We start from the raw sequence: 133,901 nt of genomic DNA on the forward strand, positions 1-133,901 counted from the left end.
TCCCTAATATATATACAGACATCCGGTGGTAAATACATAATACAGACAAGACCACTTTAGTGGGTATACACTGTGCTCATAGGGTTACTGTTACAGGGGTAAGGGGAGTAGGATCAGAGAAACATGTCGATGGTGGCAATAATATATATTGTATATAAATGCTAGCATAGGGTATGAGGTAGAGTAAGTGTACGGCAGTGCGGTGGCGGTGGGTGCAATTGGCCGAGGGTTTCTACAGGTAGACCGGGTGGAGAGACTACAGCAGCGTCCCATAGCGAAGATAGTCTAGATTAGGAGGGAAAGAAAAAGAACAGTGAGTGGGTTATTATAGGCATTAGCAATGTGATAAGAAAGGAGAGGGAGAGAGAGAGAGAGAGAGAGAGGCTGCCTGGCTAGGTGTATGGGAATTTTATTTAGTATTTAGTTGGCTGGTGACAGTCGCAAAACACGCCGTGTGCTGTACCCGGGATCTGTCGCACTCCTTCACGGTACAACATACGCTGTCTGTAGCCCAGTTTTGTTGATTAGGGGGGGTATTGCATGTGTTTAGATGTGTTTAGTTATGCTGGCATTTAGCATTTAGTTTTGTTTGGCATTTAGTTTGGTTTGGCATTAGTTATGTTTAGTTATGCTGGCAATTAGTGTACTTACACTCAGTACAAGTCTTGTATCCGGAAACCAGAAGGTAATATTCCCCTGTTTGCAAATGTAAAATTAAATTGAAAATGATAGGTAATTAAATGTTAAATACTAACATTGCTACTCTACACTCTGTACAACTTGTTGTTTGATAGCTTTAACTTCACAAATAATCAGTCACTATGACTACTTTCAATGTATTCACTTTACAAGTTTATCTCTTTCAAGCTACAAGAAATCATTTTTCAACCATTATATGTCACACACAAGAAACTGAAATGAAATGGAGGGGTGTCTAAATCAGTTCTCACTATTATGTAGCCTACTTGTTTAAATGATTATGTGTATTCCCTGTGTATTCCCAAACAGCAAGTGACAGTCAAATGCAAAAATGGAATTCTATGTGTTGGTCAACAGCATGTGTTGCTAGCATGTATGCCATGCTGTTATATCCAACAAACTGGATATGGTTACATAGGTTAGGCTTGCAATAGGAGCAAAGAAGGGCTTAATCGCTGACGTTTCGAATAGATTACCATAGCATAGACTATGGAAAACTACAAATATTGATCTCCCCATTAAAACTTACTGTAGTTCATTTATGGGTCAACTACAGTAAGCTACGTGTTTATCTTCCAGCTGGCAAAGGACTGACTTTTCAAAGCAAACTGCTGCTGAGAGTTTAGCCTGAAAGAAGCGAACATAAACAAAATAGTGCGTTTTTGGCAGCATGAGCTAAACTGGCTACTGAGAGCTGTTGTGGACACGTGAACATACACCATTACATAATAAAGGCAGAATTATACTATACAAACTGCTCATTCACGTTAAGGCACCAGTAGGCTTAAGGTATTGGTCAGTGCATATGAGGGTACCTATATTCAAATTGCCATATTTTTGTTAGCTTTTGATGTTGGGTTCTGTGCCTGGAGTACAGGTTTACATGATCAAAAAAAATTCAGATTTAAAGGTGTTTTGCATCGGAATGGCCAAAAGCCCATTATACAGACATACAATATGTTGCTTATTCATCTGCATTCTTACTTTACATTTGTGCAACCTGCCCTGCATTTGTTTTTAAGTAGCTTTTGCAAAACACATCGTTTTTTCTGATGGCTGTGTTTTGTATTTACAAAGCATGTTGGGTTTGTTTGGGGAGGTGTGTGTTTTACAATTACAACACGTGTTTCCAAAATCCAAATCGTGGGACATTTGTAAAACATTGGCATTGTTATAACTCCAAAGTAAACGATCATACCATAATTTAATCTAAATGCAGAAATTCCCTCACTAGATGAAATGAATAGTCGGTTTATTGAAATATTTATACAAAAGTGTAAAATGATCATATATGAGACGAACTGTCGAAATTGACTTTGTGAATGGTGATTTGTGAAAGCTGGAATATACCATTGCGGTCAGAAAGTGTTCTGAGAATACACATGTAGGCTACTCTCTCAGTGTGACAATGATCATATCTTAGATATACTATACTACTGTAAAGATGTGACATTACAGTTCATCGCGCTAGTATTTCAGCAAATGAATCATAAATCATTACTATAGATAGTGGTTTAACCTGCAAGAGCCACTGAGCGCGAGGCATATTTTCCTCTTTTGCCGAGACCGATGGCAAAAGATCCCGCAGGGGTTAAGCTATAACGTCTCTGACGGGCCTGTTTTTACAATGTCTACGAAGGCAGAGCAATGTAAGTAGTCCTATTCACTCGGTGTTATACCCATTATATGTTTTACCCACGTTTTCGCCATAATGAATACGTGGATGATTCTGAAAATGCAGATTTCAAACAGGGTAGATGTCCTTGGTAATAAAAACTACCGCTCCTTCGACAAAGCAGGTTGTGCAACACGTCTCCGTTCAGCAGCGGATAACCTGCGGAGTAAGAAAGATGTTCACTAATCTAACGTTTGGGGAAAAAACATGTCATAGGTAGAGAAAGTGTATCGTCCATAGATTCATGACGACTGAAAATACGCTAATCTCAAGGTCGAGTTGATTGGTTTCCGTTCAATATGGTGCCATTGATGATAACATGCAGCGTCCTCTGAATGAGAATGTTTACCTCAACTAGACTAGACTAACATGTGGAAAATGCATCAGATTTATGATAAAACCATTACGAGGCGCATCGATGTGCTGTTAACGTAATTATTATTTTCAGTTAATATTTAATAAAAATCAACGGCAGAGGTTTTGCAGTCAGACCGAGAGAGCCTCTAGAACTGGTAACGATGTTGAATGTGATTCAAAACCCTTGTAATGTTTTAACATTATTTTGCCGATCAATACTTTTCTGTGGATACCCCCATTGCGGTGTTTTAGCAATTATGAGAACACAGCGTAGCCTACACACTCAAACATAGACTGCATGAACGACTCAATTAGACGTCAGATATTGAAAATGATGCTCAGAGATATGCGAAATGATGGACAATTCACTGATTTGTGTTTTTCCACCCTGTCCTCGCACTTTCATGCTGTGATCCTTAATTATATTAAGATATATCCAGAGATATTTCTGTGGGCGGAACTACAGTTATCAGCTCCTTAGGGCTGCTGCTAACCCTAATAAAGAGCCACTCCATAATGTGTAGAGGCGCAGACTGCAACAAACTCACGGGCGTCAGTTTGGTTTGAAAAGTTCTGGGGACATAGATGGTATTTTAAATGATACTACCTATTGCGTCTACCTTTGTTGATGATGAGCGTAGCCCAAACACAAATGCACCAAATTTCAAAGGCTTTTGGGATTGTGTGGGGCTAAACTGAAATGGGATTGTGTAGGGCTAAACTGAAATGTCAAACTACTCTAAAGTGGGATGTATTGCTATCAATTAGCGGCCAGCAGCATCACCTGTGAATACTTTGCAGAGTCTTTGCCCACAGATGATGCCCAAAAATCAAATCCTGCGCAATTTACAGCGGAGACTCTAATTTCACAATTTTAGCCACAGACTAGATGTGAGCCTAGCTATAAAATAACTCAACTACTGCAGCTCGCCAGTTACCAACCAAAGACTAGTTAAATTTGATAATAAACTCTTACCTTTATATGGTCCACTGAAAGTTATCCACTATCACACAGTTAAGTCCACTTATGATGAACTAGTAGATAACTAGTGTTATGAAGCATGATGTATGTTAGACATGATGAACTAGTAGATAACTAATTTGAGATTTACCCTGGTCAGAGTTGTTAGTGTCATCACACCAAATACGACAATGCAGCAACACTTTCTTTTATTTGGACTTGGCAGACCGAACAAATAACGATGGCAGCAATAGAAAGTCTTTTTAAGAGCATTTTAAAAGCACACCATGAAGACAAGGTTTCTGACATATATAGACAAGCATTTTAGATGAATGGCTAACATAATGCACTGGAACAAAGGTTGTTGTTACTGTGTGTACTAGTGGGGAAAGCACAAGAGGTTTACTCATCTTTATCCTTTATCTTTATGAATTCTACGTGCTTATAAATTAGTACCCGAGGCTTATCGACAGAAGTTCAGGCATTACAGAAAAGCTGAGCATCAGACATTTGTAGAGTTTTCTTGTGAAAAGGTGGACAGTCGGGAGAGAATTTGTCCTTCTGGAAGAGTTCAGAAACTGCTTACCTGAGGCTGTAGCAACCTATGCGATCGAGCAAAAAGCCAAGCAAAAAGCTGTATTGACAGAGGAGTACGTGTTAACTCATCAAGTCACTGCTGGAAGATGATACTGTGTCAAACCAAGTGCAGCAAACCAAGACTCTGAAAATAAGGGTAAGGAAGGGCTTTTATTGCAAGAAGCCAGGTCACATTGTGGAAGATTGTTTTCTTTAAAAAAAGAAACTGTCCAAATCAATGAGCCTTATTATATCTGCGTCTAGGTTAAATCAGCCTTCCTTAGAACCCATTAAACGGTGGTCAATAAAGCTCTGTCTGGTTCTGAGCCCTTTCTCATGTATGGGTTGGTCCCAGTACTGGGTGTTGAAACTGTTGCTGTGCACATCCTGTGGCATACGGCTGTAGCAGGGTCTTTTCTCATGCAGGATCTGTTGCCGTTGTCCCAACAGACTGTCACAGGCAGTTGCGTCCTTGTTAGGGGAATTGAAATGCGGTTCATTGAGGTGCCTTTACAATTAGTCCACCTTAAATCTGACCATGTCAGTGGCGATGGAATGTGGGAGTTCAGTCCTCTTGGCCTATCCCTGGTGGCGATCTGGCTGGTGGGAATGTGTGGAGTCTAGTAGATGTGCCGCCACAGGTAGTGTGAGCGAGTGTGAGAGGCTATTCGTCTCGGTCAGTGCAGGGCAGCAAGGGCATTTTAAAACAGTTCAGACGAGCTACAATTATGTGTCAATGGATGGAATTGTTTTTGAACAACGGAAGAAGTACAACCGTTTGTTCTGTGTGCACTCCAGAAAGAATCTGTGTGTGTGTGTGTGTGTGTTCCTTTGTTCGGTCACCGTTGCCCCGTGTGCATGTGTGTGCACGTTCGTGAACATACATGTCTCTGGGAAGCATAACTAACATTAACTCTTGTATGGTGTGGTGAAGGCAACTACCAAATAACCGTGAAAAGATGTCCAAAGAGTCACGTTCAGTGAACACATCAAATACATGTTCAAATGGCAAAGGTGAAACAGTCTTATGCTTAGCCAGGCAGTGAGTATGCTAGGACAGCTAAATGCCCAATCATCAAAGTTACCTATCCTTGAGGGAAAGGGATTTTATGATGTTTTGATGAGGCAAACAGAAGAGTGCCCATGAATGAAGAGGTCGTAGCTGTGATGTCAATGTTGCTGTGCAGTGTGGATTGGCGGACTCCATCGCTCCGTTCGTTCCATTTGCAGGTCATCTTCGCGATTTCTTGCTTTGCTTGCTCCCGTCGCAGAGTTTACTAGCAGGCGTTCTGTTATAGCTGCTCGCGCTAAACTTTCTTTCTCTAGGTTAGCGGTGTGTTCCTGGCCAACGAGAAATCTTAGGCAGTCTTTGCCATAAGACAATGATTTGGTTGCATTGAAAGTGAGAGCGAGGGGCCTGCTCTTCTGAGCTGCTGAGAGACCAATGTGCTCTCTTGGGGAGCTGAGAGGATGGAGACATTTGTTCCTGGGCAATGGCGCTGGTGGAGAGGTTATGTACCAGTTAGTGCCGGGGGACGAAAGAAGAGGTGTTCACTCTCCAGAGTGCTGGAGCAGAGAGAGAGAAAGTGCGTCGGTATGTGACTTTTGTCCACTAGTTAAGGGTGCGTAGTTAAGGCCACATCAGGTGGCTACAGTTACAGATTGAAGGAGAGGCTGACTGTTTAAGTAGGTTCTGGATTTAACCACACGCAAATTACTGATTAAAGTCACACAATGGACGTGTTCCAGCCAGGTGCACCCACACTGATACGGTAAATGTTTTTTTGAGGTGCAATATTCTTGCATGCGAGTCCATTTTGATCCAAAGAGATGATGTCTGCACGTGTTTCTTGACAATGATTTCAAGCACGTCTTCTCCTTCTGTAGCAATCAGTCTGCTCTTATAATCCAAACAGAACGATAGAGTGATTTCACCTGATTTCACCCTGTGCTGATGAAATGATTTAAATGATGTTAGCCGGTCATTTTGTGCTAGGGCCAAAATATAGTGAAAATTAATTAAAATGCATCTGATCATTTCACAACAATCTACAAACAATGTGAATCGCCACCACCAAAACTAAAGCAGCAAAGTTTGGGAAACACAAAATGTGTGTCACTGCCAAAACTTTTGCCTGTGTATATATAGAAGATGTATCATGAGCAGAGTAAAAGGTGGAAAAGCTGTATCTCACAGTGGAGGTAGTACAGAGGAGGAGGGGAACAAAAGAGATCTAGGTTTACTAGCAGGTTGCCTGTTATGTGTTATAATTATAGGTTATGATGATGAGGAACAAAAGAGATCTAGGTTTACTAGCAGGTTGCCTGTTATGTGTTTATGTATTATTCTATAATAATAGGTTATGATGATGAGGAACAGTGTTATCACAGCCATGGGCATACAGTTTCAGACTTAAGTTCAAGTTTAAGCCATGAGCATACAGTTTCAGACTTAAGTTCAAGTTTAAGCCATGGGCATACAGTTTCAGACTTAAGTTCAAGTTTAAGCCATGGGCATACAGTATACACTCATTGGAGGATCAAATTCTGGCGATTCAGTGGCTGTTCTATAGGCCAGATGAAGAGAGCAGTTGTGTAACATGTTCTGTGAGATATGGGCTGAAGATTGTTACAATATTCTTTCAGTATGCTTTTCAACATTCTACAACTGTCTTCTGGATATTGAGGAGGGTGAACCTACAAGACCAATTTAAATTATCTGAGCATAACTCTCAAGTCTCTACAAGACCAACTTAAATTCTTTGAGCATAACTCTCAAGTTTCTTGCAGCTTAAGTTGGGGTAAATGATGATGATGAACCAAGTTGGATGTTAATATTTGGTGAATTACAGTTTAGTCAAAATAAACCATAACACAAACGTTGATCTTACCTTGTGACTATAATTGTTTTAATGTGTGTAGAGAACTCTTCACAGTAACAGTATTCCAGCGAGTTCCTGTTACAGGTCAAAGGAACAACATGAAATAGGCAATAATTTGTCATGTCTGTCTGTGGCCCTTCAGGATGCTGACCATATGTATAAATGTGTACCTTGTGCTATTTTAGCCTTCTAAAATATCTTAGCTGAGCTGAATATCATCCACTGATTTATTTTATTCTTCTCTTTATTCCGTTTAGTTGCTTCTAAGATACGCTACTTACAAGAGTATCACAACCGTGTGCTACACAATATTTACCCTGTGCCGTCTGGGGCAGATATTGCAAACACACTGAAATACTTCTCCCAAACCCTGCTCAGGTAAGTACCTCCAGGCTGGAGCACAAAGGTGAAGTACAGTCAACTGCCTGCAGTCAATATTGAATACTATATCTTGGAAGTGATCGGCAGTCAATATTGAATACTATATCTTGGAAGTGATCTGCTCCACTTTCTTATGAGTCTTTTTAAAAGGAAGCTCATATTCAGCACTGGCACTACAAAACTTTTGTACATTTATCAACACTGTTGCAATGCAACTCATTATGGAACATTTAGCATTTCCATATAATATGGGTTTGGCAGTAAGTAGTTATAACATGGGCGTTTGAATGTATGAATTCATCAATTTATTCTCATTGAGAAGTGTGGGACAATGGAAAGATTGTGGGAAATATGGCCTGCTCCATCCTTTTTAGTTTGACATAGTCAGACCATTTATAGCAGTCATAATTATACTTTGTTGACCCATCATGTTGCATATTAAGTAATTTCATTCATACTCAGGATAAAATCAAATTAAAGATTAAAGGTTCAATTCCATGTGCTATATTCCATAAACAAAATACAACTTCATAAGGCAAAGTGCACACTGGTCAAACTGGTTCAATTTACAGAGGCATTCATACTCCTCATATATGACAGATACGCATCATTTAGGGCAGGGGTTTTCAACTGGTTTTGTCCCAGGGACCACCATTCTGACTAGAAAGTAATTTGCGGCCCACTGATGTGCCTGCACGCGCGTGGGTGTTTGTAACCGCTGCCACGCCCCCTCCCCCTGCACAGATATTCTGCCTATAACACGATATTTTCACGATATTCAAGAGTAATCTGGAAATGTGTTGAAATATCAAAGCGAATTTATAAAAATAAAAAAATCCAATGGTGAACTGATCAACATAGGCTCATTTCGCGGACCCCCTGCAATGCCGCCACAGACCCCCGGTTGAAAACCCTGATTTAGGGAGATAACTAGGCAAATACACTTCTGATACAATAAAGGCAGTTGTCATTTAATTGATTAGTATTTAGGTGTTACATTATTATTTAGGATCCATGCATGGACAGATTAAGTGAGGACCAGGGGCACCCCACCCCATAACATCTATACGATGTAGCCTATATTAAATCATTTTGTCTACAATAATGATCCTTTGCAGCTTTTTGGTTAGGTAGTAGCATGATGTTAGCGCAGGTAAATAGCAGTTTAGCCAAGAATGGCGAAAAAGTTGTGTTGTCAGGTATACCACTAATAAGAGACAAAAATACAACCATAGCCTGCATGGTGAGAGATTACCTCCGAATTCGGTCCAAGATTTACACAGAGTCACTGAGCCACTTCTGATTATGTAAATTCATCGCAGTGGTGAAAGCAGATTATACTTTCTGATCAGTACTGTGTTTTGGTTATTGGGGTTGGGGGGGTCAGTCAGAATTTGTACAGATTTTTCAAAATGTACTTCATAAGCCTTAGTGTTGTAATCAATATGTACTTCATAAGCCTTAGTGTTGTAATCAATATGTACTTCATAAGCCTTAGGGGCCTTTACACGGAGCCTGGATTGCCTGAATCCGGAAAGAAATGTTGCCGGATCGTCATCTCGTTTACACGAACCCGGCGGATTGGGTCACTGAATCCGCAACCTTTTGAATCCGGTCTCCAGAGTGGGTAGATTCGAACCCGCCAGCGGATCCGTGTTCGTGTAAATGCCCGATCCGCACACTTTCTTACCCGATGACGTAATTGCCCCACGTGAATGCCTCGCAACCTCAGCCTGAACCCTTATTAACCCTGCTGCGTCACTTCATAAAAGCAACAACATAAACTAAATCGATGTTGTTAAGAAGGTGGTTAGGAAAGGGATGACATTAACAAGCCACACTTTAATATATCACTGTTTATTCTATTTGCATCAGACCATGGTTCAAAACTGTTTTTTAAAAGTATCAGCAATAGCCTATATGAGCAAATCTGACGTGAAAAGATTTTTGTTATCGACGGAAGTTTCAAAACAGTAACTTAACACAAACGAGGGTTACGGCGAAGTGCGCGATTCTAACTAGTCCTGTTTGAGTGCTGTGGTAACAGTGATTCCAGGTGGTAGAGAAGTCGTTCAGCAATCAGAAAAGATTGCTAGTTGGATCTCGACTTCTTTCTGTCACTTTATACGCATGCTCCATGACGTCTTTACAGCAGATTCAACCACTCCGCTCCAGCGTTTCCGTGTAGAGGCAGATTTTTCTTGACACGGCTCCGTGTGAAAACGATCCAAAAATGTTTCCAGATTCAGGCAATCCAGGCTCCGTGTAAACGTAGCCTTAGTATTGTAATCAATCAAGTTTTTTCCCAGTAGGGGGGTTTTAAGGACATGTTCCCCAGGGGATGTTTTCAACAATTAAATGCATACATTTGGCGTACTTTGAAGTGAAGTTGGAAGGACTAAAAATGCATTTACTTTACTGACAGTTTTCTTTATTCAGAATCTGGATTTTTTTGCCACCAATCTGTAATAAATCTGGGACATAATGAAATAATGAGCCATTTTAGTTTAAGGATTTGAAGTTTGTATGGTTTTCTAAAAATTGTTGTAAACACATCACATCAATGACTGAACTAAAGAGACCTTAAGTGTGTTCATCACTATCATTAGAGAAACAGAAAAATAAGTGTTCTGTAGTATCAGTGTAATAATCTCATTGACCACAGCAAGAGCCAATGTCACGCCGTATTGTGCAATGATACAGCCTTCAGGTCATGACCTATGGAAACCTCAGGTCACACCTGGCTAAGGCCTCAAAGCCAAAGAATGCCTGGGCCCCAGGAAGCCTCAGGACACATCCCTAATAGGCCCCCTCCCCAAGGCCTCCAGAAAGGCTCAGACTCCTAGGGGTCCCTAGCCGTGGCCTGAGACTTTCCAAGGCCCCTGGAATGCTACTCCCCAGGGCTTCACAAAGTGATCGGCCCCAGCTGTAAAAGTCTCAATGAAGTCCCTCAGGGGGTCTCAGGGAGCCTTAGGTCTCAGACCTTCATGAGCCTCAGGGAGCCTTAGGTCTCAGACCTTCATGAGCCTCAGGGAGCCTGGCCTCAGTCTTTTTGAGGCTGCTGGCATTCAGAGGACCCAGGACATTGACCCCGCTGGCCCGGTCTTTAATCCAGTCTTCATATGAACTTCAGATATTTGTTAATATATTCTGCATATCTGAAAGTGTTAACACCAAAATATGGACATTTGTATTGACTATGAGGCATCGTCAGACTCTACAAAAAGAGAAACATTAACTTAGACAGTGGAATACTTTACATAGTGGTATTTATGTTTGTTAAATGTTTATACTTTAACATCTTAAAGGAGAGACACAATTGGTAAACCAGCAACTGCCTGTGATGGTAATAAAATGTTAAGGTTAAGGTTAAGACACTTTGTCCAAAGCGATTTACAAAACAGTAGATTAATATATAGAAAAAAATCAATTAAAGCAATACATTTAGCAATAAGCATAATACAGTTAACTTCATAGAACAATAATAAGTATCATATTGAAGGAAAACCATAAATTATTACTATAATAATAATAATGACAAATACTAAACTATAATTATATTTATAAAGTATGTTTCAGACAAATAAACTAATTAGGCAAATGCTGTAAACACTTTTTGAATGTACCAAGGGTGTCGCTGGAATGGACAGCATGAGGTATCACAAACGAAATGAGTCTTCACTGTGATCTCTTGCTGTGGAGAGAAGGCAAAAACAACAGATGTTCATCGGAGGAGTAAAGTGGTGGGAGTAAAGAGAGTAGAGCTGAATCATAACATTCACAGTAATTAGGCTGGTGCCGATATAGTGGCTGTCCTATAGGTGAGAGTGAGAGATTTCAATGTAATTCAAGCAGCTACAGGGAGCCAGTGAAGGGTGGCTAGCAGAGGAGTTTCATGTGTCCTCTTTGGCTGATCAAAGAATAAAACCCACGCCACATTTTATAATTTGCAATCATACGCTAGAAGTCAAAAGTTTGGACTCAATATTAGGTCCTTTTTTTGACATTTTTTTCACTTAAACCTTAAAATTGATCAGATACCGAATGTAGGCACTGTTAATGTTGTTAAGTTCTATTACTTCTGGACATGACTGATTTTGAATGTGTTATCTACATACGAATAGGAATGGTATCACATATGTAATCTATAATAATGGCAGTGAAAAACAACATGGATTTCTCGTTCCTTATTAGCCATACATCACAACAAAGTCCTCTATGTCCTGTATTCCCACTTCTCACTCCATATTATGAAACACTGAGGGCCTCATTTACTAACAGGATTGCGCCCATTTCAGGCGTAAAATAGCGGGTAAAGACATAAAACCCTATTTCCAAAGGAGGCGCACCTGAGTAAAAGCGCAGATTACCGCTGCTAGGAAGTGGGTGTGGGAAAGTCGGTGTTTGTAGCAAAGAGATGGGAGGAGATGCGTAAAGTGCGCCTAATTATGTATTAGTAACGAAACAAGAGGTGTTTTAGCATGACATATCAGCTGCTAAATTAAAACTATGTGCCTGCGAGAAATTAGAAAAATGTTTATATTTGATATATCATTTAATATAGGCATACAAACAAATAGAATTACAAACTGTCCCACCAGCTAGCTGTTCGGGAAAAGTTCGGCCACGTCTTACCCAGAATCGTCGTTCATTGTATGGTTTAAACGGTATTTCATAGTTCAAGCACACCGAGTACAGTGCACACCTTCTGCGTAGGAGTAACGCGTATCTATTCAGGAAAAGTACTTGTACTCGAAGTACACTAACTAAACTACCGGTAAGTAAATTGTAGAGACAGAGCAGCATATTCATTTCACCTTCCATGTTTATTTTGATGTTATAGCCTCTCAAGCGCAAGCTACCCCCAGTGCCATGGCAACCTACAACTACAGTTTTCAAATGTATCTGCCTAGGGCAGCGTTTTTGAAAAGCATAGTTTTCAGTGTTGGAATACGCCGTTTTAAAGTAAGGGGTGTCGTGTATTCCTACCAAACTATTTAACGGGATGCTATGGAGCAGTTAACCTGAATATTAACTATCTTAGCTATCTCTAGCTTAGAGACCCATCTTAACAGTTTGCAGTTGCCTGTGTGTGATTAACTCATGTTAATATGTGTGAATATGAACTTTCTTGTGAACATAAACTCGTTAATATGAAGCTGCACAGGCACCCTGAGGGGTAACCATAGCAACCCAGACACTCAATGTTCGCTGAAAAGTTTAATTTCCCCAAATCAGCTCACCAATAAAAGACAGTCTTGAATTCAAAGTGATCACAACTTTTAATGTGGACGGAAGGGCTAAACGGAGAAATATTTATGAGTTTCTATATTTACCTGGGTTAGTTTGCTGTAACCTCGTGAACCAAAAGCTCTAATTCTAATTTTAGCTCATCATCCACGGTGGAACACACAGGCTCTTTCTTCCCTATTTTCCCGGAGCGCTAAATAACACTAATGGGCGTTGTTAGGCGCAGATGACGGGACGAGGGTTCTTGTTTGATAAATAGGATGCAAAATACCGTGCGTTATTTGCGGTTTGGCAAAGGCGCAGATTAAGCTGCTAGTAAATGAGGCCCTGAGTGTGTACCTTGGTGTGAGGTGTAAACAATGCGAGACACTCAGCAATACAAGATATAGCATTACAACAAGATTTCTGATATAGTGAGTAAAATAGAGTAATAATTCATGGCACAGTCATAGTTAACTAGCTAAATATCCTAGCTATCCAACTCGAGTTCAGGAAACTATCTTCAGTTTGCAGTTGGCAGTTGGGAGTGTGTGTTCATATGAACTAATTAGTGAAACTTATGTATTTGGGGGCCAATTGGCCAAGCAGACTGTTTCAGCCTCATATTATAATTCTGTGAGTAAAATTGATGAGACTGAAACAGCAGCCAAGTAACTAGATATAATTTAATGCCAATTGAACATTTAAAACGTTTAAGGTTATTTAAAAAGTTTATTTTGCTAGCTGGCAACCAGTCAACCATAGCAACCAAAACTACAAACTGTTTACAAAACATAGACTGAAACAAAGTTATATTTCTCAAAACTAGCTCACTAATAAAAGACTGTCTTGGGCTCAAGGTAATCCCAACCATGGTGATCAATGGCTCCACACTCCCATTCAACAAATAATGTGAAATAAGTGAAATAATGAAACATCAATGGGGCGAGGGCTTAGTCTTACATTAGTGTAGGGTATGAATGTAGTGTATGAATATAGTGTATAAATGTAGTGTACGATGTGACTGTTTTGCATTACTGGTACTAAGACTATTGCAGGCATTATTATGAAGTTGCAAATGGTTACAATTCCAGAACAAATGTCCTGCCAAATCAACACTGCCTGACTCCTGATTTCCTCATCATGCCAACATGGCATATTGGCAGCAGAATCGTGGCTTTCAAAGTAATGGGAATGAGGTCTATGTTAGCTAGTCCTGATTTATAGAGTTACATATGGGAATGAGGTCTATGTTAGCTAGTCCTGATTTATAGAGTTACATATAGGAATGAGGTCTATGTTAGCTAGTCCTGATTTATAGAGTTACATGACTATTTGAAACACAATAGTCACTTGTGGATTTCATAAAAAATTATCACAAAGAAAGAGCTTTCTTCAGATACCTACACCACATCCTTCACAGAACATTAGAAACTGGCTGTTACCAGGATAGAGAAGTAAGAGGCCTCAGTTCACATCTGTATAGAAGGATAAAAACATCAGAACTTCACATGTCATCAGCAGGTCCACACACCACCAATCTTAACTCAGTGAAGAGCCTTTAAAATGCTGGGGCTCGTTGCACAACATATCTTAGTATGACCCTTAAAGGTAGAGTCCACAACATATCTTAATATGACCCTTAAAGGTAGAGTCCACAATGTCAATCCCATACCAATTCAATTAAATTTGATCTATACAGTGCCAGTAACAATTGATCTATTCAGTGCCAGTAACAATTTAAATGGTCTTTAGGCACTTTACAGAGCTCAGAGCCTGAACCCTCCCTAGAGCAAGCACTAAGGTGACTGGGGCAAGGAAAACTCCATTTAACAGGAAGATACCTTGAGCGGAACCTCAGCTCAAAGGGGTGACCCATCTGCTTCGGGCCAGCCAGGTAGAGTGATAGATATAAAAAAGAAGGGGGGGGAATAGAGAATCAAGGGCAAGCAGATGGATTAATACACGTATCAGAGGATATAACATATTAGCACACATGTGGCAGGCAGATGGATTAATACACGTATCAGAGGATATAACATATTAGCACACATGTGGCAGGCAGATGGATTAATACACATATCAGAGGATATAACATATTAGCACACATGTGGCAAGCAGATGGATTAATACACGTTTCAGAGGATATAACATATAAGCACACATGTGGCATATGTACATGATTTTTACGTGATTCGAAGAAACATAGAAGAAGGTATATACGTGAAATATACAGAATTAATAGTGGATAAAAATGGAGAGAGACAGCATTCAAAGTATTGGTTGTACAACCCCAAATCAGAAAAAGTTGGAATGGTATGTTAAGTTAAAATTTGTAAATTCTCTTTGACCTGTAATACATTGAAGACAATACAACAGCACATTATTTGATGTTTTACCTCATGAATGTTATTGTTTTTTCAAAATAAACACTTAATTCAATTTGGATTCTTGCAACATATTTAAAAAGAAAGTTGGGACAATAAAGCATTTACCACTTTGTAATGTTGCCATTCCTTTTCACAACACTAAAGATGTTTAGGGACTGAATACACCAAGTGATGGAGCGTTATAGGTGTAATTTGTCCCATTCTTCCTGCAAACAAGTCTTAAGGTGTGCAACGGTACGGCTCTTCGTTGTCCCATTTTGCGGTTCAGAATGCACCACACATTCTGTATTTGGGACAAGTCAGGACTGCAGGCCTGAAATATCCAAATCCCTTACTTTCTTTCTTTGAGAAACATTGTTTTTAATCATTTCAATTATTTGCTCACGCATTTGTTGGTAAACAATTGGTCTGCCAATCTTTGCTCCTAAAGGACTAGGCCTTTCCTGGATGCTGCTTTTGTACCAAATCATGATTACAATGACCTGTTGACGTCACTTGTTTCAAATCACATCATTATTTCATTATTCTACCTCATTCCTACCCCTAAATTGCCCCTGTCCCAACTTTTTTTTTGAATGTGTTGCAGGCCTGAATGGCAGGAATAGATGTATATTTACTAGTGCTGTCAAACGATAAAAATATTTAATCGCGATTTATCGCATTTATGTCATAGTTAACTCAAAATGAATCGCATTTAATCGCACATTTTTATCTATTCTAATTGTCCCTTCATTTATTTTTTTCCATCATTTTTTTTTTTTCATTTTAATGCTCTTATCAACATGGAAAAGTGGATTGGCTTGCTTTATGCAAATGTTTTATTTTATTGAAAAACAACATTGCCAAACAGGGCGGTACAAAATAAAATTAGAAAGTGCACATTTCAGGTAAACAAGGACTCAGCCTATAGTGCAGTTAAACCATGGCTTAATATTTTCTTTTTTTCCAAGTTTGCTGGGAACATAGCAGTCAGGCCTCTTATTTCAGAAACAATGAACCGTAACAGTTAGGTAACCAGACATTTTCAGACAACAGTGAAGCTCGCTTCTTTTGCACAACACAACTTTTAAAAGTAAACTTTCCATTCAGAAGCTTTTTATCATCCATTTCGCCGTATCGCGCTCACCATTCACTCAAACCGTAACTACTACTATTGGCCGGCTTCCAAGCCCAAACGGCGTGCCTATTGTTTTGCTTCCGGCCTAGCTAGATCCGGCGTGGTGCTGTAGTTTTTCTAAGGTTACTAGTGGTTGCAATAGCATTTGTAAAAAACGACACAGTTTGCGAGGCAACGCTAGAGAAGAAACGCTAATCTAAAAAAAAAAAAATACTAAAAACGTAATCTCGCGATAACATTTTTTACGTCGTTAAAATGGGTTTGCGTTAACGCCGTTAATAACGCGTTAAACTGACAGCACTAATATTTACAAATAAAATGAAGTTATGAAATATCATGAAACATGAAATATCTTGTGTTCATACTTTTTGCAATGAAAGACAAGTCAAGGTACATTTATAAATCACTGCTCTCTTTTTTATTTGCATTTTCCATACCGTCCAAACTTTTTCTGATTTGGTACATTACTGTACATAGATTGCAGTCAGACTATAGTGAATTTGTTTGACCTAGTCTTCTCCCATGAAAAACATGCAATGGTGTGAATGACAATGGTGATTGTATCAGCGCACAAAGCTTTTGGTGGTATATACATGTATATGTATCTAGCAGGAAATGTTCAGGAAAAATAAAGTTATACCTCAAAGAAAGTGCTATTTCACTGGTGACCTGCCAGAGACATCTGTGCCACAGAGAACATGAGGTAGAGGCCTGCACTCCCGTGGGACCCAGCTCAAAAGAGTGGCACAAGACTCATTTTGATCGCCGACGCTGGCGAGAAGAAACTGTGTCCGACCGGGAGACACAAAATATAGGAATAAAGTGAAATAAAAGTATTTTTTTCTTAAAGTACAGAATGTTACTCGTAGAGCAGCAAAAAATAAAGGAGGTTTTAGGCTACATGAACAAGCATGGGGTTGTTGCTTGTCACACATGGCACGTGTTTACGGTGGCCAGCAGGAGTGGGACTGAGAACTCCATCACGTACTGATGTGGCCTGAGATGAGGCAGGAGGGAGACAGTGGAGCGCCATCACGTACTGATGTGGCCTGAGATGAGGCAGGAGGGAGACAGTGGAGCTTGGACACCAAGCACCTGGAGAGGAGCATATGACAGTTGACTCTGAGACGGCGCATACACACAGAGGGTGGAGTTTCCAGACCAAATATTTGAGGATTGTGAATTGTTTGTACAATAGATCGAAATCAGATGATCAAATATGTATTCTAAGAGTTGTTTCTTAAGGTTTGCATCAATTGCACCAATTATAGTGAGCTTTATGAGGAGTTGTTGATAATGAATAATCCTTTCCAATTCCATATAACTTTTTGTTCTGTAACTAGAAGTGAATATATCATATAGTAAAGCTCACAAAATTGCATTGGCAGCTATTAGTCAGTAGTTGATAGTTAATGCGATGTGCTATTTTACAAAAAAACTATGTCATCAGTCCTGTTCTGTTGTAACAAAACTTACTGTACACTGTACACAACATACATATGGCACTGTTAACAGGTATATTGACGACTTCATCACTAAAGTACTATATATTTGGATCAATAAGGACATATTAAATATATGTCCTGTAAGATGAGGAAAACAATGAACGCATTCCACTTTCTACTGTGTTGGTCATGAAAAGAATCAACAAGTCTAATGGAAACCCATAACTAAGGTTGTCTGATGTCACAAATTAGGTGTAATTTGATGAGTGAAATGAAGCGAAGTGACTAGATGTAAATGTTTTAAATGTGCATTTGTAGTATTTGTGTGCACTGTCTTGTGTGTATGAGTGTGTGAATATATGTACATTTAGCTATTCATGTTAACTATACAGTATTTTGATTAATATATATATGATAAATGATATTTGCACTCATTTAATTTTCTCGAAATGGACAATTTGTCAAAACAGTTTAACATATGCTCTGGGTCATTCCATGTCCGATCACTCACAGAGTTCAACTTCATGTGGTATATTATATTTGGTATATTATTTCCGTCCTGAAAAATCTTTTTGCGATTTGGGGGCAGAGACACCTCTGTTTTTGAAGTTCTATATCTGAGTCTTGGTTGCGGTATGGTTCTAGTCTTACCCGGGGCGACAGTGGTACAGGAGGTAGAGAAGTCGGTTAGTAATCAAAAGGTTGCTGGTTCGATTCCCTGTCAAAGCGTCCTTGAGCAAGACACTGAACCCCTAATTGCTCCTGATGTGCAGTGTGCCATCAGTGTAGATATAAAATGTGTATACATTGTAAGTCGCTTTGGATAAAAGCGTCTGCTAAATGACTAAATGTAAATGTACCCTACCTCCTCACCTGCGCCACTTTGAACACATTCTAACCTGATGACAATTCCAACACCAAGAAATGATCATACTGATGATTCTAAAATTCTTCTAGAAATAAAGGAAGAGGACTTTGTCTGCTGTCTCTGTGGTGGTCCTCCTCTGGATTAATTCGCTTTGGGCATTTCAGAGGGATCACGCAAATTTGAGTTGTTGAGGTTTAAATTCAGATTTTTTTTGGCGGGATGATCTGTCATGGAATGACCCATTCCATGATGTAAATTGTGCAGAGCACCACTTTGATATAGCTTGTCTTTATGATGACTGAAATTATGAAATTATTATGAATAAAATGCACACTAAAGCATTTGTTGTAGCATTTACATTCTCAAAAGATATTATATCCACCTGTAACCTTCACAAAGATCATCAGCCAGGAAATACATTTGTGTTCATCAAAATGAAAAACACTAACGGCTACATAGAAGACAGGAAACGCATCCATTCCCCATTAGTTCATACTGTTACCAGTCATCCTGTTTGAAGCAACCTCCTTTATCCATTCCAGTCTTCCTTTCCTCCCCTTCCCCCAACTGTAGACTAGCAACATCTATTTTAGAATTGGAATCCACATGCCTGTTGGATATCATTACTTCTCTCCTGTAATGATACTGAGACAGTATCATAATGTATTTACACATTTTTAATTTACTGTGCAATAAACATGTGTTGTGATCAGGGAGCATTATTTTTTCTGTCAGACCCTACATACATGTTTATTACTGGCTAATGCATGTTTCAGAAGTGTCACCTCTGTATTTTCCCCAAGATTGTGTGATATTACTATGCACATATCATGACAGACATAACTTGATCTTTTCGTAGAAATCTATTGGCCCTTTGAATCATTTGACTCATAATGTTGTCTGTGAATTGACTTAGCAGAAGAACAGAAATGGCTAATGGCAAGGGCTGCATTGGAGAAGTACAGGGCTGTCACTGAAAACATGCTGTTTTTTTTATAGTTTTGCTCCTTGTCTCCAGATACGCATAAGATGCAGTGATCATCTCCTGTTTGTGTGTTTGCCTCTCTTTGAGTTGCAAGAGTCACTTTCATTCGGAAATCACTGAAAAGAAATGGAAAAAAGCAATATAATCAGCAATCTGATTTTGGCCAAGACACTGCATCCTATGTGGAGTTTATCTGGGCTTAGTTCTTTTCTACTTACACTGTCTATGTAGTGCCATTTCAATGTAATGTGCTGTTTCTTTGTGTCTTTGTTGTCTCTTTTTTTCCCCTGTTCCCCTTCTCCCCCCCTCCCTGGAGCAGCATCCTGTCCCGTACAGGCAGAAAGGAGAGCCAGGAGGCTTCCTCATTGGTCGTGCCCATGACCATGTGTCTTTTTCCTGTGCCATTCCCACTCACCCCATCTCTAAGACCACAAGTCAGTTCCATCAACCCTACAGTTACTCGCTCCCTCCTTTACAGCGTTCTGCGGGACGCCCCGGCCGAGCGTGGTGGGGGGCCCCCCCAGCAGAGCCGGGACGCTCAGCTCTCAGAGTACCCCTCTCTGGACTATCAGGGACTCTATGCCACCCTTGCCACCTTGCTTGACCTGGTGCCCCTCCTGCAGCACGGTCAGCATGGTGAGTGATGATGATGATGATGATGATCACGCTGCTAGAACACAATGCTGCAAATCCAGATCAGACCTGATCCATCATCAGGTTTTTCCAAATCACAAATAATTGATCTTTTTCTTTGGTTGGGTGATATGAATGGTTCCAAGACCAAAGATGTGTTGACAGCTAAGTAGCTGGCAAATACATATTTTGCAAAATAAACTTTTATTGACTCATCAATACATTTATTATATATAAATCATACATTTAATTGATCTTTTTAAGAGACATCTGCATGAAAAATGTTCATGATAAATGCAAGGGTTACAGCTAAACAGCCAATTAACACATTGGCCAGATATTTTACATAAATCATTAATTTGTAGAAAAATCATGAATCTAAATGTTTTCTACCCAAAAATGTCTGTTGTTGCCACTGCTGTTGTGTTCTTTTCTCTTTTCTTTCTTTCCTTATTCACCCTCTTCTTTTGCCTTCTTGTCTTCTCTCCCCTGTAGATCTAGGACAGGCCATATTTTACACCACAACTTGCCTCCTACCTTTTCTCAGTGATGATATTCTCAGCACTTTACCCTATACTATGATCTCCACCTTAGCCACGTTCCCTCCCTTCCTGCACAAAGACATCATTGAGTATTTGAGTACCTCCTTCCTCCCTATGGCAATATGTAAGTGTGCCATTCTAATTGGTCCAGACATTATGATGTTAGACTCTTCACTTCTGCAGTTGAGCCCTGTTACCCCTGATCAGCAGAAACAAGTATCTGGATCAGTATCTGACTATCTACTACATTAAACAAGTATCTGGATCAGTATCTGACTATCTACAGCTACTACATTAAACAAGTATCTGGATCAGTATCTGACTATCTACAGCTACTACATTAAACAAGTATCTGGATCAGTATCTGACTATCTACATCTACTGCATCGTCCTGTATGATGCAGCTTTGGCTGTGCATTTGTTCAATACCAAAGAGAAAAAGGGCCAACAGTCACATTCTTTACATTTTGGGAAAAAAATGTCAAGAATCAATACTGTTGCATGACAATAGTGACAGGCAACATGCTCAAGCAGCTGACTAGCAAGATAACCAAGAGAGGTGACTAGATACTCATGGATGGATGGTTATCAATGAAACTAATTCTAGTAAAACATACATTTGAAAAAAAAAACATACTGATAAACTGAAAAAAACATACATACAGAATGGTTTGTAAAATATGAGTTATTGCAGAAAACCTGGCAAGAAAAACTTGGAACTGTTGGCAGATGCTGCATTTATTCAGTTGTTTTTCAAGGTTTTGATTTCAAATAGTTGGGCGATCTTTCGAATACAGTAACTGAGGAAAGTATTTATCGTGATATTTCGTCATTTCCACAATTCCAATATCATCCCAGCAGTACTTGTACTATGCAAGAAAGACTAATCCAGTTACATTACCAGAAGGTTAGCTCTCCAAGAACAGGTTTTGTGAATGTGTTTGGTCCTTGTGAGTTGTCTATACAGAACACACAGTTTGACAATCTATGCCTGACAACTGCCATTCTATTTTGTAGTAGGTTCCACCCGAAGAGAAGGGGGTGTGCCAGCCTATGTGAATCTCTCTGCCTCCTCTATGCTAATGATAGCTATGCAATACACCTCTAACCCAGGTAGGGGGCGCCATCATTGATCATTCTGTAAAACACATGCATTAGTAGATAGACCTGCTCAAAAAGTGGATTTCATCATTGATCATTCTGTAAAACACATGCATTAGTAGATAGACCTGATCTCAAGTGTATTTCTCTAGATTTGCTGACTCTGAATAGGAGCATGTGTTTTACTTCCCAGTGGACATTGCAGCAACAGCATGTCTTTCCTGTCTGTTGAGCAGAAACAGCATTCATCAGCATTTAAAGTAGATCTAGTTCAGCACGGCCAAACCAACTACCGTGTCATGACCATTAAGAAATCTTAAAACTTCCAGAGGGATCTCGGGGAGTTCATTTCACTCACTGAAGCCATACATGATGACTGTTTAATCTCACTCACTGAAGCCATACATGATGACTGTTTAATCTCACTCACTGAAGCCATACATGATGACTGTTTTTTGCATGTTGTTTCCAGTGTACCATTGTCAGCTGCTGGAATGTCTTATGAAGCACAAGCAGGAAATGTGGAAGGTAGGAACACACAAATATTGACATGCCTGTGGATACTTCCTCACATACACAGACGGCTATAGATCAAATTATTAAATTAACCTCTGCAGACAAATTATTCTGCTTTCAGAAAATATGGTTTTAGCTCAAATTTTCTGTGCAATCCTCATGTAAACTACAGCCTTGAAAAATGTGGTGTTTCATGTTTCTCATGATAGATCTTCATTTGGTGTACCACAGTGGCATGTAGTGGATTTTGTCCAGTGCAGCACTGATACAAACATCAACCCTCCCCACCCCCATGCCACTACCATCATCACATCCACACATGTGCCTTAGTCTCCTTAGTCTCCTTAGTGCTTGCTCTAGGGCAGACCTGGGCAAAGTGCGGCCCAAGGGCAATTTGCGGCCCGTTGGCTGTCTCTGTGCGGCCCGCGGAGGTCAATTGTAAATTAGGAATCAAACGTAAATACCTGTACTTATTATACGGCTCTTCAGAATGTTCCAAAAAGTTCAGTTGATTTGAATGGGCCATCCCAACGTTCGCATGTCTGTAATTTCTTTATATTCACTGCTGCAAAAAATGTATGACTGCTGTCATTGGCAACGGGTTTTTTGCTTTCTTTCATATCATTCCGCAAGTAGTCCGGTCATTTAACGTAACGGAAAGTCATTGAAACTTGAAGACAGAAGGTGGGTTACTGCGCATTTGAGTGAAGAACTATTTTTCTTAACGGAAATCACAAAATGGCAACAAAATCATTAAAAAGAGGTATTTTGGAGGAATGTCTTGTATGGTTTTGGCAAGTAACCGTGTAATAAGCGGGATATTTGTATTTATTTCTGCAGGCCTACGTTCATGTGTGTGGGCGTGCCTGTGAGCGTTTGCGCTGATATACATTGATATTACTATTGCTCTCGTGTGTGTGTGTGTGTGTGTGTGCGCCAGCCATGTGTATTGATCGTCTGATCATTAGCCTATGCTAAATAGAATAAACTAAGGAACAATGTCCCATTGCATCTCAGCAGACATCCCCTCCCTCCCTGTCCAAGATGTAGAATACACAACAGGTGGAATACGAAAATACACAATGAGGAATACACAACACGTATCTGCAATTTATCTTACACACCTCCAACACACCCCCAAATTTGACCAAACTGTATCCTCCCATTACTGACTGGTATTTAAACTTGAACACTGTAATGTAAGTTATACTCTTCTCTCCTCGTTTCTATATCGTATGCTGGATTTTACTGAATTTGTTAGACCTCAAAAATGGCACCTCAACTGAAAAAAAAGGAAGATCGAATCAGAATATATAGTTTTTAACTAAACATGGACTTCTAAGTATTTGTTTACTGAAGTCAAAGGTAAAGCTGTGTGCTTAGTTTGTGGAGTACAGGTCGCTGTGTTTAAGGATTACAATTTGAATCGCCATTACGACACTAAACACGCAGAGAAATACAAGAATTTGACTGATGCAGAGTGGGCCCGGACATCTGAAGCGTTGCTAGCTAAGCTGAATAAACAACAAGGACTTTTTACCAAGCTTCATGCAACCAGGGATGGAGCAGTCAAAACCAGCTTTTTGATATCCCACAAAATCGCTAAAAACAGTAAGCCATTCTCTGAAGGGGAGTTTATCAAAGAGTGTTTGATGGACTCTACTATGCCCTGAGAAAAGAGAGGCATTTGAGAATGTGTCCCTCTCCAGGCGAACCGTAACGAGAAGGGTCGAAGACATCGCGGGAAATCTGGAGATCCAGCTGCAAAACAAAACGGGCAGTTTTGACTTTTTCTCCTTAGCTTTGGACGAGCGCTGTGATGTCCGCGATACAGCCCAGTTACTCATCTTTGTACGTGGGATAACGAAAGACTTTGAGGTTACGGAGGAGCTGGCAGCAATGCGGTCAATGAAAGGGACAACGACTGGGAGTGATTTGTTCACGGAGGTTAATGCATGCTTGGACAAGATGAGACTGAAATGGGACAAACTGGCAGGTGTCACAACCGATGGCTGTCCAAATATGACAGGGAAAAATGTCGGGGTTTTGAAGCGGATGCAAGATAAAGTGACTGAAATTAACCCTGAGCAGAAATGAGTAATTTTGCACTGTATTATACATCAGGAGGTGTTGTGTAAGAATGTGTTAAAAATTAACCATGTTACGGATGTTGTGTCTAAAACTGTAAACTTCATCAGGGCAAGAGCATTAAATCACAGGCAGTTTGGTGCACTTTTGGAGGAGCATGAGACTGAACATGGTGACATAAGCTACCACACAGCTGTCAGATGGCTCAGCCTGGGCGAAGTGCTCAAAAGAGTATGGGACTTGAGAGCTGAAATTCAAGAGTTTTGTGAGAAGAAAGGCAAGGACATCCCAGAGCTCTCCGATGCAGACTGGATGACCGATCTTGCTTTTGCTGTTGATGTGACGGCATTAATGAATGCCCTCAATACAAAACTGCAAGGCAAGGGCCTCTTTGCACATGAGATGTACAGTCTGGTGAAGGCTTTCATCAGAAAGTTGCAGTTCCTTTCCAGCCAATTGGAGGGCAACATTCTCACTCACATGCCAACATTAAGAGAAGCCACACCATCAGCTGATCACCTCCGCAGGTACTCATCCATGTTAGGGGCACTGCATGGTGAGTTTGTAAGGCGCTTTGAAGACTTTCAAACAGTTGACAGTGAAATGCACATGATTTCTTCTCCCTTCACTTGCAGTGTGGATAATGCACCCAGTGATGTTCAGCTTGAACTCATTGACTGGCAGTCTGATACACTACTGTCAGAGCGCTTTAAGTCAGTATCACTGCTGGATTTTTATTCTTTTCTTCAAGAGGAGACCTTTCCACACATGAAGAGGCATGCTCAAAGGATGTTGGTTCTCTTTGGATCTACCTACATCTGTGAACAAACATTCTCACTGATGAAATTCAACAAATCAAGGTACAGATCCTCTCTCACTGACGATCACCTGTCAGCTGTCCTTCGCATATCCACCTCAGACATTCAACCTGACTTCAGTGCACTTGTTCAAGCCCAACAGAGACTGGATTTCTCTTACTGAACAAGAAACATTTAACTTTTTTTGTATAAAGTTTGTAATACTGCAAAATCATGCTAATTTTTTTAATTGTTTTTTTGTGAATGTTAAATAAATATTGATAAAATAATGTTGGTGTTTTTACTATGCCTGCACCACATTTTCATACCAGTAGCAGTTAATCAAAACCATACTATTTAATGCTTTTTACAGAGAGCTAGCATTTATATTGAGCAGAATTGAGTGCAGCCTATTGGTCCGGCCCTCCACAACAGTCCCACTATCTCATGTGGCCCCTTGGGAAAATTAATTGCCCACCCCTGCTCTAGGGGGTTCATGGTTTCAATTGAATTGAGTTGAACACATACACATTGCACTTAAAAGAACTACTTGAAAATAAACCATACCAGAACAATTCCATTTAATTGTATTTATATAGTGCCAAAACAATACTTGTCTCAAGGCTTTACAGAGCCCAGGGCCAGAACTGCCTTAGAGCAAGCACAATGGCAACAGCGGCAAGGAAAAATTCCCTGTTAATCAGGAAGAAACCTTAAGCAGAACCGCGGCGCACAAGGGGTAGGGTTACTATTACAAGGGTAAGTAGAGTAATGGAAGAGAAAAATGTCGGTGGGGGCAATTATTTACATTGCAGGAAAATGTTAGCATAGAGTATGGGGTAGAGTAGGTGTATGGCAGTGTGATGGGGTGGGTTCGTGTAGGACAAGGGTTTCTACAAGTAGATCGGGTGGAGAGTCTACAGCAGCATCCCAGAGTGAAGAAAGTTTAGACTAGGAGGGGAAGAAAGAGACAAAGTGAGTGGGTAGAGTTCAGCTGCCAATATGAGGAAATGTACTTAGTGGATATGGTGATGAGGAGCAATGTTTCCACATCCATCAGCATTTGAGAGCATAAGTCACACTATAAGAGAGAGAACATAGAGTAGACATCAATTTGATAAACAAAGGAGATACATTTAGGTAAGCAATTAGGTAATATGACCACTTCATCAGTATCAGTATTAGCATTAGCAACATGATATAGAAGGATAGGGGGAGAGAGAGGCTGCCTGCCAAGGTGTATGGCAATTTTATTTATGTTTAGTTTGGATGAGTTATGTTTAGTTATGGTTTGCTGACACGGTGCATGCAGATTTGAGTTAGGATAGAAAGGGATACACAGCAGTGCCCAACTGGCTGGCGACAGCCGCAACACGTGCCACATGCTGTACCTAGGATCTGTAAAGGCATTCCCTCACGAAGTGATCTTTGTGGGGACAACTAATTCCTTGAGGTAATTTGGAGCTAAGCCGTCCAGGGCTTTGTATGTTAGAAGGAGTACTTTGAAATCAATTCTGCTTTTGACAGGGAACCAGTGCAGAGAGGCAAGTACAGGTGAGATATGTTCATATTTTTTAGTTCTAGTGAGTGTGCAACCATCAGCGTTCTGTATAAACTGGAGGCTCTTTATTGAGTTGTTGCTACATCAGGACAGGAGAGCATTGCAGTAATCGAGGTGTGACATAATACAAGTGTGGATTCGTTTGTCTGCATCTTGAAGGGATATGACTTTTCTGATTTTGGCAATATTGCGTAGATGAAAAAAAAATATTCAGATGGTAAAAAGCTGATTTAGTTATTGCTTCCACGTGGTTGTTAAAACTGAGATTGTGGTCAGTTAAAAGACCAAGGTTTTTCCATAATGTCCTTCGTTTTTATAGGGCCTATATATATATATTAATAGTAGTTGAAAAATCACAAATATCATCAGAATATAAATAATTACTGTATGACTTAGATGAAGTTAGCAAGCTAACCCGCTAGCTGCAGCCCTTCCTCTCTCTTGTGATACCACTTTGTACGTCAAGAGGGAGTAGTCAGTCACTGTAGTGAAAACAGCAAACAAGCTTGGCTATCCTTTAGTTTGATGCAAGCTTTCATACTGTCACTCAAGCTTACATAATGAATTTATACTCCACACTCCAAGCAAATTGGAGGCATTGATATGTTCACATTGAAGCATAGAAAGGACAGCCTGGAAGGCCTGTATGTGTCTGAACTTTATGGGACTGTAGAACATTTAGATTTAGATTTAGTCATTTAGCAGACACTTTTGTCCAAAGCCACATACAAGGGAGAGAACAGTCAAGCTACGAGCAATAGAGACCTATTTCACCCAAGAAATAGAAAAAAAGTGCCGGAATGTAACTTCTGTAAGTGCAGGGTTAAGTACTAGTAGAAGTGCAAGTTAGGAAAGCATTAGAGTGGTAAATATAGCTGAAAATACAATGAATCTGACTCTGAGAGTTGTTGGTCATGGCATTGCACAGGTAACGGTAACAAGAGGTAACGTAACAAGAAAGTAAGGTTAAACCCAAATGAACAAGTACAACTGCAAATAATAACAATTGAATAAACAGGTTGGATACCAACTAGACAGAATATATCTATATATGATGAACGGTAACCCAAACCTGAGATGTGAATGGTGGTGGTGCAGATCTCCAGCTCTTGCCATATATACAGTTTGACACCTCTTAGGCTTTTAATGTAAATGGACTGGGCTTCTAATGCAAACAGGTCTGTCAACCTTTTGTTGTTCTGTATTACTATCAGGTTTCTCTAACCTGCTGCCTGAGATGGTTCTCAATGGCCCACCCGCTATAATTGGTTGCAGTCACTCACACCTCAGTTTGCTTCCTGACCCCAGGTGTCTGAGCAATACCAGTGTGGGGACCTTTCCTTTGTTACCATGATAAGATTACCATTTTGGAGATTATGCTGGCCAGCTTTTGGTGGACACAGCAGCTGCTTTATCATGAATCTGATGTCTGTCCTATGGCTTGCTGGTCACCTGGTTTGTGTTGAACTTGGAAACACAAAACAAATAATAGAGGTAGACATCAAACTTCCAAGTTCCAAAATGTCTTAATATGATCTGAATCTTAGGTTGGTTTATTTGCCATTATTCACTTTGCTCTGGATAGGAAGAAACCTTAAACAGAACCTCAGCTTAAAGGGCTAATTCATCTGCTTGGGGCCGGCCTGCAAGAGAGTGATAGGAGGGGAGGGGGTAAGCAGATGGACTCACAACACGTATCAGAGGATAAAATATATTAGCACACATATGTACATGGTGTTTACATGATTACGTGTTTATATGTTTCATGGAATCATAGATATGGAGAGAGTCAGCATTCAACTATTCACTATTTATTATTGGGATAAGCAGAGCAATGAAGCAGAAAACGATGTAAATAGTGGCATTTGTTTATATTAGGGGTACATAGGCTGACAAACTGTATGTATTATAAGCATTTATATTAGGGCTACATAGGCTGACAAACTGTATGTATTATAAGCAGAGTAGAATTTTAGTTTGGTGGGAATAGGCAGCTGTAAGGTTCTGCAGGTAGATTGGATGGAAAGACTACGGCAGCATCCCTCAGTGGAGATCCAGAGTAGGAGGGGAAGAAGGGGAACAAAGTGAGTGGACAGAGCTTAGTTGCCTTATGTACGAATATGCAATTATAGGTTATGGTGATTAGTAATAATGTTGTCATGAAATTAATTCTACTATGGCACGCCACAGGCTATCCAGGGTAAGTTGTGGGGGGTTGAGGGAGGTGGTGATCCCTTCGGGAGTATGAAGCCGGGGTACAATAAGGGAGGGAACGGGATACAAGCCCTGGTCACCTTATATATACACCCAAAGAGGCCAAAGTAATATGGCTACTTCATCTGTATCAACGACATAGTACAATATGATAGATATACAGTATATATATATATATATATATATATATATATATATATATATATTATATTATATATAAACACTCGCTCTGTCTTTATATACAGTATATATATATAGAGAGAGAGGGGATCATTGTTTTTATTTGTATTTTCAAAAAAAGATGTTTAATTATTTGTGCTAGGTTCCGAGTTTGGGTTATGATAGACTGTGTTCCAACCGCTCCTTAACTTCACTGCTGACATTCTGACAGTGCTACTGGTAAATCTAGGGCTTTAATCACTGATACCACAGCAAAACAGGTAGGCAGGAGCGGAGTGTAAGACTGTCAGGGGGAGACATCTTTAAAAAGCCTTTCTGGACTTCTCACACACACACCCCACAGAACATTCCACAGGCGAGGCTCTCAAAAGCAGAACACTCTGCCTCCTTTTGTACTTTTTGATACTCTTGGTATTCCAAGACGACCTGCACTCTGGGAACAAAGAGGTCTAGGTGGGAAGTAGGGGACAGTCCATTCCCAATAGTGCTCCCATTTGGCTTTGTCTAGGCGTTATTTCCAAAATCAGAACTGTCCTATCCCTTCAAGTTGCAGAAAAACTAATCCATCCATTTACTGCTATGCGACTAGACTACTGCAATGCTCTCTTGTCCTGAGCCTCCAACTAATACAGAACGCTGCAAAGTAGAATTGATTTCAAAGTACTCCCTCTAAAATACAAAGCTCTAAATGGCCTAGCTCCAAATCTCCAAGTATAAATCAAGGAATGAATGGCCCCCTACTGCCCCCTACTGCCCATCTAGACCCCTACTGCCCCCTACTGCCCCCTACTGCCCATCTAGACCCCTACTGCCCCCTACTGCTCCCTACTGCCCCCTACTGCTCCCTACTGCCCCCTACTGCCCCCTACTGCCCATCTAGACCCCTACTGCCCCCTACTGCCCCCTACTGCCCATCTAGACCCCTACTGCCCCCTACTGCCCCCTACTGCTCCCTACTGCCCCCTACTGCTCCCTACTGCCCATCTAGACCCCTACTGCCCATCTAGACCCCTACTGCCCCCTACTGCTCCCTACTGCCCATCTAGACCCCTACTGCCCATCTAGACCCCTACTGCCCATCTAGACCCCTACTGCCCCTACTGCCCCCTACTGCCCCCTACTGCCCCCTACTGCTCCCTACTGCCCCCTACTGCTCCCTACTGCCCATCTAGACCCCTACTGCCCATCTAGACCCCTACTGCTCCCTACTGCCCCCTACTGCCCATCTAGACCCTACTGCTCCCTACTGCCCATCTAGACCCCTACTGCCCCCTACTGCTCCCTACTGCCCCCTACTGCTCCCTACTGCCCATGTAGACCCCTACTGCCCCCTACTGCCCCCTACTGCTCCCTACTGCCCCCTACTGCCCATCTAGACCCCATACTGCCCATCTAGACCCCTACTGCCCCCTACTGCCCATCTAGACCCCTACTGCCCCCTACTGCCCATCTAGACCCCTACTGCCCCCTACTGCCCATCTAGACCCCTACTGCCCCCTACTGCTCCCTACTGCCCCCTACTGCTCCCTACTGCCCATTTAGACCCCTACTGCCCCCTACTGCCCCCTACTGCTCCCTACTGCTCCCTACTGCCCATCTAGAGCCCTACTGCCCCCTACTGCTCCCTACTGCCCCCTACTGCCCCCTACTGCCCCCTGCTGCCCATCTAGACCCCTACTGCCCCCTACTGCCCATCTAGACCCCTACTGCCCATCTAGACCCCTACTGCTCCCTACTGCTCCCTACTGCCCCTACTGCCCCCTACTGCTCCCTACTGCCCCCTACTGCCCCCTACTGCTCCCTACTGCCCATCTAGAGCCCTACTGCCCCCTACTGCCCATCTAGAGCCCTACTGCCCCCTACTGCTCCCTACTGCCCCCTACTGCCCCCTACTGCTCCCTACTGCCCATCTAGACCCCTACTGCCCCCTACTGCTCCCTACTGCCCATCTAGACCCCTACTGCTCCCTACTGCCCCCTACTGCCCCCTACTGCTCCCTACTGCCCCCTACTGCCCATCTAGACCCCTACTGCCCCCTACTGCCCCCTACTGCTCCCTACTGCCCCCTACTGCTCCCTACTGCCCCCTACTGCTCCCTACTGCCCATCTAGAGCCCTACTGCCCCCTACTGCCCCCTGCTGCCCATCTAGACCCCTACTGCCCCCTACTGACCCCTACTGCCCATCTAGAGCCATACTGCCCATCTAGAGCCCTACTGCCCCCTACTGCCCATCTAGACCCCTATGTTTGCAGTGTGCAGGTGGTTTTGTAATTCCAAGAGTATCAAAAAGCACAATAGGAGGCTTTTAAGGAATTTAAGTGCAATTACAGCCTGGGCTTACTCCTGACACCTCAGCAAATAAATATACAGTACTGTGCAAAAGTTTTAGGCGGGTGTGAAAAAATGCTGTAAATCATCGAGTCTGTCTGGGATTACATGAAGATTGGTGCATACAATTATCTGAGGTAAATAGCTGTGACACCACAGTGTACAAATTGGTCATGCAATATGACACAGCATTTTTTCACTTTTACCTTTGCATCAAAATAATGCAAATGTAAGTGCCAGTTGCAAAATGCACTAAACCATCGAGTCTGTCTGGGATTACATGAAGAGACAGAAGGATTTGAGGAACCCTAAATCCACAGAAGATCTGTGGTTAGTTCTCCAAGATGCTTGGAACAACCTACCAGCCGAGTTCCTTCAAAAACTGTGTGCAAGTGTACCTAGAAGAATTGATGCTGTTTTGAAGGCAAAGGGTGGTCACACCAAATATTGATTTGATTTAGATTTATCTTCTGTTCATTCACTGCATTTTATTAATTTATGAAAAGAAACTGTTAACACTTCCATTTTTTAAAGCATTCTTAGTTTACAGCATTATTTTCACACCTGCCTAAAACTTTTGCACAGTACTGTATATTTTCCCAAGACCAGTGTGGTATATTGTAAGTAGTATTATGCATATAATGTAAATTCTTAAAACCCCTTCATTGAAAATGTGTTGTTATAAGTAGTTCCCCAATGCACCCTGACTCAAGATGGGCAATGTGTGGCTATTCTGAGATATACAGAGAGATACCGCTTCAACTTCGATTTACATTCAAATTGATCGTTCTAATTTTAGCTTAAACTGGGCAAGTACTGCTTCTCTTGCTTGTCCCCAGACTATGCAACTGGTCACTCAGTTCAAGAAAATATAATCTTAAAAATATTTTTAAGTTCTAGTTCTCTTCCAAAAACGGATCTAATTTGTCATTTATATTTCATTATTCGCATAGCATAAAGAGCACATGATTATCAGGAAAAAAAAAGATTTTGCAGTCTTCCAGCTTAATCATGAATTGATTTGACATGTGTTCTGTGGTACAGGATGTGTTAGAATTGATTTGACATGTGTTCTGTGGTACAGGATGTGTTAGCATTGATTCGACATGTGTTCTGTGGTACAGGATGTGTTAGCATTGATTCGACATGTGTTCTGTGGTACAGGATGTGTAAGCATTGATTTGACATGTGTTCTGTGGTACAGGATGTGTAAGCATTGATTTGACATGTGTTCTGTGGTACAGGATGTGTTAGCATTGCAGATTTAGATTTCCTTCTCATCCTTTAGGACCTTCTCTATGTCATTTCCTATGGACCATCCCAAGTGAAGCCCCCTGCTGTCCAGATGCTCTTCCATTACTGGCCCAACTTAAAGCCTCCAGGTGCCATCAGTGAATACAGAGGACTACAATACACAGGTACATACAACTGTCACCCATATACCTTTTCTCACCGCTTACATTGTTTTTGGGGGGTGGGATAGTGAAGATGCGGACTCGAACTCGGGACCCCATGGCCCCAGGTATTCATGGTGCTACCACTTGTGCCACAGTTCTTTACTAACTGCTTCACCTTTCCTGATCAGTGTAAATTTTTTTCCACCATCTTATCTTAAACATTATTTGCTCTGCTGTTTGAATTCATTGTGTCTGCACAGCCTGGAACCCTATTCACTGCCAGCACATTGAGTGTCACAATGCCATCAACAAACCTGCAGTTAAGGTATGGAACTCAGCCATGTTGAGTGTTGTTGTTGTTTGTGCTTAATCTAGGGTTATATTGTGCTTTAAATTCTTTACTTTGTATTATTTTCTTAAGGGTTGGCCACACATGTATACAGATACAATAGTGCACTTTCATTGAAAGTCTGATTGTAACGTTCAAGATTGTGTGTCTTGAATAGTGTCTTATATTTGTGCCTTAAATGCTTGAATATACTTTGGTGTGAAATATTCTTTATTTGGGATGATTTATGTGCAAAAATGACAACGACAGAGAAGTGCCCATTAGAATCAATGACCCTAGACCAGTAGAGTGTGTGTTAATGAAGAAGTGCCCATTAGAATCAATTACCCTAGACCAGTAGAGTGTGTGTTAATGAAGATTTGACAGACTCAAAACTTTGCACTGTAAATACAAGCACGTAATACACAGAGTTTCTGCTTACCACGAGGAGAAAGATCAATAAGAGAATGACTATATAGTGTGTAGTATATATGCTGATTCACAGATTCCTCTTGAAATGTCTCTCTCAGTTGTTCTTCACTCTTCTTTCTTAAGATGTGCATCGATCCAACTCTATCGGTGGCCCTGGGAGACAAGCCTCCTCCTCTGTATATATGTGAAGAGTGCAGTCAAAGGATTGCAGGGTAGGTCCATATCTAATATCACATGTAAACATTTGGCATATGCATCTTTTTTATTTGGATCTTTATCTCTGTAATGTTGTTTTATATGCAGATTGCAGTAGTTAATGAAGTATCTATATATTGTTGATTGCCACGTTATTTCTAATGTTTTTTTTTGTCAATATGTTAAAATCGACTCACATTTAATGCCCCACTATGTAGGAATGATTATTTTTGGGCAGTGTTTTTTTTTCTTTTGCACTTCTTTCCTGGCAGTGTAAAGATGAACAAAGTAGGTTGCTCCCAGCCGTATGAGCAGCTGCATTTTGTATCAGTTGTATCAATTCATCTGCCATCATAAAATAAATAAGGGCTGTTAGATATTGGTGGATTTCACATACCAAGCCATATCAATAGACCCCAACCTCAGTTTGCACAACACCAGGGGTCTGGAGCCAGGGCCATCTAGACTTGATTCCTGGCCTTTGTCCACAGCCATGACCAGATGGTTGGGGCCGGGCCTTTTAGCATTTAGATAGTCTGTGGTCAACTAGACCCCTCTGCCTGGCATTCACACCCCTCCATACCCCCCTTCATTTACACCCCCCCCCCCCCACCTCAACTAGAGCCCCAGACACATTACACCTTTACACATATGAAACACCCCTCAAGTTGATCCCTTCCTTTACACATATGAAACACCCCTCAAGTTGATCCCTTCCTTTACACATATCAAACACCCCTCAAGTTGATCCCTTCCTTTACACATATGAAACACCCCTCAAGTTGATCCCTTCCTTTACACATATCAAACACCCCTCAAGTTGATCTCTTCCTGCCAAAGGTAGGCACACATCAGAGACCCTCCCCCTCCTGCCAAAGGGCCCAGGAAGCTCCCCCCGACAAACCCTGTGTGGGTAACCCTTTATGCCATTGTCTAGTATGTTCATTCTGTAAACCTATCTGAAGCTACAGAATGATGATACCATTCAGAGGACAGCGGCGAAAGGATATGGCGGTCAAAGACAACGGAAGATAACCACAAACTTGTTACAGTGCTGTGTGTTAGAAATTCTGAGGCTTAAACTTTGTTGGAATAAACGGATTATTTCGCTAAGCCACCTCTCTTACTCATTATAAACTAACTTGAACCAAGGAAACAACTTTGGTGTTTCATTAAAGATTCGCCCAGAACAGCAGATTTTTTTTGCCCAATTATTTAACGGTTTAAATGTCATCACTGTTATGATTAAAAGTAGGACCTGGCATTAGACCAGATCATTTCTTTTTATATAATCCCTTTTGTCAAATCCATTTCACTACGAAATAGAACCTATGACCACATTCCAATGTTGATTTAACATCATCATTTAAACCTTACACACAGTCATCGCCAGAATTGAATGTATTCTATATTCTTGTTCAGTTTGGGTCGTCTGACGATAACGGACCTAAATACTTTAAAGTCAGTGTTTCAACGTGCAGTGTTACTTCAAAAACCACTAGAAACCACTTTCTTGTACAGCTGAAGAAAGTCTTTTGTCTGAAATGCTTTGCTTTTTGAAGAAATGTTGTGGACAGGACTGGAATGATTAATTATTTTCCGACCTCTGCACGCAGCAGTTATTCTTTGGATTTCTCTCTATCTATCCATCCATCCATCCATCCACTTATGCAATGTGTTCTTAGAATTGTCCATACTTCTTTTACAGAGACCATGCAGAGTGGCTTGTTGATGTGCTGTTACCACAAGGTAAGTGTAAACTTAAATGTTTTTAAATTGTGCCCAATATGATGCATAAATAGAAATAGTTTCATGGATTGAAACCAACCATATATACCTTAAATACCAAACAATGCTGTATGAAACTGCAAACTCTTCTGACTTTGTTCTTCCAGCTGAGATATCGGCTATATGTCAAAAAAAGGTAAGTCTATCAATGTGTTTCTGTAAGTCTATCAGTGTGTGTTTAAAAGGTAAGTCTATCAGTGTGTGTTTCTTTGTAGATGTTAGTTGTGGGGAGAAGAGGGGATGAAGGATCACTGTCATATTATCTGAACAACTGCTCTAAAATATCACATCCGTCTATCACAACTGCTCTTAAATATCACATCCATCTATCACAATACACACAGAATGTTCAGTCAGTTTGTCTTAAATATCACATCTGTCTATCACAACTGCTCTTAAATATCACATCCGTCTATCACAACTGCTCTAAAATATCACATCTGTCTATCACAACTGCTCTTAAATATCACATCCGTCTATCACAACTGCTCTAAAATATCACATCTGTCTATCACAACTGCTCTTAAATATCACATCCGTCTATCACAACTGCTCTTAAATATCACATCCGTCTATCACAACTGCTCTAAAATATCACATCCGTCTATCTGATACACACAGAATGTTCAGTCAGTTTGTCTTGATTTCTTGAATTCGCTTTTGCATTTCAGTCTTTTTCTGTACCTATACAAAGTTAAATGGTGTCATTTATTCTTTGATTGGTACGTTGCATTTAACGATACAGAAACATTGTTGCATCAGTCTGTCTCAACACAGGCTTCCTGTGAATCCTTAAAAAATCTTAAAAGGCACTGAATTCATTCATCTCGAAAGAAGTCCTTGATTGGTTTCGAAATTTCAAATGCTGAATGTCGATGGTATTGAAAAAATACATCTTATTTACGGAATGCCTTTCTTATTAATGTCACACAAATCAGGATAGCGGAACCATCAACACTCATGTTTTGCAGCGTGCTCAGAGCAGATGCACTGTCTGCTAGTGATGACATTAGGAAGTGCAAATTCAATGAAAACCACTGTGTGGCTGAAACCAGTACCAGGCAATGTATATAAGACACAGTGTATATAAGATACAGTGTATATAAGATACAATGTATATAAGACACAGTGCATATAAGACAGAGTGTATTTTGTGCAAACTCTGTATATCTCATTTGCCCCGTCAAAATGTCCTGATCAAACCTGAAAGTAATTGAAAGATTCAACGTTGGCTAATGATTGCGAGTGGTATTTAACAGTATTTAAACTGTGGATAACTGGATCTACCTTCCCTGGTACCCTGGTACTACCTTCATTGAGCATTGTGCACGCACGGATCAGAACCTTCACATTGAATGCGTCAGATGAGATCACAATGTCATGGGTTCTTGTGTTTGTCAGAAGCGCTTCTCCAAGACCGTTAACAGTATGATATAGTAGGATATTTATAATCTTTCAAGGTCCACAGAGGCAAATGGAGCATGTTAGGAGGAACACAGATCCTAAACAAACTGTAGTGCTTCTTCATCATATAAAATAGGGAAATTAGTTAACACATAATTGGTGCTTGTTAGATCTATTTTTAAATACCAAAGCAATGTCCCCTCTGCTAGTGTTAATCAATGAATGCGGTTAAGCGGTTTAGAGCTTTTAAGTTGTTTTCAGCAAACTCCCAGATACCACCAATTATCTGTGGATTATCTGAGAGTACACAGGAGTGCAGGAGTCCCAGATACACCTCTTTTCACGCAGTGCAGAAAGCAAACTGAACTGAACTGAGCTGTTCTACCGTAAAGACTTTTAAACCAAACAGGATGTTGAAAAATACAGCTATACAAAAGAGATAACAGTCTTTGGCGGAGGCCTACCCCAAACACATCTTTCAGGGACCAACTTTTGTCTGTGGGTGGGAGGAGGGTCATGTCAAAGTGGGCCTGTGGGTGGGAGGAGGGTCATGTCAAAGTGGGCCTACTAAAAGCAGCAGCAGCAGAGAGGTTGGTTAGACATTATGACCTGCTGGCTATTGATCAAAAATAATGAGTAAACCAATTCAGTTTCCATTTTACAGCTGACAATAAGCGTGTGTTTTCTAATCTGGGTGAGCTTGTTGGTGGAAAAACTGCAGCAGCATCCCACAGATTGTCTCTCCCCCCTTTGCTGTAGACTAAGTGATTGGACAGAACTATGTATTCTAGTTGCGTGCGTGTATGTAATTAGAGGTCATAAGAAACAGTGTTATCACAGACATCCACATTTGCAGGTCCTACTACAGTGCCTTGTGTGTATTACACCATCACACAGTGTAACATTACTACAGTGTGTATTCAACCATCACAGTCATCCCCATTTTCACAATTACAAAAATTACAGATTTTCCCCAGTGTTTTTATTGCGAACATTTATGCTCTAATATATTTCCAAATGCAAAACAAGTTAATTTATTAAACCTAAAGGAATTAAAAACTAAAATATACTGTGTATGTGAGTATTCAAACCTCTGGGCTTTTGAGTTCCAGATTAAGGCAGATGTTATTCCCAAAAGTTAGAGAGGTGCCGCTTATTTGACCATTCAAATGGCATTCAAAGATCATAAAACTGTATGAGACACTATTTAGCAGCCAGCAATATCAGACCAAGTAACTCATGTCTAATGGTGAACTAACTTCTTTTTTTAAGCTTTTATTTTTTATATTATCACTCTAATAAATTCCATTCTGACTGACAACTTTTATTCAACATTCATTATATATTTGTTTTATATTGTATTATTCTAGGAGTATAGATTGATTGCATCTTCTCTACATGATAATTTGATCCATTGCATGTTAGGATTACATCATTTTCCAAAAACTGCAAAATTCACACTGAATTTGTAAAACAATTATGTAGGGGCACAGAGGGCCACAGTTAACGACTAACTTAGGGCTGAGCTCTTTGGTTTCATATGCGTTAAAATGTAATGAATTGTGGATGCTTAGTTTAAGAAGAATCCAGAATTTGTAGTGATCTTTTCTGGATATCAATTAAAAATGGAAATCAGACCAATTCTGCGCTGCATGTATTTGTGGGTGTCTTTCTTTAGACATTAATTCGGCATGCAAGGGCTCTATTGTGTCCCATCTATTTTGAACTGGGATTTCAATTCTATGGGATTCAATTCAAATGCTCTTCGTACCTTTTCTTTTAGTGCATTCACTGCAAGGCCAAAGTTTCATGTATATGTATCAGGACCGTAAGAGGCTGTTTGTGGCCGCTATTGGGGTCTAGAGGGTTAATCATCAAACAGTAATAGTGATGTAGAATAAAAGGCGTTATCCTATGATGTTTACATTGGATATGTATGCTTCTTATATTTAACTTCTATTCATTATAAATGACAGTTATTCACTGTATGTTGTTTGCTATGTGTAAAAGACAATAACAGCAACAAACTGTCAGATAAGTGTGGATCACCCTCATCTACAGTAACGATCTGAAAAGAATTGCATGCAAGAGAATTAAGGCATCTGTTTATAGGGCTGTGCTTGTAGAGCTGATGATGTTAAACCTCCCTCAGTCACCATCCTTTCTATTTTTAGAAAATTGAGACTCATAGTGAGCGGTATTATTTACTGTATGTTCCAGTGGTATTTGTGGTTTCCCTAAAAACAAATGTCATGCTTTGGTTAATAGGTCACTGACAAGCATCAGTTTTTTCTGTCCCTGATTCCTTTTACCCACATTTCGTTTATATAGAGATTTTTCCAGTGAACACTTGTTATCTTTAATTTTCATTGTCACATCTGAATTGATTTTTCTCTTTTTCTCTTCTTCACCTCCTCTCCTCTCCTCTCCTCCCTCTACAGAACTGCAGCTCTCATGTGCGACGAGCAGTAGTCACCTGCTTCTCAGCCAGCTGCTGTGGACACCATGGCAACAGGCCTGTGCGTTATTGCAAGCGTTGCCACGTCAACCACCACAGTGAGGTGGGAGCCTCGGCTGAAAACCATCTGTACCAGACATCCCCTCCCCCCATAAACACAAGAGAGTGTGGTGCTGAAGAGTTGGTGTGCACTGTGGAGGCCGTTATAAGGTACCACCCTTATGCCACACCTCACTGACATACTAATATATACATACTGTATGTGTCCATCCACCCTTATGACACACCTCACTGACATACTAATATATACATACTGTATGTGTTCATCCATGAGGATGTTACTTTTATAATAATGAGGATGTTACTTTTCTTGTTTTCTTGCAAAACATACTTTGCCTTTTTATTCCAATGTGTAGAGCCAGCATCCACTAATTCCTTGCTGCCTATTAGATTGTGTTTATGGGAGGTAATGTTTGGCGTTGTTCTAAGACTGATTGCAACACACTATACGAATAATGCTATATATGGCAATCATGTGACAGTTTCTGCATTATACCATATGTACTCAGAAGCTGTTACTGATGAATGAATATTTCAATACGGCTTTGATGTCTGCTTTGATGGTCATCTGTTTATTGCCAACATCTCTGGTTTGCCAATTCATAGCGCCTCCTTCAGGGAGATGGAGGTGTTGCCTACATTGTGTGCACACCCAACCTACTACACACAGGGTGGATACAGTATGGGAAGCACTCCAACATGTAGTGACAGTCAAAATTCTAGTCATAGTCTCAAAATAATTAAATGATTTAAGGTGTTAAGGGAAACCGTGTGAAATAAATGATGGCAGCATATACCCAACATCAAAAGACATCTGTGGGAAAAAAAGATGTGTGCCACAATTGATAGCTATCCAACAGGGACAGATAGACACTGGTAGGATACTTGTTACCACTGAAGCACAGCTCTAAAAATTAACTCAGGATTTAACGAATCCATATCTACACCAGGCTCAATGAAAACAGTTGATTGTGAGCTTGACAAAGCTAGTTTGTATGGTGTAGTATTAATGGCAGTGCTGCCCATCTAGCCAAGGCTAAATCACAAACATGCTCACCATGGTTAAAGAACAATAACATGTGTGTGTGTGTGTGCGTGTGCGTGTGTGTGTGTGTGTGCTCGAGTGTGTGCTGTTGGGTGCGTGCCAGAAAGAATGTGCGTGTATGTGTGTTCCCTTGTTCGGTCACTGTAGGTCCTCGTGCGTGTGTGTGCACGTTCGTGAACATACATGTGGTATGAACAAATTGTGAAGTGCAAAGTTGAAGTTTTCTCTTTGTGTGTGTGGCTATGTTAAGGCCAATGTGTGTGTAATCTGTGTGATTATAAAGCCAAGTTAAGAGAGAGAAACGGTTGGTAATGCACGCAAGACCCCATGTCTAAATGTCCAATACTAACCGTAGCCCTTGGACGTATGGTGTGGTGAGGCCAACTACCAAATAATCATGAAAAGATGTCCCAAGAGTTGTGTTCAGTGAACACAACAAATCAGTGCATGTCCAATGGCAAAGGTAAAACAGTCTTATGCTTAGCCAGGTAGTGAGTATGCTATAGGGTAGTGAGTATGCTATAAGGTAGTGAGTTTGCTATAGGGTAGTTGTAAATGCCTAGTTATCGAAGTTACCAGTCCTTGGGGAAAGGGATGCACTGGTGGATCCGATGTTGGAGAGGCAAACAGCAGATAGTCCGTGGATGAAGAAGATTGTAGCTCTGATTTCGTCGTTGTGCTCACAGTCTGAAAGTTCAGAGTCCGAGTCCAGGTTCTTCCATGGTGCATCTTGTCTCAAGTTTTTAATCTAAATCTCAAAATCAAAAATCCAATTTTGTTGAAAAAGTCTCAGGCTGGTACCTACTGTTGCCACGGTGGCTTACAGACACAAATACCTCAAGTCACGCATACTTTAGTATACTTTGACAGTCCTCGATGTCTTCCACTGTGCTTGCACCCCGTTCAAGTATGTGTACGCTTTTGTCCTCTGACTTTTGACGCTAAAAAGCCTCACTGTATCCTTACTGCTTGCATATTGTCTGTAGCCTGCTGAAGGAGGCTGAGATTCATGCAGAGCAAAGAGAACTGGAGATGAATCGCCGCAGGCAGCTGGGACTGTCAGCCTCCCATCACTCGCTGGACAACACTGACTTTGACAACAAGGAGGATGACCAACATGATCAGAGACTACTCAGCCAGTTTGGCATCTGGTTTCTGGTGGGTGATCATCTTCTTTAATATTTTTACTGTATATATTTTTTGTTCTTCAGAAATCGCACAATATCTATGAGCGATCAGAATTTTTGTGTACTTTCAAATCTAAATATAAATGAAATAGCATTTCTTCTGTGTTTCTTCCTATCAGGTGAGCTTGTGTACACCCAGTGAGAACACTCCCACAGAGAGCCTGGCCCGGCTGGTCAGCATGGTGTTCCAGTGGTTTCACTCCACTGCGTATATGATGGATGATGAGGTGGGCAGTCTGGTGGAGAAGCTCAAGCCCCAGTTTGTCACCAAGTGGTTAAAGACCGTGTGTGATGTGCGCTTCGATGTCATGGTGATGTGCCTGCTGCCCAAACCTGTGGAGTTTGCCAGGGTGAGGCATTTGGATACATGAAGAAATGTTTATCATGTGAAAACATGAAAGATGATAGCGTTAAACAGATAGCTCATCCTTACACTGAAAGATACTGTGGTTTCTGAGCAAAAGAAGGTAAAGCAGACATGACTTTGATCTTGAGATAAGAGTGGTTAAAAAAGCTGAATTGATTGAATGCTGCATGTTTTTATCCAGCAGTCTGTTCAACAATGTCAGTATAGATGGAAATGACTGAGTAAGATTGATAGCCCTCCCAATATTTTGGAAATCCTGGTTTGTCACAAATTGTAGGAATGAAGGGTGTCCTAATTGTAAAATAATAGTATTTAGCCAGGAGATCTGTTGTCAGTTACGATGTTATTTGCATTACTTTTATTATTTTGTTAACCTTACTTATTGTAACGGTAGCCAGTGTGTACAGAGCTGTGCTGGTTACATTGGTGTCATGGCCCATTTGGGTGTGAGAAGTAGGGGGGTGAGTGAACAGTATCCAGAAGTAGGGGGGTGAGTGAAGAGTATCCAGAAGTAGGGGGGTGAGTGAACATTATCCAGAAGTAGGGGGGTGAGTGAACATTATCCAGAAGTAGGGGGGTGAGTGAACAGCATCCAGAGGCTTCAGAGCTGGGCAGCGAGTAAACCTCACTCCCTGACACCTTAAAGGGAAACTTTCAACCTGGGCCCTATTATGCTGCTGGGTTCAACCTGACGAGAATGAAAAATTTACTGATTCTAGTCTCTGAGCCAAAAAACAGCTGTTGATGGCCCATCCATTAAAAAGCTATTTATGTGATGACAGTATGGTAAGTTGGTGGTCATTTTTGGGTCTTTACAAGGCGAGAACACAAGCGCACAATGTGACTCATGAACAAAAGCACATGTTTGGGTTGTTTACACAAGAAGACGTACACTCCCTGATTGTAACTTTTCATCCGCAAGGAAGAACATTGCTTTTTTGACCCTAGATAGAACTGAGGATTTTGTTTAGCTGTTGATAATTCATCCATAGAGTAAATCAAGCAAATACATACAACCACATACATAAATCATATTGGCATACATGGTACATTGAATATCTTTTACGAAAAGTGAACAGACTACTTGTGGAATGAGATAAAAGATCATTAGCAGCAGTCATTATGAAGAATTATCGAACTTCTGAACATTTGAGTGGCCCATTGGAAACAATGGGACATTCTGCAGCGTTCTAAAGAGCCATGTAATAAGATTTACATTTACATTTAGCAGACACTTTTGTCCAAAGCGACGTACAAGGGAGAGAACAGTCAAGCTATGAGCAAAAGAGACCTAGTGTAACAAGATGTTTAATATTGTTATACGTCTTTTGCTGTATTATGCTTATCTTAGCATTAATCTGACCCACAAGAAGATAATATGTCAAGGACCTTTGTGGTTTGGCATGTCTTGAGAACTGTTTAAAAATGAAAAATGTTTGCAGTCAAATTCTAATGTCTCTCTGTGTGTGTGTGTGTGTGTGTGTGTGTGTGTGTGTGTGTGTGTGTGTGTGTGTGTGTGTGTGTGTGTGTGCTATCTCTGCTGTATTGGGCCTTATGTGAGGGCAGGTAGGTGGCTACTGGGACAAGTCATGCAGTACAGTGACCCAGCTGAAGGAGGGACTAAACCGCATCCTGTGTCTGATTCCCTATAATGTCATCAGCCAGCCGTTGTGGGAATGCTTCATGCCAGAGTGGTTGGAGGCCATTCGTACTGAGGTCCCTGACCACCAGCTCAAGGAGTTCCGTGAAGTGCTCAGGTAACCCATCTTTGCCAGTTCTACTAGAAAGTATCAGGAAGGAGCAGTGCAATTCAGTTCAATTCATTTATTTACTATAATGCCATTTACATTTGACATTGTCTTAATGCGTTTTACAAAGCTCAAGTGTGAACCCATAGTGCAAGGACATTTAACAGGAAGAAACCTTGAGTGGAAGGGGGGCTGCTTAAGGCCAGCCTGGAAGAGGGATAAAAACTATTTCAGTAATTAATTAAAAAAAAAGGCTGCACTGCACTGCACCAAACCCCCAAGAATCTGGAGAGATCTTTTTAAGATGCTTCAAAATTAATCTGGATCATATTTGGAGCATATCTGGAGATTTTTATATATGCGTGATCTATACTGAGCCAAGATTTGCCTCATATAGTATACTGTCTTCAGATCCATCTAATGCACTGTACGGGCTGTGCTCACAGGCACCAGAATAATGTAGGCATCTTGTCTTGTGAGCGAGCGCTGAATAAATGCGGGTGCAAATGTGCATAAATAGTGATACTCTCCCTACGAGGGCTATCAACACAATGTTGGTACTATGCTGATAATAGCAACAATAATATGTTGGTGATCTCACCCAATTCGATAGGCATCACCCATTCAACACAACAGCAGATCAATTGCGTGGAACACATGGGGTAGCCACACAAAATGTTGCGTCTATCATAGTGGTCAGAATAAAGAATAAAGAGAATAAACATAAAGATGCATAGTTAGTGATGCATAAAGACCCTATGTCTCTGGGAAGCAGAACTAACAATAATCCTTATATGGTGTGACCAAGCCAACTCCCAAATAATCATGAAAAGTTGTCACAACAGTAAAGTTTAGTGGTCAAACCAATGCATGTACAATGGTAAAGGTAAAACAGTCTTATGCTTAGCTAAGGTAGCTATAAATGCCCAGTTATTAAATTGGAGTTACCAATCCTTGGGGAAACAGGTTGCGCTGGCGGATCCAGCGTTGATGAACCAAACAGAAGAGTGTCCGTGGATGAAGGAGGCTGTAACTCTGGTATCGTCGTTGCTGTGCAGTGTAAAGAGAAGAGGAGGGTGATTACTCTCCTCGGAGATCGGGGAGAGAAGAGAAGTGCTCCCGTCAGAGTGCGGGGAGAGAAGGGGACTAAGTTGGTCCATGACTGGGGTCTTGTCTCCAGGTCAGGGGGCGTAGTTCAGGTGACAGGTGATCAGGGTACAGTTACAGATTGATTGGAGGGTAGGCCTTGACCATTTAGGCAAGTTCCTGATCAAATCACACATTGGACGAATTGGTATTGCACTATGTAACATTGGTGGACAGGGCGCAACACGTCTTGCGAGAACTACTTAATGCTTTATGGCACCACCTCACAACAACAACTAGACCCTTCTGCTACCAATGTCCAATGTATCTTATGCACAATGTGCCTTTATCATGTCACCAACATTTAATTAGATTACACATACTCCACATTCAAATGCTTTGAAAACAATGTGTATAGGCTGAAAACGCAAGCAGTATTTCAGCAAAACAAAAAATTGTCATTTATCATAAAACTATGCAGAGTCATATTTGTGTCAAATCCTGTGTATCTTACTGTACTCTACCTTGACAATTGACATGCTTATTTGGCTTCTGCCGTTTGCTTAGCTGGGTCCAAATCCTTCAGCATGTCAACAAATATGCACATGTTGCACTGTCCATTGCGGGGTCTTAAAGCACAATTTGTATTTACGACAGTGGTGTTCAAGTGAACTATTTTATTTATATAGTGCCAAAACAAACACATTTTCTCAAGGCGTTTTACAGAGCCCAATGCCTGAACCCCCTTAGAGCAAGCACAATGGCGAGTGGGGCAAGAAAAACTCCCTGTTAAACAGGAAGAAGCCTTAAGCAGAACCTCGGCACACAAGGGGGGGCCCATCTGCTTGAGGCCGGCAAGGTAGAGATAGAAGGGGTAATGTGGCAGAAGGTGAGCTACAGAAGGGAAGGGGAAACAACAAGTGGTAAATGTGCATAATACATACAAACATCATATAGTATATACATGATGCATACAAAATGTGCGGGTATTACTATTACTATTACAAGGGTAAGTAGAGTAGGAGCTGAAAAACATGTTGATGGTGGCAAATATATACATTGCAGGAAAATGCTAGTATGGGGTAGAGTAAGTGTATGACAGTGTGGTGGGGATGGGTACATGTGGGCCGATGGTTTCTACAAGTAGATCAGGTGGAGAGACTACAGCAGCGTCCCACAGCGAAGATAGTCTAGACCAGGAGGGGAAGAAAGTGAGTGGGTAGAGTTCGACTGCCAATATCCGTAGATGTACTTGATGGATATGGTAAAGAGGAACAATGTTTCAACATCCAAAAGGTCAACATTTTGGAAGTAGACATCTATTTGATAAACCGATAAGGAGATACACTTAGGTAAGCAATTAACAGTAGATAATATGGCCACTTACAGAAGGTAACCCTTAACCAGTGTGGGAGCACAGTACACTACTGAGCTACTGGGTTGTTGTACCCCAGGAATAACCTGGTTGACGCGCTTAGATGATTTAAAGATGATTACCGTCGGCGAGATAAAGTCCATACACGTCTTGCGTTCGTTAAACAGTTCTCCATTTATTGTCCATTAAAACGCAGAGCAACGACATGTTACTCAAACCTTCGCGGTATAGCGGTCAAAACCATTTGCCCTTCCGGGGTCAACACCTAACCACAACAGTAGGCTTCCTACCTATATGCCTAAAAACACCTGTGCAATGCACAGCAACACCCAGTGTACAAACAGGGACATTACACATTGAGTGACAACATATTTTGCCTGTGGCAACCCATTTGGCTGCTACATACCGGCCCCTAATTGTTAATGGCAGGCAGACATAACAATTCAATGAACAAAACACACAAACATATTGCAATTAGCCCAAACGTACATGACTTAAAAGGCATAATTTAAAACTTAAATTACATTAGATTTGGTTTGTACTCTTACAGAACGTACATGACCCTTTTTATCTGTAAAGACCTCAAGAATTTTGCCCAATGGCCAGGAGCCTCGAGGGGCTGAAGAATCCATCACCACTACAATGTCTCCCCTGCTCAAACCTATTTTCTACTGGTTCCATTTTTGCTTCTCTTGGAGTAAGAGCAAGTACTCACACCCATCGTTTCCATAAAAAGATCTGAGATATACTGAATCTGTCTCCATCTTGTATTGGTCATGAGGCCCAAAGACTCCAGGGGGCAAGGCTGGTTTTCCCCTTAGAAGTGGAAGATGATTAAGAATGAGAAGCTCCAAGTCGTTCGGATCATTGGAGAGCTGGGTAATTGGGCGATCATTGAGACTGTAAAGTGGAGGCCAAAGCACTGTATGCAGCCCATCGTCATCTAGTGTTTGCTGGCGCAGAACAGAGCTGAGGACCCTTCTCACTAGCCGGATCATCCGCTCCCAGACACCACCATGATGCGAGCCTGCTGGTGGATTGAAACTCCAATGGTTTCCGACCTGAGAAAGTACTCCTTGAATATGGTCGTGGTTTAAAGCAGAAACAGCCTCCCTCAGTTCTCGTTTGCCCCAATGAAGTTTGTGCCATTGTCCGACATTAGTTGTACCGCTTGGCCTTTCCTGCTGATGAAACGGCGCAGGGCATTAATGCAGGCATCTTGTTCCAAAGGCACAGCTACCTCCAAGTGGACAGCTCTGCTTGACATGCAGGTACAAATGGCTCTGTAGCGCTTACAGGTTGATCTTCCCCTCTTCACTCGGACAGGACCGACGTAATTCACTCCTGTATTGGTGAAGGGTGGTAAGTCAGGGAGGATTCTCCCCTTTGGAAGGTCAGCCATCTTCTGTATATCTTCTATAGCTCTTCCATTATAGCGCCTACGGAACCCGCATTCACTGATGACCTTCCATACGGCCGAGTTGGCATTAGTAATCAAAAACTTCTTCCTTACAGCAGATAGGGTATGACTGCGTCCACTATGACCCAGATTTTGATGAATATACTTAAGAATGAGTGAAGAGACATTCTGATCTTTTGAAAGGATGAGTGGATGTTTAACCTCCTCAGGCATTGCTCCCTTACTCAATCTCCCTCCAATTCTAAAGAGCTCATCATCCAGGACTGGATCCGGCCTGTATAGGGAACTCTGGCGACTCACTGTTACTTTGCTTGAGGACAGCGCCGCCATCTCCTCACTGAATCTCAGTTGTTGGCAGTAGCGAATGATTGCCATTTCTGCTTCTGATAACTCGTCTACTGTAAAAATGCACCTGCCCGAGGTAGCTTTGCCTCTCGGAATTGTGACTTGCGTTGCACTGGGGTGACCTGTGGTCTTCAGATTGTCTGCCTTTACAGCCTCCAACTGCCTTTCGAGGCGACTTCGTTTCAACAATATAGCTTTTAATCTGAGGAACCAAGCAACCGTTGTTTTAAGGCGCCTACAATCGGAAAAGTAGCCAATCAGCTGTCTAGCAGGACTGAGGTTATTATCCACATTAATGGCATTTATGGTCACCTGCCGTCCAACCTCTGGATCGTTGGCGTCCACTAAAGTGTCAAATGCCAAGTTGGGCCAATCCTCCTCACTTTTCCAAAGAAATGCAGGCCCTTCCAGCCACCTGTCGTTCTTCAGTAGATCGGCAACTTTCAACCCTCTTGATGCATCATCTGCTGGATTGTCTTTGTTGTTCAGAAACCTTTTCTTTAAGCCCTGAATCCTTTGCTCGGCTATCGCAGAGTTCTTGGGTAGAAATACCTCTTTCCTCTTGAAAGGCAATTTCAGGCAATAACTCCCATTCTGGAGAACAGCTGATTGTTCTGCTATTTCCAGGAAACTGTGGTCTTCTCTTGACATTTCCTTCTCTTCTTTGAGGTTTTCATCAAAATCATTGTTGTACTGATCAGTCAGCAATTTTCCCAATTTACAAATAGCAATCCTGTTCACTGTAGCAGAGGGAAGTTGTCGCTCCAAGGGTTCATCGTGTTTAGTCAAGGGACCATTGATGGCCCATCCGAGCAACGTCCTGATAGCATATGGGCCATTTCCACAACTGTTTATAACTTCCCAGGGTTCCAATATCCAAGCAGCATTGGCACCTATCAGCAGGTCAACATTTGCCTTTATGCTAGGGATATGCACCTTAGACAGATGGGGCCATTTAACCAACTCTTCTGAATTTACCATGTCATCTACAGTGACCGGCATGTCTTTCTGGGTAAGAACTTCTGGAAGGATGTGAAAATTGTTGCTGTTCAGGCCAATAATCTCTAACCCAGTGAGGGAATAAGCCGGAACAACCTTTTCTTGGCCCATAGTCCGCAACAGGAAGTTAGTCCTTCTGCCTGTAATGTTCAACTTCTGCATTAGGTGTTCTGAGCAAAAAGTAGCAGAGCTACCAGCGTCCAAGAAGGCATATGTACTTATGATCCGATTCCCTTTAGCTGATTTTACTTTCACAGGTATAATGGATAGTGCGCATCGATCCTGACCGGCCCCTGTATGGCCACAGAGTTTGAGTGAAGTCGACTGATTCCTGGATTGTTCCCTCGAATGTTCCTGAATTGCAGTACGTCCCTCACCGGCCCCTGTATGGCCACAGAGTTTGAGTGAAGTCGACTGATTCCTGGATTGTTCCCTCGAATGTTCCTGAATTGCAGTACGTCCCTCACCGGCCCCTGTATGGCCACGGAGTGTCTTTACATAAGTTGATGGATTGTTGGATTGTACCCTTGCTTGATGTTGAGTTGTAGTGCGTCCCTCGATATGAAGTACAGTAGGGTGAGTTAGACCACAGGACTTACAAGTCAAGCGCTGCTCACAATAACGACTGATGTGCCCAGGATGTAAACACGCGAAACAAACTCCTCTGTCTTTCAAGAAGCCAATCCTTTCACTGTGCCCTTTTCTCTGAAACTGTCTGCATTCCTCTAAATCGTGACTTTGAGCACAATAAAGACATTCAATATCGTCAGGCGTGTCTGAGTCTGCAGTTGCTTCAGGATCTCCCTCATGCAAAGCCAGAGATGTTACTGTGGTGGCGACGACGACATTTCCTTTTACTCTATCTCTGGGCTGTGAGTTAAACTTGGTGAAGTTCTTTCCTACTACAGCATTAGATGATTGATCCTGTAAATCACCAAACAGGGGGTCGGAAAGAATTTTCACTCGTCTTTCAATGAATATGACCAAATCATAGAAATGGGCTCTCTGGTTAGAAGTCTCCATTATTACATGTGCCTGGGTCCTCCATTGCTCCCTCATTTTAAAGGGTAACTTAGCGAGGATAGTTCTCATATTCACCGGCATATCAAGTTCCTGGACATATGGCAACTCTTCCATTACATTACAGCAGCCCCGCAGGAATAAGCAGTATGTTTGAAGGGATTTAGTATCCTCGGATTTTATCATTTCCCATGATAGAGCTTTCTCCATATAGGCAGCTGCAATTTTGTATGGATTGCCAAAGTGTTCCTGCAAGAGCACTTTTGCCACAGAAAAGCCTTGTTCTGGGTTCATGTGCTGGCAGCTGCGCACCAATTCCTGCGGTCGTCCTCTTGTAAACTGTTCCAAGTAATACAGACAGTCTGCCTTTCCTGCTTTCCCTTCGACTCCTTGCTCAAAGGCCCTGATGAATGCCCTATACTGGAGAGGATCCCCTTCAAATATGGGAATTTCTCGGGGTGGTAAGGATGATGTGTGCTGTTGTCGCACCAGAGCAGCAGTTATATCATTTTGCCTCTGCATAATGGAAAAGAGGTCACTAGATGAATATTGACCAACGGGTTGATGATATGAGAGCTGTCTTTGACTTCCCTCCAAGGGGGCCAGTAAAGGCTGATGACGGTTGTTGTGATGTTGTGATGATTGTTGTGATGTTCCCATGTTTTCTTGCCAGTGTTCATTTGGGTTACACCACTGCCTTGGGATGGCTTCGTGCCACTGTTCTGCTTCCTTTCTACACATATCCAATGGTGGTGGATCGTTAGATGATGGCAATTCTTTTGATAGGTCAAGTGGCTGTTGTTCCCCTACGTACCACTGTCTTGAAGCAGCCTTGCACCGTCGATCCATTTCCTTTCTTTGCACATCCGGTAATGGCGGGTTGTTTGACGGTACTGGTCTCCTTGACATGTTGGTGTGTTGCTGCTCATTGGACTTATACCACTGGGTTGAGGCTGCCTTACACCATCTCTCGGTCTCCTTCCTCCTCACATCCAGTGGTGGTGGGTCATTGGGTAGTAACGATTTGTTGGTGACATTGATAGGTTGTGTTGATTTCCAGGGTTCTGCATTAAATTCCTTTGCTGAAGGGTTCAAGATGCTGACAGGTTGCTGTTTACTTTTTTCCTTTTCCAGATAGGAGTTCATGCCATCTGTGGGTGCTCGAGAACAACTTTTCACATCTGAGGCCTGCAACACAGCCAACTTAGCAGTGGATGCAGCTAAATCAGTTTCCATGTCAAGCTGCTCCCTTCTTCTTCTCAGCTGTTGTTCAAGCTCCTCCAAGGCATGTCTTTCCTTCAATACTGCGGCACGAACAATGAGTGCAGCTCTTTCTGCCTCAGCCCTTATCCTTGCTGAGGAAGTGGTGCTTACTTTACTCATGCCACTCTTTCGACTTGAGCAGTTGCTTGCAACATTGGAAATACTGTCATCTGGATTTACCTCATCCTCAACACCTTTGTGCACAACGCTGGACACATTATTGTGTGTAAGCATTTTTGAGACAGAACTGGTTTGACTGGGAATATCAATTGGATCAACATTGAGCCTATTATTTTGCATAGCTACATTTTCAACAGTGCCACCATGTACATCACTGGAAACATCAGTTAAATTAGCCTTTTGCACATCGTCACACACACTTAGTTGTTCCACAATAACACTTTGATGGATGTTAGAGACAGCATTAGTTGAAATAACATTCCCATCGTGACTGTTGCTACAAGACATCCACAAATTTGCATTAGCAATACACTCATCATTAGACAACATTTTCGCTTTAAACCATATTACATGTTTTTCTTTTTCATCAGAAGGCAGCAGTTGCAACAAAGATTCATGTATACATTTTATTTCATAAATCAATTAATTCATTAAGATCATTCTCTACCTGTGTTCTCATTTTTTACCATGTAATTTCTTATTGATTTTCTAATGACGTTTGCCTTGTTCAATTTGGCCTTTCTATCAGTTTGTAACTTATCCAATTTCTCAGCAAGTGCCTTGGCAGTGAGTTTAACAACTCGTTTCTGAGTCACGTCAGTTTTGGAACCACTAGCAGTTTGTACGTCAGTCCCTCCAACGTTAATAGTCTCGTTTGTCGCCTTGCACGGCTCCATGAAAATCAGTTCAATCGAACGATAGCGTTAGTCCTCCAAACAAACGACATGAGCAGTCAATACAGAGTCTTAGCGAACCCACGATTACCAATGCATTGGATTTCCCCGGTATGTGCAAACAAATTAAATGGCCATGAAACAATGTAGCACTACACCCGGGTTACCTTGTACGTTGGGCGCCGTAGTAGCATAGACCAAGAAGTAGGTCAACAAACATCCTCAGCTCCAGCTTCGACCATTCAATTCCTCGGTCTCCAAGCAGCTCTCGTAATTTTCAAACAGCTCGAGGACTCGTCGAATTCCGCAGAAACTTCCAATTAGCGGCAGGTTTTGACTGTGTGGGAGCACAGTACACTACTGAGCTACTGGGTTGTTGTACCCCAGGAATAACCTGGTTGACGCGCTTAGATGATTTAAAGATGATTACCGTCGGCGAGATAAAGTCCATACACGTCTTGCGTTCGTTAAACAGTTCTCCATTTATTGTCCATTAAAACGCAGAGCAACGACATGTTACTCAAACCTTCGCGGTATAGCGGTCAAAACCATTTGCCCTTCCGGGGTCAACACCTAACCACAACAGTAGGCTTCCTACCTATATGCCTAAAAACACCTGTGCAATGCACAGCAACACCCAGTGTACAAACAGGGACATTACACATTGAGTGACAACATATTTTGCCTGTGGCAACCCATTTGGCTGCTACAACCAGAATAGGGCACACAGCCTTTGATGCCAACACGATGTTCAAGTCTAGAGATCATCATATTTTGCTACAGTGTCGAAAGCAGCACAAAGGTTTAAAAGAACCAGTATTGAAATTCACCCATGATCAGATGTGGGTCAGTGTTTCAGTGCTGTGATGGGCTCTAATTTGGAATGTGATTGGAATGTGACAGCCATCTGAGCAAACGTTGACGAATATGGAAAAGATGAATCGCTCAGTCAGACAGCCCCCTCTCCCATTCTCCCACCTCTCTCTGCCTGAGCACCAATGGAGCACATTTCAAAAGCTCCTTTCAAAAGAGCATACACCACTGCTGCTGTGTGTTTTCAAGATATTGAAATAAAATTTAGATATTGAAGTAAAATTAAACTCTCAGGAATGAAACAAAGACAAGAATCATTAAAATCCAAAAGCTGAAGTTTAAGATTCTGGCACTTGCAGACGGCAGAAAATTAGCCTACTGATAAGTAAACCAATCTCTACAGATTAACATCATCAGTATATTACTATTACAGCAGGGGATGTTTGATACGTGTATTGAATTACATTTTCTGTCATGTCTACTGTGCTTTAACAAGTTCATAGTTTTAACCATACAAATCTAGTATAGCTGTCTAGCCAACTAAATTGGCTAGCTAGCAACACCATTTGTATATTGATTAGGGCTGGGCAACGATTAAAAGTTTTAATCGTGATTAATTGCATGATTTCCCTGATTAATCACGATTAATCGAATTTGTATACGCAACATCCAATAATGAATTCAAAAGTAGTGTATAGCGCACTTTTATTTTAAATGTTCTGCCATATGAACGAAAGTGCCATAACATTTGTTGTGCAAACACTTTTAACATCAGCATTTGAATACAGTAGCAGTTAAATAAAATATTCAGTATAAATCTCAACTTAAACAATGTTATCAGGGGCATTAATGTTATCCTGTTCGTTATGAAAAAGAAAAAAAATGGCCACAAAATCCTGAGCCACAATCATATAATTAAAACAGGTAATTTCTGAGGTAACCAGAAACATTTTACTTTCATCAGGGAGCAGCAAAACCAGTCTATGTTCAGTACCACATGTCCCTGTTAGAGTGAAAAAACTGAAAACACTTTCAGTGCAGTTTGTCAATTCCTAGAACTTGACACTGTTATTTTAAATGTACTGCCATATGAACTAAAGTGCCATAACATTTGTTGTGCAAACACTTAACATCAGCATTTTTATATAGTAGCAGTTAAATAAAATAAATACTTTGTCTGAATCTCAACTTAAACAATGTAATCAAAACAAACACAAAACTAAAGCTTATTGCCACTGCCAGGGCATTAATGTTAGAGTGTGGTGAAGCACCAAAAAGTTCACTGCTGGCAGTTACTGTGCTGTACGTAGTCTGCCGATGCCAATTATTTTCTTTTCTGGTTCCGCAGCCGTCAGCAACAGACTTTTACCAAACAAAAGCCTGTGAGCAACAGACCTTTACAATAATAAAATAAATAATAAAACCTGCGCTAATGCGCGATAAAATAATTGTTGGCGTTAAATAACGCGATAATAACGAGTTAACGTGCCCAGCCCTAATATTAATGCCTGTTTATTGCAGTATTTGGCTTCCTACACTTGACTGGATGAAGTCCTCAAATTATCTTTGCACACTATGCATCTTTTGTTATCACAACAGAGCCTCATATCAAGGAAGTTCCCCTGATCCACCCACTCAGTCCAGATCAACGGATCTGCTATGTTTCGCGAGGTGTAGGAAGTTCCACTTATTCACTCAGGATAATGGTCTTGATCTGGTCTGTGTTTTGAGTGCATTAAGTTTCCGTCTTTGCAGGAAATTCCACTGATCAACTCAGTCAGCTGCAAAGGATGACTTATACTGGAGCGTTAATTTCCTGAGTCTCTGTGTTTTATAAAAATAATGTATTCCAGTGGGGAACTGCGCAGGGAAAGCCATGGCCTCTAGTTTGGTAACTTTGAAAATAACTCACTGGTCTGTTTCCCTTAGCTGGGGCCACACTGAATGTGCTCTCACCTAATGTTATCATTTCCTGTGCAGTATCAGATGGCTGGAAGGATGAATCTATTGAGCATCCACCATTTTGCCGACTAATGTCCTGCTCAGTGTCTCAGAGACTCCTGGGCATCATGTTCCTATCGACTCTCATGTTTGTCTCTGGATGTCCCTCTCTTGCCTCAGGTGTGTCACACTGATCCCATCAATCTGTCTCCATTAGGTCAATTGCTTCTGCAATATCAGGACTGATGTCTTTACTGATGTTATTCTCATCTGCCAAGCTATTGATTTCATCCTCAAAAGCTGGTATAGCATCCCATATAGTTATGTCATACTCTGAATGTATCTGTTATTGGTTTTGATCAGGCACTTTTCACCTTCACCTTTCACCTTCCAAAGCTGAGACTGGGTGCTGGTCTCCGCAGTGCTTTCACTGACTCCAGCTCTGATGGGACACATACAATCCTGTCACATTAACATCTGCTGGCTTTTGGGGAGAATTAGCATTCTAGAATGTGCCTTTTAAGTATATGAAGATCCCTGAGCTCTGGGGGAATTGGCGATAGTTCTAGCATATTGATCACAACAATGGACGGCATTTTCCCTATCATGAGATTTCATGACGGCTATGGTAAATTGGTATAGCTATGGCTATGGTCTTCTTTTCAGGGAGACAACATGATTCAAATGTATTGCACTCATCCCTGCATGTGTGTACTTCCTTCCCGGTTAAACATCTACCAACCGTGTCTAGGTTCTTTTGATAACTTTCATGATTGCATTTTTTTTACCTGATTTAAAAGCAAAGAACAGTGACATACTGAGCACACATAAGTCGGCCCATATTGTGCACGCTATTGTTGGTGTTGATGTTCAGCCTGTTGCACTGATTGTAGAACAGGCGTGTGTACAATTGTAGTGACCATCCTTGCACTATATTTGTAAATCAGTTTGAGAAGGATACTTTGGAACCTTTCATTGGCATGAGTGCACTTCTTTTTCTGTGAGGTTTCTGTCTGAAGGTATCACTTTACACTTTCTTGTTTTGGTACTGGTATGAAAAAGATGAATGTTGTGACTTGTAAGACCACCATATTTTCTCTGTATCTCTTTCCAGTAAGATGTTTGATACCGAGTTGTGCCCCCTGCCCTTCTCCATGGAGGAGATGTTTGGCTTCATTAGTTGCAGGTTCTCTGGTTATCCTGCATCTGTACAAGAACAGGCCCTGCTATGGCTTCATGTGAGAACATATTTCATTATTCCATTTGGTTTGACAAATACTGAGGAAAATACCAACACAATATCCAGATATTTTTAAAAGCCTTATTGTTAAGAACCACTTTTTCCAGACATAGGAGCCACCAATGTCAGCTGTTGTAGAGCAATACAGTGTACACACCACACACCACACACCACACACCACACACCACACACACACAAGCACACATGTAATTACATGCCGAATAGAAGTGTTCACCAATATTGAATAATTTACACCAGCACTTTTAACCACTTGTGTTGGTTGTGTTTGTGTGTGTGTGTGTGTGTGTGTGTGTGTGTGTGTGTGTGTGTGTGTGTGTGTGTGTGTGTGTGTGCGCAGGTCCTCTCTGAGCTGGACATTGTGGTGCCCCTGCAGCTACTGACAGGCATGTTCTCTGATGGTGTGGACTCTCTGAAGGAGCTGACCAATCAGAGGAAGGCTCGTGCAAATGATCTTTCAGAAAACAATGAGGCTCGGCGGGTAAGGCCAGTTGTTTTTAACAGTACCCCATAAACTCTTTTCAAACAAAACCAACGGAATGAACACCAAGGTTATTATAATTTGAATTATTCATACTTAGTTTCAGGTTTTCATAAGTTTCAAATAGATCTTGTTTTCATTTTGTTTTTTCAATATATTATAGTTTTTAATCTAATTTCAATATTTTCTTAAACACGGGATTATAGCTTTTGGCATAATTTTCTTCAAATCCAACTATTATTTATCCAGTCAGTGCTAGGAAGGATGGCATACAATACTAAACATAACAAAGAATTAATTCTATACATGGGGATTCTTTTTTCAAAATGTTAAACAAAAATTGAACATGCAAAAACATCCACTGAGAGAGTATGTGCCGTTAGATGAGTCCATATCTGTACTCATAGCTGTACTCATATCCGTTAGATGAGTCCTTTACTTTTCATTTTTATTAGTTTCAGTTCGTTTTGAACCAAAGCATAAGCATTTCAGTTTCAGTCCAGTTTTGCAGTCAATTTAGTTTGAATTTTAGTTTACTAAATTCTTTTTTCATTTTCTTTTCTTTTCTGTTTTGTTTTACGATAAAAACCTTGGAGAACGTACAAAAGGAGAAATTTGCCAACATCAGTAAACTTAAAATGATGATGAATACATTTATAACATCTATATATGTTATAAATGTATTCATCATCTTAAGTTTACTGATGTTGGCACATTTCTGTTATCTTTGTTTGGGAATATGTCTGTTATTCCACTGGCTCTTGTGTAAAACTCCACATGAATTGAAACTATAACTAAAAGAAACTAAAAGACAAAAACTAATGGTTTTAAAAAATTTGTCATGAACTGAAATAAAATAATTTACTCAAATAAAATGGAAAATTAAAACTAATTGAAACTAATAATGATTGTTGAAATAACGTATTTGTCGTTATTGTTCCAAGATGGCGGACATTGAATCCACGGATGTCTCACTCCCAAAATTCTGTGGTCATAACTGACAACCTTGAGGTGCCGATCTAGTTTGTCAGGACGCTATAGAAGTAGGCCTTTTTATCTGATCAGTCAGAAATGTCAGGGAGGAAGTGTGAGTGATCTAAAATAGAAAATAGATCTATAAAATAGAAACATTTAAAAATGTGCAGCTACGTTTATTAACTCAAAACTACATAAAAATGAGAGCCAAATCATGTTTTGACTGGAGCAGTCCATTCAATAACCACGTTGTTGGCTAGGTTGTATAATAAGATAATGTTCTTTTCAAACATGGCTTGTTTCGTAGTGCAGTCACTGTCACATTGCCACATGCTCCAGATGCTCTCATTCACTTCTGTTTACATCAATAGATGGTTTCTCTACGATTACAGAACATTTGTGTCACTGCTGAGTCAGAGAGAAACTGTTCAACGTTGAAAAGGATTCAAACATTTACACGCAATACCAAGGGGCATCAGAGGTTAAATGCACGTCCTATGCTATCAATTGACAATTCATCGGTGGATTGGATTGGTGTTTGCCCTGGTGAAAGACTGCTGTGCATCTTCTCTTTTCTTATTTTGGTTGTAGTTTAAGGCCCGGAAAGCAATGGGTTTCCCAGCTCTGAAATGTTGCTCTGAATGTGTTATTAGAGTTCAGACCACAATGATTGTATGCTGCTTGATAACTCCTGTGCCTCGCAATGTTAATGTGTGCATTTGTGGTGTCATTGATTAGTTGTGTTTGATGGCAGAAAACCTTTCATAAGCTCAAAGGCGTGAGCTAGGATAGCATTTGTATGCACCATAATGTTGGATTCCTCAACCCCTCTATCCTAAACCAATGTGGTTTGTGTTTCAATGTCAAATAAAGTAAAATTGTAATGAAATCATTCCCAATTGCGCCTAGTGAAAAATAAAGAATGCACTATTTGGATTTGGTGTATCTTTGTGAGAGTAGAGAATTATGTCAACATACCTATGGCCTATATGCTATATAGAATTACATTTGCACAGTCAAAGTAGTCTTAAAAATCAGTCTAGTTCTGGAAATAAATCAATCTAATCTCTTCTTAAACCATCATAACATTGGGTTTTATGTTAATGCATACAAAGTTTGACCTCTAGTGGCTGTTATGAGATTTCTTGAAGACACAGAAACTGAAATCAGCTAAGCTAATGAGTGAGCAGTTGCCCCAACTAGTTAAGCCAGTCAAGAGCAATATAATAACACTGACTTTAATCAGTTTAGCCAGTCAAGAGCAATATAATAACACTGACTTTAATCAGTTTAGCCAGTCAAGAGCAATATAATAACACTGACTTCAATCAGGTATGTTTGGAGTAGGGATAAATAGAAGAGTTCTAATGCAAGGTGAGCAGGATTTAAAACTCCTGAACTAGATGATTCAATGGTGACATACAAACTAAAGACGGTCTGAAATATAAAAGCTCACCTTTGCTCTGTGTGATGTATTTTTATTTTGTGTGTTGTCCTGTCATATGTCTCCTTCCAGGTGAGTGTAGTCTCAGACCCGGGACGCAGGGGGCAGCAAAGTGCACTTAGTCCATTCCCGAGCCCCTTTCGGAGCCCACTGCATTGTAGCCCCTTCCGGAATCTGGGCCATGCCTCTGGCAACTGTGCTTTGGATTTAGACAGTGAGGATGATGACATGAACCTGGGCTGCTTCATCCTTATGTTTGATCTCATCCTTAAACAGGTGCCCTCTCTCTCATTCAGTTCTCCCCGCACACACCATCAAACATACACACAGTCAGAGCAACAAATGAACTATATGTAGAACAACAGACATAATGAGCACACACATATATATACATACATGTTCACATGTACATGTTCATACATGTCCACATCAAGCGCATGCAGTTAGAGACGATGTCTTGTCCTGCAGATGGAGCTCCAGGATGATGGTGTGATGTTGGGCCTGGAGAGCAGTCTGGGCGGGGACATCGTGGGCATCATCAACAACATCTTCCAGGCCCCCTGGGGAGGCTCCCACACCTGCCAGAAGGATGAGAAGGCGCTGGAGTGCAACCTGTGCCAGTCAAGCATCCTCTGCTACCAGCTGGGCTGTGAGCTGCTAAAGAGACTCACCCCAAACGAGGAGATCAACCTGGTGGTTAGATTCCCTGATATTTATACATAATAAATTATAAATGTAGATATGCACTTAAACATCAACACATAGGCTACAGACACAACACATGAGCACATTCATAAGAACAACCAAACCTGTGATGATGTCATATTTTCAAAAGTGCCTAAATTCAAATACAGTGTGAATCCTTGTTGGCACCATCATTATACCTCCAACTTACACATGTCAGGGTAAGGTACACAAGTAGGTTGTCTTATACACACACACACACACACACACACACACATATATACATATATATATGTGTGTGTGTATGTAATTATAAGTTATGATGGTTAGAAACAATGGGCCTCATTCTCGAACATTTTCTGAAATGTTTCTTACGGGCTTCGGAAAAACAACGTAAGAAAAAGACATCCGACAAATTCATGAACGCTTGAAAATGTGTTCCTACGCAGCAGAAGTGTTCTGAGCTGTGCTCCACCGGAAGAGTTTTCTTCAATTGAAAGCGCGTTCTCGTGCTCCTGAATTTGCATACATACACGCCCCGCCAGCTCCTTATAAGGGCACGCAACCGTAGTGATGTGTGCAGTCGGAATCAACCGAATCTACACGAAAGCAACTCGTAAACGAGTCATGTAAAAACGGAAAGCGATCACCGTCGAGTAAACGCAGATTTAACTTCAACGGTGCAGAGGTGGACCGTTGCAGGATCTAGATGTGTCCATTCTATTCCACTATAGCTATATCAACGTGATTGAGTTTAGTGCTTATTTATTTATTCATTTGCAGTGTTCGTGTACATTCACATTTACATTTAGTCATTTAGCAGACGCTTTTGTCCAAAGCGACGTACAAGGGAGAGAACAGTCAAGCTACAAGCAATAGAGACCTAGTGTAACACTAAATACTACTTTACATAAGAAATAGAAAAACGAAATAGAAAATAAAAACGAAGTGCAGGAATGTAACTGCTGTAAGTACAAGTTATCACTAGTCGAAGTGCCAGTTAGGAAGGGAGGTGCTCTCTGAAGAGTTGGGTCTTCAAAAGCTTCTTAAAGGTAGAGAGGGACGCCCCTGCTCTGGTAGTGCTAGGCAGTTTGTTCCACCAACGTGGAACTACAAATGAAAATTCTGGATTGCCGTACTTGCACAGATGGCAGTGCCAAACGAGCTCACTAGACGAGCGCTGCATTCTGGTGTAGTCCTTTTATTTATTTTATGACATCACGGTGCCTCGTAGAATAATAACTATAGCTACATGTGAAACGTAATTGTTAATGATAAAAATATTCTCGTAATTATTATTATTATAATTATTTTAATCCGAGGATGTCTGTAGAGTTGATGTGAACGCAATCACCAACGATTTCTCACAAATTCATTAACACTTCTAACACAGAGTTTTCTTAAATGCGATTCCTCAAGGAATTAAGGAATCGCATTTGAGAAAACTCTGGCCGAGTTACGACTGCTATTTCGAGTTCGGAAAGTCTTCTGAAGTTCAGAACAAATCCCAGATAAGAAAACTTTCATGAATGCCAAATGTTTTCCTAAATCCAATGCAGAAGAAATGCCTTCTTAAATTCTTCTTAACTGCGTTCGAGAATGATGGCATGCCACAGGCTATCCAGGGGAAGGAAACGGGAGTGGGGGTAATCCAGGGTAAGGGAACGGGAGTGGGGGTAATCCAGGGTAAGGGAACGGGAGTGGGGGGAGTCCCCTTGGGAAGTATTTTGCCACTTGGCGATGGCAATATGCATAGGCATCCGTTGTGTTTCTACCTCATTGAAGCTCCATAGGCATTGTGAGTAAAGTATTTTCCAGTATTCATTCTTACACCATCATTTCTGACTTCCGACCATAACAAAATTGGCGACAACATTCCTTGGCTTTATCAGCCAATCACAATGAATCGGACATACCTTATTAATGTTCACACAGAGCTCAGTAAATGTTCTGCAGTGTAGCAAACAATACCTTTCTGGTAGCGAATGGAGCCGGAGGAGGTAGATGTTCTTGTGTGGGAGGTCGTTTTTTTGTCATGTACTGTACGGACTGGCTTCTTTTAGGGGTAGAGAACAACTTGGATGACATCATAGTCAATGGCCTTGACATGCCTACGAACGACAGCCCGATGAAGAGAAGTGCTGTTTCAACCAGCCCAGCCTGCCTTTCCTAGTGCGTGTTGTCTCAGTCGTTTGCCCTCTTCCTGACACAGAACGTATACAGGTCATTGCCAATACTCCTGTGCCAAGAGATGATTCTACTATGTGCTCCTTCCTCGGACTGCTTTCATGGTACTATGAGTTCACTCTGCTGTGGTGTAACATGTATGACACTGACTGACACCTACTGACTTCAAAGGGCGTTGGGTGTGCTGATCTACGCATGTCAAGATGGTTTGCTTGTCTCATGTCCTTCAATTATGACCATCCAGGGAAATTAAATTTAAATGCAAAACATGTTTATTCCATAGTGGATTACATGTTAGCCTCTTTGTAGTCTATTTAAATGCCAAACTTGTTCATTCCATAGTGGATTACATGTTAGCCTCTTTGTAGTCTATTTAAATGCAAAACATGTTTATTCCATAGTGGATTACATGTTAGCCTCTTGTTTCACATGGCAAAACAGGGATTCTTTTTTAAGCTAGACTTGATTGAAACTGCATATACAAGTCATAGTTCAGTTAAAGTTTGGACAGATGAGACAAGCTTTTCCTAGTGTTTGTTTCTTTGTTGTCTGTCATCCATTTTACAACTCAAAAGCATTTGGTTTCACAGTTATAGGTCTAGATTCAAATTATTCTGTATGCTGGACAATGTCATTGGTTATGTCAGCATTTTCTCTAACCAATTATATAGTTTATATTAGCTAGCTCATTATGGAGCTAGAACAGAGAGTTTAAGTTCAAATTGAACAACAAATAATTGGCATCGAGGGGACAAAACTTAATTGAAAAACATTTTGTTTTTAATGTGTTTTTCAGTGACAGACAGGAATGTTACTAAGTTCTGACTTAGCGCCCAAACTTTTGCACATTCCATGATTTACATTTACAGTTAAATGGTCTATTTTTGAATGAATGAGACAATAGTTACACATTAAAACATAGGCATACATATTATTGAAGAGATATTTAAAAACAGATCCACTGAACTATATTGAGTGTCTGATGTTTCTGACAGGACGTGACGAACAACCTGGAAGACAGCCTAATCTTCCCCCGCCCAGAGTGTCTTCTGAGCACGGAGAAATGCCCAGAGGAAGGGGCCAACACAAAGAATGATAACCATGGCAACCAAGGCAATTCACCGAACGACTCTTGTATGTCTACCAGTCAATTGTTTACTTCCTATCTAGTGATGCATTTGGTGTAATAAGCTTGTTTTGCGTATTCGAGGTTGCCTTATAAGGTAGTTAATTTTCCTCTTTCTCCTTTCATCAGCTTGGAAGACCAATGCTGGCAAGGAGTTCTCCTATCTGGAGCTTCCTGTGTCCCTCAAGCTCATCTATACCATATTGCAGGTTGTCACTCAACACTGGCTAATATTAATGTTTTGCATTCCTACATGCATGTTTGCATGACCACTAACAGAATTCAAAACAATAACCTCATACACTGTGTCTCTACAGTGTCCCTACTATTGACTTATAACGATAATAAACTTGCTGTGTATGAGACTGTTACTACTATGAAAGAGTGGTACTGGCATCTGAAACTTAAGAAATCGATATGTTATGAACTGTGGTCTCTCTTTTGCCAACCCTACAGGATATGGCCAAGTTTGAGGAACCGGATATCCTCTACAATATGTTAAACTGCTTGAGGATCTTGTGTCTACATGGAGAGTGCTTGTATATGGCCAAGAAAGATCACCCACAATTTCTGTCCTATGTCCAAGAAAAGATGATGATACCCAGGTACATTTTTAAGAATTATGGAATGACAGGTCTACCTTAAGGACTAAAAAACTAAATCTTCAAAAATGTTTTCCAACTTCTTCATGCACATCCCATGGCTGGAAGCTAGCTCATCCACTAACACTCTTAGTTTACTCATCCACTAACACTCTTAGTTTACTCATCCACTAACACTCTTGGTTTACTCATCCACTAACACTCTTAGTTTACTCATCCACTAACACTCTTAGTTTACTCATCCACTAACACTCTTAGTTTACTCATCCACTAACACTCTTAGTTTACTCATCCACTAACACTCTTGGTTTACTCTGAAAGCTAGCTCATCCACTAACACTCTTGGTTTATTCTGAAATGCAACAGTAGGGATGTTTACTTGCCTAGATTCAAGGCTTTTTAAGGTTTTCATTGTGCATTCCTGTCATCACATTATTTCAATGTTTAAGGTCTTTAACTTGGGAATAGAATTCACTGGACATTCAATGACATGTAATACAACTTTAATTAATTGATTGTGTCTATACACTGCATTATTCCAAGACCCTTGCATTAACCCATGCCAAAACGTATAGGAATCAACGATCCAGTTACAGTCTGGGGGCAAGGGGTTTGTAAGGAGTTTCACTAACAGAAGTGTAATTGATAGCCTACAGGCACTTATGGATCAGTGCACTCATACCCCTTTTCCACCAAAGCCGGGCCGGTGCTGGTTCCGGGCTGGTGCTGAAGCGGTTCGGGTGCTGGTTCTTATCTAAGAACCAGCTCGATTTTCCACCGACCGAGAGCCAGAGTAGGGCTAGCTACATCTTTAAATCCCGTCATACGCCTCCGTTGTCCTAGCTGAACATTTTGGAATGTTGTGACAGGTTACTAGTTATTCACAAGTGGTTTTATTCCTGGGAGAAGGCAAACAAATTTGATAAAACTTCTATTATGTTTCATTTTAATACCATGTAGTACCAAACGAGCTTAAGTTAATGTTCTGATTACTTGGCAATGGGTTTTCTATATTTCTCCACGTAGATCAAACGAGTGACAATGCAGTTCATGACGGGAGTTGACAATTCAAAAGAAGCTTTATTGGCATGACCATAACGTTGTAGACTAGTATTGCCAACGCATTTGGGTTGGATATATAAAAGTGATTACATAAACAATACATATATAAGTGATTACATAAACAATACATATATCTTTACACAAGTAGACTAGCTACTACCTACTTACCAGTTGCCACAACAACTGTAACAGTACCTCACGACAGCTAGCAGCTAATGCTAGTTAGCTAGCTGCTACACGAATTTGCTTGGTCAACAGCTAATCTTAGGTGTGACATCACACAACCAAAACAAGATAGATTGAAAGAGTTACTGTATACGATGCAGACAACACATTTTGATGGATGAAAGCTTTCTTTATTTTTTTAAATTAGTTTGTTACTTGGTCTGTTGTCCTTTTGAACCCCGCCATCTCCAACTCTCCCCCTATTTCCTCATATATTTTAGCTTTCCTTACTGCCTCCCCAAGTTTGTCTTGCATTTCTGTTGATGACAAAATCGCTATCAATGTTTTTATTTCATCGGTGATCCACTGCTGGATGGATTTTTCATTTATGTTTTCACCGTTTTCACTCATCCTCTTGGTTGACGGTGGGAAAAAATGGCGGCGAAAATTTCTGTTTCTGGTGTGGTAGCTCCGCCCATAACCTCGGGACGAACCCGACGTCACCGGTTCTTGTTTCTGGCCCACCTAAAAGCTGGTGCTGACTTCGAACCTGTTTTTTGGAACCGGAGCCAGCTTTTTGTGTGGAAAACGGAAGAACTGGTTCCAGAGTTGGAACTAGCCCGGAACCAGCACCGGCCCGGCTTTGGTGGAAAAGGGGTATCAGTATCCTCCCTACCCAGCTCTGGTGCTTAGCGGTACTGCACACACATAGGCTAATGCTAATTTTAGTATTCATGACTCATTTAATCTAGCCCAACTATAAACATTATATTATTCTCAGCTCTTTGCAGGAGACAAATCTTCTTGAAACTAACATATATCTTCTTCACTAAATGCGTAGATTGTCACATTGACGCAGAGTACACAGTCACACAACAAGTCATATTTTTATAAAAAATAAAGAATGTATGAGGGGCCAAAATAAAGGAGGTTTACAGAAAGCCTAAGACAAGATCCCAAGAGTCTGAGAGACTAAGGATAGTAAAACAAGTCATGAAAACAGAACTCACACAGCTTAGCATTAGGAAGCGTTTCAAGCTTGAACACAATCATCCACCAAACAAGGTTATATATATATACAGCAAACCAAAAAATTCCGACCAAGGCACGAAATGTGGTCTCAAGGTCTAAAAATGTGAGACTTGACATGTATGTTGTCACAAGGTAACCATTTAAATATTTTTTCATTTTAGTTTTAAAGAGATGCAGAGAATCAGGGGAGAGAATCAGAAACATGGCAGATGAATTTGTACACCTATCAGGATAAGCATGCTCACATACAGTACATGTGGCAAATGTGCATGATTCATACAAACACAAGATGGTATATGCATAACACATGCACAATTGAAAGTTGATAAGATGAGAAAAGAGCATTCAAGTATTGTAGAACAGCTTAGTGGGTGTACAGTGTGGGTGTGTAAGGTTACTATTACAAGGGTAAGTAGAGCAATGAAACAGAAAACTATGTTGATGGTGGCAATTATTTACATTACTGGTAAATAGGCTAGCACAGAGTATGTAGATGTATCTTCAGCAGGGTAGAATGAATGCATGGCAGTGTGGTGGGGATAGGTAGGTGTAGGCAGAGGGTTTCTGCACGTAGATTAGGTGGAAAGACTACAGCAGCATCCCACCGCAGAGACAGTCTAGACTAGGAGGGAAAGAAAAGAGGCGAAGTGAGTGGGCAGAGCTCGGCTGCCTAATATGTGAATAAGTACTTAATGGTTATGGTGATGAGAAACAATGGGCCTCATTCTCGAACATTTTCTGAAGTTTCTTCTGAAATGTTTCTTACGGAAAAACAACGTAAGAAAAATATATCCGCCGGATTCATGAACGCCTGAAAATGTGTTCTTACGCAGCAGAAGTGTTCTGAGCTGTGCTCCCCCGGAAGAGGTTTCTTAAATTGAAAGCGCGTTCTCGTGCACCTGGATTTGCATACATAAACGCCCCGCCAGCTCCTTATAAGGGCACGCAACCGCAGTGACGTGTGCAGTCGGAATCGACGGTATCCACGCGAAGGCAACTCAAAAGCGAGTCCTGTCAAAGCGGAAAGCGAGCACTGGTCTAGTAAACGCAGATCTAACTTCACCGGTGCAGAGGTGGAGGTACTGTTGCAGGATGAAGATGTGTCCATTCTATTCCACTATGGCTATATCAACGCGATTGAGTTTAGTGCTTATTTATTTATTCACTTACATTTGCAGTATTCGTGTAGTCCTTTTATTTATTTTAGGACATCACGATGCCTCGTAGAATCATGACTATAAATGTGAAACGTAATTGTTAATGATACAAATATTCTCGTATTTATTATTATTATTATAATTATTTTAATCCGAGGATGTCTGTAGAGTTGATGTGAACACAATCACCAACGATTTCTCACAAATTCAACACTTCTAACACGGCCAAGTGGGGCATCTTGTGGTTTTTTGAGGAATCGCATTTGAGAAAACTCTGGCTGATTTACGACTGCTATTTCGTGTTCTGAAAGTCTTCTGAAGTTCAGAACAAATCCCAGATGAGAGAACTTTCATGAATGCCAATTGTTTTCCTAAATCCACCGGAAGTGGAGTACAGAAGAAATTCCTTCTTAAATTCTTCTTAACTGCGTTCGAGAATGAGGCCCAATGTTTTCACAGCCATCGACATTGGTGGGCAAAAGTTGCGGTATAAGAGAGAGACAATTTGATTAGTAAACATCAATTTGATTAACAGATACATTTAAGTAAACACCAGTAGGTAATATGGCCATTGTATTAGTATATTGTGATAAAACGAAGCAAAAAAGTGCATAAAGCAGCCACCACTCACAAGAGAGTTTCTGCTTGGCGAGCACAGAACGGCACTGTGCTCTACAATTTTATTTCTGCTTGAGAGAATCAAGCCGACTTTTGACAGTTTGGGGGCGGTAAACAAGGAACATACGGCCCCTTTTATGATTGGTGACTTTCAACACCATTATACCCACACCCACCTCATTTAACCTTAATAACCAGTAAAAAAAACAACCATTGTTGACGTTGTTAGCAATGCCAGTTTTTGACCATTGTTAGCAAAACACATTACGCTATATTTTACGCATACAAACACTGTAGCAACATGTCAACAGATAGAAGTTGGAAAGTGCAGTGTGTACGACTCATTTAATGAGACTGTCCGAGTTGGAAATCTGACTTCAGGGGCGTTCCAGTTGAAATTTTCTTCTATGAACTAAGAAAGTTCGACTTCCCAGTCATCTATCTTCTCTTCATTTATTTTGTATAAGTGTCAGTTCTGAAAGCACAAACACACTCTGCAACCCATTTAGAATGGTTACGCAACCCACCAGTTGAGAAACACTATTCTAGTATCTGACCTAGGGATCAGCCTGGCATTCAATGCCCTCTGCGCAGTAATGTGCATGGGACACAAGCACCAGAGGTTTTCAATGAACCGGTATCTGCTGCTACAGAATCTGACTAGAAATCAGCACATAACGTAAGCACAAATGCACTAACCTGTCCCGTCACAATGACTTGCAGTGTTCACTCAGACTCCTAGTAACAGGATCGGACACAAGCACTCATCCAGCTCGATGGATCAATTGATAGATTCAGATGCACCTTGTAGGCACTTGTAGAAGGACCAGGAGGAGGTCAAGGATTTTAAGGTTTTATTTCAGCATTCGGCCTATGCAGGGAGCCACCTTGAGAGTAGACAGTCAAGTAGAAACCCCCTGACAGTCAAAAAGGCTCTTTTATCATTATTTCTTCTGTGAACTATTATTATTGTTGTTGATGTTGTTGTATTAATATACTTATGTTCACAATGCCTTCAATCTAGCCTGTTTGTGTGCCTCCCCAGCCTGTGGAACATGCTGAAGTCTGAGTTCTGCCAACTGGCCTCCCTGGCTGTGCCGCAGCTGCTTCATGCTCTCTCACTCTCTTATGGAGCAGACATCTTCTGGAGGCTGGTGGATGCTAACTTTAATAATAAGGACTGGAAGATCCGCTTCGAAGCAGGTGAGAGTCCTCTGATGTTGAAGAAACAAATGCCCTTTGTCTTAAATGCACAGCGGTTCCGTAGGCTGCTTTATCTCCCAGTTCATGTCACTGCAGAACATACACCTGCTGACAGTGTTTAGTTGCTCAGTTTTGGCTGCAATAATGTGTAGTACATGGTTTTGTTTTATTGATCTGTGTATAAAGTAGGGATGGAAAGAAGACATTATAAAAGAGCAAAGCAGAAATACAATTGACATTGTTTCAAGCAGAGTTGGGAAGGCTACTTTTGAAATGTAACAAGTGGCAGATTACTAGTTACCCTGATAAAAATATAATAAGTAATGTAACTATTTTAAAAAGTCAAAGTAATGTAACTTATAACATTTGAATAATTTTGATTACTTTTTAATTGGCAGACAAAAGGCTGTGAAAATCCAAAGAGAACCAATCAAAAACGAACAACAAAATTTGAGCGCATACTGCCAAATTAATAGAGCCTGTCTAGTTGGCAAAAAGATGCAAAGCACCAGAATGAATTTTATATTCTACATATAAATGGGGTCCGCCTCTTGTAGCTGTCTCATATCATCCGTCATCCCCCCAGCATCCAACTCTGGTTGGGCTAAGCTGGCTTTCTCTGCCCTCTTCACTGACCATGCTCATAGAATATGCAGAATAAACCTACACCCTACACATTCGACCAGCATTCCATCAGGCCATATGCTAAAGCCTGCAACCACAATTTTCAGTACTGCACACAAGAAAAACTGTACTGACATTTGGTGGAATAATCACAAAATTGGACATATTTAGACACTGAACAAGATTTAAACTTGGCAGAAATTATGTGGCTGGCTAAAATGTAAAGAAAAAATGTAGATTTCTCAAATAGCTAACTGCATCCATGTTTTTGCTCAGACACCTAAACACGGTCTCACAAAGCACCTTTGCTTTCCATGTTGCAACATCTCTAAGCATATCAGTGTTTAACCCCCTGGAGTCAGGCTGCAGATTCAAAACACAGCAGAAGCAACTTGATACAGGGAAAAATAACTACTGCAGTTTTACCAGACTGTGTTATATGTTCCCAGATCAGTTGTTTTATTTGAGTGTGAATGGTTCTGTTCTTAGTGGAGAGGGTTGCAGTGTTGTGCCGTTTCCTGGACATGGACGCCGTGACCAAGAGCCACCTCCTGAAGTATTCTCTGGCCCACGCGTTCTGCTCCTTCCTGGCCAGCGTGGAGGACGTGAACCCTGCGGTCGCTACGAGAGCGCGTCTTCTTCTGGACACCATCAAGTGCCCCGCTCTGCAGGTGATCAGGGACGATGTTTGGATGCAAAAGCAGCAACAAGTCATCCTGCTATGTCCAGTTCTTGACTATGAGTAAATGTACAGAGTATAAATCAGAAAAAATAGAAATGGTTTTTGTTTGCTTTGTTTTTATATAATGTGTGTATGAGACAGTGCTGTGATTCAGAAATCACAACAAACACAAAAACAATCATCTATTATATTTCCTTTAGGGTCTGTGTTTATGCCTAGACTTCCAGTTTGACACAGTGATACGGGACCGCCCCATCATCCTCAGCAAGCTGCTGTTGTTGCATTCTCTGAAGAAGGATATTCCTGCTCTGAGCTGGGAGTTTTTTGTCAATCGCTTTGAAACTCTCTCCTTGGAGGCACAGCTACATCTGGACTGCAACAAGGAGTTTCCCTTTCCTAGCAGTAAGTTTGTTTTGTGTTTTCTGCTGAGTATGTGGTTGTGTCACATGGCCAGTGGGTAGGGCTGTGTTGTGAGTATGTGGTTGTGTCACGTGGCCAGTGGGTAGGGCTGTGTTGTGAGTATGTGGGTGTGTCACGTGGCCAGTGGGTAGGGCTGTGTTGTGAGTATGTGGGTGTGTCACGTGGCCAGTGGGTCGGGCTGTGTTGTGAGTATGTGGGTGTGTCACGTGGCCAGTGGGTCGGGCTGTGTTGTGAGTATGTGGGTGTGTCACGTGGCCAGTGGGTAGGGCTGTGTTGTGAGTATGTGGGTGTGTCACATGGCCAGTGGGTAGGGCTGTGTTGTGAGTTTTAGCCTCCTTGCTACCATTTCAACCTTTCATACATTTTTATGTCTTGTGCTTCTCAGAATCCAGAGTGTATTTGTCTGCCATTTATGTGTGTGTCACTACTAATAACCTATGGAATAATGATTGTAATGTATGCTAATGTCTAAAAGATGTCTGAACCATATTCTTTCCATGGTGTTGAATTCTGAGTGTGAGCGCACTGATTGAGGAAGGCTCACAGACACACATACACACACAAGACCAGTGGAGATATGTGTTAGACACTTTGTAGCTAAATCAACCACAAAGCTTCTGTTGGATTTTGTTTTTTAAGGACAGCCTCATAAAGTTTAAAATTAGTTGTCCAAGGCTGCCAAGAGCCAAGAGTCATGGCTGAGGCGCACATAGACTACTTTTGGGCATGTATAGATGCAAGATGTTCTGGAGGTTGGCATACTTGGAGCCAGCATCAGCGGGCATAGGTATAGATGAAAGGGCATATTTAGAGCCATCAGCGGGCATAGGTATAGATGAAAGGGCATATTTAGAGCCATCAGCGGGCATAGGTATAGATGAAAGGGCATATTTAGAGCCATCAGCGGGCATAGGTATAGATGAAAGGGCATATTAAGAGCCATCAGCAACAGGGCCTAAGTATTGCCAAAGAACTCTGTTGGATATTGGTTGTAGTTGGGAGGTTGTTCCTATTTATATACTTTTCATGTTTTTTAAGTCAAGTAAAATCAGGAAAGACTCTCCTATAAAAGTGTGTTTTAAGAAGGGACGTAAAGGAAATCACTGACTTGGCCAACCTGATTTCCTTAAGCAGAACGTTCCAAAACCTCGGACATCGCAAGGTTGTCAGCAAAGTCAAGGAGGGATGAGCAGGCTTTGGATTGGTCCCCCAAAACCTCCATCAATTGTTTAGCATTGAGGAGACCTGCCCCCTTAGTAACACTGCAACCACCAACTAGCCTGCAGCATATCATGTCATGTCAGGATGCAGGGCAGACCCTCAAGGGCGCTAGAGATGGCGGCATGACCTGGTGCTGAGGAAGCTGGTGGAGGCGGTAGAAAAATGCAGGCAAGACGCAAACAGCAGGCCCTCCTCTCCAGCCAAGCATTCCATCCAGTTTGCTAGGTCTGAAGAAAGCACCAAACCCCTTGCCTGAGAGATACAGCAAATGGGTCATACAGTACCAAGCTAACTACCTAAAAGGCATGCAAAAAGACCAATTACAGCCAAGTTGGCACGTATAAGAGCTTGGTAGCATGCTAACTAGTGTATGTTGGTGATAAAATTGCCATTGCTTTAAAAGCTTTTCATACATATGTGTGGGGTGTGCCGTCCCGACACAGGGCTACATGGTGCATAGCCTGGAGGACTAGTGGGAATGACAGGTGTGTTACTCTGTTCTTCACATGACCATATACGAATGAAATTAATTTGTAGATGATGCCAAAAATATACCTCCAAAAGTAGCAAATTGTTGCATAGTATTGTTTTAAGGCTTTGCACATGTTGACCACATGAAATTACCAAATGTATGTGCCCTAGTATATAAAACAGGTATACCCCATGAAATGACCAAATGTATGTGCCCTAGTGTTTAAAACAGGTATACCCTATGTCCTTCCATATTGCACGCTAGAACCTGCATTGCACGTGTGTTAAATTAAGTCCGTTATCATTTCCCACAAGATTATTTTTAACATATATTGCAGTATTTAGCATGTTCAGCACAATCACAGAGAAACTATGAATTACTTATTAAAATCATGCAAGAAATCGTCTGGTTAATTGTATTACTCTATCTATAGACAGCAAGCACACATTACCCCCTCCTTACACCATGACTCACCACTACCTTCCTCTTGCTTTCCACTTGCCAGCCATCACATCTGTCCGCACAAATTTGGCCAACTTAAGTGATGCAGCTATGTGGAAGATACGACGGGCACGTTTTGCTCGTAACCAGCAGAAGAGCGTGCGTTCATTTCGTGACAGCATCAAAAGAGGGGAGTCCAAGCGAACCTTCTCTCTCCCAGAAACCCTGGGAAACAGACTGCGTGAGTACACCTCCTTCATCTGTGTCTGTGTCTTGAGATTACATGTTATATTCCAGGGGTTGACCAATTATCAGCCAGCTGACTTTATTTTGTTATCAGTTTTGTAAAAAAAATCCTGATACAAAACCCTTTTAAATGCAATCCATTGTCCATTTCTAACAACTGATCAAAATGAAACATTTCCTGTCACGTACAGCTGGCAATAAGGTTGGTGGGTAAGAATCTTAAAAGAGGCTTGTGCAGAAACAGAGAGTTTTCCATTTTCGATTCTGCTTATCGATCCGATTCCTTATCGATTCTCATTGGGCAAGGGAAAAAAAAAAAAGAGTACAAACGGGTTTATTAACATACATTTTCTTTTATATAATATTCTCTAATAGATGATGCACAGCATATACAGTATGTACTGTATGTATACATTCAACAAACTCTTGAAGTGAAAATTGTGATTTTTCATATAGTAAAAGCTGGGTTACACAATGAAACAAATGGCACTAACACAATAGACAGGGTCTACAAGCCGCGCTGCTGTTGCTTGGTTGATTCCAAGGAATCGATCCACTAGGAACCGGTTCTCAATTTCCATCCCTAATTATAATTGCCCAGCAACACATATTTAGTTTCCTGTGTTGTTTGGATTGTACTACTTTCAGTTTGCTTCACACCAGTATACAAAGTGTCATGAGGCCTGGGGTTCTCATGGTGTGGTGGAAACCTGATAATAATCAGCCTTTTAGAGATCAGTCTTTTAATGAGTTTATTAGTAATGATTTATTAGTCTTCTTCAGAAGGATGAGAGACACACAGAGTGACAAGTAGTCTGTGAGAGTCGGATGAGTTCTCTCACGGGCAGTGTCTGTTTAACAGAGTTACTGAGATAAGAAGAACAGGGAGTATCACTCTGTTCCAGCACACTTTATTCTCAAGGACAACAAACAACCACCCCAGTCCTTCTTAATATTTCACATGGCAAAATAACATTTGCAATACGCCTAATTTCTAATACAATGGCATGTCCGCGAACCGGACAGCTCAAGGATGTCATATATTACATGGAGCTTAACAAACGTACACCAGCCTGTACCCCTGTGGTAACTTCTACTCCCTTACCAAACGTACACCAGCCTGTACCCCTGTGGTAACTTCTACTCCCTTACCAGAACCTATTTTTGTCTGTCCCTTGATGTGTCCAATGGTTTGCAGTCCATCCCATTACATCCAGACGGTCAATACAAATGTACTTAATTTTACTTAAAATTCAATAATACATCGTGCAACCACAATAATTCCGAATTAACTGTTCCATAAGCGCCTGGCAAAAATATTATGGTGCTAAAACAGAGACTTTAAATTTGGCATTGAAAAAACAAAATCAGCATCAAATAAATGAAAACATGAAAAAATGAAACATTGGAATTGAAACACCTGAAATTAACTTTCGGCACTTTGTTTCCTTTCTTTGTTTCTTCATGTCAGCCTTTTTCAGTGCAGTGTTTTTTTTTACCTTGCAAGTTTATTTTCAATGTCAACTTACAAGAGATACATTATTTGCATAGATGTGTTGCCCACCATAGTATAAATGTCTGTGTTGCCCACAGGATCTATGGAAAACATGTATTTCTCGCCCCTCCCATCAAACCCCAACCCTTCCATGGCAAAACAGAGACAGTAAGTTGACATTGGACAGACATCGAAAAAAGGCAGCATAAAAAATCCTGCACTGTAAAAGGCTGGCATAAAGAAACAAAGAAAAGATTATTTATTATCATTGAAGGCTTGATGCAAGGCCTGATGACACCTTGTTCAAGGAGGGAGTCTGTAACGGTGCGGCTGCCCATTACCACAGCGGTAATACATTCCACGATGAAAACAAACACACTAGACAACACGGGCTACGAGCACACAGTTTATTTACAAACGAACACAACAAGCAGATTTCACCGCGATCAGTACGGTATCCGTGAAGACACACACCGCAGACATATGGTGACTGAAGAGCCGTCCCTTCGGCGCGTGGCAGGCGTTGTACGGGGCTGGACAGTAACGGAGTGCGTTCTCTGCGGTGGATCATTGACTTCCTTAGGCAGGACACAAAGGGACGACCCGATCGAAAGTCAGGAAGGACCTTTCAACTCTAGGGCCGTCAGACGTGCCCACGCCAAGGGAGTGAGATATAAGGGGTGTGTGTAATGTGTGATAACTATTGCGGTAAATAGTGTGCTATGTATTTATATAATATGATTGTCTATGGGGTAACCCGGCTATGTATGTGATTGAGAGTAAGTCGGAATATGGATATGGGTTAGTAATTGATTTCCGTGATATGTGCAATGGTTCAGGCCGGCTAAATAAAATGCCGGCACAGAACAGGTGTCAAGAGATGAGTCTGAGGGGAACAACTTCCCACCCCTTTTTGACGTTGAAGGTAAATGGTTTAGTTTGGAGAGCGACAAAGTGTTAAAGTTGACTCACGATTGTTGAGAGTTACTATGCAGTTTTGGAGCTGAATTGTTAGGGACCTATTTATTTGTTAAGAATTATTGTGTGGAGTTTTTGTTTCTTTTGTTTTTTCTCCATTCTGGCGTGTTTGCCTACTACCACGGACATTAAACATTGGCCATTTGTCTACAAACCATCCGAGACACTGCCTCCACTTCTTTTCCATCGCTGCAAGGCCATCCCGGCTACAGAGTCAAAACACAGAATGTATGGGTTAGCCTTGTCTGGGTAGTTCTACTGCCTGAGTGACGGTGGGTTAGCCTTGTCTGGGTAGTTCTACTGCCTGAGTGACGGTGGGTTAGCCAGGGTTATGCCCTTGCATGTTGACTTGTCATAACATCAGAATCAACAACATTGTCATAACATCAGAATCAACACTGTCACAATCATGGTTACTTTGAGCAAAAAATCCCCTATGCTGGTTCGGCAACATTTCATAATATCTGAACCTGGAATATTACAGCCATCACCGGTTTGACTGAGCCAAGCTTTCTGAAACTGTCATCACCAATCTGATCCCCAAAGACCCATGCCAAGCACAGCATCCAAACCTGTTGATCTGTATACATCTACACATGTCTCCAGACTGGAGAGGAACTCTAAAGTGTCATGACCCATGCCAAGCACAGCATCCAAACCTGTTGATCTGTATACATCTACACATGTCTCCAGACTGGAGAGGAACTGTTTAGACATTACGTCAAAATGGTTATTTTCTCACTTTGTGTTTTCATTTTTGAAGATTGTAAGCTAAAATAGCAGACTCAGCTAGACGTTCTTGGAGAAGCCCATGAGAAATGGTGTGAAAGGTTAGCTATGTATTTTTACATTTCTTTTCTCTCTCTCTCTCTCTCTCTCTCCTCCTTTCTCTTCAAATCCACTCTCTACAGACCACCTACCAAGCCAGAGTACCGCCACAGAGGAGGACTCCATGGTCAAAGACCTGCTCCCAGAGGATGCAGGGATAGACCACCAAACAGTTCACCATCTGATCATGGTGCTGATGAAGTTCATGACTAAGGACAAGAGCAGTGCAGAGGCAGACATTAGCAGTGCCAAGGCATTCAATACGGTCAAGCGTCACCTGTATGTGCTGCTGGGCTATGACCAGCAGGAGGGCTGCTTCATGATCGCCCCTCAAAAGATGCGCACGTCCACCTGCTTCAACGCCTTCATTGCTGGCATCGCACAGGTAAAGGAGCAGGCAATGGAGCAGGCAATAACTGGGAAGTTACTCATGGAGAGTATAGAATTAAAAACATGAAATGCTTGGATACAGTCAGGGATTTGGGTATTTCCTTTTGCTTACGCATCAACTCTCACTTTCATGCGAAGATAGCAGATAGTCTATCATCACAAAGAATTGCGAGGGACAACGAAACTTTAAAATTGAACATTAAATGAACTGAATATTACATGATCACAGAGATTTCAAAGATTAGACAAGTCTTATTTTATAAGGCAAGACTTATTTTGTGTCCAGCACACCAGTGCTATGGAGGCACATGAAATGAAGTTCCCTTGAAGTGTATTACACAAGGTGTGTTTGATACATGCTTTTACTTGTATGGGAGAAGCAGATGAAAGAAATGAAAAGTATCATTTTGGAATAGGCATATTAGTTTGGATTCTTCTGTGGTGAAAAGAAACAATTTAATTGTACATTCTTGTTATATGCTGAGGTATAATTCCATTCAATCACTTTTGTTTTGCTTCCATTACTTTCCCTCAGGTCATGGACTACAACATTAGTTTGGGAAAGCAGCTGCTCCCCCTAGTGGTCCAGGTGCTGAAGTACTGTACATGCCCCCAACTTAGGCATTGCTTCCAGCAGCCCCCCCGCTGTTCCCTCTGGCCCTTGAAGCCCCACATCAGGCAGATGTGGCTAAAAGCTCTGCTTGTAATTCTCTACAAGGTACTCAAGTCTCTTTAAGCATTTGATTCTTACCAAACCTGATGTCATTCACACCATACTGACTATGGGAGACCATCCCTAAACAAATACACACTTAACTGTAAGTCGAGCAATTCCATTATTATGAGTTATTTGAAGACTTTACCACAGGTATTCTTTGTAGTGTTGCTTCATCGAATAAAGTCTTCAGTAAACTTCAGTGTACAGGAACTGTGTTTTGGTGGTCAAGAGCCTGAGCAGCATATTAGTGAAGCAAGGGCATATGAGCAAAACCTCCAGTAATGCCATAGTCTTTATGTTTTATATATGTTTTATATATGTTTTATATAACTGCCATAGTCTTTATGTTTTATATATGTTTTATATAACTGCCATAGTCTTTATGTTTTATATATGTTGAGCTGACACCCCTCCAATTTCTGCTGATATTATGCCGTTATTTATTATTTAGATGTGTATTTATATTCTATCCAACTGAATCTGTTTATTTGAATCTATTAAATGTTGTTGTGAAATAGCACTTTCAACTCCTGTCAGAAACAACTATTTTTGGGTATGTTAGTATTTTTTCACAAACCACACAAACTGATCATGGTTGGTTAACCACCTGTCCCTATCCATTTGTCCAGTATCCTTACAGAGAGATGGATGTAAGCAAAGTGGTGCTGTGTCTGATCCACATCACTATCAACACCCTGAATGCCCAGTACCACAGCTGTAGACCCCACGCCACGGCTGGCCCGTTGTACAGCGACAACTCCAACATCAGCCGCTATAGCGAGAAAGAAAAAGGTAACAATTCAAAAATAAAAGACATCCCTTTAGCAACTGTATCAAAGAAGACAAATACTCTCAGTGGACATCACACATTTTATAATGTACTCAATCAAATTTTAGCTACATTTCTTGCAGCAATACAATGCTACACCACAAAGTCCATAACTCCACTTATACCACAACTGTCACACTTACCTTATGTTAACATGTTAACCAACCAGATGTTATTCTTGGTATAAGTACCATTATAGTGCAATCTTTGCTTTAATAATCAGTTGTTCTCGTGAGCTGTATCTGAGGAGACCTTTTGAAGCTGTAATTGCATGCATGTATGTGTGTGCATATATTTGTGTCTGAAACAGAGGAGGACAGTGTATTTGATGAGTCAGATGTCCATGACACACCAACCGGAGCTTGCAACAAGGAATCCCAGACCTTTTTTGCTCGATTGAAGAGGATCGGAGGCAATAAGTCAGTCAAGTACCAGCCCGTGGAGATCAGCACACAAAAGAGTGAGCTGGATTTTCATTTGATTTCATGGATGAATTATGATGTTGTTGTTACATCACTCACAGTATTTTCATCCTAGTTGACCAATCAGTGTATGCTTACTTTCTAGTATGCCAATATGGCAGCATTGGATTACTTGCACCCTTGGTTGCAGTTGTCCTCTTAAAAACTGCCATTAAACATTTTCTGGTTGTATTAAGTTGAAATACATTACAATTGAGTGAAATAACTCAAGACATTTCATGGGAACTTAATGCAGACCTTGACCACCTCTCAAGCCTCTCTCCTTGTCGTGCTCTTTCTCATACTGCTTCTCTGTACTACAGGTGAAATGGAGCTGTCAGAGTATCGCGAGGACACTATTCTCCACTGTGTTCGTGAGGAAACCAGTAGGAAGAAACGACTGCAGGCCATGCATAAACAAAAGTCTCTGGACATCTCCAACACTGACTCCATCATCTACAATCTTGATGAGCACCGTCGTAAATCCTGTATTGACCGCTGTGATCTACACAAGGTACAACCACCCCCTGCACCACCTCCCTCCTCTGTCTCCTCCTCCACAGCCATGGGCCAACGTCTTCCTAGCCAGCGGCATCAGAGAAAAGTCTCTTCCAGCAGCTTCTGGACAGGCAAAGAGGAAGTGGAAACCAAGCCCCATTCCCTTACTCCCTGTCATGGGAATTCCCAGTCTGACTTGCAGCCGATCATCCCAGAGTTGAGGCTAAGCTGCACAGAGACGCTGGAAGACAAGCAGCAGATGCCTCAGACACAACCCATGCATCATGCTAAACAGGACATAGGCATGCAGCAACAGGCTGGAAGATCATGCCAGTTGGAGGATTCTCCTGTTTCTAGAGCTGCCTCACAAAGTAAGGAAGATCCTGACCTCATTGACCTCTCATCAGACTGTACCTCCATTGCAGAAAAGAATTCTGTTCTTTCTATGTCTGACAGTGACTCGCTGGTGTTTGAGCCGCTGCCCCCGCTTTGCATCGTTGAGAGTGATGAGGAGTTTGAGACAGCAAAAACAAAAGTCAGCCCGTGTGTCTCCCTTACAGCCAGGCACTCAAATTCTGCACACCTCTCCCCCACTGTGTGGCTCAATGTGGAGGACTGCTGTAGGGCTAGAGCAGGAAGTAGCAGCCACAGCCACAGCTCCAGCAGCCCTCTTCCATGCCCTCTTATGGCTCCAAGCCTCAAGAGCTCTTCCTTCACCAGCCCTGTGGGGTCCTTGGAGCTCTCAGATTTCCCTCAGAGCTTGCTGTCAGGACAAGAAAGTCCCATGACTTTAAGACAGAAGCGAGATCTGTTCAGGAAGGCGCCCCATGTGCCTGACACCTCTCTGTATGACTCCCAGCAGGACCCTGACCACGGCAGCCGGGGCACGAGCCCGTCGGGCAGGAATATCTTCCTCAACATTCCAGTGGACACACTAGAATCTTCAGACCCGCTCAGTGAGGACACTGAGTTTGAGGACAATGATGATTACATTGATGATGAAGGAGGAAGTGATCCCAAGTTGGAAGATGACAATGATGAGGCAGAGTTCAAAATCCAGATTGTTCCTCGACAACGCAAGCAGAGAAAGATTGCTGTTAGTGCCATCCAGAGGGAGTATCTGGATATCTCTTTCAACACACTGGACAAGCTGGGAGAACAGGCTTCTGACTCAGGTAGCACAGAGTGATTCACAAGTGGCATTCGGATTTGCAAAACACATTGCGTTTGTTTGAGAGCTGTGTTTGCAGATCATAGTGCATGTGTTTTCATTAGGCATTTGTAACACACTCTCTTTTGTTTTCAAATCACATCATATTTCTAAAACACTTTCAGTTAGTTTGTAGTAGTCCCCTCAGGATTTTGTGATTTTTTTTATTATGCTATTTTAAATCAACATGATTTTGTGGTGGTGCTTTTTTGGGGGGGATTTTTGTTTCTCATTAAAACTTACTCCAAATATATGCTACTAGTAAACAAGTTTATAAGGGATACAAAATCACAAGCATCAGGCAAATGAGTTAGTATATATTTTTGTGTGTGTTCTTATGTTTTCATTTCATGTGCTCATTTTAGATGTGTTATCTGATTTCACAACCATACTCAAAAGGTAATTTCATCAATACTAGAATGTTATTGAATACTTTCACAACCATACTCAGAAGGTAATTTCATCAATACTAGAATGATATTGAAATCCAAGTTGAAATCAAATATCATGCCATGGTCACTAGAACAGGGCCCGACCTCAGAATCAGAATGAACCATATTTGAGCTATGTTTCAAAATATTCAGAACATGACATGTAGACATGAGTAATCCTGTACTGTTTTCAGTTTAAAGAGAAATTTACAGAAAACACTCATCAGAATTTGTTATATTCTACTCACAAATTACCGTTTAATGTATCAATAGCGGGAGAGACTTTTATTTTTAAAACTCCGTGTGAGACGAATGGAGGAATAGACAGTTGGACTGTTTGCCTGTGGACAGTATGCCTTGAGTTTAATGTCATGTCCAAACACTAATTACAAAATCATAACTGAATACAAGGAAGAATAACATAAGGACCCTAGTTTGATGGTGAAAAATGGCTAGCGGAAATGGCAGTGCATGCACACTGTTGCACAAACATTGACATGCTGAGAGAGTGATAAAGGTATGGTCAGTTTCCATGACAAGCCGTTATTTTTGTCAAGATCAATTTATAAGGCCATCTCACGTCTATTTTGGAGAGTTTATGTAGGCCTAGAATGTAAAATGTCAAAACATGCGTGATGCATATTCAATTAAATAATCTAAATCTGTCTAATGAAACACATTTGCAACTTCGGAGCTAGGTATTGAAACAAAAATGTCTAGCTTCCATCTATGTTTAACGTTTCTGCAGACACTCTGGCACTTGCTGCAGTGTGACTTGTGGGAGCAGAAGAGCTCAGCTCAATTTTCTATGGAAATAAAGGTTTTCATAATTCCACCACTTTCTCCCAGTACGCCCTGCATTGTAATTGTTCTTGGTTGATCCAGATTATTAAATCCCCTCACTTTTCTAATAATAAGTAAGTGAAGTAATAATAATTCATAATCTAAAACTTAATTAGGAACAGTTATCACACTATTACATGCACTGCGCCTCGGTTTGGTATCATTTCTCTGACTCCTCACAAAACGTCACACAATGCATCAGTGTCTTCAGTTGCCAATGAACTGTTGCCTAGATCTCGATAAGCTGCATTTCACACAATGAATGAAGACCATCAAATCATTTTGAACATTATTATTTTAATAGTCGGCTCAAATGACAAATTTGTGCAAATGAGCTAGATTATTCCTTGCTGGATAAAATCATACATGTGAAAACCTTTCAAACCCCGTCAGCTACTTACAAAAAAAAGTGAATCTCCCGAGATGCTATTTACCGCTCATACAACAGGGGGCAGCAGGTCAAACCCTTCTTTTCCTGGGTCAAAGTGTTAGTATCCGCATAGCTTGCATGCCCAACTGTATGAAACGGCTGACTGACATTTTGGCGGAATCACACTCACATTTACTTACAGAAATGCATCTCTACTTCATTGTTTGCTGCTGATTACGATTTTGTTGAGTACTATATACTCTGGGATTATTCAACATTTGAAACCAGTGTTAATATAATATTGTGGGCCCTAATTGAATAGACAGGAAGCATGGGTTCTAACCTGGATGAGCAAGAGCTTCAGACTTATTTTGATTACAAGGCCAAATTGATTTGGTAACTTCTTACCATGTGCAAAGCAAGCCTTCGATGGCGGACCAATGCCTTGTTTGGATGTGTCTGATTAAAAAGGGGGGAGATTAATTTAAATCATTTTGAGCAAGGCACACAGCTATTAGCTACTTTGAAATATAACCTACATCTTTATTTTAAACCTCTGATCTACCACATCTGTTTTATGTCAAATAGTAGTCATTGTAATAGTGATAATGTCATGAAAGAATCACCTTTATTTTAGGTGTAGGTATGGTGATAATGTATTAAATGTGTACATGATGTACATAGAAAGCATGGTCAGATTCTCAGTATATAATTCCGGTATTTCATCTCAATAGTCAAATCTATCCCATTATGTATAAAACACAATTTGAAATTCAACCATGTAACCATCAATCACTAAAGAGAAAGATGGTCTGAGATAGATGTTCAATTTCCTTCCATATCATTCAGTTTTCACCATCACACGACTCCTCTCTCTGTCCTATGGCTTGCTGGTGACCTGGTTATGGTTGGAGTGCAACAAGGAAATTAAGGGAATTGAAGTAGATGCCAAAAGCTTTAATCTGATAGTTTCTGAAGTTTCCCAATATGTTTTGAGTTTGGCTTATTCTCAATTTAATATTATTCACTTTGCTCTGGATATGGAATGTCCTGAAAAGGATTCAATGGTCACTAAAGTCCCTCCGGCATTACTGCACACCTCAAGGTGGTGTTCTTCGAGTACTGCGGTTCTTCGAGTACCGCGGTAAATCATTTTCTATACCGGTAGCACCACTCACCTCTTAACACTTCTATCTGTGAGGCTATCATTTGTGTGCCATGTCTTTCAGATCCCAAAACCCTTTCCACACTGGAGAGGCCCCTTGGATCAGCCTCAGCCCCTACCCTAGAGGCAGCTAACCCTGAAACAAGCAACCGCTCTTCAGTGTCAAGTAGGATCTCCAATCCTTTTGTGCTCCTTAATTCCATCTTGTACTCCAGCTCTATGTTTATCAAACTCTTTACACATAAAAAACCTGCATATCAAAAACCGTGACTCCTCATGTTGTGTCTTTTAAATATTATGTACAGTTTTACATATTGTGTTCTAACCTACAATACATTACATACACAAAACTGTTGTGTTCATGTTATTAACTCGTATAATGAAATTGCTGTTGACTTGTGTTTAGCTCCTCTGGTACATGGAGAACCATGATACTGAATACTGAATTCAATGTGAATGTTTGTTGTTCTTCTTTGTGTGTGCCTTCGTGTGACTGCTTGTCTCTGCAGCTCAGTACAGGCAAGTGAAACGTGGCTCACTGGGTGCCCTGACGATGAGTCAGCTGATGAAGAAACAACTAGAGCATCAGTCCAGCGCCCCTCACAACATCAGCACCTGGGAGACTGGTAAGTCCTTGTACATCAGCACCTGGGAGACTGGTAAGTCCCTGTACATCAGCACCTGGGAGACCGATAAAACTCTCCTGATCAAGTAAAAGAAAACTCCATTGAAACAAGATACTATTGTACACGCAAGACATTAGAATGACATAGTATCAGTGAGGCTAATGGCAAGAACGTTTTGGAGAAATCTAAAAGCGACAAGGACACGAGAAAAAGGAAACAGGTTGGATAATAAAGCCAGCATGGACAGAGTGTGCTGAGAGGAGCTTGCCACTACCAAAGCTGTTCAAAACTTGAGTAAGAATATTCAAGATTTGAAATGTGAATTTAAGTAGGAATTTAACAACTTCAAGACGGAGATTAATCAGAAAATACAGAGTATCTCCGGTGATATCTGATGGGGTTTCTTAGGCCGACACTCTTCTAGACAAAGACCACGAGGCGAATCAAAGGTTTCTGGAGGTGTATTTCAAGGTGCTCCTGCAGGGAGTCAATTCCACATCGAGTAGAGGCAGGCAAAGACTAAAGAGGCACCACAGTGTAACAGGTTAAATACCAGTCAATCATGGGAGGATACCTTGGGGGTGATAGGTCAACATTGGGGAAGGTTCTACAGGTCAAGGTTGGGAAGGGGAGGTGAGTGGGAGGGGATTTTCTTATGGAGGAACACACACAGGCCCAAAATGGTGGACAATGTGTATTCCTCCACCTGGGGCAGGGGGATGTCTGCTAGGGGCTTTAAACAAAGGTGTACTAAGACTATCAATAGACATGGCACACACACACACACACACACAGGAGAACATGCTTGCAATGCAATGTAAGTCTATAAATTAATGGCAATATCAATTTCCATCATATCCGTAACCAAGGCACAAGGCTAATGGAGGCAAAACAGCGGGTGGAGGTGCTAGAGATGGCTAATACCGAGCTAAGAGATAGTCTGCTTTACTCTTTTAAACCGAGAACTCTACAGGCTAAGATAACAGACCTTAACAGTCTTGTCGTAATAACATTTGCATATATGGCATTAAGGCAAGCAAAGAAGGACCCTCAATGCTAACATTCATTAACGACTTTCTGAAGACTAATCTAATGCTTGATGACAGCATGGATTTACAAATTCAACAAGCGCAATGATCACTCGGCCCTAAACCCAAAGATTAAGCCGTTTCCAGGTCCATTCTGGTTAACTTCCTGAGATATGATATCAAAGACAAGATACTTAAAGCTGCCTGGGCAAAGAAAATTAATTATGACGGTAAAGTGGTTATGCTTGCAAACGACTTCCCAGCCGAGGTAAACTGAAAGAATACAAAAACATTAAGAAAATCCTCAGACGAGGAACTCAACGAATTCGTTTCCATATCCTGCTAAACTGAAGATTCACTTGGAAAACGGAACTTGTACCTACAACAATGCAACTAAAGCAACTGAGGACATGATCAAGAGGGGCTAAACAGTGGACCTGCCACAGACGAATGTTATGGACTGGGAACAGAAACTCACACAAGGCGCAGACTGGAATACAGATGGAAATCATACCGAACAAGTCCGGAAGAGGCTCAGTGAATTCACCCTGCAGTAAGCAATAGCCTAACTTGATTGATTGTCTCTCACGACCAATCTGTGGTAGGGTATTCTGATTTTGGTATTTGAATTATCCCCTCTCCAAAGAGTATTTTTTCCTTTCTAAATTGAATAATTTCTTTTCGAACCCTGAACAATGGAAAGAAACTGTTTCTGATCATGGAAGAGAACAGATATGACTTTGTTGCTCAAGGGGAAAGGAACTCTGCTTCTAGCGAAGAGGGAGCCCCTACAGGATGTTGGGCTATTTCTCCAAGACTACTTGAATGAACATGACTTCAGTATTTTCTTATAAACTGTTGCATATCACATATGAATAAGGGCTTAGTACGAACACTTGTTGTTATTCTAATTCTAATCCTCAAGACTAATACTGACAATACATTTCACTTGCAGTTGCACTTACATCCTATCAGCTTTCATTATGCTGTGTCCTCTGCCTGCTGTTGAGAAGGATTATCAACTCTTGTTGAAAGATTGCTTTTATTGTAATTGTGCCCATGTACTTGCACTTGGGGTCTTAGATCTTTATTCAAAGCAGCTGTTCAATTTCAATGAATTGTCTTCAGACTGTGAACTCTCATCATGTATGGCCCTGCAAGACTACTTTTGCGCTGATAGCTAGCAGTATGTGCATTCTCCATAATCATGGCCCAGGTATTTATTTTCTTAAATAACTTGTGTACTAGCTAGCTCACTTAATCATTTACACAGAGATATAAACATAACATTATAGACTTTCCCCTGAAGACTAACATAATAACTCCACCTGCTGTTTTGTGGGGACACTCAATGACTGTGTAGTTTTGTGCAGATATTTTGATAGAGAATAGAGTGCAAAGCAGGAAATGGGCTCCAGGCTTAGTCAAGTATTTTGTATCAAATTACCATCCAACAGAACTTAAATTCATATCATTTTAAAATCAATTTCTGTCTGTCTTCTCTGGGTAGGTTTTCCTGGTCAGACCAAGACTAGCCTGCTGTCAGCTCCCAGCTCAGTCAGCATGTTTGTACCTGCCCCAGAGGAGTTCACAGATGACCAGCCTACCACCATGACCGACAGGTAGGACTCTATGCCCTTAACATGATACATATAACCTCCTACTACAGAACCAAGTTAACCACTCAGACACTTTTGAGGGAGTCTGACATGCCTTGACATTTTTATATATTTCATCTATCTTAAAAACATCGAAAAGTGCTTCATGTGCTTATATTCAGCACATCTCAACGTCAATAATCTGAGAGCAGTAAGAATGTCCATATTTTGTTATAAAGAAACTTCAGACATCCGATTGTTCAGGTGGCCCATTCAAATCAATGGGCTCTATGCACCCCAGTAGAACGTTCACGACAATGCCAAATAACAACGGCTCATTTACTTCCGGTGCTCACGCTACTTTGAAACAATGGCGCTGTTTTATACACGATGCCTGACGGAGCTCCCAAAACTCACAATTAATGACGTTCATCGCCTATGTAAACTTCATCAAAGGCACCCAGTAGCAAACTGGAGAAGGGTTTTAAAATGTACGCCTCCTCCTACATCCACGAATACGAAGATGAGCCTGTCATTCTTGTATTTTTGTATCGTCACGGTTAACTAGCTAGTTGTAGGCTAATGTGTGTAATCTAAACATTGCTCTACCACAGCGATAGTATCGTTAGCAGGGTTTGGAGGATTACTTTAAAAATGTATTCCGATACAATTACTGATTACCTCAATGGCAAATTTGCAAATGAAGAAAACAGAAAAGAGACATCAATAAGATGGCTTTCACTTAAGCGTATTCTGTAAGTCAACAGCACAATGCAACCTTAGAAAAGAAAATGAGGAAACCAAGTTTTAACAATTAAACCTGCCCTCTGCTGAGTGTTTTTTAAAGACAAATATGCTTGTCATTATGCAAACCAGCCTCCTGACCTACATTGAAAGTGCACAACACCACAGTTTACAAAGCATAGGCTAGTAAAAAAACAAAATTGGCACAGATTTAGAGCATAGACAGTATTTTTAATGAATCAAGTGTCCACTTTCTGAACTGATAAAGAGAATACATTTTAAGTAAATGCTGACAGTAGGACTGCAGTTCCAAGTTGAAATGTAGGGCAGACCTACAGAGTAGTATAGTATTATATTTTAAATATGCTGTTTAAATGTTATTTGAGTGAAAGTCGCAGTAACGTTGCACATTTAACTTACATATAGCCAAACTTGCTTTGTTAATAAACAGATGTTACTTAGTCACACATCACGCTGAAACTTCAATTAAACTGCCACAAATATATTTCGGTCAGGGGCTTGTGTTTTATCCAAAGTCCCCCTTTTTTATAACGTTAGTAGGCAATCAATACTAACAGGTTAGCTAACCAACGTTAACCTTAAGCTAACTGGATGTCTGTGTAGACGTTAGCAGTGTTGGTCTTGCCTGTAAATGCTTCATGAAAATGAGTCCTTGGACACTGAAAGTATTTTCACCGCGTGTAACCATAAGGTGCACTGCACTGTTATGTTCTTCCCACTTTCAGCTTTGAGGACAGAATAGTGTCGATATTTCCAGCCAGGGAAAGCATTTTTTGAACTCGAGGTCATCATATGGACCTTTTTTCTCTGTTGTCTTCTCGTGCCTGTTGTAAAGTGCGCATGTGGATGATAGTATAATGTTCTGCATTTTTAAATCTATTTATAATCCTGTTAATAATCCCAATTTTTGCCAAAAGTATCTGTATTCTAATTACGTCTTCTTTATTTGTAACTGTACCGGAATACAGTTTTGTATTTCAGTTTTTTTGTATGCTAAATACGTAACGCTGTTCCATGTATTCCATTACTCCCCAAGCCTGATCGTTAGTATCTGTGAAGGTTGAATATTCTTTCATCCAAGTTAAGAATGTATGATTTAACATGTTTAAGTATATGATTCAATATAGCCTATACATTATGTAACGCTACTTTGTTGAAGTTCTCTGCTGTAATCTGTGCTTGCAAGTCTCACTGACAGTTACTAGGAAGTAAACCGGAAGTAAGTGAGCCGTATTATTTGGCGTTGTCGTGAACGTTCTACTGGCGTGCATAGAGCCCACTGCTACATTCTGAGGAGCCTTATAATAACAAAGGTTAATTGACATTCTAAAGAGTGTGTCTCAGGGATTCAACCAAGCTGTGGTATAACACAGCCATAACACCTAACAATGGGTCGTATAAAGAATATATATGACAAGTTCAAATGTGTTGACATGAAGCAGAGCTAAGGCATCAGTATAAGTATGTGTGTATTTGTCAGGTGTCGAGACTGTGGTGCTATATTGGAAGAGTATGATGAGGAGACACTGGGCTTAGCTGTGGTGGTTCTGTCCATGTTCATTCATCTAAGTCCTGATCTGGCAGCTCCCCTTCTTCTGGATATCCTACAGTCTGTCGGCAGGTAAACAAACAATGATCTCTAAGCATCAGGTAGTTATCACCCACCCACCCACACACACACACACACACACAAACAAACCTTACCGTTAGAGAACATAAATCATTGTTTCTCTTCACACACTCAGGTTGGCTTCCAGCACTAATTTCTCTGGGCAAGCAGAGAGGTATGTATACTGTATGTATACTTTCATTTTCTGTTGGTCAGTGATAATGCCATATGTGTATGTCTGCAATAAATATGTAGTAGGATGTAGTATTTTTTCTGTGTGAGTATATAGGATATGTGGGCCTTGAGCCTGTAATAAAGTTAATATATGTTTAATGTGGATTTTGATGTCTCTGTGTTTATAGTATGCTAATCCCGGGTAATGCTGCTGGAGTTGCCAAACAGTTCTTGCGTTGTGTGTTACACCAGCTTGCTCCTAATGGCATCCTGCCACAGCTGTTCCAGAGCAACATTAAAGGTACATTGGGCCACAAATACTACAGATATTGACATGTATATTTTCACAGACATACACACACCCTAACATAGATTATCATCCAGAACAATTCAGCCTGTACGTTTTGTCATCAGATGGAAGTTTCCTACGAACTGTAGCCACCTCCCTTATTGACTTCAATGAGTTGAGTTCTGTCGCTGCTCTAAATCAGCTTTTAGAGGTAAGACTACGCAAGCTTTAAACATTTTTCTTACTTGTTATGCTTACACTTTGAAACTAGTCATCTGAGCATCTAAGTATTCTAATATTATTCGTGGTTATCAAAATATGTTCTTTTGAAATAGATTAATTAACCAGTTTTTAAACAACTTTAATTGGATAATGGCTGATATCTAGCAACTGTGAAGAGTTACATGTTTCTGACTGTAGCTATCTACTAGAGTAGCAAATATGTTTTCCCCATTGCTCACACTTTCAGCCCTATACCCCTCATGTCCATTTGTTTGTGTGCAACATGGATGTCCCATTTCACACAATTTCTTGTGTGATGTTTCTGACATAAGGCACCATTCAGGAAAAGAGGCATTTGCCCTCTATTTGAGCTGAAGTCACAATTGTTGCATCTCAAAGAGGCCTAATGGGAAGTAATGGGATTTGATGGAGTGCTTTTTGAACACTCATCAAGAACACCTCATTCATTTATACATGGTTAATTGATAGTTAATTCAACTTTAGTTACAGGTTATTGACAATTAAATGATCATAATTAATGTTTTCTAATTATTAGTAATGCTAATTTGCTCCAGCTATGCTTGAAATAATGTTTATGGATAAAATAAGTATTAGACATTACCAAAGTGTTACAAATATCTCTGATATATCTATCTATCTAATGTTTATATATTTTTTTTTACAAATTACAAAAGGGTTACAAATAATGTATTAATCATTAACAAAGACGTAATATAGTATATCAAATATTAAAATATGTGCAACAATAAACCAGCTAAAATAATGTAATGAGAATGTAATTGTTATTGTCTCTTATCTGCTATGATACAACATATGATTTATATATGAATAATTTTATAATAAACAAACTAATAACAAAATAACATCAATTATAGTATTACTAATAATTAGTAAACAATATTTCATAATTTAATTGTTTGTTAACAGTAAAATGTCTATGAACTAAAGTGTAATTAACTATTACTTTACCATTTATTAATGATGGCTATTATAAAGTGTTACCAAACCTTTGTATCTTATTTTACAGACAGGCTGATTATAATATATCTTTCCCTACTGTTACAGTATCATGATTTATTACTCGAGCTATACATATGGTATCTACTGAAGTTTTTCCTCTATTATCCAGGGTCTCAATAACAAGAAGAACCTCCCAGCAGGCAGTACCATGCTCCATTGTCTTGAAAATATAGCAGCCTATATGGAGGCACTGCCAATGGATGTCCCTAGCAACCTCTGGACCTCCATCTGTAGCCATTTCCAGACATTCTTGACCAAACTACCTGCAGTGCTTCCTCTCAAGGTATCACATGATGGTGTTATGCACTTATCCAGTACTGTCCGCATGCATCAACACCTTGATTAATTCTATTACCAACTTCTATCTGTCGTAGTGTCCACTAGATTCAGCCCTCAGGGTGATGATCTGCTTGCTGAAGATTCCAGCCACCAGTGTTACCAGGGTGAGTGTGGAATACTGTAATCATTTTATGGTTTCAGTCATCTCAAGAATCTCATATTTGATAGTTTCAATCACTTAAGAATCGCGTCTGTATTTGAAACAAATTTCACCATGGGATTTCATTATGTTGTTTGTGCTTGACTGAAGCATCTTACAATGAGTGGGGTTGATAATCTATTAGACAACATGGCCCTGTGACTATATTTTTGCAAATGATTTGTACTATACATATTTCACAAGTAACTGAATAGCAAACACTCATGTGGGTTTAAATTGGTTCTCAGTTGGGCACCCAACAGCATTTGACCTAAACATGGGCAAACTAAGGACTTATGGGGATCTAAGGACCCAACTCATTTTGTGTGCAAATGTAAGCCTCTAAGTTGGGCATTGACCTTTGCCCTTATGTGTGGGTCCTTTTGCACATCACCACTCCAGTTGCTGATCTGCTGGACGTTTCTGCATCAGTCAAGTTTATCTTGAGGGAGCCACACCTCAACAATCAACCTACTGCCTAGAGGGCTTGCAGTCCTTCCAGGGTTGTTAAATATTGTCACCTTGGAAACAGAACAAAATTAGATGAATTTAATCTCGTTTCATTCACACCTGTTTTCATAGATTTTGGGAAAATCAATTTATTTGGGTTTTTTTTTTGCTGAGGAAACCAGAAGTTTATAGCACATTCTACTGGAATTTGGAAGATGGAAATGTCACAGTGCTTTTGTCCATTTGGTGCTTGTGACAGACAGACAGAGTTGAGAGAGAGAAGTTGCCTCATATTTTAGATTCTAAAGTCAGTGATGTAATACAGCCAATGTGATCCAGATGGGGATGAACTGGATGAGTACGTATAAATGTTTGAAACTATCTATTGTCTGAAACTTTGTATTGTGTAGACTTACATTATTTTAAATGCCTTGCTAAGCTGGACACACATTCACAGCTGCTGCCATCTGTGTGCAATCTAATATTACAGCTCATAGGGTATTACTTGTATTTATATAAAGCACAAGGACCAAAGTAGGGCTTAAGGGGTTGTGGGTCCCTAGGATTGATGAGTCTTAGATGTCATAGACCTACATCATGCAGACACAGACAGAGTTTTGATGACTTCATCCCGTCAAATCAACTACCATAAAAAAGCAACAACATATAAATGTTATATATGTATACATGACAGAAGTACCTTAATATGCCCCTCCCCTCCTCATTTTCATCATCTGTGTGATTAAATATTTCCAACTCCATTAAAAGCCAACAGCAAGCAGTCCACAATATTGAATTGTTTATGCTTTTGTTGCTATTAAACTGCTTAAAACGCAATGTTGGTGGACAGACTGTAATCCCAACCTTCGGCTTTTCCCCTTGACAGAGTCTTCTGGAACCATTTTCTAAGCTGCTCAGCTTTGTCATCCAGTATAGTGTCTTCAGCCTCTCCTACTTGGTGGAGCTCTGTGGACTTTGCTACAAAGCTTTCAACAAGGTTAGTACATCTGGTATACAGGGCAGTCTGAGAACCACAAATTGACCAACACAGTTTCACCACATGCTAATGTTTGTATCTTTGACATGATTTATCCTCTAAACTGTACCTATAGCAGGTTTCACCTTTTTCTCTTTAGGAGAATTGTGTCAGATGGTACTTTTTGAAGTGTAGTGGCTAAGCCTCACTGCTGAACAGGGATGGATTAACGAACGGGCCTACCGGGCCCAGGCCCAGGGGCCCATGAGCTCAGGGGGCCCATGAGCTCAAGGGGCCCATGAGCTCAAGGGGCCCCTAAGCCAGAGCCTCTGTGTGAAGTCGCTGTTATGTATCTCTTATTTGTGGTTGAAAAAGGCATATTTTGTTTATTTGCTAATGGCTTTAATTGAGTGTACCTGTGCTATGTTAAGTGCAGCGCCAGGGGCGTAACTATACAATGCAGGCAGCGCGGATGGTTCATAGGCAAAGAAGACCCTACTTTCTATGTTTTATCGAACATTGGGACGTCAAAGTGTCGCTAGTTTAATACGACAGTGATCAAGGATGATATATTATAACCTATTGGTGATACCTTATGCTATATATTCCCTCAAAATGGCAAACCTGTCTCTGTCATGGTATTCTTTAGGGGGAAATCGTCAGTAACAATCTATAAAACAATTATATGCTTATCGTACATACACTATAGAAACTATTAAAAAGCTGATTCAATTAAATGAATAATTTCTTATTTAATTTGTTATTTTTGTCATATACAGATATGCAATGATGATTGCTGGGTAATATGTATCTTGTTCGCCAATGTCAAGTCTCTATTTGATCATGTGACGAGACGATACGATATAGCTAGTTTAGGCGCAGAATCTGAACGTCAAGACCTACACACACGCACAGTACACTTGCCGAACGACGCCTTTCAAACATAAAAGTGATTTGCTCTTTCAATGGACAGAATAGCCAGCCCATTCAGCCTCTCCTCAGGTGCTCAGGTAGGTCTTAATCAGTTTCAATTTGGAAAATAATCACTCGGCTGTTGCCCTGTCACATGTAATGTCAGAAACAATAGCAGGGCAGTGCACCGAAGGTGGATGTTACGGAGTAAACTTTGACCTGTTTACTTTCCCAATACAATAGCCAAAGTATCTAATTCGACCGTTAAATCCAACACATTGTTGGTAAAAAATATATATTTTCGCGAAGGGGGGGGGGGGGGGGGGGGGGGGCTTTAACATGTCCAGGCCCAGGGGCCCGTGGTTTCTTAATCCGTCCATGCTGCTGAAGACAAGTTTGTCAAGTTTACAAGTCAAATTGTATGCATTCATTAAACATGTGTTGATTCATGGTCAATCCACATGGACACAGGTCAAATTGAGAGTGTGACGGGGGGGGCACTGTGGTGCAAGCAGTAGCCCCGACCACATTCGGGCTTGACGCCCATGGAGGACACGGGTTCGAATCCGGCCCGATGTCATTTCTCCTGTCCATTTCCCACCTCTTCTCCCTCTCATTTTCCTGTCACATTCTTCACTGCACTGTCGATTAAAGGCATAAAAGCCCAAAAATTTTATTTGTATATAGAGAGAAAGAGCACAAAATAGAGGAAGATATCAATGCATTCATTGGATCTTAGACACTCAGTGCATTACATGCACGTAAGAAAGCGCCTTATTGGCAAGTTTTCAAAGAAAACAGTGTTCCTAAATGTCATGTACCCCAAACGCCGCTTTCATTGAATTGCTGAAGGGACTTTGTCCCTGGATTTCTTCCACAGAGCACTGCTGTTATGGCTATGTAAACAATAACACCACATTCAGAAAGATTATATATATTATTATATTTTCCTGGAAAACGTGTCAGCAACTATACCAAACAGGTGTAAATTATCAGCAACGTAGGCAGTTTAAATCAAAGTTGCTTGGAAAAACCTACCTGCCAAGTACAAAGACTCTGCACAAATATACCTAATAAAAGTGAGGTGCCTGAGGCTAAAATGAGCTGAGCAGGGCTGTACATTCATTATAAAGTGTTACATACATTCCACAGTTCCAAAGCTGCGTATGTGAGCTCTTTTTGTTTAACTTTTTTGACGTAAAGAACAAACACTAAGAATGTTCACAATGATACTATAAATGATACTGTTATAAATAGGGTTGGGTACCGAGAACCGGTTCCAATATGGCACCGGTTCCAATACAACCGGTACCTACCTGGACAGAAATGCAACGCAGATTTCGGTGCCTGAGTCGATTGAAATAAATAGCAGCAACAAATCATGCAGCTAAATGAACAAAACTTACTTCAGGCTGCAACATGAAACACGGAGCTGTAGCAGTAGAAAACTAGCGATGGCTAACGAGTAGTAACGTTAGTGGCGTAGATCTGTCTGAGTACGATCTGTATGAATTATTTTTTCTTGGTCACAGGTTGCTAGGCAGATTTCGAGGGGCACATTTAAAACTGCCCTATCTCCCAAGGTAAACTTTGTATGGACACTATGTAGGGGTGGGCGATATGACCAAAATCTTCTATCACGGTATTTGTAATTTTATATTACGGTTACGGTATATATCACGGTTTATGTTTATGTTAACGCAATCATGATGAGATATTTTCTTTATATGGCCACATATTAAAATAAAAAAATTAAGAAGTTAGCCATTACACAGACATATATACATAGACGCTCCATTGACCGCCTCAGCCCGTTGCTGCGACGTGCTAACGTGATGACGAGGTGATGACTGGTCTGTAAACAGACGCAAGTAAATGATGGAGCTGCAGTTTTTCTGGATAAAAAGCACTATAGATAGCGTTTATATTTCTCAACCGATTTCACTGAGTCGTTTTTATATTCAAGGGTTTATGATCTACGTGGAGTAGCAAACAAAGTTTTGTCTCCATATTACTTAGAATCTCGTTGGTTTGGCCGTAATCGCCGTTGACATACATACATGTATATGATCATCGCTGCTAGACGCTCACTGTTCTTGTGCTCTCACAGCTCATTCACTTTGAAATACTGAAAAATAAATGCCTACACTAGACACTTTTCAGTCCATATTTTTCAGTATATTGAATCTTGCCCAACAGTCGAGGATTACTCAACAAGTAGGCATGACAGTCCTTGCAGGTTATGTGCTTAAAAATTGTACTGGGTATCGTATTATACGGCTCTTCAGAATGTTCAAAAAAGTTCCGTTGATTTGAATGGGCCACCCCAACGTTCGTACGTATGGCCAAATCTCTCCCGGTAGACACATTTCTACCGTTGCACGGTATATACCGTCATACCGCCCAGCCCTAACACTATGTATGGATTATGTGCCTGCCTCTTCTTTTTTCACTTCTCTTTTTTGAGAATAATGGCAACCCCTTCACGATACTGACCTAATCTCATCCAGAGCAGAGGACTGTTACCCCTTCATGATACTGTGTATACATCCATGATTAGTGTGTGAAACTATAAAACTGTTTAGTTTATAAACACATACCGGTCTTTATTCACAAAATGTATTGAGAGAGAAATATGTACTATATAAAATGTAATATGTACTATGAAACACAACATCCTTACAGTATTTTGCCTTGACAGATTTGAACTCCAACTACTGTTTAAGTTGACATTTTTTCAACATTCTTATTTCCTCATTTTAGGAGAGGGACAAGTCGTATATGTCTCGAATTGTTGTGCTAGAGTTACTTCAAGCATTAAAGTTCAAGTCACCACTCCCTGACACCAATCTGCTGTTGCTTGTCCAGGTAATGTTTCTGGTCACTTGTTGTTCCTATGTTTACTATCTGGAGACGAATCTGGCCCAGTGTTTCCATATCCATATCATCATTACTCATGGAGATGGCCTAAAGGTCACTTTAATGCATTGCTTCATGAAACAAGTTTGCTTCACAGACAGCAACACTACTGACTTCCTTATTTGTGTGTTTGTCCATAAGTTTGTTTGCACAGACCTTGGCACCCGACTTGCAGAGTCCACTATTCTGCAGAAACACATGATCTCCTCCCTCCCTGTGGTGAGCCCACTGGTCCTGTATCCAACACTCATTTACAGAGCCATTTTTCAGTAACCTCACAGACGATGATTTCAACCGACCCTGTCATTGGATCTTTCCTTTTCTTAGTGTACAACTGCTGCTATGGAGTGCATGAGACAGTACATCAGTGAAGTACTGGACTTCATAGCCGACATGCACACTCTGACCAAATTAAAAGTAACCTCTCTCCCCTTTCATACTTAGACAGACATTTCTGATACTCAGGTTCTGTGGTGTCTGTGTAAGGTAGTCTAGCCTTCATAATGTAACATATTCTCAATTTTCAGAGCCATATGAAGGCTTGTTGCCAGCCTCTTCATGAAGATACTTTTGGGGGGAACTTGAAGGTCGGTTTGGCCCAGGTTGCGGCCATGGAGATAAGCAAGGGCAATCATCGTGACAACAAGGCTGTGGTTCGACACTTGCCATGGCTATACCATCCACCTTCAGCCCTGCAGCAGGGGTGAGAGACATCAGTCTTACCTATTCACATACAGTATGTGTACATGTGCTAGCATGCACTTCAGTAAAGATGATTCAAAAGACACAGCAAGAAACCATGAATATTAGTATCAACATTTTTTAATGTACCTGCTGTGTGGAACCTGAGACCATGGATCTGCAAACAGATACATTAATAACATGGTGTGACCATAATGCCAACAGATACATTAATAACATGGTGTGCACATAATGCAAACAGATACATTAATAACATGGTGTGACCATAATGCAAACAGATACATTAATAACATGGTGTGACCATAATGCAAACAGATACATTAATAACATGGTGTGACCATAATGCAAACAGATACATTAATAACATGGTGTGACCATAATGAGCCTTCCTCCATCAGTGACACGACTTGTGAAGTAATGTTTGAAGATTGGCCAGCCCAAACATTCTTCTGTTCAATGTGCTCCACCAGAGAACAGTGAATATAAGTGTAATGTGAAAGTCATCTGAATGGCAGGTAACTGACAACCAACCAACCATCTGGAGGGACTTTCTAAGCATTTCTTTCTTCCTCCTCCACAGGCCGAAGGAGTTCATTGAATGTGTGTCCCATATCCGCCAGCTGTCCTGGCTCCTGCTGGGCTCCCTCACCCACTGTGCCCTGCATCAGGGCTCCACCTGCTGCATGCCCATCCCACTGGACGCTGGGTCACAGATCGCTGACCACCTCATCGTCATCTTGATTGGCTTCCCAGAACAGTCCAAAGTATATCAATAAAGATACATAGTCCATTTCTAAGATACCTTTATGAAGAGAGTGCAGACAGGGTCATCACCTCTGATTTGCACTTCCCCTCCTTGCCTCTATGTGTCTCTCTCTCTCTCTCCCTCCACAGACCTCAGTGCTGCACATGTGCTCCCTGTTCCACGCCTTCATGTTCGCACAGCTGTGGACTGTGTACTGTGAGCAGGCTGCTGCCACTCCTTCCCTCCAGAACCAGAACCTGACAGAATATTCCTCCGGTGCCATCCTCACAGGCCTGGAGTTCTGGAGCCGAGTCACACCCAGCATTCTGCAGCTCATGGCCCACAACAAAGTGGTGAGGAGATATTTACACCTCCTTGGCTTCCCAGTCCATAAGTCACACACATAAACATTTACACCTTGGCTTCCCAGTCCATAAGTCACACACATAAACATTTACACCTCCTTGGCTTCCCAGTCCATAAGTCACACATAAACATTTACACCTTGGCTTCCCAGTCCATAAGTCACACACATAAACATTTACACCTCCTTGGCTTCCCAGTCCATAAGTCACACACACAAACATTTACACCTCCTTGGCTTCCCAGTCCATAAGTCACATACACATTTACACCTTGGCTTTCTAGGCCATGAGTCACACATAAACAGAATGAGAGACAAAGAGACAAAAAGGTAAAAATCTGTACACTCACATCTGACAGATCAACATGACAGAAACCATGAGTGGCTTGAAAAAAAGAGTGCTCTTACCTCCAAGTACCAAAAGTGGTCTTACCTCCACGTCAGCTACTTATGGAACCCACAGAGATAAAGACATAAACAACTCAGAAATAATGGAATCCCCATCAATACACCTGCACAAAAAATGAGTAAACTTGCATATGCCATTTGCATTTCATAATAATTTAAACCTATTAATAGTTGCTTGATTGTTGAGACTATGGCATGATTAAATAATAGAACCGTCCTTCACAATAATTAATTAAAACATTCACGTGTGTGGCTGGCAAGACACAATTGTAACTCCTTGTTCCCGACCAACGCTACTCCTAAGTAATCACAGTCAGACAAGTTGAACTGGGTTCACAGTCAGACAAGATGAACTGGGTTCACAGTCAGACAAGATGAACTGGGTGCACAGCATAAAAATGTTTTATTAGCAATGCTAATGCTAATAAAACAGCATTAAAGGTTGGCAGTATGGTAATTTAACGTGTCACCTCTATATAATTCTCCAAAATAACTCTTTTACGAACCCCCAGATGGTGGAGATGGTGTGTCTGCATGTGATCAGCCTGATGGAAGCGCTTCAAGAGTGCAACTCCACCATATTTGTTAAAGTGAGTTTATCTATGATAGATCACTTTTTCTTCAGTATAAGAAAAATACCCATACATATTTTTTTTGTGATATGGTTTAATTATTTTCTTAGCTATGCTAAATGTTCTGTTGGTCTCATCTCTTCTCAGCTTATACCCATGTGGCTGCCAATGATCCAGTCCAACCTGAAGGTAACATTCCCATGGTGTGATCCATCTAGTCAATCAAATTAGCTTCAGATCATTTGAATTCAACCCATTTTAATAAGATGAAAGAGGTGGAGAAAATAGCACGCCTTTCTGATGAAATAGATACTGACCATTTTATACACTGATTAGTATTGTATGATCAGATCTGTAACAGCTCCCTTTATTTTTTCTACCACTTCCCAGCATCTATCTGCAGGGCTCCACCTGCGTCTCCAAGCGATCCAGAATCGAGTTAGCTACCAGTGCTTTCAAGGCCTGGGCTCGGGGTCTCAGCCCCAGGCCCTGCGCAAGTGGCTCCAATGCACTCAATTCAAAATGGCCCAGGTAGAGATCCAGTCATCTGAGGCTGCCTCCCAGTTCTATCCAATGTGACCCGTCCATCGTTGGCCATCGTGAGAGACCAAGGATATGCAATGGAATAAGCCCTTTCTCATCAAGGCCTTCATCAGGGGGCCAATACATTTTTTTTTAGACAGGGCTAGTATGGTCCTGACAGAACCAGGACAATTGTTTCATGGGTTAACAGATGAATGCCGAAAGTTTTATAAAGGTCATGAAATAAACAAACATTTTGTAGACAATAATAAAGACACTTTCTATGAAGCTTGTATCTATGAAGGCATTAATATTGTCCTATAAAGATGCTATAAGTCATTGCAACACTCATTATAACTATGTATATGTCTTCACAATGACTAATAACCACCTTTATGATAGATTATGTCAGTTAATTATAAATGGTTATAATTTAATACACAATAATGCAATTATACATATGTGATCATTAGTCTGTGTATCTATCAAATGTCATAATGCATCCTAGCTTACTTGTTTTGCTGAAGTTATGTAGAGATGTACAATGAGACTTCACTGCTATTTCGGAGTTAAGCCATAGCCATAAGTCATTGTAATATACATTATAACTATGTACATAAGTCTTCACAGCACCCCATAACCACCTTTATGATACATCATGCATAATAATGTATGGTTATAAGCAGGGCAGCATTATTTATTATAAATTACATTAAAGGCACAGGCTAATGACCACATATTTATAATAATATTATTCTGTCTTAAATTACAACCAATTAATTAACTGACATCATAAAAGTGGTTATGAGTCATTGTGAAAACAAACACATAGTTATAAGTACTTCTAGCTTCTTTATAAGACATAATGAATGCCCTCGTAGGGCCTTACAGATACAAGCTTCATAGAAAGTGTTACCAAGAAAGGGTTCCAAATATTAACTAACCCCTTAGCTAACTAATCCTTAGTTATAGTGTAGCCTAACCGCAACAAAAAGTCTACAGTCTGGACAAGTCAATCCTTCAATCAGATACAGGAAAAGGTAGTAAATTCCTCTCACAGTTAACCTGTTTTACCCACCTTTCTTTCGCCAAAAGAATTCAACCATAAGCCATGGTGCAATCATAGCAGAGACAGCATCAGCTAGTCATGGGGAAAGAGAAGCATATATCATAGCAGAGACAGCATCAGCTAGTCATGGGGAAAGAGAAGCATCTATCATAGCAGAGACAGCATCAGCTAGTCATGGGGGAAGGAAGCATCTATCATAGCAATCAGCTAGTCATGGGGGAAGAGAAGCATCTATCATAGCAGAGACAACATCAGCTAGTCATGGGGGAAGGAAGCATCTATCATAGCAATCAGCTAGTCATGGGGAAAGAGAAGCATCTATCATAGCATACAAGGTGAACATTCCTTGTAATGAGCTTGAATGGGAAACATAAAACACATTTCACAAAGATGGCCTGAAAGTTAATTGTTGCTGTCTGCATCTGTAATGGGGACATTGCACATTTTTAGTTGATAATGCATATACACAAATATTGTTTTTAACAAAATTATTGCCAGTCAGAATTAAGAATGAATTAGCTTGTTTCACAAATATAATGATCTTGTCTGTAACTGGATAATTGTATTTAGTTTAAAAAGAAGAATGTACAATTATCATAAGTGTATTGTAAAAGCTGATATTTGAAACTCATATTTAGTCTTTAAAACAAACTATATCTATTCATTACCCTTATTTCATATGAGTTTACTAGCTCTAGAGTGGTTATCATATAGTTCTTTTTTTTGTTCATCGTATTATGTTCATGCTTGAGTGGAACATCAGCTTGTCAGCAAGCGTCATGGTCATCAGATATTGGTAGTGAACATAGTTTGTTATATGTAAGCAGTTTGATAAAGGCCTAGCTGTTTCTGTTGATGCTTAATTCATTTCTAACTTCTCCCCAGTTTCAGTTTAATGCAGGGACACACTATGCCAAGAACTAGCCTTCATTGCAAAATATTTCTTCTGTTTGGTGTTTGTGCCCTGATCATGGCCCTCCAGCAAAAGGGGAGTGGCATTCATCCAAATGGGTGGGTGTCTGATCATTTGTCTAAAACTGTTATAAATCTTTACCAACAGTTTACCATGGAACATGGCTATGGGTATATCCCATTACAGATATCACTTTATTCTCTTTTCTATTTTTGCCTTCATCAGATAAAGTGCACTCTGTTTTAAAATGACAATAATGAAATATATCTGAAGGATAACATTTGATTAAAAGTGTGTGTATTCTGTTAGTCAAGAGCTTTCTGTTTCAGTCATTAGAATTGAATATGTCTGCCATGTCATCTGTCATGAACAGATAAAGTATCCTCACTGAGACATCATTGGGGCACTCATTGGGACCACATCACACAACATGACACATGAGCAAGACTGGCAGCTTTCCCTCGAAAACCTTTGATCCAAAAAAACTAATAATACTATGTATGTGTCTTATCTATCGTATTTTATCAATCTGTTATTTAAATGAAATGATCTACTGTATTGATCTACCATTTACTCTTTTATGCACATGCACATAAATACAAAACATTGTATATCAATAGTATGGTATTAGTATTTGTAGGTGAAACCGGGGTTATTACATTAAGTTAATTAAATCAGTCTCATAAAATGTAATAATCATTAAATTTAGTATTTAATATTTTATAATAAAACTACTAAACAATGGAAAGCTCTAGTTGTATCACTATGCTACAGTCTAAGTATGGTATCACAATACTAAAGTACTACAATATCATTACACAGTCTATAACACTTCATGAAACAACTAGAAAAGTGAAGGCATTTGAAGTACTTGATTGATAAAATCAGGTATAATAACAATACACTGGAGTAACAAAATCGAGTTAGGCACAAAGTGGAATTGGGAGATGAGGTAATCTGTTTCAGCAAGGCAGAGGAGGGTGCGTTAGCTTCCTCGTCTCTGTCTGTGTGTGTGAGCGGGTGCGTGTGTGGGTATGCGCAGTTGCGAGTATGGAGAGATGGGGGAAGTGAGAGGGAGGCTATGCGCAAGCGCACAGGTGAGGGATGCTCTGTGCGTGAAGTCAAAAGTGTCTCAGGCCCCAACTAGAGTTAGGATAGTCACCGGATGCGGCTGCGGGTCCGGGACAGGAAACTTTGTTTGCTTAGGCGCAAATTTAGTTGGGGGGAGGTGCACGAGTATAGAATGCCTGGAACAAAGGATTCTATCCTTAAGGACAAATCCGAGCTGGGCCTTAATTCAATACTAAAATCTTCAACAACACTGAGATTGCAATGTGTGCGTGTATATGTTCATGTGGTGATGCAAAAGGGAGTTAGAGAGAGAGAGAAGGAGATAGAGAGATAGTGCATGCACAAACCCAGGGGCGGCGCCAGGGGGGGCTAGGGGGTGCTCTAGCTCCCCCTGGACTAGCCATAGCACCCCCAAGAAAGTAATGGTTTATTTATGATTGTTATTTAATTTCATTCTACATTATTTATTGTGTGATAATAATATTTAACTCACAAAAGAAAATAATAACAGATTGAAATTAACAGATTGTTTTAGACACAGAGCAATCATTCTGTCATAACCTTTGACCCAATTTTCACCTCGCACGCATGAATGTTGACGTTACAGGACAGTTGAAGGAGAAAGCGAGCTATTGCGTAGTAGTTTCAAGTTAACATCAACAATGCATCGGTTTTTGCTACCTAAATGTCCACGTTTGGGAGAATGATTAAGTAACGAGAGTGACGTAGAAGAATAAGAGATTCCAGCAGTATCTGTTGTGGATTTTTAAGGAGAGGAACGTTGTGGTCAAGGAGGTCAACCCGCCACCACTACTGAGGGTGCTAACCATGGTGAGGGTGCTAATCATCAGTGAAATTAGCATGAACGCTCAGGATGGTCCGAGAAGATCAAAACTCCAGAAATATCCACCTCGCATGTTTGGAGTCCAACAAAGGAGTTTTTGTAAAAGCTGGTTGGAACAGTCTGGTGGTTGGAGTACAATGTAACTCAGGTATTGTTAGCTGTGTAACATTAATGAAAGCTTTGTTGCATGCATTGATTGCCCTGTGTCGCTGAAGACTCGTTGCGGTTGATTAGCAAGGAAGATGCCCTTTTTTGTCGAAGATTTTAACTTTTGCCTTTTTCCTCTTTATGGGATTTTTTTGGAGCCGCTTTTTTAAAAAAATCAGAGACTCTTTAGCCTAGGATAAGCAGTCTTTCTGTGCTAGGTATACATAATGTTCTATGTGATTATTGATGATTGTGAACTGAAATATTATATACTTTTTTAACGTATTTCTGACTCTTTGACTGTTTTAGTTCATTCTATCTGCTATTCCAAGATTCATTTCTCTATGTCTGACATGGTTGTGGTCACCTGGCGCCCAACTTTAACTCTCACAACCGTAACTTTAACCCTAACGCCCTAGTGTTTTAAAGTAATTTAAGTATTTGGGATTGCGGACTCTATAACATGCTGTATGCCTTTTGTCGGTGGCCGTTGCGGATGTGCGCGTCAGTCGGAAGTAGCCTATATAATGATAATAACAATCGGTTTGTTTAGCGCTTTTCATGGACACCAAAGACGCTTCAGAGAGCAATCATGTAAACAGATGATAGACGATATGGTGGGGAATTGTTGTAGTAGAGAACCATGTGACACATAGCCTATCACCCTCATTTCATAGCACCCTCGCTAAAACGCCGAGCTCCCCCATAGCACCTGCAGAAAAAAATGTCTGGCGCCGCCACTGCACAAACCTATCTAATTAACTAGCAAACGAACTAAGCAAGATTATTAACGGTCAAAGACCGGGGAGATTGTGAATTTCAGTTTGCATTTAAATCTTAACGAAATCAAATAACAAAACTTATCACACAGATTAAAACATACATATAAAACTAAATTCTGCCCAGATATTAGCCTTACTTCGATCGCTCTTGCGTGGCGACCAAGATGTTTTCTGCGGGTTTCCTTGGAGCAGCGTGGAACGCAGGCGTCGGGAAATTGCCGGGTTTCTTCCTTCTTAAAGCAGTTCGTCAACTGGACCCTGGTACGGCCTGGTGGAGGCCGTGGTGAGTCTTGAAGGGAATGAAGAATTCTTTTGTCGACTTGAATAACAGGGAGGAGGGATCCGGTCGCCTTCTCCTATTCAATAAAACTGCGGGGCTGCAGTGTAGTATATCGATATAAACTCAGGTTTTAACTAGCGATTTCAAATAGATTAGAACTTTGATCAGAAGTCCTATGAGCTATGAGTCGTCGTGTCGTCCTTTGTCCTGATGAGGGGTCGTCTGCAGGTAGGGTATCTCTATTTGATGAATGGACTTCGCTGGAGCGAAGACCAAAACGAGAGAGAGCGAGTTTCGGGTTTGCCGCGGTGATAAAGGGCAAAACGCATCACCCGGTTTTATGACCTTGTTGCGGGCCAATACAGAGTCAGTCAAAAGCAGATAAGGGATACCGGTGAAAAAGGGGACTCTGGGTAATGTAGTCTATGGTGGGACCACCTACATATTAGTATGATATTGTATTTGAACTAAACCAGTCTAATTAAAGCAGCAGTAAGGAGTTTTTGGCTTGGAGCTCCCCCTAGCGGCTAAACTGAGCAAAACCTGCTGAAATTTGCTTTCCTCGTTTATGACAAACTAGTGAGTCAACAACTTTGCTAACACAGTCAAACATCAAGCAAGTGCAAGACAAGACAAAGCAGGACAGCAAATAAACTACTTACTAATCCAGCAGAAAGATGGCTAGCTCTGAATCGAACTTGTATCCAAATGTGTCTTTCAGCTCTCGCCAACGAGTAAAAGCTGTTCCGATAGTGACTGTCACTACGCGATCCTAGTCGCGCATGCTCAGACACAAAGGACCGGGCGGCTCCAGAAATCCTACAGAGCGCAGTAATTACAAGTTAATTGTATCTTCATCAAAGGCATTAGACAGTTAAGCCCCATGTGAGGTTTTCATTTCAAAATGGAATTAAAAACAATGTGGTGAATTTCCCTGAGAGATGTTGAACCATGGAATTGAAATGTCTCTATCTTAAAGCAGTTGTCCTTGCTCTGGTATATTGGAAGCTTAAAAAGTGAAACCCAGCTTTTATGGCTAATGTTTTGTGTCCACTTTATTGTGCTTGTGATGCTTCAAGGGAACATTCACTATGAAACACGAACATTCAAACATTCAAGGTGTGACCCAGACCAGTTATTTTTGTGTTTTGCTCAATAAAATAAATATCCACGCTATTGACTTGATGCAGTAGCAAGCTTATGCTGATACATGATTTCCCTGATCCAGGTAAATGTCAGTGTACACATGGTCAAATTTGTGTGATACTCAGCTCCTGCGTATGTGTAGTAGTGATTAAGAGTTTGCTATACATTTGGTGAATCAAATTAAATGAAATGTATGGCGTCAGTTTAGTGCCAAAACTCACACGCACGATAAACGTCTATTCGAGTGAATTTCAGGTTTTCGCAAGCGTGGATTTCTTCTGCGCACTCAATTTTAGCAGACTGACATACTCTCTCGCGAAAACTTGGTCTGCTCTCTCGAATTTATCATACGCTCTCGCGAAAACTTTATCTGCTCGCTCGAAAGTATGACTTTTGGCAGTGTGTGGGCGGGAACCAAAGGAGGACAGGCTCTTTTCTGATTGGTCTTGATTTGACAGCAGGAGAGTCATATTCACGACAACCGTTTACCAAACTCTGTTAAGTAGCTACATATGTCTTTGTATGGTGAAGACTGATATTTAACGACGAACCGAAGTAACGGTACCCATTAGACACGTTTTGATTAAATACTAGTGGTGATTGTAGCATTTGACCCACGATCACTTGATTTATTCCTGGAAAAAGAGTCAGTTCTCGTGACATAGTCGCTGTTATGCCAGTAGGTAACATATCTAGCTACTAGCTAGCTTTAGATTCCTGCGCTAACAAGAAGCCTTTGCTTGCTAACTGTTGAAGCTAGCTCTTGCTGCTAAGTTTTCAAAGTTGACTTCAATGTTTTAATGTAATTTATTCCATGGTCCGGGTGTTTTCACTGCTTTTAACACTGCTAGCTACAACAGGTAGCAGGCAAAGGCTTCTTGCTAGCGCAGGAATCTTCTGAGGCAGTCAGCGGAGCTCTAGAATCTTAGATCAGTATCTTAACTGCGTCAATTACCGGCACGCGTCAATTATCGGACACTTTCAGCGTTGTCATGTTTACATTTACTCTTGTGAGTGACTATGGAAAGAAACGTGAGCTCCCACAAAAATATGGCATTTAAGCTTTACTTTTGAAAAAAATTTACTCTGTAGAACTAATTTAAACTTGTGAAATATGGTTGTACTTTTGCGTGTACCTTATAGTGTGGAACACTTAGCGGATATTTCGAATATTTCATTTTGTCTTAAAGTTGTACTGTCAGATTTATTCTCTCCAGATGAAGTTTGACTGTGATTTTAAACTGTCATTTCAAATGCTAACACAGCTAGCATGATGTAATGTAAGTAGATGCTTACAGAGACCAAATCCGATTACTCTGGTCGTTTAGACCTATGTCAATATGAAAGGCACTTGTTGAGAAATTGGGTGGGAGAATAACGCGATTTGGTTAGGAAGGTCGCCTTCAGTAGTTGCGTTTACAGTTTAACTTAAACAAAGTTGAATTAGATTAAAATGTTGTATTTCCACGAACAAAAGTACAATTACAATACCGTTATAATAAATGTCTTCATTTTTAATACATGTTTGTTTTGTGCATGTTTAAGTGAATAGACTGCACCTACAACTGAATCAGGTCAAAGAAAGCCCACAAAATACTCAAATTAAACAAAAATAACACTAGTTAGATTAACGTTTGCTTGTCAAAACATATTGTGACAAAGTCATTTGTACAGAAATTAGACCGGTATATGTCAAAGCAGGAGGAAAGCATATTATTATCTCGAAAACCAACAGTGTAAGTGAACAAAGTGGGAGTGTCCGATAACTGACGCAGGCGAAAACGTACTCATGTAATGTGTCAACGCAAACATAAATAGAAATATTTAGAAATACGTTTTCTTGCAGTGTTAAACGAGTCGTACAAGTTAAAAAGGACAAATATCTCTCTCGAAAATCGTAAGTTTGGCTAACCTTATACATAACGTTAATCTATAAATAGACTTAGCATATCGATTTTTTAACAAACTGTCCGATAACTGACGCATCTACGCTAGTAGACTAGCTAGCAGCTAAACAATACAATTTAATAACATGAGAGGAGTTCTAAAAGTAAGAATGATGAACAAATTGGTGATTGTGGCATTTGACCCACGATCACTTTATTTATTCCAGGAAAAAGAGTCAGTTCTCGTGACAGTCGATGTTATCTGCCAGTATGTAACATAGTTAGCTACTAGCTATCTTTAAGCTTGCTGCTAGTACTAAGTGTTGAGCACTACACAGTAAACAACAGTAATTTCAGTCACAAAGTTAATTTTATTGAATTTGTTCATCATTCTTACAGTTAGAACTTGCAATTGCGAACGTGACTTGTCCTCTCATGTTATTAAATTGTATTGTTTAGCTGCTAGCTAGTCTACTACTGATCTAAGATTCTAGAGCTCCGCTGACTGCCTCAGAAGATTCCTGCGCTATCAAGAAGCCTTTGCCTGCTACCTGTTGTAGCTAGCAGTGAAAACACCCGGACCATGGAATAAATTACATTAAAACATTGAAGTCAACTTTGAAAACTCAGCAGCAAGAGCTAGCTTCAACAGTTAGCAAGTAAAGGCTTCTTGTTAGCGGAGGAATCTAAAGCTAGCTAGTAGCTAGATATGTTACCTACTGGCATAACAGCGACTATGTCACGAGAACTGACTCTTTTTCCAGGAATAAATCAAGTGATCGTGGGTCAAATGCTACAATCACCACTAGTATTTAATCAAAACGTGTTTAATGGGTACCGTTACTTCGGTTCGTCGTTAAATATCAGTCTTCACCATACCATATGTAGCTACTTAACAGAGTTTGGTAAACGGTTGTCGTGAATATGACTCTCCTGCTGTCAAATCAAGACCAATCAGAAAAGAGCCGGTCATCCTTTGGTTCCCGCCCACACACTGCCAAAACTCACGGCCACACACTGCCAAAAGTCATACTTTCGAGCGAGCAGATAAAGTTTTCGTGAGAGCGTATGATAAATTCGAGAGAGCAGACCAAGTTTTCGCGAGAGTGTATGTCAGTCTCTGCGCTCGCAGTTGTTGAATTTCCTCTCGCGGCTGCTAAAATTGAGTGCGCAGAAGAAATCCACGCTTGCGAAAACCTGAAATTCACTCGAATAGACGTTTATCGCGTGTGTGAGTTTTGGCACTAAACTGACGCCATAGAAATTAAGCTTTATTTATATGGGGCATTTCATACCAGGAGGTAACACAATGCGCTTCACAGAAGGAAATGGGGGGGCAGCTGTCAAGTGTGGGATCAAGTGTCGGCTTCAGAGAGAAACGATTACATCTTAGCAAAGTGATAAAAAGATGTTTTATTATTATAAATTATATTTTTGATATGGGTTTCGAAATTTAGATCTGAGTCAAATATGAAACGTAGGTTTTTAGCCTGGTGCTTGGTGTTAAGTGCTAGTGTTTCTCTCTTTCAGCTTTTTCACCAATGACTAATACCTGTGTTTTAATCCTAACAGTGGCTCGGGTAACGCCACTCAGGTGGAAAACTATCGACCGGTCTCACTTCTCACGCTCCTATCTAAAACCATTGAGAGGGCAGCTTCCAAACAGCTCTCCTCGATCCAAACCAGTCTGGATTCAAAAGCGGTCACTCCACCGAAACAGCCCTGTTGTCTGTAATGGAGGCCTTAAAAACAGCTAGAGTAGCAGCTCAATCCTCGGCTCTCGTCCTGCTTGACTTATCAGCTGCGTTTGATACAGTCAACCACCGCATCCTTCTGTCCATACTGTCAAGCATGGGCTTTTCTGGCAATGTGCACTCCTGGTTTGAATTCTACCTCACTGGGCGCTCGTTCAACGTGTCATGGCAAGGTCAGCTGTCTGTACCTCACCGCCTCACCACTGGGGTGCCCCAAGGCTCGGTGATGGGACCACTTCTCTTTGCCATTTACACCACCTCGTTGGGCCCTATCATCCGTTCGCATGGTTTTTCCTATCACTGTTATGCCGAGGATACTCGACTGTTTCTGTCTTTCCCTCCTGAGGACACCACGGTCTCGGCACAGACCTCGGACTGTCTTGCTGATATATCCACATGGATGAAAAATCACCACATTCAGCTGAACCTGGCCAAAACGGAACTGATGGTCTTCCCAGCCAAACAGGTCATCCGCCACAACATCAATATCAATATTGACTCTTTATCTCTTGTTCCATCCAAAACAGCAAGAAACCTCGGGGTCATTATTGATGACCAACTGACCTTCACAGCCCACATCACCTCTGTCTCCAGGTCGTGCCGCTTTGCGCTATACAACATCCGCAAAATCAGGCCGTACCTAACCCAGTATGCCACCCAGCTGCTGGTGCAAACCTTGATGAGTTCCCGCCTTGACTACTGCAACGCCCTCCTAACGGGCCTGCCGGCTTGCGTGGTGAAACCACTACAGATGATCCAGAACGCGGCGGCGCGTCTGGTGTTCAACCAACCGAAAAGAACACACATCACCCCGCTACTCATTGAGCTCCACTGGCTGCCGGTAGCTGCTCGCATTAAGTTCAAGTCACTTATGCTTGCCTACAGAGTGCTTGCTGGTTCTGCTCCCACCTACCTAAATGCTCTTGTAAGGGCAAATGTTACACCCAGGACTAGGGGTGGGCGATATGGCCAAAATCTTCTATCACAGTATTTGTAATTTTATATCACGGTTACGGTATATATCACGGTTTATTATACGTAGGTGGACCAGATTTGAGTTTGTGAAAAAGAGGACACTTCAGCGGTGGCGAAATGTGTCCACAGACATAGGCTATACAGTATGATCTGATTTATTTATTTATGATCTGTATGATCTGATTTATTTATTGACCCTTAAGAACACTAAGGTGCAGAAACAATACTGTCTCAATAGGCTATTGGCCTAAGCAATAGTGGCCAGTATATGCCTACTTTGTACTGAACGTTTCCATTGAATCTTTAAACGGTAAGATTAAAACAAAGTGCATGTAGTGGCATTTAGTCCAGTGCTTATGTGGCTTTCAGTGGTTCTTTAATGTACTTTCAGAAGATAAATCAAGTGTTCACTTTCTTTTCAATGTTTGTTCATATGTTAACGCAATAATGATGAGAAAAACATTTTCTTATATGGCCACATATTAAAATAAGAAAATTAAGAAGTTGGCAATTACACATAGACGCCCCATTGACAGCTTCAGCCCGTTGCTGCGACGTGCGAACGTCGCCGCAATATTGGTGAGGTGAAGCCTGTAAACAAACGCAAGTAAACGATGGAGCTTCGGTTTTTCTGCATAAAAAGCACTTTAGCGTTTACATTTCTCAACCAAAGGGTTTATGATCTAGGTGGAGTACCAAAACAAGTTTTGTCTCCATGTTACTTAGAATCTCGACAGTTATAATCGCCATAGACGCTCACTGTTCTTGTGCACCCACAGCTCATTCACTATGAAATACTGAAAATAAATCTAAACTATCGAAATAGTGCATCTTTAAGTACTAATATTTGACCATCATTGAGAAAAATGGAACAGAATCTGCAAATAAATGGCTACACTAGACACTTTTCAGTCCATATTTTTCCGTAGATCTTTCAGTAGAATCTTTCCCAACAGTAGGCATGACAGTCCTTGCAGGTCATGTGCTTAAAAATTGTACTAGGTATCGTATTATACGGCTCTTTAGAATGTTCAAAAAAGTTCAGTTGATTTGAATGGGCCACCCCAACGTTTGCAGGTCTGTAATTTCTTTATATTCACTGCTGCGAAATAGTAATGACCATCATTGGCAACGGGTTTGGTGCTTTAATTCACGTCTTTCATATCATATCATTCCGCAAGTAGTCCGGTCATTTAACGTAACTTGAAGTCAGCAAGTAATGGGTTGCTACGCAACACCTGAAACTTGAAAGTTCTATTTGCCTGAAGAACTATTTTTTCTAAACAGAAATCACGAAACGGCAACAGAATCGTTAAAGAGGTATTTTGGAGGAATGTCTTCTATCGTTTTGGCGAGTAACTGTATAATAAGCGAGATGATGTATAGTTTGGAGGTCATTATCTAAAAATAAATCGATTGGATTTCAAAATAAGAGTATACCGCGGTTGAAACGGTATAGCCAAATCTCTCCCGGTAGACACATTTCTACCGTTGCACGGTATATACCGTCATACCGCCCAGCCCTACCCAGGACGCTGCGCTCGTCTAGTGAGCGTCGTTTGGCACTGCCGCCTGTGCAAACACGGCAATCCAGACTATTCTCATTTGTAGTTCCACGTTGGTGGAACGAACTGCCTAGTACTACCAGAGCAGGGGCGTCCCTCTCTACCATCAAGAAGCTTTTGAAGACCCAACTCTTCAGAGAGCACCTCCCTTCCTAACTGGCACATTGACTAGCGCTTAACTTGCACTTCAGCAGTTACATTCCTGCACTTCTTTTTCCTTTCTAGTTCTTATGTAAAGTAGTATTTATTGTTACACCATGTTTTTTATTGCTCTTAGCTTGACTGTTCTCTCCCTAGTACGTTACTTTGGACAAAAGCGTCTGCTAAATGACTAAATGTAAATGTAATTTAAACTTGGTTGAGCTGGAGAAAGTTTTGTTACATCCAAACATTTATATCAGCAAAGCAATTTACCAAGCAATCAAAAGAGCTGTAATATCGAAACGATTTACCAAGCAATCAATAGAGCTGTAATATTGAAACGAGCGCACCAGAATACACTTTTTGAGATGCCTGAGGCAACAAAAACAACATAAGATTGTACCCAAAAGTGAGGAAATATGTGAGTCTCGACGAATCACAGGACCCTGACCTGCTCTGTCCAATGATAGAAATGCTTAACCCCGACACTGGGAGGGAGGATCTCTACCCATCCCCTCCTCCTACAGTCTGGGTATATAGAGCCTGGACAATAAAATATATGAAAAACGTAACTGAAATACCCCACCAGATTGTCCCAACAAAAATGAGCAGGCAAAATGTATAGAGGATATTGAGAAGTTTACACAAAATGTAGATGAGTGCAGACTGCAACATAACTTTGTTTTTAAATTATTTATTGCCTGACTCTGAGATCTTCATGGTAGAGGCTTTGGGATCAGCTGTCCATGACACAGCATGTACCAGAACACAGGGCTCTCAAGTTTTGAAGACAGGCAAGAGTGACATATCCCCCCCCCGGCCATGCCCCCATTCCGCCCCGCCCCTGCCGTATACCCACAGACCAGCCCCGCCCCCTCCCCCATATTATTAGTGTTTTGTTGTTGTTAATAATTGCTCAGACTTGCAGAAAAGATTCAACACATGGCACTGACAATTCAACCAATTACAAAGTATTTATTCAATTTGGGAAAGAGAGAGAGAGAGTGTGTTATGACTTGTGTTGTTTATTGTAGGTGTTTGTTGCCTTTTTGGTGTTGGTTCCCATTATATATGCCATAGTCATAGAATTGGATGTACCTTGAATGTACCTTGACCTCTTGCACACTCATCTCTGCAGTCACTGGCAAGTAAAAGTTTTTGACTGTGCTGGTTGACTTCAGTGCCTGCTGTTTGGCCTGATGCCCCTTACTGCCTATGTGCCTTGTCACATCCCGCACACCTGGATGGGCACAGGAGTTCTCTTGGCGGCAGATAGAGCACCAGTAATATGAGCTGGTGCTTCCTACAGTAATAAATGGCCATTTAGAGGTCCATTCACTATTAAAAGAGGTCTTGTAGGTGGCTGCTCCTGGGACTTTTCTCCCTTTTGTTCTAGCCATCTCCTCCACTGTTTCTTCCACCATCTCTTCCTCTTCCACCTGCACTGTCTCTTCCTCCTCCACCTGTACTGTCTCTTCCTCTTCCACCTGTACTGTCTCTTCCTCTTCCACCTGTACTGTCTCTTCCTCCTCCACCTGTACTGTCTTTTCCTCTTCCACCTCTACTGTCTCTTCCTCCTCCACCTGTACTGTCTCTTCCCCTTCCACCATCTCCTCCTCTAATGTGTTTACAACCGTCTCTGGGCCTAATCTGGCCTTTTTAGGGGGCTTTCCTCTTTGGGCGAAGGACAGGATGCTTATTTGTTTTTTACCTGACATCTTTGAAAGACAGATGCAATGATTAATGCATCAATGGCCAGGATATTTATAACATGCTAGTATGCCTAATGAGCTCGCAATTCACAACTTCACCAGGCGTGAAGAAGCCTCGGAATCTGAATAGAATGTTCAAGCAAACACATTTACAAAAAATAATGCCCATAACATCATTGAATATTATGGGCTGCCTAATATTCGTTCAAATTATAGGCTATATATATTTTTAATAGGCCTACTCGAATTTATTATAGCCTATTAACGAAGTTCGGAGTCAAAGCTATAGTGAAAAGGCAGGCTGTAGCCTAAAACTGTGTTGGCTACAAACACTCATTAAAAACTGATGCTAATTATCTGGGAAATATTCTCTAACTGCTGTCAAGTTGTCATTGCTTGTGTCAAACCATTGTGAATTTGTTGTAACATTAAAACAGGAGACGACTTACTCTTTGTGGAAGACTGATGCTCGGAGCTCAAGTGGTTTCCTCAGGTGAACGAAACTTTCGGAAGATCACTCGCGCGCAATTCCAGGATGCATTATTTTCATTGGTTGCTGGATTAAATCTTACCCAGATACAACAGATACAAAATATATGTTTTTTTCTGATTGGCTATTGTGTAGCCCTTTTTTCTTTTTGATTGGCTGATAAGTGGCACCTCACGGCAGAACTCCAGGGGATTCGGGGAGACGTGCTTGAGTCTTCCATGGTGAGGGCAGCGCGGCCAGGTCATGTTTGCGCGCTGCAGCACATTAAATAGCCTAGAGTTTTTTTTTCAGCGTGAGAAATACGATGTGTGGCGGGAGTGCGTGACTAAAGACTGAAATGAGTGACTGTCACGCTCAATGCGTGACACTTGAGAGCCCTGAGAACAGTACGTGGAGAAAAGTGGGATGATCATTATGTAAGTGGATTACAACAGAATGAATTAGCCAAACTACAGACCAAAGACAGTGCCACAGCATTCTGATTTGGTGATGGAAGACTTGTCCATTCTACGAAGAATATGAAAATTCCAGCTGTGATCGGTCAAACTAAATGTCATATAGAAACTTCAGCTGTGATCGGTCAAACTAAATGTCATATAGAAACTCCAGTTCGGATCGGTCAAACTAAATGTCATATAGACACTGAAGTTGTTCCGGTAGACTCTTAAGCAAAGGATCAATGAAAAGAACAGGTGATGTGTTGGACATTGAGCATGACAAAGCTGTATTGTTTATGCAGCCAGTGAAACTAGAGTTAACCTCTTCAGGCCACTATTGCGTAAACATAAAACCTGAGAATAATCCTGAAGAGAGTGAGATTCACGATGAGGAGGAAATTCTCACTGACTGGAAATATGACAACACAGGAAAAACAGAAGACTTTGCTAAAGCTACACAAACAATTCGGACATGCATCAGTAGAGAAACTGAATAGACTAATAGACTCTGCAGGTAAAAGGGATCATGAATGCATTGGATTCCTAAAAAAACATTGTTAGCAACTGGGCATTAGATACAGCAAGCCAAAGCCCGCTGTGAGTCTACCCATGGCTTCAACCTACAATGAGACAGTTGTTGTGGATTTGCATGAGCTAGAACCAGGAGTGTGGCATCTGCATATCATTGATCACTTTACTTTGGAGCTTCACGCTTTACGCTTCAGGGCGGGGAGTATCGTCACGACCAAGAAGCCTAAAGAAATTGTGAAGCATCTCATTCATTGCTGGATAAGTGTACATGGGCATCCCCATAGACTCTTCAGTGACAATGGAGGTGAACTTAACAATGAAGAAATGAGGGATATGTCTGAAAAATTCAACATTGAACTCAAGACCACTGCAGCTTACAGTCCATGGAGTAATGGCCTTTTGGAAAGACATAATCAAACCCTCACTGAAATCCTGTTGAAAATAAGAAAGGACAATGGATGTGATTGGGGAATGGCTCTGGATTGGGCTTTGTTGGCAAAGAATTCAATGCACAATGTGTACGGCTACAGCGACGTTTGGCATGGAATGACTCAATTGTGTTGCAATCTGGCTATCGGGGAACATTCGTCGAAAGAGCAGGCTGGCATCTTCGGATGATTTAAAAGAATAATGCAAATTGGCCACATTCAGTGCCCACATTACCTCCGCAGTTAGGACTTAATTTTTCGTTACAACATCGGTTATCGACGCCTGCTTAGTAGCCGAAGAGAGAGACGTGTTGTTCGGCGTAGCAGTTGACCTTGCTGTGGTGAGAAAGCCGGTGATAGGGGTTGCTGTAGCTTCGTTAGCGGCAGCACTCTGATGTTTGCTTCCTTTGGCATGGCTCGTTAATGCTGCCGCCTCTCTCATGTTTGAAATATCGAATGTTTGGCCACCACACAACCTACATTTTGCTCTTCCCGGGTCTTCCTCTGTAACCCATGACATGTACTTTTCCATTTGTAGCCAAGCATGGTTAAATCTACACTTCCCTGGCATTATCCCGTCCGCTTCCCTGAGTTACTGTTACTATGGCCACCAAACTTTTCAGTTAGAATGAGAGCGTATGACTTTTTTTTCCATGACTTTTCCCAAATTTTTGGGATTTAATTTTTTTCAAGCACTCACACAGGCCTGGAAATAACCATTTTAAAATTCCATGACTTTTCCAGGTTTTTCATGACCGTACGAACCCTGAGCAGTGGTTCTCAAACTTTTTCTGTCATTCCCCACTTTGAACAAGGGGGCCTTTTCAAGCCCCACCTGTCCCTCATCGCTCCCATAAAATGGTAGGCCAAGCTTAAAATTGTCAATTATTGAAATAACCTCAAGTAATAACAAATAGCATCTTATTTAGGTCAGCAAATGTACATTGCTTGGAGTGATTTCATGTTTTATGTAGTAGTGTTTTGTTATTATGGACACACACACATGGACGGAATATGAAACCATGGGTCAGGACGTGTAACAAAATACACCGCTTCCAACCACAAATAAGAGATACATTTAAGCCACCTCTGATATTAACAAACACAAAGTCTAAAAACAATCGACAGCAAGCAAAGTTAATAACAGTGACTTCACGCAGAGGCTCTGGTTTAGGGCCCCCTTGAGCTCATGGGCCCCTGGGCCTGGGCCTGTTCAGCCCGTTCGGTAATCCATCTCTGCACGCACACAGTATTGTATTTTTTTCTGTTGACGGACTTTTACTTTGACATCATACTCGTCTCGTGGGATAGGGAACAACTGTGACAGTTAGTAACGCACATATCTAGTAAGCCTCTATTAAATTATGCTTTTCCTCGCACCCTCGAAAACAAGTTTTTCCACTGCCTCACACTGTGATAAATATGTTTAACAAACAACAAACAAGGCTGACTTCAGTCAGTTCTTTTATTGCCACAAAAGGCACACTGCAACACACACGTGTATTTTATGGAGGCGACACAGGACACACACACACAAACACACGCAGGCCTGAGGTCGCTGTGAAATGTACGCTCTGCATTTCATCCTTCCTCCAGGACCCTCCAGGAGCAGTGGGCAGCTTCTCAGCGCCCGGGGACCAAGTGAACCGTCCGTCTCGGTCACGGACGGACAGGAGAATGTTCTGTTTTTGCATGTTTTTCCTGTTGGGGTTCTTATTGGAGGAAACCCCTTGTGAACACGGGGAGAACATGCAAACTCCACACAGAAAGGCCCGGGAGATAGCCCACCTGAGCACTGAAGGTCTGGGGAGGTGGGCTATCTCCCGGGCCTTTCTGTGTGGAGTTTAAGTGACCTGTGTTTAAATTCTATGAACTGTGTTTGTTCGTTGAAACGTAAAATGTAATTATTATTCATTTAGATACGTTACATTCTAATATGTGACCATTAGCACACCATTCATTCATATCTCCGTTGGTGGCTAACGTTAGCACTTATTAGCCAGCTGTGCTGTAATCTGTTGTTGCTCTGATTCTTGGTGTAATGATTCTAATAGTAACTTGCTGTGTTTAGTTAAGATACCCTCTAAGTATTTTCCGTTTCTTGTGTATTATTGTTTCACTCTCACCTGACATCAATAAAGGAGCAAGACGCTCGCTACCTGGCTCGTGAAATCATGTTTGGCTGACTGTTGAACTGACTGTCAACACACTGGACGTGTAAAACACGTAGCGAGAACAGTACACAGCCCCAACTAAACTAAACTAAACTAAACTAAAGTTTTTTTTTAATTGTCCCGGTGCAATTGATACGCCGACGTCAATCAAATACTTTCAGAAACGCTGAACTACAGGGTCAGTAAATCAGAGTCAGATGGACAATGTTCACATGGCTTCATCCGAGCATGCTGACCTGTTCACAGACAGTTATGAAGATGACATTCTTCTGATGAACGATGATGTTTTTCACCCTGCTAAACAAGCTGAACTACGTAACTGGAAAAAAGAATGACGTCTTTGAAGAAGTAAGTGATGAGGGTCAAAAGTGCATCTAGACACGGTGGGTGTGTACATTGAAAGAGACTCCTGATGGTGTTGCACCTAAAGCTAGACTATTTGCTAGAGGGTTCGAAGAAATAAACAGGCAGGAACTACCAAAGGACTCCCCTACAAGTGCCTCTGAGTCTCTAAGAATGATCATGGCAGTCATCTGTCAAAGGAAATGGCAACTGAATTCTATGGACATTAAAGCAGCGTTTTTACAAGGCAAAGAATTATCTCGAAATATCTACATTCGTCCACCACCAGAGACAGCAGCTTTCCAAGTAGGACGAGAAGAGCACGACACCTTCAACTACATTGGAATAAAGTTGAATTCTTTGAATGATGAGATACAGGTACAACAGAGTACTTACATACCAGTGGCGGCGCCAGAGATTTTTTTGTGCAGGTGCTATGGGGGTGCTCGGCGTTTTACCGAGGGTGCTATGAAATTAGGGTGATAGCATATGTGTCACATGGTTCTCTACTACAACACCTCCCTACCATATCGTCATATCTGTTTACATGTTTGCTCTCTGAAGCGTCTTTGTGGTCCATGAAAAGCGCCAAACAAATCAATCGTATTATTATTATCATTAGGCTGCTTCCGACGGACGTGCACATAGCCGTGTTCCTCTGCGACGGTCACTGACAAAATGCATGCAGCATATGTTATAGATTCCGCAATCCCAAATACTTCACTTACTTCAGTGGGGGTTAAAGTTGGCCCCAGATGACCACCAGGTCACCACTACCATGTCTGACAAATTAAACTAAACATAAATAGTTCAATACATTCTAAACTAAAGAGGGCAAATTAGAATAGCAGATAGAATGAACTAAAACAGTCAAAGAGTCAGAAATGGTTTCAAAAAGTATATATTATTTCAGGTCACAATCAATAAAAACATAGAAGCTTATGTATACCTGGCTAGCACAGACAAACTGCTCGTCCTAGGCTAGAATCTATGATTTTTTAAGGCGGATCCAGAAAAATCCCAAAAAGAGACTGCATTCATTAATGTTACACATCTAACAAGACCTTTCCACCTTAAATCTTAAACGGTGTAAAGATGCAGGCCCCTTTTAAAAGTGAATGAAACAAAACAGTAGGCACTCAAAACCACAATAATCAGAGCTAGATCATTGTATCATTGTACAATAAAACTCTTAAAGAACAGGCAAAAATGCAAACAAAACTATGCTGGAAAAGCCATAAGCAAAACCAAAATCCGGGCAAGCCAGCAGACCAGGTGTAGCATGGCTAGCACCCTCAGTAGAGGTGTAGGGTTGATCTCTTAGACCACGACGTTCCTCTTCTTCTAAATCAGATTCAGTCAGATAGCCCTTGCATTTCTTCTTCTTCTTCAACGTCACATGCTTCTTCTACTCATGGAATTTTGGGTATCAAAAACCGGTCCATTATTGTGAATTTGTTGATGCTACCGCTTGACCTTGTCTGTGCACTAGCTCTTTTTCTCCTTCAATCGTCAGGAAACGTCAACGTTCACGCATGCGAGGTGTCTGTGTCTCTGTAATCTGTTATTTTCTTTTGTGGTTGAAATATTATTAATATTAAATAAACAAAAATAAACCATTATTTTCTTGGGGGTGCTATGGCTAATCCAGGGGGAGCTATAGCACCCCCTAGCCCCCCCTGACGCCGCCCCTGTTACATACAGAATCTGCAACCCATTCCAGTGCATCCAGCTAGAGCTACACAACAAGAGGCTCCTTTAACAGACAAGGAAGTTGACATGCTGAGGTCAAAGATCGGAAGACAAACAAGGCCTGATACAATGTGTGATGTATCCATCCTGGCTTCCAGTACAAAACATGCAACTGTTCAGACTCTGCACTGTACAAACAAACTGATCAGGAGACTAAAATCTGATGAAGTGACCTTGAAGTTCCAGCACCTAGGAAAAGATAGTTCCCTGAAGCTAGTAGTGTTCAATGATTCTTCAATGGGCAACCTGCCAGACGGAGGTACTCTTACTCTGCTTATGGGAAAAATGGAAGATTCTCACCTATATGCTGGCAATCATAAAGAATCAGAAGAGTTGTCAGAAGCACTTTGGCAGGAGAGACTTTGAGACTTTTTAGCTACACTGTACTCAGAACTTACTGTAGGTGACTGCAAGCACGGAGGTCTACCTCTTGTATGTGTAACTGACAATCACTCACTGCTTGATGCTGTCAAATCCACCAAATCAGTTACTGAGAAGAGACTGCGTCTTAAAATCAGCAATGTCAAAGAGCTCATTCAATCTGGAACCATTCAACACATCATGTGGTCAGCTACCAAAGAACAGCTCGCAGACTGCTTGACAAAGAAAGGAACATCGGCAGGGCTGTACTGGAGGGTAAACGCACGTAAATAGCGTTTACGCACCTCTAAATAGCGTTTACGCACCTGTAAGTGGCGTTTACGCACCTCAAAGTTCCCTGGGCCTTTTATTCTGCCGTTGGAATAATCAGAAATAAATTTGGTGTCATTTTAAAACGCCTACATTTCAAATTGTTGAACATATAAATGCTGTAGTCTGAATCATTTTCATCTGCGCTGTATAATGGTCTGTGACCATCTAATCGGTGCCTTGGCTGCGGCAGCGAACCCAATCAGGATCCAGGAATTATGTAAACACATACACGTTGTGGATTAGCCTGCCTGCCTACCTGGGGGGTATTCGTCGTAGCTCGCTAAGCGGTTTAGCGAGCTAATTTTCAGGCTAAGATAAAAAACGCCCCTCTTTTTGGTTCGTGGAAGCAACTTTTGATAAATCACCATAGCAACATATCGATTAGCACTAACCTGCTCCAGCGCAGGCTAACCTAAATGTAGCTGGATAAGCTTGCCACACCCCCGGAAAAAGGAGGGATCCCATTGACCAAGGAATGATATTAGATAGTTAGATTAGCGGAGGGAGAGAGTTCTTTGCGATCGCCAAGATCCATTATTCTTGTATGAGCGCTACCGATTCAGCCAACAAGGAATCATTAATTTACAAGACCTTCTCGAGTCATTTATTGCAAACACCACAGTCGAACATTGACTGTCTTGCGCTTTTTTGCGAGTGGTACATTTTTGTAGTGTCGGTGATGCGGAGAACAAAGCACTCATAATTATATGTTATTTATGAGTGTTATTAGTACACCATAGCATATCATTATTGTAGAAAATGATTAAGGTGGACTCATGATAAGAATAGAGAGAAATACAGACAATTTATTTTCACTGCTTCAATTTATTGCATTTGTTATTAATACATTTAGTCATTTAACAGACGCTTTTATTCAAAGCGACTTACAAGAAAATGTAAAACTATATCGAGGAAGGAGGTGAGGGGATTCGAACTAGAAACCTTGCAGTTTCGAACCGGTAGAGCAGTGTTTCTCAAACTTTTTCAGACCAAGGACCACTTAGCTAATAAAAAAAAACTTGCGGACCACCTAACTAAATAGTATATCTCCGGAACAACAGGCCTCCTACCCAGACCTGGCGCCAGACAATTGTTAGCGGCAAATGATTTTCGCGGGTGGGCTCTCCTTTTTTACATACTGATAGGCTAGTTATATAGATATGACAAGCTCTAGGCAAAGCATCTGGAACCCTGCTCCATGCGTGACTTGGTTATGTTACAAACTATAGTTCGCTCACAGCCTCATGCTCCCATCACACACTCCAATGTATCACACAACACAACCAATAAACACAACGATGCGCATACCGACCACACCACCGCATTAATTCACTACCAACAGAAGGCTAGCCGACTGGCATTAATATAGCCATCCTAGTAGTCAACTTTTCATAATTAAGATTTGTAAATGATCTAATGTCACACAACACAGAATATAGTTATCATCTTGCTGTCTCCGCAGCGGGAGAAAAAAACGCTGTTTGAATGCAGCTCCGCGGCGTGATGATGCCAACTGCGGCTGAACCATCTCGCCGTTGCACCTTCTCCTACTGTCTGTGTCAGGGGCTTTCTCATTTAATTTAATTTTCATTGTCCCTGTCTTAAACCACCAATCCATGACCTTGTTAATAGATTAGGCAACTCTTTAATAGATTTGGCTACTACTGACTGTGTTCTCTTCGTTCTGAGTTGTATGTTAGAAATGTCGCAATAATTTACTTTTGGCCGTCACGGACCATTACGGGGCACTGGCGGACCACCAGTGGTCCGCGGACCACACTTTGAGAACGACTGCGGTAGAGGGATCCTCTGTACCAGTTGACACTTGCCGTCAGGTATTCATACATAGATATCACCCTATAAACATCCCAACACACCTTGCTCTCACGGTCTCAGCGGTGGCGGTGTTACATTTTGCCATGATTATGGTCTTGTATTCTTCATAAGCGTTCATGTTCATCTCCTGCTCGCCAGCGGAGAAAAAAGAGCCCTTTTCTTTGAGTTTAGAACCATTATACCGTTAGAAAATCATTGTTTTGGTGATCGACCTTTCCTGCCTTTTCAAGTAGGACGTGCACGCGCAATAGCCGTGATAAATTTAGCCTGGTTGAAATTAACCACATGGGGTCAGCCCTATGTTTCCACAGCCTTATGTTCACACATTTCTAAGGATTTTTTTTTTCACTGACAATTTTGAAAATTAGGCCCTATGTTCCCACAGCCCTATGTTCACACAGATCTATGTTCCCAGATTTATTTTGAAAAATTAGTCCCGATGTTCCCACAGCCCTATGTTCCCACATTTCTTGATTTTTCTGAAAATTAAACCCTATGGTCCCACATTTTCTGTTAAGCCCCAGCCGTTTTCGGGACAAAAACACCTACAAATGCATGCCTAAAGTAAATGATCAATTCCTCCACAATTATACAGTCGATTTGCATGTTCATGTTGCAAAAAAAAAAGGTACAAAAATCGCCATTTTGAAAAAAATCGCGGACCCACCCGCGGGCTAGGGTTATAGCTTAGAGTTAGATGAACTGTAGGAACATAGGCCCTCATTTTGTAATGAATATTAGAAATGTGGGAACATAAGACCTTATTTTGAAAAAGCTCTTCGAAATGTGGGAACATAGGGCTGTGGGAATATAGGGCTGTGGGAACATTGGACTGTGGGAACATAGGGCTGTGGGAACATAGGCACGCTCCCAACCACATGATTTGGATGCGGATCAGCCGTTAACGAACCGATATTTGCTGTTCTCAATCAGCTCGCTAATCTTAACGGGCTAAAAGGCCAATTGATTAACTTAGCTTCAACCCTACGACGAACGGGCCCCTGTTCGGAATGGTTTAATTAGCCATGGATATCAGGCGATTTTTTAAGAGACCATCAGTGCTCCCACTACCACAGATGCCCGCAAAAGGCCTCAAGTACAAACATGGACGGATTAAGAAACCACGGGCCCCTGGGCCTGGACATGTTAAAGCCACCCCCTCCTTCGCGAAAAAAAAAAATTGGGAACTCGCAAAACACGCACGCACACACAAACACCATTAGGCGTATATATATATTTTACCAACAATGTTGGATTTAACGGTCGAATTAGATACTTTGGCTATTGTATTGGGAAAGTAAACAGGTCAAAGTTTACTCCGTAACATCCACCTTCGGTGCACTGCCCTGCTATTGTTTCTGACATTACATGTGACAGGGCAACAGCCGAGTGATTATTTTCCAAATTGAAACTGATTAAGACCTACCTGAGCAGCATGGGGCAGGAGAGGCTGAATGGGCTGGCTATTCTGTCCATTGAAAGAGCAAATCACTTTTATGTTTGAAAGGCGTCGTTTGGCAAGTGTACTGTGCGTGTGTGTAGGTCTTGACGTTCAGATTCTGCGCCTAAACTAGCTATATCGTATCGTCTCGTCACATGATCAAATAGAGACTTGACATTGGCGAACAAGATACATATTACCCAGCAATCATCATTGCATATCTGTATATGACAAAAATAACAAATTAAATAAGAAATTATTCATTTAATTGAATCAGCTTTTTAATAGTTTCTATAGTGTATGTACGATAAGCATATCATTGTTTTATAGATTGTTACTGACGATTTCCCCCTAAAAATTATGAATACCATGACAGAGACAGGTTTGCCATTTTGAGGGAATATATAACATAAGCAGAGCTGCCAACATTGTGTTTCAGAAAGTAGTAGCAAGCCAAGCAGAGCGAGGTGGAACTGTTTTAGGCCGGGGGAGAAGCCAGAGACTTTACGTTATCTGAGATGCAATCTAGGTCATATTAGGACATGTTTTTCTGCAAAAAAGTGCAGTATTTTGAGTGTATAATTCTTCTTTTCCCTGTACTGTTCCACACAATTATACACAGACATACATAAAAAGGTATTTTATTACCCAAACACATGAAATAATACTGAATTACCAAATACAGTACTGACACTGTAGTGTCAGACGGTGGTCACTAAGCACTGAACATTAGAGCAACATTAGAGTTCAACCTAAAATAAATATTAATATTTCTCTACTGATCTGTGCTACAAATGTAATTTCTGTATAATTACAATCATTTTAAGCATTATTATTAAGCATTTGATTTTTACAATCAAAATCGCTGAATTTGCGCATGTCCTGTTCAAACAGAACGGAGATACGCGAGGTGAGACAGTGACGAGCTGCGCCTCATCTCAGATTGTGCAATCCCTCACAAACTGGGATGAGCCTTTAGCTTTCTCATTGTCTGTCACCACTGTAATATTTAGATAGATAGATACTTTATTCATCCCGAGGGAAATTTTGGAAATTTGTAGGCACATTTATTATATGTCCCTTCTATGTATTTCACGTAGTGAAGAACCTATTTAGCAGTGAAAAAGCAGAGGGGAGGCAAACAGTACCTCTGCCTCAATCAAGGGGGCGTGCGAGAGCCTGGAAACTAGATTTTCAATCGAAACGTGAAGTGATAAATAATGGGAAACCAATGCCGGAGCTAAAAGGTTTGTTTCAAACGACGGACAGAAGATAACACGATCGACTACTCGGATTGAAAGCCAAATTGCTTTTTGGAACCTCAAGAATTGATTTGGCTTTGGACGAACACCGGAGACTAAATATTACAGGGGTGCAAACTCATCAGGGATGAAAAAGGTGACAACGATGCGAACCCCCTAGGAGGGTCCGGGGCATGCTCCCCGGGGGAATATATTTTATATATAAGAACATTTTGCAAATTTTAAAGTTCAATGCATCAATCTGGTGCACTTTGACAACAAAATGATTAGGCTAGATCTATGAATAACTTTGTTGTAAACAATTTTGTGCTCTGGTTACAGTTTCATCATAAACATTCCTGTGTTGAATGTTGCACGGGCACAGGCCAACCCAACCACCCACCCCAAAACCCTCCCGACCACCCACTCCAGTCTACTTCACCAAAGCACATTACGTCACAGATCTTCATCAGGTATTAAGCAAAAAAAAAGGGCCAACTATAGGAACAGAAAATCAACAGAGGCTGCATCAGGCATGGCCTAGCTTCTCCGTGTTCTTGAAAAACTGTGACAGTGGGAACACATATTCTGTTCCCTTTACATTACTCTTTGAGTCTAGCTTGTCAGGACAAGGCCCATTTGCACCTGACTCCTAGTTAGGGATGGGTATCGTTTGGTTTTTATCCGATACCGGTACATAACCGATACTTTTAAAACGATACCGGTGCCTAAACGGTGCCGGAACCGATACTTTTATAAAAAAAAAAAAAAATACGATTGACGACATTTAAGAAAGGCTTTTTTTATTGCCAAATATATGAACTGTTTAAAGTAGATTATATATATAAATAAATACAAAACATTGGATTAACTTAAAACTTAAATGATATATGATCTGTTAACAAAAGTTTAGACTATACTTAAATAAATACAAATAAATACAAAAATGTATTTTTTTGTTTGCATTGATTTCATGAAATTTCACCATTTTATGATTAGTTTATACCTATCTTTTCTATCTTGTTTATAGTTAATCTTGTTACTTGAACACACTGAGTACGAGAAAATGTGTACTGCCCCTTTAAGAGACTACCGTTGGTAGTTTAGCTGTCATCTCCGTATATTTTTCAGTCTTCGGTTGCTGATCTGCCGTTGACTTGCCTTTTCTCCCCTCTTTTCACGCAATTATTTTGTTGCATTTGCTGCACGTCGCGATGTTTGAATCTTTTTGTGCGAAATACAGCCACACTTTTGACCGTTTACCTTTCGGTATTTTCTCTGTTAAAAGGTTGATGGCTAGTTTTGTTTGTGCTTGCCTGCTCTTCACTGTCATAAGACTGTTGCTATGAAAACACCAATGAGCGTGAGCGACACAGGACAAAGTTTACATTGGGAGCTGGGGCAGTTTTACATGTGCCCCACAGAATCTGCCTAGCGACCGTGTTCAATTGGCTCAGGCACCGAAATGAAGCACCGAAATCTGCGTTGCATTTCGGTCCGGGTAGGTACCGGTTGTATTGGAACCGGTTCCATATTGGTACCGGTTCTCGGTACCCAACCCTACTCCTAGTTGAGCCACAGTAATGGCATCCTCCTCCTAAAATTCTCTCATTCTGAAACCAAACTGAAATAGGACAGTGGTAAGTTTGTTCAGTTGCAGTGAAGCGCCCGGCAGTAGAAAACGGGTCATACACATACCTCATGAAAAGTAAAAGTCATCATGAAAAGTAAAAAACAAATAATGATAAAATAAATATTAATATGTATCTACTGATCTTTGCTTTAAATAATTTTTTTTGTATGATTCCGATCATCTTTATAATCAAAATCGCTGAATTTGACCATGTCCTGTTCAAACAGAGGCGACTCGCGAGGTGAGGCAGCGACGAGCTGCGCCTCATCTCAGATTGTGTAATCCCTCACACACTGGGTTGAGCGCATGACTTTTGCTTTCTCATTGTTTGTCATCACTGAAATATTTGTAGACACTTTTATTATATGTCGTTTGTATCCATATAATAGGTAATGTAATGTATTTCACGTATGTGAAGAAGCAATTTAGTCTTGCTGATCTGTCATAAAACCACAGTGAAAAAGCACATAGGGGAGGCAAACCTAACCTCTGCCTCAATGAAGGGGGCGTGCGATAGCCTGGAAAATGGACTTCCAATCCAGTGAAGTGATAGATAAATACATAATGGGAGACCAATGCCAGAGCTAAAGGGTTTGCTTCAAACGACAGGACAGAAGATAACTTTAGCAGCTAAACTCCGGACCAAACACGGCTGACGGCCATGTCTTTTAAGTAAATGTACATTTTTCGGCGTTTTCACGCTTAGATTTTTCAAAAGTTACAGAGAAAAAGACACTGTACTATCCGATAACACCGTTATTGTAACCAGCAAAAATAGTTGATGTGATTTGCGAGGCGTCTGTCAGCCAACTGTCTGACATTAGCACGTTCTTCTTCTTCTTCTTTCGCTTTAATGGCAGGTTACACGTAGTGGTGCATGCTGCCACCTACAGATCACTGTAAACATTGCAGTTTTGGGCATCTCAGTAACACAAAACAAAGAAAAGAAATAACAATAATAATACCAAAAGGGATATTCATATTCTCTTGTATAGCCCTGCTATTTTGAGGAACTTGACCAGTTCCCCTGGCCTTATTCCCTCCCCCAGAACCTCAGCCAGACCGAATCCCGAGCATCCAGCTCCCTGCAGTTGTTCCCTCCAATGCTCCCTGTGACCCTGGTAGGTGGGACAGACGAGCAATACATGCTCCACAGTTTCCTCTTGGCCTGGACACCACATGCAATTTCCTGTGTCTGTCCCACCTACCCTGTATTGGGTGCTATTCAGCCGGGTATGGCCAATCCTCAGCCTGGCGACCACTATTTCATCCTTCCTGCAACCTCTAACTCTGGCTTCTCTCCCAACCTCTCTGTGTATTGCATACATATGCCTGCCTTTAGGACTTGTATTCCACTGGATCTGCCACTGCTTTGTCAGAGCCCTCCTTATAAAAACTTTTACCTCCCCCCTCCCAAGCTTAGTGTTGACCTGTGGCTCTGGATTTTCTAGCGCCTTCTTGGCTAGGCCATCCGCCTTCTCATTGCCCCATATCCCCACATGGGCTGGGATCCACAGGAAAGTCACAGAGGCCCCTCTCTGCTCCAGCCTATATAGGCATAGGTAGACTTCATTCAGTAAATCCATTCTACAGGATCTAAATGACTGTATACTGCCCAACACTGCTGCAGAGTCAGAGCAAATAAGCCCCTCCTCTTGCCCAGTCTCCTCAACCCACTCTAGTGCTTTAATGATGGCAATTAGCTCTGTGGTGTACACAGACACCTCATCTGTCAGCCTCCAGGAGGCACAGACACCCATCCCCTTCACAACCATGGCAGCTGCAGTTTTCCCAGATTCTGGGTCCTTTGATCCATCAGTATATATCTGGACAGGTCTAGTATATGTACACCCAATGTGGTCTAGTGCGTACCCAGCCACGTACTGCTTCTCCTGTTCTTCCTGGGCATATTTCAATATGCTCATGTCCACTATAGGCATGGGGAACAACCATGGTGGCACTGGTGACATGGCTACTGTCGGACTAACCATTCCCTCTTTCAACCCCGCTTCCTGTACCCATTCCCTCACCCTCCACCCAAACCCCTTGCCTTTTTGGCCTCGTACTCCCAGCATGGCTCTATCACTCTTTTTGCAGGATTCCCTCGATTGTGGCCTTCCAGGTTTGACCAGTAGGCTAGGGACAGCTTTTTCCTTCTGATTGCTAAAGGCATTTCCCCCAGCTCAACATGTAAACTCACTATTGGGGAGGATTGAAGTGCTCCACAACAAAGCCTCAGCGCTCGTGACTGTATTCTCTCCAGCTTCATGAGTCGAGAATCAGACGCAGATCCATAGACAAAGCTACCATAATCTATTGCTGAACGCAGGAGGGCATAATATAGTGTCATTAAGGAGGATCGGCTTGCCCCCCATTCCATCCCTGTCAGACATCGCATAACATTTAATACTCTCTTGCACTTTGTCTCCAATTTGTCAATATGTGCTTTCCATGTGAGCCTTCTGTCAAACCAAAGCCCTAGATACCTGGCAACCTCAACTCGTTCAAGTGGTTCCCCATACATGTACAGTTTAACATTATCAGCAACTGTCCTTTTTGTGAAGAATTCACAGTAAGTTTTTGCCACTGAGAATCTGAATCCCCAGTCACCAGCCCATCCTACAACTGCCTCAATTGCTTGTTGGATCTTACTGACTATAAAATTAATGTTCCTTCCCCTCCTCCACAATGCCCCATCATCTGCATATAGTGAGACCTCTATGTCTGGGCTTACCCTCCTAAACACCTCATTTACCATGATGTTGAACAACACAGGGCTGATAACACTGCCCTGGGGCGTGCCATTCTGCACCTCAGTCACTGTAGACACGTCTGCCCCCACCCTCACCTGAATTGTACGCCCAAATAGGAAGCTCAGTATCCAGTTAAATAGCCTCCCTCCCACCCCAAGCTTTTTAAGCTGTATCATGAGGCCCTCCTTCCACAACATGTCATAGGCCTTCTCGATGTCAAAAAAGACAGCCACTAGAACCTCTTTCATTGCTAAGGCTTTTCTAATGTCAGTCTCAAGCCTAATCATAGCATCCAGCGTAGACCTCCCCTTCCTAAACCCACTTTGGTATCCTGCAAATAGACCCTTGCTTTCCATAAAGTATGTTAACCTGTTAACCAGTATTCTCTCCATCAGTTTGCACATGTTAGAAGTAAGAGCAATAGGCCTGTAGCTAGCTGCCTTTGAAGGGTCTTTCCCTGGCTTGGCTATTGGGATGACAAGTGAATGCTTCCACACATCTGGCACCTTTCCTTCTGACCATATTCTATTAAATACTTCCACCACCTTTTTAAGCACCTCATCAGATACATGCTTCAACATTATGTAGCACACTTCATCTTGACCTGGCGCAGTATTGGAGGTATTGATGAGGGCACATTTAAGCTCAAATAATGTGATATCCCTATCCATAATGCTGTTGCAATCTGTTTGCCTTTCACATACATTTCCCCACTCTCTCAGGGTTGCTTGTCTCCGCTCCACCAACGGTTCTTCCAGGTTATCTGTGCTATGAGCTTTGGCAAATGCAGTCTTCAATAGCTCTGCCTTATCTTTTGCTGAGCTTGCCACACTATTTCCCTCAACCAAAACAGGAATAGATCTCCCTCTAAATACCCCCATCATCTTTTTAACCATACCCCACACCTGTTCTATCTGGACATATGTTCCAAGTTGACTGCAGTATTCCCTCCAACATTTCCTTTTTGCATCTTTAATAACTTTCCTAGCCTTGGCCCTTGCCTTCTGATATTCCACCACTTTCTCAGGGGTGAGCGTAATTCGCAACACCCTAAATGCTTTATTGCGTGTTTGGATTGCTTCAGTACACTCCTTGGTCCACCATGGTACTATCTTCCTCCTACCTCTCCCTTGGGATCTGGGTACTGCAGCTGCAGTTGCAGTCAAAAACACATCAGATAGGCTTCTTGCCATGTCATTGACCTCTCCTGTGATCTGTACCTGGCCCACCCTGGTTTCACAAACTTCATTAAACAATTCCCAGTCTGCCTCTTTCCAATGCCACTTCCCCGGACACCAATTCACCTCTCTGTTTACTTCTACAGCTATTTTGCAAATTAAAGGGAAGTGATCACTTCCTATAGTGGAATGCTCCAGTATATCCCACTCACTTAACCCGGCTAATGTACTGGATACACATGTGAGATCCAGAGCTGATAGTGCTCCAGTTCTAACATTCACTCTGGTGCCTCGCCCATCATTTAGGCATACAAGTGTCTCATTGTCCATGAACTCCTCTAAAACTTCACCATTCCTATTTGTGACATCACAACCCCACAGAGAGTTATGTGCGTTGAAATCCCCACACCACACAACCCTTTTACCCTCTCTCTGCACCACTCTTTCCAGATACTCCACTGTTAGGTCATTACAGGGATTGTAAAAATTAACTATTATGACACTATCCCCTCTTGTCCACCACATTTCCACCGCCACACACTCACTATCACCCACTATTAATTCCCTGTATGGTAGACCCTCTTTCACAAAGGTGCAACATCCACCCCCATGCCCTTCCCTCCTATCTTTCCGTACTGACGTGTAACCCGGGACTACAAACTGTAAGTGAGGGACTAACCATGTCTCTTGTATACATAAAACGTCAGGTAAAACAGGTAGATCATATACAAATTTCTTAAATTCCTGCCCATTCGCCACTAGGCTTCTAGCATTCCACTGTAATATGGTTAATGGGGTTCCTGTCATCCTTCAGGCTGTGATGATTCAACATTTCCCTCTGATAGCTTTTTCATCACCTCTTCCACAGGCACACTAGCCATGTCCAAATGTGTCTTTGCAGCTTGCATTATTATCCTGATGCGATCTGTACGTGTAGTTGCTTGGGCAGAGCAGTTAATAACCTTAATTATAAAAGCTAGAAAATCTGTCTTAGCCACCTGCATTGTATCCACTCGTACTGGGGAGTCGCCCCTGCCTTGTACTTCACCCTGCATTGATGCCTCTTTCTGATTTACCCTCTGATTGGTTGCAGGCTCTTTTGCTTTAACCTGTTTGACAGCCTCTGCATATGACACCTGGTTAACTGCCCTATATTTTTGTACCTCCTGTTCCTCCTGCTGTTTAACACAACCCTGAAATGCTGCGCTATGTGCCCCACCACAATTGCAGCATCTGGGCTGCACTCCCTCCCCACAGTGTCCATAGTCGTGATCTCCTCCGCATCTACAACATCTCCTTGCCCCTCTGCAGACTGCTGCGACATGCCCCAGCCTTTGGCATTTAAAGCACCTGAGCGGTGCCGGCACATATGGCCTGACTGGGTAGCAAACATATCCAATCATCACACGTTTAGGAAGCTGCAGTTCACTGAACTGCAGCAAGATCGTTGTGCTTGGAACCTTTTTACCCTCCTTGGTAGTGTGAAATCGTGTTGCCTTCACTAGTGTCCCTCCCTCCATACAGGTTTTCATTACCTCTTCAGAAATATTCATAGGGACACCAGTAATGACTCCTTTTGTTCCATCTCTTACTCCCACCTCCACACATTCCACATCCTCCTTCCCTAGCTTACTCAAACTTAAAGCCTTCTGTTTTGCTGGCTAGACTTGCAAAACACTATGATCCTATTGTTGCTTATATACCTTGCTGATACCACCTCTCCAACAGCTTCTTTTATCAGCTTGGTTAGACGCATTGGATTGGAAATGTCATGTTTAGATATATCCTCATTGAATTTCATCAAAACTTTAAACTCGTCCTCCTCCATTCTTCTACCTTTACTAGCTAAGCTTTCGTCGCCATTATCACCACCACCACCACTTCCCTTTCTCTTTTTCGCCCCTCCGCGCCCAGCACCCTGAGATTCGACATCCATATCACTTTCACTATTCCTTATAGAGCCTGGCATATTACCGCCAAATGAAAGAAAAATAAAGCAAAAGTGCCGGCCAGCCGACGGCCGTCGGACCGACACCCTCGCTCTACCAAAACAAACAAAAAGCTTCCAAAGCAAACGAAAAACACTCACTGATACAAACTCCTGCGAAAAAAAAAAAAACTTCGTGTCCACGATAGCGTCTACCTCCCCCTCGACACTTTTCCACGGACTCCGAAACAATCTCTGTGTCTATCTTTTCCATTAGCACGTTAGCCTACGTTAGATAGTATAACGTTCTTGCAGCGTACCAACGTCACACGTTACCGTAAATGCCATATTAAAAAGGCCGCCCGAAACCAATGCTTTCACCCGAAAGACATGTCTTGTAATACAACCTTTCTATTACGGCTTCGAGGCAGAAGACCCGAAATAAAAAGCGTGCCTGTCATGGTGACATGGATTTGGCCAAACGAACAAGCTTGAAAAAAATATTCATGACAGCTTGCGTTCGCAGATTACTTGGAGGACAACCCCCCCCCCAAAAAAATATCTTTATTGCAGATCTACACGAATCACACAAATGACCTATTTTGGATCAAAAACGGCGAATTTCGCCGAAAGGTGACGAGTTTGCACCCCTGAATATTAACAAGGGGGAGGGGGGGCTTCTCACCCCTCATTCGCTAACATTACATTGATATCAGCCCTTGCTCCGTTGATTTCACATTATTTCTCTGAGGATTGTTTAATGTCTATGTGAAGCCATTTAACATCATACAAGAGGTTGTGATCACTTTGAACCCAAGACTGCTGTCTATTGGTGAGCTGATTTTGAGAAATTAAACTTTGCAGCTAAGGTTGTGTTTCCTGTTTGCTATGGTTATGTAGTTGCTATGCTAGCTAGGATAACTAGCTAGCTAAGGAAACTTTAAATATCATTAAACGATTTAAATGGAAGAGTTCAATTTGCATGAAATGATA

General features: G+C 41.2%; 1 protein-coding gene across 4 annotated transcripts; it reads left to right on the forward strand.

The window, feature by feature from the left end:
- Positions 1-1,964: 1,964 nt before the first annotated feature.
- LOC105895330 (unc-79 homolog, NALCN channel complex subunit) lies at positions 1,965-102,366 on the forward strand. 4 transcript variants are annotated; one of them, XM_031571575.2, is made up of 50 exons: positions 1,965-2,348; positions 7,408-7,528; positions 19,885-20,201; positions 20,694-20,864; positions 21,758-21,853; positions 22,314-22,369; positions 32,815-32,944; positions 33,184-33,248; positions 33,807-33,895; positions 35,587-35,627; positions 35,774-35,802; positions 39,512-39,738; positions 41,620-41,791; positions 41,940-42,170; positions 43,754-43,944; positions 56,166-56,289; positions 56,650-56,790; positions 59,282-59,485; positions 59,678-59,902; positions 63,076-63,214; positions 63,336-63,415; positions 63,663-63,811; positions 68,888-69,045; positions 70,159-70,340; positions 70,552-70,753; positions 72,970-73,146; positions 76,536-76,837; positions 77,378-77,560; positions 78,190-78,352; positions 78,700-78,849; positions 79,174-80,523; positions 83,432-83,533; positions 83,877-84,026; positions 86,532-86,643; positions 88,865-89,005; positions 89,130-89,168; positions 89,356-89,468; positions 89,582-89,667; positions 90,829-91,002; positions 91,094-91,162; positions 92,534-92,644; positions 96,299-96,403; positions 96,596-96,673; positions 96,782-96,871; positions 96,982-97,157; positions 97,737-97,920; positions 98,051-98,254; positions 99,186-99,263; positions 99,393-99,434; positions 99,636-102,366. In XM_031571575.2, exons 1-50 carry the CDS (start codon positions 2,327-2,329, stop codon positions 99,822-99,824), a joined length of 8,130 nt encoding a protein of 2,709 aa, XP_031427435.1. In that variant the 5' UTR covers positions 1,965-2,326; the 3' UTR covers positions 99,825-102,366. The 4 variants fall into 4 exon arrangements, with proteins under 4 accessions (XP_031427435.1, XP_031427434.1, XP_031427436.1 ...); XM_031571574.2 differs by having other exon boundaries at positions 1,966-2,348; positions 59,678-59,905; XM_031571576.2 differs by having other exon boundaries at positions 1,966-2,348; positions 59,678-59,905; positions 83,877-83,993.
- Positions 102,367-133,901: the final 31,535 nt, after the last annotated feature.

The sequence above is a fragment of the Clupea harengus genome, chromosome 8 (genome assembly GCF_900700415.2).
Source record: "Clupea harengus chromosome 8, Ch_v2.0.2, whole genome shotgun sequence".
Taxonomy (NCBI): domain Eukaryota; kingdom Metazoa; phylum Chordata; class Actinopteri; order Clupeiformes; family Clupeidae; genus Clupea; species Clupea harengus.

Excerpts from the sequence above, each read along its gene's own strand:
- LOC105895330 (XM_031571574.2), top strand. The coding sequence starts at position 2,327 with ATGTCTACGAAGGCAGAGCAAT. Across the intron at positions 35,803-39,511 it reads CGGCTATATGTCAAAAAAAG|AACTGCAGCTCTCATGTGCG; the intron begins GTAAGTCTATCA and ends CTCCCTCTACAG. Across the intron at positions 59,486-59,677 it reads TTGATCTCATCCTTAAACAG|ATGGAGCTCCAGGATGATGG; the intron begins GTGCCCTCTCTC and ends CTTGTCCTGCAG.